Here is a 144,179-nt window from a genome sequence, read left to right on the forward strand (position 1 = left end):
CAGCGTTAGTGTCAATTAAAGCCTGGTTTCCATTTAGTCGTAATTGTCGTAAACATGTCATTTTCGCCGATGAGAAATTGTCGGGATGTAAATTCGTTTTCATTCCTGTATTCAAATCTGTCATTGTTGACTGCACACGTATAGAAATATTCTATCACATCAGCCACCTTGACATGTTCACGACACTCACGACTAAATGGAAACCAGGCATAAGTTGAACCATTTGTCGTACTTTAACTGGTCGTTGCAATTTGTTAATAACCACGGCAGTGCAAGTGTGTGTTTTCCCATGTACAGTTTTAACATTCCTTTAGGTATATCACTACTTTATTTAAGGAATTAATTATTTTAGAAACCATGCGCGAAATTGTACTTGTATTATTGTGTGCTTTTTATTCAAATTATAAATATTTCGTAATTTGTATGCGCTGCCCCAATAAAGACGTTAGCAGTGATAGTGATCAGGATCAAAATGGAAATGATGGTGATGGTGATGGTGATGGTGATGTGATGGTGATGGTGATGGTGATGTGATGGTGATGGTGATGGTGATGGTGATGGTGATGGTGTGGTGATGGTGATGGTGATGGTGATGGTGATGGTGATGGTGATGGTGATGGTGATGGTGATGGTGATGGTGATGTGGTGATGTGATGATGGTGTCGGTGACGGTGATGGTGATGGTGATGGTGTGACTTGTTGATACGAAGGAGCGTAGTATTGACGCCGAGAATGAAGGCGGAGGTGTTGGTGCCATCGTTGGTGCGTCAATCTCGGCAGTTGTCGTCGCTGTTATCTTGATCTTGGCATTTATCTTTTTCAGAAAAAGGTAATACGAAATTCATTCGGGTATAGAAACGGTTTTTATTGAACTAGTGTCCAACTTGCATGAGCAAGGCAAAAATGTGCTTACGACTATGCAAAACCCGCCAGTAATGGTGGAAGAAAATTTCATGCCTTTTTAATCCATCGTCAACTTTGCAAATTTCACAGCAATAGTCAGTAATTTATTCTATTTCATGATGTAAAGCTTCATTCCTTCTCCTTCTAGAAGAACACAAAAGCGACGAGTAAAAGAGACGCCTTCACTGGGAAATGTTGATGAAATGAAGACATTTGAAGTTGAAAACAATGTCGGTGTTACCGATGAGGATGATCAACTTGTGAACGAAATCGTAGATGAATGCATTTGTGAAAAAGACACAGGTGAATTTTTCGAAGATAGGTCTCTAGGAGACAATTCTGTTGTGATTCTTACATTCTTCGCCACTTTTAAGCTATTGTACTTCCACGGTGTTTTAAAATTCAAATATTTTAATTTCATCAAAATTTCTGTTCCTTTCTCTGGCATGCCACAGCACTTGACGATTGATTTGTCTGACATACTACTCAGTGACGTAGTTAGTTAACATAACGATTTAATCCAGCCAGGCAAACTTAACTGGTTTGAGTTCATTCCGCAGGTATTGACTGTTTTACCAGTACATAATTATATCATCACCCTGGCTACGTCACTGCTTGTTTTATCTATAACATAATTTCCCTTTTCCGACATGCACTTCACATACCTTGAAATTTATTTTGTTGCAACGTCACTTCACTTGACAACATAGCTGATGCACGTTCAAATTCATAATTTAATGACGAGTTCTTTTACTTCAGATGAGAAATGTGAAAAGAGCATCTCTCCCGTTCCGATTGCGGAATTCATATCCTATGTAAACATGCTCAAAACAAACAAAAATTACGAATTTCACAAAGAATTTGATGTAAGTATATAACACATAGAAATAAAGTTGCATGCATTTCTTACAAATTTTCCTGTGTAGAGAAATTTATAATAATATAGCATTCCTAGCCTTCAAATTTAATTTCGTAAAGAATAGAGTCAGTTTTTCTTCTTAACACACCACTTACTTGTTCGGTTATTCGAAATATTGGTGAAAATAATACAATTTCGAAGACGAAATAGCCGCCGTAGCAGATTAAAAAAAAGTTTCCTTTCCAGTTAGGTTCTTTTGTTTTACAGACATTGCCTAAAGTAATGAAAGCATCTTCTGAAGTTGCTAAGAAGCCATTCAACAAAGAGAAAAACCGATATAAAGATATCGTGACATGTAATGAATTACTAAAATTAATGAGCTATGATTTATCGTTTTTGTGAATTAAGTGTGGATATTAAGTATCAGCAGCGCACAGTCTTATCTATATTCTTATTATATTTTCGTTTTTAAGATGACCATTCTCGAGTAATTCTTTCAGGAAATGAGGATAGTGACTACATTAATGCCAGTTATATTAATGTAAGTTATTTTCATTGCAAATTGTATGTTGGCAGATTAAAGTTATTCACATTCATTTAAGAAATCGGGGCCTGTAGGGGCATGAAAAATTCTTCCTAACTAGAAACTGTAGAGAGGTTAAGATACCCGGTTTAGGTGTACGGGTACGGGTAGCCGTATTTTCTTCATTGGAGTTTCTTGTTGTTTGCACATTTCATGACACAAATCATGCTTGCTTTAAGAGGCTAAGTCTACTGGAAAAGAATTTTCGAGGTAATCTTCGAAAATATTGAGAAACTTTTGATGGAAATTAATTGAAAAAAAAAAAGCTACCCGCACCCGTGCACCGGAACCAGGGTATCTTAACCTCTCTTTTTAATCATAACCAGATATTCGGGACATTAATTACCATAAAAGTTCTTAATGCAAGGATTTCGCAATCAAAGATGGTTGTCTTGCTATAATAGAATTATATAAGGCACAACACAAAATTTGAAATTAAAGCTACTCCTATCTTAAATATTGCAGTTGCGGTCTTCGATTTAAGACGGGCTCAGAGTAACTCAGTACTTTTATGAAATTATTTCTATATTACCTTTAACAGGTTCCCCAGTTATGTTATTTCAGCAACTAATCATTATATTGCAATATATATAAGGCGGTATAGTTTCAATTTATATAAAGCTCTAAAGCCATGGGCACACTAGCTATACCTATAATGTCTTGTCATTAATTTGTCAAGGTCACACTGAAGAATTTAACTGAAAAAAACTGATATGAACACCAGAATAAAATATCTAATATGTTTCTATTTATGAATGTTTCTAAAGCGAGAAAACGTTGCGGTTATTACCCTCCTGAACTTATTCATTCCTAATCAGTCCTAGGCAATTCGTTACTAAACTATATACGTATATTAAATAGCGATATAGAATCAAACCATGTCAAAAATTTCCACATAATTTATGTTTGTATAGGGAATTGAAATAAATTCATACATCGCCTGCCAAGGTTAGTTTTATGGATAAAAACATTTGATGTTCTCCATCCATGCAGGTAATGCGTGTGAAGGAAAATATTTGATTTCTTTTTTACTTTATCTTTTTTATTTTAGGCCCTAAAAAAGGCACTGTCAGTGACCTGTGGCGAATGATTTGGGAGCAACGAACTTATTCTATTGTGATGGTGACCTCTATATTTGAACTTGGCAAGGTTTGTATGGTGCCCCATTTCAACCTATTTCGGATTGAAAAAATAAAGAATGCGATTTTGTATTTTTCGACTCAAAAATGCGTGTTTTACACGATTTTTCCCAAAAAATTAGGGAAAGATTTTATTGCTTTTTGAACCCCAAGTTCATGTAGTTAATACAATAATTTGGAAACAATGCCATTTTCGTTAAAATTTTTTTTTAAAATTTTCTCTTAATTAATCAAGTTATTTCGACAAAATCTCTAAATTATAATTTATTTATATAGCCTTTAGTTAGGGCGTGGCTATATAATGATATTGAAGGCTATATAATTATATTTAATATGACAGCTTGTGATATTTATGCTGCTGCATGTTTATAGATTTTAGTTTTGGCTGTTTCTGGCTGTGTAATATGCATAAGAGTCGCGAAACATTGAAAATCTGAAACTTTTGAAAAGCCTGGAGCCGCTCACCAACAACCTGTTTCTATGGCTTTATTTATATAACTCAAATTATATTTTGGACCCCAATAAGGGCAGTTTTACATGATCCCACTTAGCTAAGATTCAACGAAGCGAGAGATGACTTTGAGGTATTGAAAAGGGTATTTAACTAAACTAGCTGCGGTGTAGTTATCCCGACAATAGCATGTGACTGCTTGTTTGGTTTCATAAAGACTTATTATTTAAATACCTCAAAACAGCAATCGGCGACAAAGCGCTTTCATGCCCGGTCTATTTAACAAATACAATGCATTCATTTGGCTGTTGCTATACATTTTATTACATGATTTCAGCCCAAATGCGAGAAATATTGGCCTGGAAAAGGAAGTGTAATGTTTGGAGATATCGAAGTAACTCTGTTGAAAACTGAGGAATTTTCCCACTACGTCATGCGTACATTGCAGATAAAAAGGGTATGAAAAAACAGGTTGTATGTATACCTCTATAGAAAAGCTACTGTTAGTATGTATGGAGTATATATCCCGGCATATAATAAAGAAAAAGCCTTTATTTTGTGATGTAGACAGAAGGAAGGAAGGCGAGGGTTGAGTTTTAATTAATATTATTTAAAAAATTCATAAGCAATGGCATCGTTATTAGGTATTTTGAACATATGTGTGAATGTGTTCTCTCATAGTTAATCGAAAATAAACATGGTTAGGAAGGCTGCATGGTAAACGTCAAATAGTCTCTTAATTATCGCACACATCTTTGATGTCTTCCATTGATTAATATTAAACTATTATAGTCAAGAAATCTCATCCGCCATAACTTTAATTTTTATAGGACGACGAAGAACGCGAAGTGCGACATTTTCACTTTCTGTCTTGGCCTGATCATGGCGTTCCCAAATATCCAACACAACTTCTTGCATTCAGAAGACTTTTCAGAACTTATCACCTGGAAGATTCGGGTCCTTGCGTGGTTCACTGCAGGTTGGTGGCGTTCAAAGTAGCTACGTGTGTTACATGCATGACACTCTCCAAATGCATAAAAGCGTTGATAATTGTGTTAATCTAAGTAATGAGTATTTTGATCTAGACATGGCCAGAAAATTCGGACATAGTTAACATTCTACTCCCGCCTAAATTTGCATATGGTGTCAAAATAAAGCTTCGTGAGTTTATAGTAAACTGTAATGTGCGCAGTACTAAACGCTAAAAGTACACCTTATTTTAGGTAGGTCGATTATAATTTGCCTTAATTGCTCGTTGCAGAGCAAGTTATTCATAATATTTTTATATAGTATTTCAAAATGTTTTATCAGTATTCGTCCTGCATTTTCAAAACAAAGTTTTGGTCATTTATCACGTTGAATACCATATAAAACGAAAACCGTAATAGCGTAGAAATAAAATAAAAATGCAGACCCGACAAAAAACTTTTTCCAGCAAAATATTACCTCAGGATCTTTAATATAACACGAATTACAAGAAACAACCAGGGCAAATAGCAAGATGCAATGATTTTCTTAAATTTTGCGAAATTTAAGAATGCGCAATATAACTTATAGTTCTGCAAGCGAATAATATTTGAACAGATATGCAAATTTGCTACGGCAATCTGCATATCCCATGTCCGCAATTTCTGGCCATGTTTTTTTTACTATTGATACTGCTCTCAATTCTAGCGCTGGTGTTGGTAGAACTGGGGTGTTCCTTGCAATAGATACGATCCTTGAGAAGTTTGAAAAAGATATGATCGATTTTATTGACGTTTATGGACAAGTTTATGCAATGAGAAAGCAGAGAATGATGATGGTACAAACATTGGTAAGATTACGCTTTAAGAGCTTACCCTAACAAGTGCACAACATGTATATATGTATATATTTATTGAAAGACTAGCTTAGCTACTCGGAGTTTCACGCTATAAAGCGATCATCAGGCTAATGGCAGGTCTGGTTGCTATTCTCTATATTTACATCGTGATATAAGGTGTCGAATTACGTGTCTACATTTCGTAAAGAGTTCAGAGCGTTTGTTCAGCAGTGTTCTAGTTTTGTCTTTCATGATATGGAGTTTCTCCTCAAGGCAGAGGTTGCATCTTCTTGAACCGGCTTTGTAGGCTGGGACAGTTTTCAGTAGGGACCATGAAATCGAAAAATCTTTCTTAGCTTCCTTCAGCTTCCATATGTGTTTCGACAGTTCCGTCTCCTTGGCATACTTCTTATTCGCGAAAGATTTTGCGTGATTTCGGTAGCGTGTTTTGAAAACGTCCGCAGTGACTCCGATGTACCTGGCTGGTGGATCGTTGTTGCGCGTGGACACTTCGGCTTGGTAGACTACGTTTGATGTGAGGCATTTACCTTCAGCTGGGCATTTTTCCGGTAGTCTGCAGTTGCATTGTCGTTGTTTGCTTGTGTCGTTTGTGTTTGCGTTTGTCTGTTTTGTGTGTTTGTTCAGTATTTTCTTGTTGTGTTTGTTTATGAATGAGCGCATGTTGTCAAGACAGCCGTAGCTGATTCGTACGTTATGTCGATTGAAAATTTTATGGAGTTGATTGGAAGGTGGGAAGTGTTTGTCTAACAGATGTAGGAATTGTTGTCCGATGTTCGTTTTTACGTTTTTCGAATAAGGGGGTTATACCAGATTATATGGCGATGCCGTTTACGTTTTTGCGTTGTGTTGCTGCTGTCGATGTCTACGTTGTTGGTTGGTTGCTCGTACGTAAGTGTTGCGTCGTAGTTGCTTTGTCTCAGTGCGTTGTTGTACAATTGAGACGCAGCGTCAAAAGTTGTTTTGTCGCATGATAATTTGTTGATTCGCTTGTTGATGGATGATGGAAGTTGTCGTGTGATAGCGGGTGGGTGATTGGAAAGGCGGTTGATGTATAGTGGGTCGTCGTTGGGTTTTCTGTAGGGTTTGTATGTTCCGTTAGCCAAGTCAAGTGTGACGTCAAGAAAATTTACCCGCTTCAAGTTGGCCGTGGCGGTGATTTTCAGCCCGAAATTCGAGAAAGTTTTAGTCAACTGTTTTCTGGCTTTGTCACATAATCTGCCTGATGTAGTGCGTATAACGGCGAGGCCGTCATCGCGGTACAGTCCGACGTTCTCCAGTTGCCCTTCAAGTTTATTCAAGATGAATAGACCGACGAGTTCGCAGATTTCGGCCCCATCAAAACTTCCCATCGTGACATCAAAAGCGTTTGCGGCATTCGACTTTGTCCACGTTTGGTTGTTGTTGAATAATAGTGATTGTCTGGCGTGCTTGATTATTTTGATATCCTGATCATGGCCAGAAAATTCGGACATAATTAACATTCTACTTCCGCCTAAATTTGCATATGGTGTCAAAATAAAACTTCGTGAGCTTATAGTAAAGTGTGATGTACACAGTATTAAACGCTAAAAATACACCTTTAGGTAGGTCGATTATAATTTGCCTTAATTGCTCGTTGCAGAGCAAGTTAATCTTAATATTTTGAGGCAGCATTCCAAAATTTTTTATCAGTATTCGTCCTGCATTTTCAAAACAAAGTTTTGGTCATCTATCACGTTGAATACCATATAAAACGAAAACCGTAATAGCGTAGAAATAAAATGAAAATGCAGAGCCGACATAAACCTTTACCAGCAAAATATTACCTCAGGATCTTTAATATGACACGAATCACAAGAAACAACCAGGGCAAATTGCAAAGATGCAAATATTTTCTTAAATTTTGCGAAATTTAAGAATGCGCAATATGATTTATAGTTCTGCAAACGAATAATATTTGAACAGATATGCAAATTTGCTACGGCAATCTGCATATTCGATGTCCGCAATTTCTGGCCATGGATTGCTAATTTAATATCCTGAACACTGCTGAACAAACGCTCTGAACTCTTTACGAAATGTAGACACGTAATTCGACACCTTATATCACGATGTAAATATAGAGAATAGCAACCAGACCTGCCATTAGCCTGATGATCGCTTTATAGCGTGAAACTCCGAGTAGCTAAGCTAGTCTTTCAATAAATATATATTATCGCTCTGCCAGTAATGGTATTGAGCGCTCTCCAACCATTGTCAAGTTCTGTGATCTTTTTGTTACAGTCAATTATTTGGATATATATATATATATATATATAATATATATATATATATATATATATATATATATATATATATATATACCCGTTTGCAAAAACGTTGGCCACAGATAGACAGATATATAGATAGATACTCGAAATCTAATTAGAATTGCATATGTTGTATAATATGATTGAAATCCCATGCAAATGTAATCATATGCAATTCTAATTAGACTTCGAGTATCCATCTATCTATCTATTTGCGGCCAACGTTTTTGCAAATGGGTGTAATATACTGTAAACGTTAATTTAATGGGAAATCGTTGGACATTTGTGTTGAAAATTTCTTAAATGCCACAGTTAGGCGAACAATACTGATATTAATAAAGCAAAAGACAAAAGTTAATGAAATAACCATGTTTAATGGTCACGTGATTGATTGACATGGACCACCCTAATGATATGGTAAATATCAACATACTAGAAATACATTGTATGCATGAAGCAATAAACTTATATTTCTATCAAGTTGAATTAATTAAGTCGACTCTCAAGCTATCAAATTCGACTATAATCATAATTGTGCTACGAATAGTTTTAAATACTACAATTTTTAGCGAAATTTCAATCACTTTTTAAACAAATTCACCTTTAAAAATAAATACTTTTCAAATCAAAATCATTTCAACGAAATTAACGAATAAATTCAAAGAGGTGTCATACATTTGTTGATCAATCACACATATTATACTTACAAAATACTTGTATGCTTTAAAATACAAAATCTACCCATTTACCTGTTCAAAAACGCTTTAAAAATGCTTTAAAATCGTAGATTTTTTACCATCCCTTTGAATGAAAATTTTTCTATCCAAAGGCATCTTTTACATTATATTTTAATCAATTTTACGAGTCGATTTTTCGTATATTTTTAAGACCATCCAATTAAATAAAAAATACTATTTAAAAAAGTTTTGTTTGTAAACGTTTGCTAGTTACCAGTTTTAAATCGTCTTATACTCACGCATGCGCATAACTTACAAAAACGCCCAACGTCCATGACATAATGGCGGACAACTTTCATTTCGCATTTGCATTCCCGGGCGTAATCAAAATCTCCGAGCGGAATTAGTACTCTCGCCCGGTGCTTCGCACCGGCTCGGGGATGAATATACACTCCCCTAATTGATCAATCTAGCCACGGTCCTGTTTAGACTTCTTGTGTTCGCACACTTTCGTCAATAGTTGACGTATACGTTGATTATTTTTTAAGGAACAATATATGTTCATCTACGAAGCCATTCTGGAAACCATTCTGTGTGGGATGAACGAAGTTGATTCTTTTAAAATCCGAAGAGAAGTAAAAAATCTTTCTGATGTTAGAACCAGTGGCATGACTGGATTTCAAGAAAAGTTCAAGGTTTGCAATTTTGGATGCACGCATGCTGTATCCAGCTTCGACTAAGAGTCCTTGTTTTTCGTATAGTATTTCTTTTGAGCCCTTGTGTTTCCTATAGCGTTTTTTACAGTAAACCAAAAGACCTTTAAAGCTATTGGGATACCTCTCTTATCACCTGCAGCTTAATTTAATAAATTTGTTCAGAGGTTAGGTGAGATTTCTCCAAAACTTACAAAAGAAGAATGCTCCACAGCATTGGCTAAGGGAAATCTGAAAAAGAATCGCAACAAGAATGTATACCCAGGTAAGCTTTTACAAATATTTTTTGGTCAGGTCATGTATGGTGACTTATATCTTATAGAAATAAAGTTCTCGTTGTCGACATTGTATTGTAACTTTTTTCGCAAGTTTTTTTTCTGTTTTAGCCGAAAACAACCGTGTTCCACTTCAGTATGTAGAAGGGGTAGAAGATTCAGATTACATCAACGCAGTGTTTGTCAATGTACGTACTGGTTATCTTATATAGCTATATAGTACTATACTAAAGTAGTTCCATAACTAGCTATATTTAACAATTATTCGCCGAAGGTGAGGTGATTACTAGCTTATAAAAAAAGCTTTAAATCACAGAGCCTGAGGCGACTAAAAAGCTATATGGTCACTGAACAGTGACTATCACTTCAGAAACAGTGAATTTTGACCAATAGGAATACAGGAAAAACAGTAGTCACCTTGAAATTATACATCAATTATAGAGCATGCATTGCGAATAATTTTTTCTTCTCAAAGCCAAACTAATCTCTCAAGAAGTGTTTCATACGATTTCAGGGTTACCTTGGGCGGAATTATTTCATTGCCACACAAAGTCCACTGGCAAGTACAATCAATGACTTTTGGCGAATGGTCTATTGTCATAGATCATCCACGATTGTATTGCTGAGCAACGTTAAAAATGGCACGGTAAGTATTGTGTAATTAAAGTCCCCCTCCACCACTTGACGCAGATTTGCGTTCGCGCTACTAAGATTGTAAAACAAATATTTTTATTCTTGTTCTGTTTACAAAAAGTGAAACTTTTACTTATAGAAATATAAACCTTACACCACAATTACATTTCGTACAGATATATTTCCTGGTCTGTCAGGATATTTAACACCATTTCTGTCCGCTAAATGACTACGAAATAGGGTAGTTATGTTTGGATAGATTAAGAACACGCGAAATTTAGACAAGTTTTTAGACATGCATGCCTGGAAGTCCCAGTGAACTCTAATAAGACTGGAACGATAACTCAACAATAAAGACTAGTCATTGGATGAAGCCGATTTGAATATAATTTGCTGATTAAGGCGGCAGCCGAGCGAGCAAATCAAGCCTTCAAAAGAACTGGGGAGAGTGAAAATTCCGTAAAAATCGTATTTTTTGGCAAAAAATTGCGATAAAAGTGCAATTTTTATTTGACCACTTCAACTTTAAACAACGAATTTACCCTTTTTGGATAGACCTAAGTAATCCGCATCATCTTACTGTAAAAACCGGCGAGGTACCAGCTTTGTACTTGAAATATTTAAAGAATTTGAACGGGCCGAAAAAAAACTTCGCCTTCAACTCGCAAAAAAAATAGGTTTGCACCTTTTCACGTTCATAAAACTTGTTTTTTAGTAAAATCTAAGTGTCAATGCTTGTTTTAAGCTTTTATTCATGATCAGATGAGAAGGATTTGTGTATAAAAACCGGCGTTGTTTTGGTGCTGTAATTTCAACTCTTGGCCTTCATGGCGGCCATCAGTGCTGGCTTCAAAGATGGCGGCCAAGTTATCGTTCCAGTTTTATTAGAGTTCACTGGGAAGTCCTTCGATGTTATGAGCCTGCAAGCGTGCAGTTTTTGGACTCGATCTCGCTGTTAAAGTAAGTCCAGGGGCGGATCTAGGAATTTTTTTACGTCTCACAAAATTTTCGAAGGTCAATACTATACGTGTCCGATGGAGTAAGAAGAATATGGTTTTTTTATAACATCATTTTATCGTACAAAACTAAATTAACTTCAGCTTATCGTCTGAATGAATAAATTATACTTAGACTTTTCACTCTAAAGAACATCCCTAAGTATTTTTGGTAATTTCAGTCATATCCGAAATTTTGGCCCGAAGCCATGGAAAAGTCGGCACAATACGGCAGCTTGGCAGTCCAGTTGGACTCAGAAACTGAAGACGATGGTATCTGGGCGAGAAAATTTATCTTGTCATCTTATCCGGTAAGTTCAGTAGCTATAAATAAATATAAACTCAGCTTTTCTCACTATTTCAACAAATGTCGTAAAAATTATGGAACAACGACAGCTAAAAATATTCATCGCTGATATAGTGGCGCATTACACCGCGAAAAAAGAACAAACATTTATTACTTTTGGGTCTCGAAAAAAGAGAAAATACAACAGGCCAAATTAAAAGATATATTGAATTGAACTATACCCAAAGCATGTGTATCGATTTCTCTTTAATCGATTTTACCAGACTGAGGCAAGGTACAAGAACGTTTTGTTTACAACTATTAAGTAATGATTTTGTAAATTTAGGACTTATCAGATAGACGTGTTGTGAATATTTTCCACTACACGAAATGGCCAGTGCGAAGAGTGCCATCGAAAGCAGATGGCGTCATCTCCCTGATGTCATTGGTCGAGCAGTCTAGAAAGAATCATGGTCAGGGACCAGTTATTGTGGCATGCAGGTAACACTAAAAAACAAACAATAAAATTGTTGATGAATTTGTTGTAAACCTTTATATAGACTATAGTGAAGACGTGTAAATTATTTTCTCGGATACTCACGTCCGGTGAAAGTATTGCGCCCATATAGCGATGGAATTCGTTCCCAGGGCATTTTGCGGCAAGACGTTCGGCAAAAATAGCCCTGGAAAACAGCTGGGCATTTTGTACGGAGCATGCGCGAACTTGGCATCCACGCACACGAAACGCCTTCGTAGTTTTCGGAAAGACCTCGTATATTTAAATTTAAATAATGGCGGCTGATAGGAGTGAAGATAGTTGAATATCTTTTGCAGTAAAAGAAAGAATTCGGCACTTTACGAAAAGAAGAATATCATGTACGTGTAACTGCTGGTTTTGTTGTATCTTGTGGTACAAAACATGGCATTTAGAAAGCATCTGAATGATCTAAATTAGCAAACAATATGTTGGTTTGTCACACTCACAACTTTGTTTGTCACTTTCGTGTGGAAATTAAGAATTTCAGTCACAATGTGGTCGTCGTTGGTTAGTTAGCAGTTAAGGAAGCATTTATTGCAGGAAGCTTTCAGTCATTTGTCAGCTTTCAGCTGGACATTAACTTAAAAAAGCCACCAGAATCTTCACAGTTGGACTATGGCATGAGAGTATTGAAACCAAAATAGTTATGTTCATTTTATCAGATGTTGATCTTTCCATATTAATCAATTTATAAAATATATACAACTGTGCTATGCAAACAATCTCGACTCCTCTACATCATTTATTTAATAATTTTTATAAAAAAAAAGTGAAATATGGACAGCTATAGCAACAGTCTCAGGCCAAATTGAGCTCAAACATATATATTTCCACCTCCCTTAGGAAAATGAAAGGTTCTAAAGATTCCCCATTATTGTATTTTGATGCAAGCAATGTTATACTAAATTTTTGCTCAAATAATTTTATTATACTCTAGTTAAATGATCAGAAATAGGAAGTAACATATCCCACAGGCTAATTTATATGTTTGTTTACAGACAAAAATAAGTATTGTGCGCATTTTTCTCAGCATGCCCACTAACTTTTTTATAAAGTTTGAACAATATGGATAGTTTTAAGTCATGTTTCGGAGAGAGGCACTGGTAAAAATTTTAAAATATTTTTATATATGTGCCACAGCATCACATAATTTCACAAAGCAAGCATGGCCATATTAAAGTTTGCGGTTAGATTCTTAAAACTTACCAAATCAACAGGACTTTTCATAATTCATAACAACCAATACTTGGACATATTAAAATCACTTTTGCAGCAATTTTTACATCATAACAAACTCATGCAGAAGGAAGTTCGTAAGTATGTTACAATATGGCATTTTCAGAGTATAAGTGGTTTGTGAAATTACAACATCTAGAGCATTTTTCCCATGAGTGGCTAATGTTTCAATAAAACAAAACATGATTTAACTTTCATAAAATATACTTTATAACTGAAGGCAAAGGTCAGTTTTCACGAAATCGAAAGAGGAAAAGGTGTTATTTCTATAGAAAAATGCATGTTAAGTTACTTATTATTTCGCGTGAGAAGGGACAAATAGATTAATGAACACACCAGTGGAAACAACAATATGTCAGCTTCTGTCAAGAGTAAAATAGGGTTAATTCGTTGTTTGCATACTGCTGTAACCAGGTCCTGAAACTTTGACAATGAGTGAAATACTTCAACTTGTCGCCCATTTGCAAATAAAAATCCTTCGCAAATATTTACGAGAGAATGTCGTTATACCCTTGTATGCAAGCACGGGAACGTAATCTTTGAATACACCCTTTTATTTTCATGAACAAACCAGTAAAAAAGGAGAAAAAGCTCCTCAAAATACATGTTTTTGGCGTTCGAAGAATTAAAATTCTTCTTGAAGAAATGCGCCCGCAATTTTTAGACAGCGACAACAAAATGCCCAGCTGTTGCCCTGGAATAGGCAAGATTAGACCCCATAATCCCATTGGCCAGCACAAAACGAGAATTGGAATGAGAAATTTGCTTTCCTCCAGATTTTGATGCAATATATTAAGACAATCTAATTAGTTGATGCAAGCTAGGAACTCGCTGAGAATGTCACTTTAGTTAATAATAGATTAGAAAGTTATAAAAGCTGCAATGGAATCGCTTTAAAAGCAACGTTTCACACATTCAGGCCTAATATTGTCATGGAATAATAAGAGAATCACCCTGGGTACGAGGTTGCACTGATGTCAGTCAGTCGTGATCAGTGATGTTGATGTGAATATAGTGGCGCTTGTTGAAATGCGCATGTGTCCCGACAGATTTCTTGCGATCGAGTTGATGACATTTTTATTCAACAAAAACGTGACTCCTCCCTCCCGCCAGTTTAATGCATATTCTTTGCATAAAGGAACTCGAGCACACGCACGTACCGCAGAGTTACCTTCTTTAGTCCACTTATTATTATTTTATGAAATTGTTAACCACTGATTTAATATTCTAATAAACAAGATCTGCATAAATAATACTAATACCCTCTGTAGTATTTTTCAGACACTTGCGATTTTTTCTGCGATTTTATGTGCGATTTTCTTCTTTTGATATATGATAATTCTGTAAATAATTACTAATGCTCTGATTTATGCTCTTATTTGAACATCAGTAACTAATTCACTCGTGTACATCCATCAAAACAAGAAAATCGCACATAAAATCGCAGCAAAAATTGCAAGTGTAAACGGGCCTTTATGTGTAATGTGACCAGACATCACATCATTATGCCAGTAAACATTACCGAATAATTTATCTCATAAATGAGTGATTCCGGCCATCCTGATTCTATACTTTAAATTTCTCTATTTGAATTTTAGCGACGGAACAGGTCGTACAGGGACGTATATTGCAATTTCGAACTTGTTGGAACGAATGAAAATTGAGCAAACAATGGATGTCTTCCAGACGATAAAAATAATTAGAGGAAGTCGACCGCAATTTGTTGATAATGCAGTAAGTAGTTCAGTGTTTATATAGATCACGTACATTTAGTCATCAGCTCATTCCCAGCAACAAATGCGAGATATTACTGCCGATAAAATTCAATTAGACGAGGCGTTGGATTTTCCCACGCTTAATGTTACCAATGCAAGGATAAAAAAAAAACTAGAAGGAATCCGCGATATCGTGGAATATTAATACTATTCCAAGAAAATAAAATCTCGGAAAGGGCAATTTAAGATATTGCCATTCCCTTCAAAAGAAATGAGAGCACTAACCTCTTACCCGTTGTAAGTTCAAAATAGCTAATAGACCGAACCGATGAAAATTGTAACGATCGCGATGCTTTTCTCGCGATGCGAGTCACCAATTAGGTAAGTTGAAACTGAATTTGCTTTACCGGGCACCGCGTACATGCCAAGCTAATTTTTGGGTTCGGTTCCCACCGTGGTCAAGCAAATTTTTCAGCTTACCTGGTTAGTGATTCAGAGTAGCATCATCACAATATTCATTTCATATATACACCTGAGTCTTATGCACTGTTACTATAAGACTGAACATTGAGATCCCTCGTACGTATGCCATTTTCGGGGCACAGATATACATGTATTACTGCAACATATATATCCCAAAAACTCATTTCGGAAGTTTAAAATACTTGATATAAGCGAGGACGACATGCCTTCGCTTCCTCAATAATTACCGGTCAAATCAACTTCATTGTTTTCAACTTAACGCCACTGTCGACACTTGCTTTAAAATGCCCCGTGCCTCAACAGGTTTTTTCCAGTTTTAGACAATAGTGTTAGACAATAGTTTTTGCGTAATATTTTATCTTAGTTATCTCCATTAATATTTGCTATTTTTTGCATTTTCGAATTTCTTTTTTCTTCAGGAACAATATCAGTTTTGTTACACAGCTATAATGGCGTATTTGGACTCCTTTGATGAGTATGCAAACTTCGAGAAAGAATGAACCTATTCATCACTAAGCAGAGTCACTATCTTAATCGAACTAATATAGTAACCATAACAACCTAACACGTATTCTTAGAAACTATATCAATGAGCACATAGATTAATCAAACACTGCCACAAAACAATGGTGATGTATAGTCTAAACAAGTTTGGGGACTTAATAATTAATTGAAGGGCAGATTGCAGCAAGTCTGTTGCGAGTCATACGAAAACGAGGCTAGTCAGATTTCAAATTTCGCAAATCATACAATAACAACACTTTCAAAGTTGACTAGAAAAACCTAACAACGTTTTTGAGCAACTCGCCAGAAACGCCACAAAAGGTAAGAACGAACATTTCGAGATCAGTTAAGGAAGAAATAATCTTACCCGGCCTCGCACGCTTACGTGTGACTCCTGCTCGTTTTGGAATAGGCCTTTAGTACCCTTTAGTGTGTTCCTAATTAAAAAAAAACTAAGGGTAAAAAGTTATATAGTTATACTGCACTTTGTGGACGTATATTTTCTATTTTTTATACACTTTTAAAGCTATATAGGGGTAGGGTGCTGAATACAGCTATTAAATCGTTGAAATTAGCTAAACAGTCGTTATTGTGGTGTGTGCATGAGTGTGCATGTACGACATGCAGATTTTGTACATTTTATTCAGGTCAAAACAACATGGAACACGTGAACCCCCGCTTTTCAACTCCCTTAGAATTATCTCCAAACACTAACAACAGTGAAAAAACACCATTTTAGGATAATTGCATGAACGTACTGTCAGTGCGGCTCGATTTAGCGCATGCTCGGTGACTCGAAACTGCCACTAAGCCGGCCGTCGCGGCTAATTTTTTGTACGTATGACATTACAAATGTATTTTAGTTTCAAGGCGGCTGTCAACGCAAGCCGTACGTGAGATTTCAGCGCGTACGTACGTGCAAGTGGAGACCGGCCTTATAAGTGCGGTTTTTTGAGACACATTTAATTAACATTAATCATGCGGCTAAATTCCTTAAGGCCTGCCTCTACTTGCACGTATGTCATTGCGGTCGATTTGGGCATGCTCAATGACTGGAAACTGGTCGCTAATGCCAGCCGTAGCGGTTAATTTTTTCAATGCATGACAATAAAACTGTAGTGTACTCTCAAGGCGCCTACTGATCGCAGGTTACGCGCAAGCCGTACGTGCGATTTCGTGTACGTATACGTGCAAGTGGAAGAGGCCATTACCTTCTGATTTCCGTGTCGGTTTGAGTATGGCTGACAGTACGGCTTGTTCACGACGTCGACACTTTACAAAACCAGGCTGCGCCTAAAAGATTATTCCTACTATGATTGCCGGCGTTGTTTCCACAGCAACAGCCGGTAAATTAGCCTGAAGGCCTTGAGTAAATCCCGGAACATGTTATTCTCTAAATTTACCGCGATTCTATTGCATAGATTACACAATAAAAAGTGCAATCTATTCAATTGACGTGCGGGGGGGGGGGGAGGGGGCGCCTACCCCAATGACCACTCAGATCCCGGTTGCCCGTTCTGAAATTTGAATATTCTGCTAGATAGATATTGAATATTATCAGTAATAGCGTTTAGTCCCCAAATATCCCGGACATTACCTTGAACACTCATCTTTCCCACTCAATAAAAGACTTACGCCTGTATTCAAAAAGCTCACTCACACTCATACTCATCGAGTGTGACATATAAATTTTGTTAATGCTGATCAATGAGAAAGTTTTTTCTGATTAGATGGAAATATATAAGGTAAATCACTGAAAATCAAGCCCCTGTTCGGCTGGAAATACCACCATTGAAACGTTATGAGAAGATTAAGATCTCCCACTCAATGAGTTTTAGTGTGAGTGAGCTTTTAGAATACAGGCGATAAAGTCTCACAATCACTGCCACGGTGCCACCCACATATTTGAAATATAATCATGTATAAAATTTGTTTCTTATATTTCTTTGGCAATATATCTATAAAAAGCATATAACGTATGCACAAAATATTACATTGCTATTCCTAATTTGTTCTGGCTACGTGCTTTCTACTTTGACGTACGCTCGTTCACTGCGGCCTCGATATGAACATAAAAAGCAGTATCAAATAAGGTAATACCGTAAAAAAGCAAATGGTAATGGATAATGGATTTGCCCACATATACAATGATATAAACACATGTTCAAGCGTATATCTAAAGTTAAATTAGTTGCTTAGTTGAATTATTCTTATCAAACTATTGTTACTAGTTGTGGAGTGGAGTGCCATCGTTTTTTTTGCCAGCCCTCTGCGGACTGCGCATGCAGTTTGTATACCACTGACGTGTATATGTTAGTGGATAGTTCAAAGCAGCTCGCAAAGGTCGATGGGAGGTTCTGATTGAGGTTCGAAGCGGTTTTTATAGTGGTGCATAGTAAGCGATCAAGTGTGTGTTTTTCATTGATTATTGTCCCTAGAGCAAAGAGATATTGCAAATTTCATAAGGGTACGGAATAATGTGATTTCACGGCAAACAAGTTGGTCTGAATGTCGTGTGTGTGTTTATATTTCGATGGCTGATCGCAGCTGACATGTTGCTTCCTCGAAATATGCATGCACCGTGAGTTGGCGTAAATATAATATCTGTGATTTCAACCACACGTCTCGCTCGCTTGAGGAGAACTTTGAAACATGTATTGCACAGACGTGATGGCTACGATTCACGAGAATAGCACAGATATGAATGACGATCAGGCAGACGAAGGCAACTTTGAACAACTCATGGTTAACATGCTGGATGAGCGTGACAAGCTCATGGAATCCTTGCGAGAAACACAAGAAACAGTAGCATTAACGAAAGCTAAGCTTAGCGAATCGAACAGCGAGAAGGAAGGCCTGATGCGTCGTCTAGAAATCATTTTAGCCGAGGTATTTATACTCAATGTGTATTGTATGTATCATTGTAAACAATGGCCGTACATCTATCGTTAGTTATTGCTTAGCATATTTCATTGAGTTCTCTTGTATTGACATTAGTTAAGTAAATTGTTCAAAGTCGTTTCCATGTTTCACTTGTGTATATTTAACACACAATTCCACATGAATAACTTAATCGTCATTTGCTAAACATTGCCTTCTAATCGTTCAGAGATGACTTTAATTGCAACTTCCGAATGTAGTGTTCTAATAAAATCGCTCTACATTTTGGTTTTATCTTTATGGCGTATTTAAGCGCTTGCTAAATGCGCTGTTAATCAAATACAAAACACATTAAGCAGTCGTAGACTTTATAATTATCCTGCTTCGTTTATTGTCGTGAAATGTGATTGTCTAAAATGCTTGTGTTGTTTTATGAAACGGGTGATTCTTAACATTTTGTTATTGTGTTTAGCTCAACCATGATTTCCTACTTTTAATATGATTTCCTCCCTGTTGATAGGCAGATGAACAAACTTTAGAAAGACTTGCTGGTTTAGACGGGATCAACTATGAGGGAAACTTTAAAATACGCGAAGGAAAGCGAGCGTCGCATGTCAAAGTTTTGTCAGAGGTTAGATAATGTTTTGTTTCAAATGTTCACTCAGGCACAAATATATTAATCAATACAGTGCATATCCTTCAACCGGGGTCACTTTTTTAAGAGTATTCATGTCTTCTCATTGTTTCTACGGCTAAAACAAATATTTTGAAATACGTCGGACGGAGAACAAGAAAGTATAAATCGCATAAAACTTGTGACGCACAGACATCGCAAACGCCATGCTTTCATACTCCATTTAAACAATTGCAATTATTCAACAAAGTTTCAAAACACTCTAATAAGCTGTCTTTGTGAGGTGTCGATAAATGTTTAATCTAAAATAGCATTCTTCCAACTCATTGTTGTGATTTCGATCTGTATTTTGAGCTTAATACAACATTTTCACAGTTGGAGATGGAGTTATAACTTGCCTTATTGTTTTCTTAATGTATGTTCACATATGTTTAATCTTACACCGAATGTCCATTTACGGCGATTTTCGACGTACTGAAAAATGGTTAGCAATATAAAATGTGTTAGGTTTTAATGGTTTTTCAATAAAATAGTACTGCTTGTTTAAATAAGCCATGCTGAGTTTTGGCGCAAATCATTATACAACTGTGGAATATTGTCCATCTGCATGATTGCTTGAGTCTTGCTTTGAAATACTTGAACAGCATGTGGGTTGGTATAATAATTAGTTTGCTTGATCTAGAGTCATCCCTAGCCATTTTATCAGTGATGAAATCTTTAGGACAAAGACTAATCCTGTTCTACTATGACTAAGAAAAAAATCTGACCATGATATCAACAGTTTATTAAAGCAATTCTAAAGTATTGAAGGAATTTAATAATTTTTCAAGGTATTTCCTGACAAAACATTTTGGTGTTTGTGGTCACTTATCAGATCCTAGCTCAATATAAGAGGCAGAAAAATTCCCTAAAACATGCTCATAGAATAGCATTTCGCTGATCTGTTTGTTCACTGTTTGTTATCTCCTTGCTGTAATTAATATACATTTTCTTTAGTCTGTGTGCCAATTTGTATTCAGTATTTACAAATTGTGTGTCCAATATCCAGCATTAATTAATTGCCAAAATTGGCTTGCATATTGCACAGCATATGACTTTGTGTGTTATGATTCTTTATGATCCGCTGAAATGTACAACTGAATAGAATTGATATGCTCGATAAGTAATACAACAGTACAACATCGATAGTCCTGGCTATTGAATGCCTGATAATTTTGCTTGTTTGTACTCAGGTACTGGGTTTAAGGTTCAAATTATGAAAATAATGAATAATCAGTCTGGACACATTATTCATCTGATAGGTCACAGCTCCTGAATCAAAAAGGAGCTCAATAAAATACTTAAATGTTTTAGGTGTACATTGTTTTTTTCAGTCATGTGTGTTCAAATGTTATGTATTAATTCTGTCCCTAGTTCACCAAATGTTATGTTTGTACACAATTTCAGTGACAGGACAAACTAGGCATATCTGTTTGTCTAATTAGACAAACTTCATTGGTATTTTGTCTTGGTCAATGATCCATTCCATTGCCATATTTATTTATTTATAGACAATTTGGCTGAGAAGCCTTGCTTGCATGAATGATCAGCCAATCAATTGTCAAAAGATGTATCATAACAATAGTAAGGCTCCTAGACAAAAATAACATCCATGATGTAATTATCCACAGACAGTATTACAAGGCTTCCAAATTCCCAAGGAATTGAATTTCAATAGAATTATTATTCATAAACACTTGTGGTACATCAAAACATGGATACAACTAGAAACTGTACTTGTTAAATTCTCACATTGAGCTATAGGTTGTACATATTGATTCTTAATTAACATTATCGTTTGTCAGCAAATGTGAGATGTTGAAATTGTAGCAGCATAATTATGTACATAATAATACAAGATTCACCGCTTTCCACAGTATGTTTACTTCTGGCTTTCCACAGTATGTTTAAATACGTAAAATATCTGAATAGCCTGAATACAATAATATATTTGATTGTTAGAAAGCAATTTTTGCTGTATTTCTGATTGACTTGCTTAAAGGCTAAATTGTAGGAAATTATGTATCATTTATAGTTTCGTTGGGCATTGTATCTTCAATTATTTATCAAATTTTAACTGCAATATCTGCATGCATCCAAGTGATACCAAGGTGCTTTTTTTAGCCCTAAAAACATGATGTTTTTATTTTATGGAGGCAAAACAATTTGGCCCCATGTAGTTGACAAAATAACAATAAAAAAATTGCCTGTACTTTAATTTGATTATGAGAGCTATTTGTCATAGATGACAATATCATCTAGTTTTACATGAAATAAATTGTAAAACTTGGGTAGGAATCATCATACTGTACATTATTGACTCAACTGTCAAAGAAGGTTAATGTTAACAGGAACATCTGATAAATTTTTAAACATCTGGCATTCAACACAGTACATCTCTGTAATTTAGTGCATGAACAACATTACAGTATTGCTCAAAGCCAAGTGATATTTTGTATAATCAGATACTTGTCAAGATTTAAGTAAAAAAGGCTCAAATATTAACTGTGGCTTTAAATAAAGAACAATCTGGAGCTCATTAATTTGAAACATGAAAAAACCTAATTTTCTAGATAGATTTATGACAAGTCTAATACATTACAGTACATAAAGGTCAGATTAGATAGTATTAATAGTTTCATATCTTATTAGTTAAGTATTACTCCAATAAAAATTGCTTCCAAAATGACCAAAGGTCACCAAGACCATGAGTGAAGACACCATTGTATTTACACACCTGTTGGACCGTGCATGTCACCTTGCAAATTGTAATCTCTTGTTTTATCATCATGTCATCTTTAAATATGACTGTATTCTGCGAAAATGCTCTGCAGGTATGCATGACTAAAAAGAAACCTGATCAGGGCAGTCCAATTTTTTAAAATAAACATACGCAAATAACCAGTGTAGAACGATCATTTTATTCTCAAGTATGTTATTTGTTTTGGTACGTACAGTACGGGCACGCGATATTTCAAGTGAAAAGTACTCATTTTTAATATTCAGCAACTAACTTTGCAATCGCTCAAAAAACATTGGAGAAAAAAATTCTCTCATCTATAGCTTTTCGTGCGAATTATTACTGAATTGTCTTTTACTGAAGACCAGTAGTGTTCCAACCTCTCCCGAATATAAGTCCTGCAATTCGGATTTCGAAAAAGTTTTATGAAAGATCTAATAGCGGCGGTGATATGAAAATTACTGTACGTGCAAGAAATCGAAAAGTTTATGGCAGTTGTACATATTTAGCCAACCCGTAAATTATGAACATTTTTGGCACCATATCATGGTTCGTGGCTACTTCAGGCGAGAGAGCTGGAGGGGGGAGGTACTCTTCTGCAATTCTTTCTGAATAGTATGATGCAACTTGAGCAATAGGTGACTTGGGTATAGACATGACACGCTAAATACACAGCTCCAAATCACACGGTAAACAATAAACTCTCTTCGAGCATCGTGTCTCTCGAGCATAGAGTGGTTAAAGTCCTTAAGTTTTTATAACAGTAATGGCGAACAATAAAATTCTTTAACAAACGAATGAAATGAGTAAACTCAAGATTTAAGTTATATTAAACGTAACTAAAAACCCCGCAAATTGTTGTCTTGTTTATCGATTAGCTAACTCATAGCTTGTGTTTACTGTACAAGATGTGGTTTGTCGGAGTTTCTTGTCTTTGTCTATTGTCTTTTTTAGTTTTGCCAAAGGGGTCAATTTTCAAATCTCGTCTATAATATGTTTGGAGTACATTCAATGGAAAGGGCAATATCGACTTTTTATGACCTCAATAGCTTGCATGGTCCTTGTTGAAAACACCGCGTCTCTCTATTGAAACAAAGTAGCAATTTACCTTTTTCTCAAAGAGTTCTTTGTTTTTTATGTTTTGTGCCACTTTACATTTTTTAAGTGCCTAATATCACGTATATGGTATCTATGTGGATTTAAAAAGAGCGCATGCAATAACTTGTCAGCAAAGACGTTCTTATAAACATTTTTCATTCATTTAAATCAAGATCTTTTCAGAAATCAGCCTTATTCGAACATGACCTCGAAATCATAATTTCAGAAAGAAATAACGATGTATTCTGGGAAGAGCGTTTTATTTTACCAGTGCTGATATTTCTCAATATTTTCTGATGATATATGTCCTGATACGCAATATCTCTTGCTGTATGGACCAGTAAAATTACTGTACGACAACTGACCGGCAATCAAATTGAAATTTGCATGATTCCCTCTCGTAATTGCATGGTAGTCAAAACTGAACTTGAAATATTTACATGAGTTTTAGAGAATCGTATTTCTTGTTCCATGCAGTTCCTTAAAGATTTCGTAATTTTTTTTAGAAATGCCAAAATTGTCATGTTTCAACATATGTTTTAGACGATGTCGACTTCTATCTAAAATCGAAATGCTCTTTAAAACCCTAAAACTCTCACGATATAGAGTGATATTGAATGATATATGGCCACTTCAGTATACATGCATTAACATCGACTTTTTGCTGTGAATTTACGAATGATAATTTCTATTTGAATCATGCATGACATTTTAATTCTGACCTGCATATATAAGCTGGAGTCTTTAAGAATTGTAAATATAAACCATTTACAAATTGTATACCTTTAATAAACCTTTTTTAGCTAAATACATCTACCGTGATGTCTGCGTGTAAAAGCTGCTTACCTATTTTTTATATGCACGTACACGTACGGAAAATTTTAAATCCTTTAATTTCAAATTTTTATTATTTAACATCTAGGTCACTCTTCGACGTATTCACTTAGTTTTTCCAAAGCTAACATGTATAAGATTTTTACGTGCGTGTACGTGCGTATGAAAAACGCGTAAGTGGAACACAGCCTTAAACGAGTTAACGAATAAACAATTAGTATTTTTCACATACCGAGCCAGCAGCATTGAATGCCAGGATTCCACGCTAATTCTTACCTTTCCCGAGAGACGCATTCACGCGATTCCCCTTAGTTGAAAGCTTAAAGTAGTCAGCAAATAGCTTGTTAGTATGACACTGTATATTGTGAGTATGACACTGTATGTTGTGAGTATGACACTGTATATGTTGTTAGTATGACACTATGAATTTCTACCGCATGGTATAGGCATAGATCATATACACACATTGTTCTCAATCAGTCATCTTCAAGGTATAGCAACGAATCACTGGATTTAAATATGCTGTTACTCTCTAACTTGCGCTTTATTTCATCAATCAAAGTGGAAAACAACGCCGTGTGTTTAGTGTTTAGTGTAAACTGAAAGGAAGAAACGTTGGAATAATGCATAGAAACGTTCTGTAATAATTTATGTGTGGGTATATCAAGATCCCCACCAAACTATTTTAGTCCAGCTGACATATTTAGATCTGTTTACATACGGCAATTGGAGCAGTGATGAAGCGCATAGGTCTTTTTAATATAACTGATGATTTGGGGTTGTTGTTTTGTAATAATCTATTTTGCGACTTTCCTGTCCAAGCCTCCATTCTCAATTTTCACACACCTGGAAATTGATTCATTTTATTTTTTCAGATAACACTCACAGTAAGGGTTTGTTATCCTTAGCTGACACTATAAGATAGTGTTTTGACAGCACTTGTTGTTAGAATGTGGAATATTTTAACCCTTGCTGCTGATCTGATTAAATATAGCAATTAATCTTGAATCGATACTTGATATTTCTATGTCTGGGATTTTCCCACAGGCAGAATTCAAGAGGATGTTTATGTGACCCTCGTTTGTTGAGGCGCCAACTTTACTAGGAAATCTTAGTTGTAGAACTATTATCTATATGTTTACAAAGTCGAGATGAACTTTAAACTCAAAAAGTATGTAAAAATATTTTGATTTTTCTCGACAATTCATATTGCATAGCTCGGGGACACTCGGTTTTTGCCTTTTGCTTTCTAACCGACAAGCCATTTTAGTCAACCCTGGATACAAGATACGGTTCACACAGACGTTAGTAACCGTCTGGTTGATATATTTATATGCATACTAGTGCATTAAAAACAGTATTCTTACTATATAAATGCAGTATATCTCGTCTAATAAGTATACTTTAATATATCTCTCGTCAGGTATATTCACGCCTAATTAAATCACTTATAAGCTGACAGTAAAACAAACTACCATAATCAAGGCCGGGATTAAAATGTTGCGCGTCTATTTACTGCTACAAATTTTAATTTACATGCCGCTCAGACATATCACATGAACATATATTGACATTGTTAGCATACTTTTGCCGGCATTTATACGAAAGGATATGAAAACGTTGTCAACATTCATTATATGTTCTATTCATTTTAGTAATTAAAGTTTTATGAACTCTTTGGGGGTGGCATGCGATTAGCACTTATTTCTAATTTCCAGACATTATCCGTGATGTATTACGTATCGAGTTCCCATCAGTTGATTAATGAAGATGAATTAAACGTTAATCAGAAACAAAAATTCCAACAAGTTTATCTTTGTAGATATGAACCTCCCACAGAGTATTATTCAAGGTCTTTTGAACAGGTCAATGTCGTGAACATGGGAATGTTGTCTATCTTTGCCCCTAATCCGATATTCGATAATATTCGTCTTATATGATTAGTTTATGCTTATCGATCGGTGGGATCAAGTGGCAGGTTAATTTTTGACATCTTTATGTTATACTTTGGGCAAAATCACCAAAAAATCGGTAACTTTGAACAAATCACGAAATATACTTTGATTTTTGAAAGACTTGCTCAAATCTGGACACTGCACGCCACCGCCATGAGATCTCTAGCAATTATAATATAACGTGGAGAATACAAGTTTCCCCTGTCAGTTGGGGGAGTTGCCGTATATTATTGGTTGTAACCCTTGTTAACCTATAATTTTGTGGCAAAATTTGACACTGATTAAAGTTAAACTACGTTTTAAAACACCTAGGCCAGAATGATAAAATTTTTAATGCTTTAAGGTCCATTTACACTATACGCGATTTACGATGTACGATTCTTAGCCTGGCGTATGTAAATGTATAAACACGTGTACAAAACGTCGCATTTTAAAATCGGCATTTTACGAAATAAACAAGATTTTGGCGTCAGTACTCGTTTTCATTTGTCAAAATGATAATCGTATACAACTTATCCTATATGCGTTTACGTACGAATTCGTGACAATACGCCAATGTCTTCTATATAGGCTTACGAATGCACAGGTTTTTCCTGTCACAGAAATAAGAACTGTGCTGCCAACTTTTAGGAAAAAAACCCTGCTCTTGTGTTCAGCTGTCAAAAAAAAAACTTGATGGGCGTCATTAAGAAAGATTTCCATTGTTTTTGCAAGCAAATGTTTTAGATAAATGTATAAAAATAGTTTTTTTCTGATTGTGCGGCATGCTGATAAATGCTAATTATTAATATATGGACCCCTTCCCAATTAAGCTTTATAGACCTCAGTATACACTCTTGATGGAAAATTTTGGAATGGAAAATTTTGCGTGGTCCCGTCTAAGGAAATTGCCTAGGTTTAAATTTTACATAAGCAAATCCACGTTTTAAATAAGTTAAAACAATTATCTGGGTGAAACTCATTGTTATAGCTATATAGTTTAACCATATTCCCAGCAGATGATTTGAAACTTAGGATTTACTAGTCTTCCAACATGTACTTTATCGGTGTGGAAAACTGTGGATCGAACCTTGTGGAGTTATTTTCTCGAATCACCCTATTACCAATGTGCTATATAGAAACAGTATACTTTCAGTATACCATATAAAATAGTATACTTTTTATTTATTTACAATTATATAATCGTTTACAAACAATATTCCACGGTTATCACCTGTCAGTTCTGTCTCGTTTCTAATGCTGTATCACCTGTTTTTTATAGGAATTTTGTGCAATGGTGAAAGAACTTAATTATGCCAGGGAGCAACTGCTTGAGAAAGATGAAGAGATTATTGAGCTCAAGTCTGAAAGAAATAATATTAAAGTAAGACCATTTTTCTCCTGTGAAGGTTTTTCTCCTGTGAAGGAAATAGCCTCCGTTGAATCAAATGAGCATGATTAAGGCCCAGTTCATACACGCATTTAGGCCGCGTCGAATACAATTCAAACAATATATAGTGAGATGATAAACACCATTGAGCCTCGTTACCATCTTATGTATTGTTTTACTGCATTCGGCACGACCAAATTGCGACGTATGAAAACGAACTTGGCCTAAGGACGAGGATTGCGCGGGGCTTTCGGAAAGCGGGAAAATACACGAGCAGTTGGCGACGCTTGCCGAAAGTCAAGCAATATCCAAAATACATGGGTCATGCCATCCTACACGATAGAATCGTTTCTTGATTGTTTTAAATAGTTATGAAAGTGAAAGAACGGCTATAAGCCTATTTAAAACCCCACGCGCGAAGGCATTTAAATTCCTCCGTAATGATTGTCTCATCCTGCATGACAGCTTTAACCAATCAACAGATTGCGTGTTTTGCTGTATAGTTATAAAATTTCCCTTTCATCAGCATATCTACCGTGCGTATAAATGCACGCGTTTAACAAATTACAGGCATAACGCTATTCATTCCGATTTGTAAAAGCTACTACCTGTTCTTTAACACAGTCCACGCTTGTCAACAACATTGAACAGCGATAATAATGGAAAATGAAACCGGTGTAACAATCTCCAATCTAATTATAAAGACTTTTTTGTGACTGATAATTAACTGTCTTCTGTGTCTGATATGAAAACTGTCTAAATAGCATCTTATTATATATTTTTATATATCTTCGAACAAACAATGCATTCTAATATGGTTTGAGCCCCTCAATCCCCCCCCCGTGCAAAACCACACTATACAGATGTACGAAAATGTGTATGGGTACGTGTTAATTAGTCAAACATTAGACGTTCGAACCTCAACTTGGAGAAGCAAAACATTATAGCATTGAAAAAAGCGCACCAATGCGAAAATACGACTCTACTTTCATAGGACAAACTAGCGATATAGTTAAAACCTATTTGTATTGTAAGACAGTGTTAACTTTAAAAGTGAGGCGTAAATTTTATTCTGATCGTTTACGTTACATTACGTTTCCTTTAAGACCATACCGGAGGGTTTTCGTTTTTGTAAAATTTATTATTTCAATTATTATTATTATGCCAATTCTTTTTAAAATGGTTCTTTTTAAATCATTTCAGCATTGATAAAACTATACCCCTTAAAACTTGAAATTAAACTTGAAATGTCTAGTTTTTGCCTACTGTATAAGTTGTTAAACTTATAATGAGAATTTGCTTGTTCTGTTCATTTCAGTTATTATTGGAGCATCTTGAATGTCTCGTGTCTAGACACGAGCGCTCTTTAAGGATGACTGTCGTTAGACGTCAGGCGACAATGTCAGGCGGTGTGTCTTCTGAAGTTGAAGTTTTAAAAGCATTAAAGTCGTTATTTGAACACCACAAGGCTTTAGACGAAAAGGTAAGACTGCGAAACTTGCCCCAACTTATAGCTTTGTATGTTTGTCAGAATGAGATCTTTCATATGCATATAGCATTTCTATGGAAATAGTGTCCATTTTGTGTAACGGTTTTTACATTGCGGTTAAACTATACTTTATAGGTTCGTGAGAAGTTAAAGTCTGCCGTAGATAGAGCAAACTCATTTGAGAATGAACTGGATATGATGAGAGAACAGGTATAATTGATATATAGTCAAACTTTCAATAGACTGTTTTATCTGTGACGAACTATTTCTACGTTAGTCCTTACAATGGAGTTATGTAAAATAAGATTGACTCACTAGGGTTTAATTCCCGCAGGACTGCCAGCTATAGGTGTAAAAAAGTTTTATCTACCTTTAAATTTCACATTTAAAATCAGTACGCTAGCTATACTAGCTAACTGTTTACACAAGTCTTTGCATGGTCTGAAGAAAAGCAACCATCTCTCATACATCTCCCCATAAATTAATCAATTTCTGCGCTAGATGCACGGAGATTTATTGTAATATATACTTGAGTGTTTTATTTGGCAGGTGAAACGATTAAAAGACGAAAATTTATTATTGCGGGAGAGTAGCGGACTGGAGAAAGGAACAGAGAATAAAATACCTTTAGTGAACGGAGGGTTGCCGTATTGTAATCATATTTCACAGAGATCCGGAGGAAAGGTACTGTAAGCAATGAATGAACTTAAAAGATTCAGTTGAACAACAATTTGGCAAACAATGTTTAGCTTGATATGTAGACCTTTACGCCCTCATGTTACAATTGTGTAGTTGATTTTATCGAAGTTATTTTGGTTGTGGTTGTGCTATTTGTAGACCAATTCGGTGTGCTGAAGTAGTGAAAAAAACAGCATGCTTTCCTTACAAAGAAATACGCTCCTTAACACAGCGATTTCGCAATTCAAAGTGACTTTGATAATTAACAACTGTCGCGTAACTAACGTCACTACAGTACCAATGCGCCGCGCGCTGGAAAGTCTACGGATATTACAAGAAAATATTTTTTGTGGCTGGGAGAAGTCACGCGCGATTGCAACAACGACTTGTAACTAAATGTAAGCCGCGTTTACACTATACCGGATTCCCTTGGCACGATAACTTCGTTTACCTTTAAAAGGCAATGATTATAGTAGGAAATAGTTATTAGTTTGATATACAGCATTTGGGGTATTTTCTCGATCTCTAACAGACTACAGAATTTGACCAACCCCCGAAGCAATCCGGATACAATCGTACATAAAATAACAAGTGCAAGTTCACAACATGTTTTTTTGTTCGCAGTTGTCCAATGGACCTCTTTCGCATGATGTGGACGATGGTAACGATCTTGATGCGATCAATGAATTACAATTTAAGCTGGACAAGAAGAATAAAGAGCTAGAAAAGGTGTGAGAAATTACTACTTTTAACTATAGTCATCTAAAGCCCATGCATGCACTTCTCAAATGTGGCTGACAGTCTGCGATGTATATTATCGGTAGCCGGTGGCGAAGAAAATTTTTCGTGATCACCGATGACCAACGGCGATGATTGAGACATAAGAACTTGTCCATGGAACCAGTTTGGTTGCGAATAAGAAATTGCTTTTGGGGAAGCGAGCTTTATGAAACCCCTGTGTATTTGTATGTAAACTGGAATGCTGCATGGTTTCTGTTTCTGTCTGTCAATATTATTTTACGTTAGTCGGAATAAAAAATGTGACTTTATGGGATGAAAGTTCATGTTTATTTTGTATAGATTTTAAAAGAAAACTCATATTTGAAGGAACGAAACAGTTCACTTGACAGCAAGCTAATACTTCTAACAAGTGACTTGGATCGGTCGCAGTCGAAATCTGAGAAGTGGAAATCCCATGCTGACGAGGTTGCATAGCCATTCATATTTACTACACGACAGATTATTGAATATAGTTTGGATACATTAGATTAAATCCATACTTTTTCAAACTGATATGGATGTTTTCTCTACCATATGACAGTATAGTATGACGGATGGCACTTTTTAAGGTGCGCTGCAAGTTTCTAATACATGCTTACTTGGTTTTGTAGACTTTGGCGCAGAAATCAGATCTTGAGGATAGAGTGTCAATTTTAGAAAAGAAGTATCAACAAGTACAACGTGATTTTCTTTCGGCGAAAGATGATAACGAAAGACTCGAGAATGAGTTAAACAGTAAAGAATCCAGTGTGCTTCAGGTAAAACTTTTATTATTCTTACATAGGGGCGAAAATAACGTCTGAATTATTAAAAGCTTGGTCCGAAAATAAGCTGAACTGGTGAAGATTTTATATTTCCGTTAGTACATTAGTCATATATATGTATTTGTTTTGATATATCATTGGCTGGTATATATACCACAGCTTGAGCTATGAACTGAACAGTAGCCACACCCTTCTTGCACTTCATTCAATATATTTATTTTCCCTATCAGGGACCCGTTGTGTACGTACTGTATAAAACTGTAGTTACCTTTTAACCATTGCCAGTTAGTCCAATCAGAATCGTGTAATTTCGAGTTAACTATACTACGATTTAACTATATATTCAAAATCTAGTTAGAAAGTCTTATACAACCGGTCCAGCCTTATATTGTCCAGTTGTCACCTACGTTTTTCTGTCCTCCTACGAGTAACGGTTTACGTTGTACAGTATACGGTATGCGTTTGTGCAAACCTAACAACCCCCCCCCCCTACCAAAGAATCGGTGGACCCAGAATGGATGTCTTTCTTTTTTTAGGCGGAAGATAAGTGTCGGAATCTTCAAGAGAAACTTGAACTAGCTGAACAAAAATTGCAGCAGTCATTGAGGAAAGCTGAGGCATTGCCCGTCGTTGAAGAGGAGCTCGCTGTACATTTGGCTGCCCTAAACCAGGTAACATTTATAGCAATGCTTGCTGCCATCGTTTGCTCTCGAGACATGCCCTACACATGCATTAATTTCCTTTGGATTTATCTTAATTCGTCACAAAGTAAATAGAAATCTGTAAGATTTTTCTGGTAGTCCATATAAATTTTTGATAAAATACAGTATAATTTTTGATAAAGTACAGATAAAATGCCGTATCCTTTTATAAATCTATGCATGCATGTGATTGTCTTAAAAGGGTTTTTATTTGCGTTGCTACATATGATATCAGTGACCTTTTAACTCGTCTGATATTTAACCTTTCAAAAAAGTGACACTTTTTCCTCTTGAAACGCATATCTTTCATGAGGGGAGCCGTGCATTTTTCAAATAGAATGCCTTAAGAGGTAGAATCTTCGTGAAAGTGATAATTTTAAAATTTTAAAAATCGCGCAGGGTTAGAAAAATCAACATGCATGCAGATATATTGTATGAGAACGACAACAGCAAGCTAGAATATCATATTTAAACCCCCTGGGTTCTATGCAAAGTGTATGTCATATTTACGAAAGGCTTGTATACTCTTTTTGTAGGCAGAGGAGAAGAGTTTTTCAGCCACCGAAAGGATATCAAACCTACACCAGCAAATAGAAGATATTCAAGCGGAATTAAACAGGGTCAGTTCCTTTCGGGTCTTTTAAATTTTATACTCACATAACCTGGTAAAAAAATCGCACTAATGTACGTACGTTTTGGCAAGTATGGCCGAACAGTATTTGTGCACGTTGATAGTGTACTTTATGTTACTTAAACAAGCACTCTGTACTATTTATAGTACTTGCATGTTATTACATAGCGTGTCATTTAAATCTTGCCAACCATTTATTAAAGATGAACATGAATTGTAATCGCTTGATCGTAATGTACTTCTATATAGTCAAAACAGCGAGAGAAAATGAACGAAGAACATTCGCATCGGCTGTCAACAACTGTGGATAAGTTACTTGCGGAGTCCAACGATCGATTACAACAGCATCTAAAGGAAAGAATGACTGCTTTAGAAGAGAAGGCAAGTAGAAAACTTTGCAATCTATAATAATTTATGATTGTGTACCGCTCAGAAAAACCTAACACTGCGTTCTCGTTCCATTTGCGTTCGGAAGGCGATCCAAAATCCGTTACACAGCGTTCAGAATGCGTTCCATAGAAGAACGCGTTCTAAGAAACACGTTCTTCACCTCCATTGAAACCACGTCCTCTCATCGCACAATTCCGACATAAGCCTGGGTTATATTAATATGAGTAATAGATGGGTAATAGATTCGTGCCGGATTTAAATAGGCGTTTGGAACGCGTTTTCTGTTAGGTTTCTTTCTGAGCGGTACTGTACATCATTCCCCCACTGGGGTGAAACAGTAAAAAGTGCAGTAATGTTTTTGTGATTTTTAATTTGGGAGGAAACCGTTGTAATACTCAGTTGTGGCACTCTCGTGTGATTGCGCTTTTCGAAGCAACTAAATGACATCTTGGGCTGTACACAGCAGGAGGGGGGGGACAAGGGCGCAGTTTCCCCTTAGAATAAGTTCAACTTACAATTTTTAAAAAGTTTCCTGGTCCCCGAAACGGTCCCCATCTATGCAAAGAACATCATTTCCCCCACTCCTAGCTCAAAAATATTGATTACGGCCCTCATGACATCTTATTGTAACGTTGTATCTGTATCTTTTAGACGTTCCTTTCTCAAGAATTAGAATGTAGAAAATTAGAATTAGAAGATTTACGAAGAGAAAAGGTATATGTTTGTATATGTTTGCGTATCATTTGACTAGGTAGAGTTTCAAATTGAATAACGCGTCAAAAAATCTTCCAAATTTCTCGGGCTATGAGATAAAAACAACTTCTACGTTGAACTTCGTATACCATTGCTTTCCTTTGTATGGTTTGCGGACGATTTTTGATCCCCCAATGACATTTCGTCTGAATGATAGTAAATGTCTGCCCACGTGGGCAAGAACTATTAATCCACCTGAATTTTATTGCTTCGCATATGGCAAGCTCGTATTTGTGACGTCAGCGATGACGTGACATGGCGTCCTCTTCATTTCACGCGCGTTATTCTATTATCATTTGTACAGTAGCTGAGATCTTACGTCTTCAGTGTTTGTGCCGCAAGCGTATCGTGCACCGCGATGTTTTCCCCGCGTAGTTGAAAAACTGCAAATTCTTTTGAGAAAGAACTTTATGTACATCAACAATCAGTTTATGTGGCTTTTCTGTGCTTTTAAATATTTAAGTTGTAAATCGAGCAAAAAGACGATTTTTCAAACAGCATGTTTCCCTTTTAGGAATTATTAGAAATAAAATTGGAAAAAATAACTGTTCAATTAGAGAGATCACAAGTTAAGGTATGTGTGGGTTCTCTGAATTTACGATATTGTTGTCTTAATTGAACGTAACTTCAGTTTATCCAGTGGCATGCAATGAACGCTTGTAAAATATTTCACAAAACTGTAAGCTCGTATAATTTGAGCTGTGACGTCATGCACTTGCACCAGCCGTAATCGCTTTCACCGTCTATTTATTCTATTTATTTGAAGTATATTTATTTCTTTACTAGAATAATGGAGACTCGACAAAAAGGTAGACTTCATATGCATTTGTCTTATATGTATCGTGTTTATTTATAAGTTTCGATTGCACTTCATGATCATGAGTGTGACTCTAGTCTACATACTGTTTATCCTTTGGCAATTAGTGTCACTATAGTTCATCCTACCAGCGTTATATATATGTAGATATACTGCTATCAGTAATACATATATCGTTTGGCGATTAATGTGACTATAGTATGATTAGATATACTACCTTAATAGATATATTTTTTGGCAGTTAGTGTCACAATGGCGCCTCCTACCAACTTTAGATACTATATCTGCTTTACTGCTTAACATTAAAAAAATATTATTATCCACTGAGTGAGGGTGCGTGTGTGCATGCTCATCACTTCAGTATAAGTTCTAACAAATCTAAAATTGATGTAATATGCTACATATATGATATAATATATATAATGGCTAGATCATGAAGTACTTCATACATATCTGTTAAAATTAATGCATTTTTTCCCTTTAGCAGTTTTCTAGAAGTTCCCGGAACGATTCCAGTCCGAGAAAAGAAAGGACGCGAGGATATCAACGACCCAGATCGTGTCCTGACTATAAACGAAAAAGACTGGCACAAACTACAGCAAGCAACAGTCTTGGAAAGTGTTTCGAAGGCCTTTGATGGCGCAGGGTTGATAGAGAATGGCAGTGAAGACGCTGCGGAGAACGAGGACGCCGGTTGTGCTGACGAAAGTAAAGCGACTAAACTTAGCGATGGCGCCGAGGAACTGGCGGTTATGATCCAGGAACAAATCGAGTCGATTAATAGAGAATTAAGGTATCGAAATATTATAACGAATTCATGTTGGTCTCCCAGTAGCTTTGAATTAATATCGGTTGATCAAGTATCCCATAAGAAAGCCTCTCATGAAAGCCTGTTTATATAAAGCCCCGTTTACACTACAATCAATTTATTGGCCCAGTTTAATATGTGTTTAGGCTACCATGACAAAGGCCGAGCGCGGATTAAATTGGTACGAGTACCTATTTTAGCCGTGCCGCGTGCCATTAAATTGACTGTAGTGTAAACGGGGCTTAAGTCAACGTTATCTCTTTCTGTTCACGCACCTGGACAGTTTGGATTAGTAGCAATTGCCTTTTAAATCGGAACAAATACTTGGAAGAAATAACTCGGCATGCATTAAAACATGTTAATCTCTTAACGGTTAATTTAAATTCCCTGAAGTAATAATTACTTCCACCAAATTCCCTGAAAGGTACTGCCATACACATGAGTTTCCTTCCCGAAATTGTAACTGTGATCGCAGAAACTATTGAATGGCCTTAGATAGCAATAAACCCCTTCGATTTCTTTTTTTCTAGCTTACTAAAAGAAGATCCCGAGATGGACGATAGTGCGTTACTTGCTGAGTTAGAAAGAAATCTCGAAAGTGAATATGGCTCAGACACCCAAAGTGTTGATTCCTTATCTGAAATCAGAGGTTTAAGATCTTCGAGTACAAACTCTCCAGCAACACAATCTGCTGAAAGTTCATTATCAAATCGCAGTAAAAGAAATTCCATCGAGGATTTGTTTTCTTCAGAAAAGGTAAAGTACAGATATTATTCTTTGTATACGTTTCATGTAAAGATGAATATAACATTTTCCAGTCATTCTTAGCTCAATACACGCGCTCCGTTGCATCCGGCTGATTACCCAGAATGCATCGTCTTTGATTGCACACACAAATTTGCTTATTGTACGAACAAAAGCCTAATTATTTAATGCCAGAACGTGCCTTAATGAGCACAAATGTTGCTGGGTTAGGGGCAATTTTGCATCTTCATTATTAATGCTGAACATCCGATTTCGAAAATACCAGTGAGTGAGGTGAAATGGTTAGAGACAACATTTATAATTATACAGTAAACTAATTGAAACTTCTCCTTTCAGGACAACTTCATTGCACCTCCTTCAATGTTCCCTTTTCCCCAATATGATCCCATGGACACCCAGCCGTTGCGGGTAAGCGTATATGTGATATTTTCATGCATCGGTATATTATTTATTTGAAAATTGCAATCTCAAAGAAAGCATAACGGAGAGAGAATCAGTATCTAGCAGACGCTTCAGGTAAATTCGATTCGTCAATGATACAAACATTTTTTTTCCAGATGAGTAAAGAAAGTCTTTCTACCCGCTCACAATCCGCATCATCAGATTCTGATCCTCTGGCACGAGGTCCTATAGCAGAAAACCTCTCGGATTTATCTCCATCGGGTCTTACGAGCCCTGAGACGCCCCCCGTGAGAAAACGGTAATCACGGAGTTTCAACGTGTTTTATGAATCTCATGTCGTTTAATTTGAGAAACTCCGGGGAAAATATACAACTTTTCTTTTTTTAGTCATCACAATACCCCCTCTCCGGCGGCGACCAGTCCTCCTGGTTTGGATAGCCCCTCTGGCACCGCCTCTCCTAATAGTACGCTGAGGAAACGAGGTCTAAGGGGCTCTTTTAATAAAATATTTGGTTCGAAATCACGGTCAAAATATCGAGACAGTACGGGAAGCACTGGGTCCGAATCGGACAGCGATACGGCATCTGTCGACTCCTACTCTTCGAATATGGGAAAAAGGGAGCTGGACAGACGAATCAAGCGAGGATCGATACTACTGGGGGATGCTCTGACCGCAAAAACGCCATTTGCCATGTGGAATGCGCATACTGTGGTCGCTTGGTTAGAAGTAAGTAAGACGTTTTTTAAAATATTGTTTGGAAACAACATGAATCAACAACATAATACACATGGACATGTATGAGCATGTTTCACCTCGGTTCTGTTTCGGTTATATCTATAAACTATTTATTTTTGGGCCATCTCGATAACAAGCTGGTTTATAGAATCATGTTTTGGAAGAACGTGTAAATCCGTCAGTAACATGAATCTATTATATCTTATACTCTCGACTGTTTTAAAAGTTTTTTTCTGTATTATTTCAAATCTTTCAATAAAGCACAAGTTTATGGAAACCCTTTGGATGGCCCTGATAAACCTCACACCACATTTGGCAATATCTCTATGGTTACCTAATTAAAATTACTCTTCATGAAGCAAAATGTTTTTGTTGGAAGTTCTCCATCAATGCCAGGATATAGAGATTACTTCGTGGTTGGCGAGTACGTACGATTTTTATGCACGAGCTGTGAAGGGTAAAAAGAAGCAGTAAGGGTAGCGAACGAGTGAGTTTGCGATCCTTCACAACGAGTTCATAAAAAAAATCGTACAAACGAGACAACCATGAAGTAATTTGTTTATTAAATGTCTATACAGATCAATTTGACAACGACACGCTTTTATAATCTACAGCGAGCATCAAAACCTATTTATTACCGTTCTGTTTCTTTGTAATTTTGTTCAATAGAAGTTAGATATTCTTTCCGAAATATTTTATATTATGCTGAATGTGAAAATGTCTTGAATTTAATTGAGAATTATGTTTTGAATCTCACTCCTATATTTCGACGCAATTTTGAAAAATATGTAAACAAATTCCCATACGACAATTTTTCATGTACGTCCAATCAAAAGCCGTGTATGGCATTTTTTCACCCGTGAAAATCATCTTACGTCCAATCAAATTTCATGGAATTAATTTCCACAGTGAAATACGATTTATATTTCATGATTCTGCTGTGCATATATAAATCGATCTCTATACACATATAATAAATTTTATTATACCCCTTTCAATACCTTGGAATCATACTAGAAAACTTTATGTAAACATCAACTACAAATGCTGGTTTATTATACCAAGTTGATTTTGACTAATTTGTTTCGTTGTATATAGTTATGGGTGGGTATGCCAGCGTGGTACGTGGCTGCTTGTCGTGCAAATGTAAAAAGTGGCGCAATAATGTCGGTATGTGTGTCTTTCAGCTACTATTTAATCGACTAATAATGCACCAAGGGTAAAAATGCTCCCCTCGATAAATTCATGAGTATTTGTTTTTTAAATACATGAGTTTTGTGCTATGATTTACACATAAGTTATCTGCTGTGATAATTAAGGTGGGAAATTCATGGCGAATTGTAGTTTTGTTATTGTGAATCTTCAAATGAGACGAGTTACATCCCTTTATAATATCACCTTCATGGTCTTTAAGTTCTTTCCCTAGTTGATCTAAGGTCTGTTTCCATATCCAAATTGCTGTTGCATTCAGCGCTAGAACATGCAGGGCCCCAACATCGATTATTAAACATTCAAGCAGTGTTGAAAAGTGTGGAATTTTCATCCGTGTGTTTTCGACACTGTTTGTATAGGCGTTATCAGATACGGAAATTCAACATGAAATTGGTATAAATAATCCTCTTCACCGACTAAAATTGAGACTAGCCATTCAAGAAATCGTGGCTTTAACCAGCCCGTCACAGCCGATGACTAGCAAAGAGGTGAGTCTGATTAAACATGCGCTTCGTAATAAGATAATTATAATGCATGTATTTATAATTAAACAATTAAAGCAAAGGAACTTGCTTGATTTATTTCACTAACGTTTCCCCCTCTTTCGCTCAATTTACCCCCTTCATATATGAAATCGGGTTCTCAAGGATTAATGTAATCGCTATGATTATTGTATCAAGACGGTTTATCGCATTAGAACTTGTCGTTATTGCTTAGCAAGTTTAATGACGTTGGCCTTGGAATGTATAAAAACACACTGATTCATCTTTAAGCTCATACGTGTATTATGTGCCCTAAGAAGATTAGGGATCTTTACACATACATGTATAACACATGCCAGAAAACTTCTAAAGTTCTGTAGTTTTATATAAATACATGCAAATATTCTTGTACCCTTACGCAGCCGTTTTTTTCGTTTTTTTCCCTGTGACTGTCAGCTTGAAGTCCTATATTAGAATACCAATGTTGGAGTAAAACTTTGAAACGTCACGTTTTATTTGTAGCTTTTAGTGCGAGGTGAAATGAACCACGAATGGGTTGCGAATTGCTGGCTTCCTAGTATTGGATTGCCGCAATATAAGGTACGGGTCACCAGAATGTTTTACTGAAGAAGATCTAAGCTGTTTGCCGAGTGTTCACAAAAAAAAGATTAACCAGTATTATTGGTATAAGACTCGTGGGAGTTGAAACATTAGACGTGGTTTCAATTCCGCATAACTCCAAATTATGCTTTAATGCAGTTTCGAACCGTATGTTTGTTTGGGTTGAACGAAACGAAAAACCTAGTACGGAAAGGGGGAAAACTCTTCTCTTTCATGCTAAATCCTATGTATTCAGTATTATAGCCGTTACCGTTTGAATAATCTTTAATTCTTGGAACATATCGGAATCTCCGACATAAACGTTTTGAACTGTTTTCTTTTCTTTTCTAGAGTACATTCCATGAATGTTTAATTGATGCGCGAATGCTCGAACATATTTCTAAGAAAGATTATCAGAAATATTTAAAAGTAGTGGATAGTTTTCATAGGTAAGCCAAAATTTGTTGTGTTTGGGTTTGCGATCACAAGTCTTCGTCTGTAAAGGCGACGAAATCACTGGAAATTTTTCACTCGAAATTTTTAGTAAAAAGCCTCCCTAATACATCAGCTATCATCTGTTTTTGTTCATTATCTTTCCATGGTTAACCAATATTCCTTTTTCTTTTTTTAGGCGTAGTATACAATGTGGCATTAAATGTTTAGCAAGTCTAAAATTTGATAGAAGGGTAAGTCACCATTATGCATTGTCTTGTCCGGGAGTGAATTTTAAAAATATCACGTGTGTATCAAACGCAAATGAAAATAAATATTTAATTTATTCAGTTACTTGAAAAGAGAAGACAGGGCAGTCAGAGCGAAAATAAAGGTATTCAATTATTTACAATAGGTAGCTATGTTAGGTCCACCCGTTGCTATATAACCGGTTGATCGTTCAGAATATCGAATTATTAATTATCTTGTATTAATTAATTTATAAACGCGATGCATGTGCACTGGGGAATTTATTGGTTGTTAAAATAAAATTTACCAGCTAAAATTTGACTATATTTGCATTTTGATGGAATTTCCATGGAATTCGTATCGCACTGGCTAACTCGCAAGCTCGCTACGAGATGTTTTATTCTATAAGAAAAAGTTGATTTTGATTACATGCAAGCCTCGCAGCGAGCTTTCGAGTGGGTTTTTGCGATTGGTGGAAAAGGAAGGGCCTCGACGCTGGATCAGCTACATGACTGTGTGTTAATATGCATGTTGGTAATAATAACTTCTTTCTATATCACTTCAGGAAGGTACAAATACACCCTTGGTAATTTGTTTCTTTGGTGTGTTTCTTCGTTGTGTTTAGATGTTTTCGTATGGAGCAATACTCGTGTAATAAAATGGCTTGCATCGGTTGGGTTGGAAGCGTATGCCGATAATATAAAGTTTAGTGGAATTCATGGTGCATTGTTCATACTCGACCAAGATTTCAATCATTCTACGTTGGCAATGTGTTTGCAAGTTCCGACATCAAACAATCAGGTAGATCGAACGACTAATATAATAGCTGTACGTGAATTTGCGTGGAGTGCTGTAAATAAGATGCGTTCGAAACAACACAGCAAACTTGTCATTTCACCAATTTTTAAATTATTATAAAGGAAAGAACGAAATGATGGGGACAAAAAACCCATTCATATGCAGTCTGATATATTGTATATACTTATTAATAAGTACAGCAGAGTGTTTTTCAGGGCATTTTCCATCATGGCAACATTGCTTTTATATATGATATTGCTATGAATTACTCACTTTTTACCCTGCAGCAAAGCTAAATGTATATACATGCCATGTTAAGAATCTTCCCTGCATGATTAACATCTTGTTGCCCGCTTGTCAACAAGATAAGAACAAGCACATCTCGCCACATTATACCATTTCATGAAAAAGTTGAGGGTGCCCTCATATACTTTAATTTACATAAGTTTAACCTCAAAAAAGTTTGTTTTTTCCGGCGGTTCAAACTAAGTGACGACGAACTAATTTGATCATTTTTTTCTTTGTTGCATGTAGATATGTCAATTATTGGAGAAAGAATATTCAAAGCTGATGAGTACAACACAATCCAGTACAATAAATGCTGATATGGAGGTACGTGTATTACGTTTATTGCAATGGGAAAGCAACGCGTGCTCTTTATTGTCTTATAGTTCACCAAACTTTAACAACGATGTCCCGATATCACTAGCAATAATTATATCAGTGAAGGTGTAGTGCTGCACCATCTCGAAGTTTATTCTGTAGGGAAACTTCAATTATAAAATCGGAGATGCGCAACTAAGTGCTAAGTGGTCCACTTGTACTTGAGAACTTTGAGTACCCTGTGGTCATCCCAATTAAATTGACCATGCCAGTAAAAAATTTCATCATAAATTGACCGATAAATCGTCACCTCGCACAAAGAGTACATTTTAGCACTCAACTTTACAGCTTGGAGACGGCAACAAATTCAAACGCACTCAGTCATGGCGAAAGATCTTAAAGAAGAAGGACAAAAAAGATAAAATGGACAAAGTGAAAGAGAAAGAGGAAGGAAAGTTGGATGGAGCGAATTCAGGATCAGATTCATCGATCAGTCAAACGAGTACAACATCATCAGCGAGTATCGGAGGAAGGCGGACGAACGGAAAAGGTATATCGCTTTTTTTAAAAACATTCTACTCTTCGTATGCTTTCTAGTTGGATATAGTATGGAATTTATACTATCCATGCTGATTTCCATTTCCATACTATGGATATAGTACAGTACGGATATACCATGGAAACATTATGCGTATAGAAAATTTCCGTAGTTGAGATCTTCCAGTGATGAAATAGTAAATAAAAATTTCCAGTGGTTTATTAAAATTTGACTAGAAATATAAGAGCATCAAGTCATCATGTACAAGGTCTGTTTAGACGAGCAACATTGATACGTGTGCAAGCCAGGGACAATGCTTTATTACGAGAACCTTATCGTTCACATCCGTATCCATGCCTCGTTATCATCAATATTGTAGTGATCAGCAAAAATAATGCAAAGCAAAATTAAAAATAAGTTAAATGTACCTATAGCATTCGATTCTGGTTAAAACCTAGTAAATGTTAAAACATAAGATTTAGTTATATTCCTGAGCTTCGATTTTCATTTTTACCTCGCGGTAACTTTTTAAATAAGCTTTTAAATTAAAGTCGGGAACAGTAACCAACTGTTCATCTGCTTTAGAAATTGAATCTACTGGAAAAGCAAGTGCGTCATAACATTCGCAAAACAATGGTTAGTATTTTTTTTTCTGCTGATCAAGTCTATTTTGCTAGCAAAATATACGAAAGATGTTGTACAGGTACATGTACTGGTTGGAATATGTACCAAGAGTAACTAATTTGTTATTAATAACATTTTTTTCTTCTTTGTTCTTGTCTTTATGTTTCTGAGAAGTATAATTGATTGTCATTTCATGTCAGGGATGGATCCAGCATGATTTTGCAGGGGGGGGTGCTATAGTGCGCAGTAGGTGTCGGTCGGTCTATAGTCTCTCCTTTGTGGGTGCCGCTCTGTCAGACGTTTGTGGGTGTCGGTCATCAGTCATGGGCATTGCATGATTAAAGTCAACAAAAAAATTCCATTGATTCAAGGCACCATTTTTTATTAGTCATATTCTTGATCACTGGCATAGGCAGACCTGACAATTGGGTGGGGAGCACGTATATATCAAACAATAAAAGTGTGAGCCTTGTAGGAGGGTCCGGGAGTATCCTCCCCCGGGAAAATTTTAAAATTTAGAGTCCCTCAATGGCAATTTCCTGTGTTTCTGTGTTTCAGTTTTAATTGTTCACAGTTTGCTTATCTTTATTTATCTTATTTTATTACTCAAATTATTCTGTCTCCAATATTTTTTTTGTTTTACCATAAAAAATAGCACCCCCCCTGCACCCCCTCTGGCCACGGCTAGGGGGGGTGCGCACCCCCCCGCACCCCCCCAGTAAATCCATCCCTGTTTCATGTTTTCCTAACGCTAATACGAATATGTGGATTTTTAATTCCCTAGTGTATCTTGGGAGTCTTTGTCGTGATGTCGTCTGCAACGACTTGAAACTCCTCCCCCAACCGTCAGAAGAGAACATGGACGCCGTTCATACCACAAGTCGTTCGAATATGTTACGAAAAAATTAGATCCGTTGAGTTCCAGCTGAGATTCCATTCGTATTTCTTTCTTCGGGATGTTGAATTGTAAAGACCGTGAGTTGAACTAACATGTAACACAGCAGACAGTCTATAATATACTAAAGTAATCTTTCACTAGTTGTGTTTTATAACTAAATAATTTATACACCGCAGTAGTTGTGTTATTCACAGAATACAGTATATATTAGTCGTATTCAGATTTCCCGCTTGAGTTCAAGGAGTAGTGGCACTTCCATGCAATGCTTTGCACTATTCTGTATAGACCTATATAGGATATTTTGAATCCGGATTCCACCTTTACTTCCATTACCGCTATCTTTTTCGTTGAGCTTTACATAGGCACTTGTGATTGGCTAATCTGATAAATGTGTTGAATTTCATTGGTTCATGTCACCTCAAAGGCTCAGATAGTAGAAGTCAAATCTGAACTTGATATACGGACATTTTTGGATTACCAATGCCCAATGCAAGGGATTACCAATGCTTTGAGAATGCCGTACGAGTACTTGAAATTATTGCTTTAATAATATCCGACAATTCTTGTGTTGAAATATGTTTTTAAGAGTACAAACGGTCGATTTCTCGTAATTGTGCTCAGTTGTGGAATTAGTTGTTCACGGAACAGAATAAAGAAGTTTCAGTGTGTATAAATAAACGCAACCTTACCAGGGTCCTACGATCATGTTATTGAAAAGAAGAAAATATTTATGAATATTAAGTGTTGTTTTTTTATACATCCTGTAATCATGACTGCATCCCGCTAATGTGTGATCGTAACGTCACGAGGCGCCTCGACAAAACTGTGTAATTATTTGAAGGAAGTAATAATTCAGTTTTGTCGAGGATATGGCTTCTGATCGGTTCCTTTTCGCACCCAGATTATCTGAATGTACATGAAAGATAACCATGCAATATTTCTGTATTCTTGCCAAATCAATCACGTAAGAGAATTGAACTTGAATTTTGATCGTGCTATCAGTATCATATTTCCAAGACGCCTTCATTTATCTTTGAGTTGAAAAACTTCGTGTTGCGTTAGCGGATTGCGTCAGGTGTGCTAATACATGTGATTGAAAAAATTATTGCCGCCAAAACTCTTAACATGCAATAGTTTGAACGCTCCAACACAAATTTGGAGATATTTTTGCCACCCATATTTTCGAAATTTATTGTCAATAATGACAAATTTATAAGGTTATTTTATGAAATGTTTCTCCTTAAAATCGGGTAACGGAATCCAGGTAGTCCTGGTTCTCAAATCAGCGGTTGAGGTGTCTAATACATACCTGTATATTAGCAATAAATTGTCAGATATTGTTTAACATACATTGTCTTAATATTTTAACAGATAACTATTTTATATACGTTACGAATATTAGCTATAGAACTATTCATGTAAACGAACCTGTAAAATATAATTTTTGTAACAATTAAATAAAGATGTACGGGTGGGTAGTCAATGTTATAGTTTTCGGTTATCGGATATGGAAAATGTTTCTGGCTGACAATCTCGGTTAGGTTTTTCACGTGATCAACATAGGCTAGTCTGCACTAGCAAGGCCTACGTTAAACGTCGCATTTTGGTCGCGTCGAATGCAATTCAAACGATAGATAATGAGATTGATAATGAGGCTTAATGAGGTTTATCAGCTCATCCATTGTCGGAATTTAAACTCACAATTCCAAATTATGCGACGTATATAACGTAAGCCGTAAAGCCAGTTTTCCACTAGGCGGAATTTTTCGCTCGATTGAAAACAATTGTGACCGGTGAAGGGAATCCGCCAGGGTCGAATTGAAAAGAATATCAGACGAAAAATTTCGTTCGGTCGAAAAATTGCGCCTAGTGGAAAACCGGCTTAAGGCCCGTTTCAGACGTCGAAATTTTCATGTGCCGAATCGAATGCAAATTTAGTTCATTTGCATTAGGTTCGGCGCATGAAAAGTTCGACGTCTGAAACAGGCCTAATGCACCAGAGAAGACTGGCGCCACGCGGGGTGATATAAAAGTATGTAATAAATATGTGAATCTACGTTTTGTTTACATTTACATTTGCACCTTTTTACAACCTTTCTGCGTTTCTTTTTTTAAGGCAATATGTATAACAAGGAAGAATTTCGCTTGTTTACATTTTCAGTATTGACCATCGGGTGAAAAGGTGTATTATTTTCTATTTTACACGTAGCCTAAAAAATCCAAACTGATTGGTCGATTAGTTCGAAATGAAATTCCTCCTTGTTGATAATATGTTTAGTTTTCTTGGTGCTTACGCTACCATTTTAGGCCTGCTTCACACTTGTCGTAAGAATCGGGGAACCGTTGTATATATTTTCCGACAGAAAAATTTTGCGCACCATGCAGTGACCTCGGACAAAGGGAGTCCCAGATTCTTACGCCAAGTGTGAACCAAGCTGTAGATGCATGCGAATGTTGCAATTTAATCTAGATCCGCCACTGCTTTTACTTGGATTGCGCGTAAGCGATCGATGTAATTATGGTCTCAGCTGCATGATTGCACTCTGCCGAATGGGACTGGTTGGATGAACGGTGCACGACACGTTGTTAAATTAAACACTGCATTAATAATTGGCGCTAAGAAATGCGCAATGTCTCTCCGAAACTAATATGGAAGCCCATCACGACCTGGTGCTGATCAATTTAATTTCGTCAGGTAGCTTTTGACAGTAAGATCATCAATGGCAAGAACTCGGGTGAAGATGATGCGGATTAATTAAGTCTATCCAAAAAGGGTAAATTCGTTGTTTAAAGTTGAAGTCGTCAAATAAAAATTGCACTTTTCTGGCAATTTTTTTCCAAAAAAAGCACGATTTTTACGGAATTTTCACTCTCCCCAGTTCTTTTGAAGGCTTGATTTGCTCACGCGGCTCCCGCCTCAATCAGCAAATTATATTCGAATCAGCTTCATCCAATGACTAGTCTCTATTGTTCAGTTATCGTTCCAGTCTTATTAGAGTTCACTGGCTTGACCAGAGCCGACATGTACGGTAGATCACGTTTTGACATCTTTAAATTAGAGGAAAATATTCATTAAACATACAATTTTGGTATTAAATAGAGTGACTGTATCATTGACGTGTCTGCAATTATGAATCTGGCTCCAATTATATGTCTGCAAATTCCTAGACATTCTGGACTTTCGATGAGCTCTTACATCTCTAAAACATACATCTCTTCTTTCAGGTTTTCTAACATGTCGTGGAGATATCATAACAGCCAAATGAACAGAACTCACTTGCCATGGCCTTTGAAAATCTTTGCTTTTTCCCTCAGATGTGGCCGGCAGTTGATTATATAGGAATACATCTGAAATTTTACGATTTCTGGCCATGACTTGATGTTATATTCTTGTTTTATAAATATATAATTGAGTAGAAAAAAAATAAAGAGAACTGATAAAGATCAAGTACAAAGACTAACTAACTAAATTCAAACATGGCGGTTCTTTATATCTATGGACATGCAAATTAATATCCATATATGGTAGTCCACAGGTATACCATGACATCCCTCTTTTTCTAAGATAAATTATCTAAATTATTAATAATAATAAATGTTCAAACGTCAACTAATTGTTCCTTAATTAAAATTAATCTAAGTTCAGTAGCAATCATAACTGTTTATCGCAGTACTACAATACTAAAAAAACAACTTACAAGTTATAAATATTAACTAATCATTTGTTTCATTCTATAAATTCAATCTGTCCGGGCGTTTAATAGTACGGGTAGATCGCCGCAGCTTTGGGGTTTCAACATTACTTGTCTCTTCGACTTTGGGTGGTGAAGTTGGAACAATAGTATATTACTAGGAGATGACGATTCAGATGCAGTAACGCTAGTAGATGGATTGTCACCGACATTTTCATTGATTGGTTCAACGCACGGTCGAATATGCTGACGATTCCGTTTTAAGGTACTACCACTAGGCATATCTACAACATAAGATTTCGGTGTTTGTGCCTTTTTCTTGACAACACCAGGTTCCCACTTATGATTACAGGGATTGAGTACACGGACACTATCGCCTGGATATATTTCTGGAAGATTCCTGCATGACTTGTCATAATAAAACTTTTGCAGATCTTGTCTTGCTTGCAATTTAGCATTAGCTTCATCATCTACCTTTGGAAACCAAGATGGTTTGGAAAAACTAGGAAAGTTAGATTGATAAGTCTTGGAATTCAACAATTCTGCTGGTGACGGCAGGTGATGGTTAATAGGTTTTGTTCGCAGGCAAAGTATAGCAAGATGTGGATCTAATCCGGACTCTCTGCATTTCTGTAACACGTTTTTAACCGTCTGCACATTCCTTTCGATAAACCCATTTGCTTGAGGATAATAAGGACTAGTTTTAACATGTTCAAAGCCATATGCCTTACTGAATTCTGCGAAGCTTGATGAAGTAAACTGAGTGTCGTTTCCAGTAAAAAATTTACTTGGTATTCCGTGCTCTTCAAAGAAAGACTTCAGATGTGCAATAACTGTATTTGACTTGATATTGCGAAGCTTACGAATTACAGGAAACTTGCTGTAGTAATCTGAGACCAGGAGGTAAGATTCATTGTTCCAAAAGAACAAATCTGAGCCAAGTGTATGCCACGGTTTAGGTGGAACGTCATGAGGTGTAAGTGGTTCCTTTACATTTGCATGTTGTTTATACTGGCAAGGACTGCAACACTTCACCATGTTCTCTATATCGGCGTTGATACTTGCCCAAAATACCGAACCTTTAGCTCGAAGCTTGCATTTTTCAGCGCCTTGGTGTGCATAATGAATTTGCTGTGTGAATTTGCATGATGTGAGTTCCTTTAAGTATTAATCCGTTAGCAATCGTCAGTTCATCACGATAATTCCAATATCCGTGAAGGTGTGATGGACAGTCCGATCTTTTATCTGGCCATCGGTGGCGAGTAGCGACGGCTTTCTTCGTCGCGAAGTGCCGACTTCTTGGCGACATATAAACACGAGATGTGATTTCATTTTCATTGTTGTCTATTTCAAAAGACTAAAAGTGCATGGCTCGTTTTAATTCGTCGGATGCTCGTGATATTGTGTGCTGTAATTATTGTTAATGTGGCATTTACGTACCTGTGCGAGCCGGGTTATTAGGGGGCTTTAGCCGTGACCATGAGTACGAGATTCGTCATTCCCGTGCGTTGTTTGCTTGGATCCAACATTTATATACTTGAATATTTAAGCATGTTCATTATTGAAGCGCTTAATTTTGGAGGAGCACTTTCATCTATTCATATTTACATACCGTAGGAACAATGGCTTTTCAAAAGCATCAGTCGGGCGATACATGAATATGCCGCACCCTCGCAATTTGAAAGATGAAGCTAAAATTTCCAAATAATGCAATCTGCATATAATTTTTCATGTAAGTCGAATATAGTCATAAGCGGAGTAATCAAAACTCTTTAGAATCTCAGCACGATGTTCAGCACGATGTTCAGCACGATGTTCAGCACGATGTTCAGCACGATGTTCAGCACGATGTTCAGCACGATGTTCACGATGCACAGTAATTAGCATTTTTTCCCCATTTAATTGCAGGCTCGATTCCCAGCATGTGCACTACGTGATTGACAATTTGAGGGCGAGTATAATCGCAGACGCCACAACGGACAACTGAGAATTCAAAGAATCAAAACATTCATCACAATGATGCCAAAAAAGATAGCTTTCGGTTTCTAGAATGCTACTAACCGTAGACGAGGTTTTGGAGGGGATTGGTGGCCACGGACGCTTTCAAACGATAGTATTTCTTTGCATGACCTATGTTTATATGTCTATGGTTGCTTTCCATCTGATGGTTATTGTTTTTGTATGCGGTGAACCTAATTGGGAGTGTGTTGAAAATAGCACAATTTGTAACCTTACCGAAGCAGTGAGTACGGTAAGCGAATATTACAACAGAAGATGCGATATGCCGAGATCTGAATGGAAATTTGTTGATACCTACACATCAACAGTTACCGAGGTGTGTATGATACAATGAGATATAAAGCCCGCCGCAAACGAGAGCTATTTGCTGAACTAAAGACCTCGCGTCGCAGTTAGCTCAGCAAGTTACTGTCCGGTGTGCGGATGGTTTTCGGGCTGAGATAACTGCCTGGCGAGGTCGTTTGCTCGGCTGATAGCTCTCGTGTGCGGCGGGCTTAAATTGTGAGTTGATTGTATTTTCCTCTTCACGCTTGCTTGCTAGATATGCCATAGAGTATCATAAGTATAAACATAAACAGAACGGACTTCAACTAAAACAGTTATAGTAGCAAATACCGGAGTGTCTTGCAAATACCGGAGCAGTATTATGGCAGTCAGTTGTCAAACGGCAAATTAACGCCGTTTCAAAACACTGGTTTCACTCGTTCTGCGCAGAGAAATTTACACGACAAAAATTGTGTGGAGTGTCTTTAAGGCTAAAGCACTGAAAATGGATTCAATATTTTTGTTGTGTACATCATATTTTTTAAGATATAGTATACTTCGTGTCCAACCGCAAGCACTTAGATACCCTGGAATATTCGATCTTTTGTGATCGAGTAGAAAGTAATTATCGTGAATAATTGGTGGCTGCGTTTTTTATGCACGCTGTATAAATCCGATTATGGACGAACAAAAAAATACCATACGTTTTGCCCCCTCCCTTCCAATTAAAGCTAAGTGTATTATTTCATGCATAATTAAATGTTTGTGAAGAATGGCATTTCTCAAACCCTCCTATATAGTTATCATTTCTCGGTTTGTTTTGAGATTCGGTCGTATACTCATTTTATCATTGCTCATATTATCATTGCTTATATTATCATTGCTTATATTATCATTGCTTATATTATCATTGCTCATATTATCATTGCTCATATTATCATTGCTCATATTATCATTGCTCATATTATCATTGCTCATATTATCATTGCTCATATTATCATTGCTCATATTATCATTGCTCATATTATCATTGCTCATATTATCGTAAAACTTGTCAAAAAACATTTGTCAAATTTTTCGCGTACACACAAGCAAATAAAACATGGCAAGGGAAACTTGCCAAAGAAAAATAGGAAACTTGTTCGTCATACACACGAGCAAGTGAACTGGTCAAGAAAACTTCTCAAGGTAAACTTGCCCGTCTCTACGGGGCAAAAAAGTTTTAACAGTCCTGTGAGCCAAGGTCGAGCTGAGTATACTCGCGGCTCCATACGAAGCGCCGGTACGGAGCGGGAATACGGAGTTGGAGTACGAAGCTGGAATACGGACCTGGAGTTTGGAGCTGGAGTGCGGAGCTAGAGTTCGGAGTTGGAGTACGGAACTGGGGTTCGGAGCTGGAGTGCGGAGCTAGAAGTTGGAGTACGAAACTGGAGTTCGGAGCTGGAGTGCGCGGCTGGAAAACGGAGCTGGAGTGCGGAACTGGAGTTCGGAGCTGGAGTGCGGAGCTAGAGTTCGGAGTTGGAGTACGGAACTGGCGTTCGGAGCTGGAGTGCGGGGCTGGAGAACGGAGCTGGAGTCGGAACTGGAGTTTGGAGCTGGAGTGCGGAACTGGAGTTCAGAGCTGGAGTACGGAACTGGTGTTCCGCTATTCGATTTCTTCATAGTCGCTACTAAGTAACATGTATTTTTCCTTGCTTTATTATAAATAAATTATTTAGCGAAACCCCTTATGCACTTCCCGAGACCTAATTAATGACAATTCTTTGTCACGAGTTGTCTGTCGCGATCATATAGCATTTGATATCATTCAAAACACGCGTCTAAGTTCCTAACTAACAAATGCCAACTATGATCAAACATCGAATTTTTCAAAATACTCGACAAATATTAAATATTTTGAAATCGCTTCTATTAAGTTGTAGTATAAAATTACTTATTTGTGCAATGCAACAGGTCGTGTGGAATGTTTCCCTTTTAACATCTGTCGTCGCCAGGTCGTCGCCCTTACCACAGCCCTATTACAGGCGTCAAACAAGGCTGGACATAATTTCCTGGTTACTTGAATTGTTCACTTGACAGTTAAATATAGTCAGAAGGGAATAATGAATAACTATGGAAAGCCATGGCTGTCTTAGGTGGTTAAGTCTCGTTTCCAACTTTAACATGATTTATCTTTATATCACTTAGGTGTTCGCGGCATTATACGGCGTGCTTTGAACATTATACGAGGTCACCATCATCATCATCACTTTATTTAAAACACGCTAGCCCCATTTAAATTTAATAAGAGTTGATTTCCAGGAGGGGCGTGTGAATAATAAAAAGAAAATTGAAAATAATACAATATTTACAAGAATAGAGATAAATTAATGTATGAAAGACTAATTAATTATTTTATATTACAGATTAAATGTAAGGCTTGAGATTGAACGCTTGAAGTGCCTAACTGAGATAGCTTTTTTTTGCTTCTGTCTGAGGACTATTCCACATACTTGACGCACAATAATTGAAACTGCGTTTTAAAAATTTTGTTCTTGGTTTTGGTAATTTTAAATCAGTGTCATAATTTCGCAGATGATAGTAGCCCTCCAAATCTCGAAGTCAGTTTATAAAATTATTAGTCAGGCCCGGAGCTGAAAGTCCATTGAGGACTTTATACAACAGAACACTTTTCAATTTAGCACGTCTGACATTAAGAGTGTCTAAATTTAATTTTTGCAATATCATGCTAGGACTGATATCGTAATTTGCACCACCGCACGGTTCTGGAGCACCTGCAATTTATCCTTTAAGACCTTATCACAAGTGTCCCACAAAGGGAAGCAGTAATCCAATTAAAGATTTATAAAGTGTCAGAAGATAATCTAATGAGACGAAAGATTTTATTCTTCTCAAGACACCTAAACCAGAAGATATTTTTTTACATAATTCTTCGATTTCGAGGATATATCAAAGGCCAGCTTCTCATCAAGATCAATCTCCAGACATTTGTTGGAGATGACAGATGTCAGAGTTTTGTTGTTCATAGTGACGCTATAGAGCTAGGTGTTTTGAACATTATCACGAGGTACTCCTAACATCATATGCAGTGCTTTTACTATTACACGCGGCGCTTCGGACATTTTACTCGGGTGTAGCGTTATATGCTGTACCAGCAGGGGCGCATATTAAGAAAAATAGTGGAGGGGGGTGTCTTGTGTTCTGGGACCGACTTTTGTAAAGCGTTCGTGCTCGATCAAATTGATAGTTCCAGGTGCGAGTGCAGACCAATATTTGACCGTGTCTGAGATCCAACCGCTATATAGGGAAGTCCGGGGGCCTTCCGCACCGAGAAATTTTCAAATTTAAAGCCCGCTAATGGCATTTCCTTCGTTCTCAGCAACAAATATTACTCTAAAAATGCCTTACGGCACTCGCATTTATAGAAAAGTTATACGAAAAAATACATAAAATCGACAATTACCGTTCAAAATTAAATAATACGTTCGATATGTAACCGTTGACCACTACTGATATATGTTATTCAACCTTTTGAATTTGAGATATTTACATACAAGACGAACGATTAACCGCATGAATATATTAAATGTTCAGTCCAATTTATATAAAGTCAGAGACATACCAGCATCGATCTTTCGAAGATTCCTGATTCTTAGTAAATTGGGCTCCGACCATTCTCAGTTCTCACGAACCCTGACGAACGCATTGTTAAATTATTATTCCCAAATCTGCTGCCCGCGGCGTACTTCAAACCTTCGAACCAAGATACATTTACTAGTATGAAATCTCGTTCGAGATATCTTCTTGCGATTAAAACGCTTGTAGATTCGGAGCACCAGTGCATGCATGTTGTGAAAGTTCGCCCAAGACGAAGGCAACCGAGCCCTCTGGGGTAATCTGATCGCATTACCTTCGCGGAGAATGAGGGCAGGCTCGATTCCCAGCATGCGCACTGCATATAATTGACAATTTCAGATCGATTACAATCTTAGACCTCCACAACGGACAAGTGACAACTGAGAACTCGAAGAATCAAAACATTCAACACAATGATGCCTAAAAAGATAGCTTTCGGTTTTTAGAATGTCACTTACCGTAGACCAGGTTTTGGAGAGGATTGGTGGCCACGGACGCTTTCAAACGATTGTATTTCTTTGCATGACCTATGTTTATATGTCTATGGTTGCTTTTCATTTGATGGTTATTGTTTTTGTATGCGGCGAACCTAATTGGGAGTGTGTTGAAAATAGTACAATTTGTAACCTTACCGAAACAGTGAGTACGGTAAGCGAATATTACAACAGAAGATGCGATATGCCGAGATCTGAATGGAAATTTGTTGATACCTACACATCAACAGTTACTGAGGTGTGTATGATACAATGAGATATATTCATTTGTGAACTGATTGCATTTTCTACACCGACTATTAACGCGCTAGCTTGTGAACATGTGCCATACAGCATTAAAATATAAGTAAATCATGAGTATAAACATACACAGACGCACTTCGGTTATAGTGGCCTGCATTTACCAGACTGTCGTCCGGCAGTATATGTCCGCGGCCCTCAGACGGCAATTTGGCGCCGTGTCAAAACGCTGTTTCGCTGGTTTCGCGCAGAAAATTTAACAAAACAAAATATTTTTGTTGTATGCATTATATTTCTTGAGACATAATATTTTCGTGTCGAATTTCAAATCTGACTCATGCATCGACGGAGAAAAAAATTACCATGTATAATGTATTTTGTTTCTTCCTAGTGAAATCCGACTAGCTAGAAGGTTAATTGTTTCATTGCTCAAGCAATACTAAAGTTATCGCGCTGTTGTTGCGAAAATATCGGTGTGGGTTTAGAGCCATGCCAGGGAAATAGAGCTGTTAATTTTGAATTGTTTGGAAAGGATTGTATTGAATTGTAAACATGAATATATGAATATAATCATTATCGTGATTATAGTTAAAAAGCAACAAAGTGAACAAAGACATAAATTGATATCAAGCTATAAATTAGCCATACAATATCATATTATATGCCGGTGGACGGATGGAAAGCTTTGGAGTAAAAATGAACAATGTCTATGAACAGTTAAAATTTTCTAGAGACTTCAAATTTGAGCTGTAAATCTGGACATATGGCATGCTTTAGTTTTTAATAATAGAGCTGTATGAATTATAGCTGAGTGACATGGTCTGCGTTCATTCGTCACCAGAACGTCACTACGGAGTACCACGCTCACTTTTCCGGCTTTTGCATGCCTTCTTAGCTCCAACATCAATAATTTATTTTTTCATCGCTCTCGATTTTCTTAAACAGCAATTTCGCGAATGCCCAAGGCTACCTTACTAGAGAGAGTTACATAGCTTTTAGGTATTGCATTACCTTTCAAATTTTGGCATTCCTTAACCTTTCATACATTTCTGTCACTTAGAGTATTAATATGAGTTTCAACAGTGCCATGCACGCAAACATAATTAAGTATATCCTGAAAGTCAAGGTTAATCTGATTATACTCGCGTCTCCATACGGAGATGGACTGATGGAGTACGAATATAGAGTACAGGGGCCGGTTGTTCAAAGCCAGGTTAGCGCTAACCCTGGGTTAAATTTTACTCCGCTGTTTTGGTTTATATGCTTCTGCACCGCTGTCTGTTTCAAGAATTTACAAAATAAGACTTTCATTCATCCACAAAATATTTATTCACACAAGGTTAGAGTAGAAGTCAAGTCCATTCTGCGCACAGGTTCTGCTCATAACAAGTGAGGGCCCTCTGATGTGAAAATTGCCTAAATTTCGCATGTCTCATATTTTTTTCTGAACATAAACTCTAGTTCATATTAATTTAGAGGCGTAACGAACCTAAATCGCGTTAGATATTCAGACAGCACATCGTATTTCAAAAATGGTGAAGTTCAAAATGTAAACAAACCGTTTGTTTACACTACGGACTTGACTAAGCTAACCGGCTTTTGAACAAAGTACAGCGAAGCCGGAGTACGGAGTTGCTGTACGGACTTTCAGTGCGGAACTGGAGCATGGAGCCGGAGTACGGGGCTGGAGTACGAGCTTATAGTGAACTTTGTACCCAGGAGCACCAAACTGGAGTAGGGAGCCGAAATACGTGGCTGGAGTACGACTATAGTTGTTTTGTTGTTTTTATTGTAATATAAAGTCGATAAACTAAGGTTAGATCCTAAAAACATTATTCAGTATTCGGTCTTGATATAAAAAAATCTGCTCTCTGCTTTGAAAAGCATTTTCGAGAGCTCGAGCACACAGTCTGCGAGCAGGCTAAACCTCACGGCCGAAGGCAAAATCAACATAAATGTTTAAAAAACAAAATAACTATGTTAGTGGCTTAAAAAATGGCTGGCAAGATCTAATCACAACTCACAAGCCCCTATTATACCAAAGTAGAGATAATTCGTCGATCATCTTTCTACTGTAATATTCTAAATCTTATCACTTGCAACTTTATTAACTATAGATGAGGTATTTACAAGGAAGTGCTTAAACTCTCTGTTTATCATTCCTAGTATGATCTTGTATGTGAAGATTCCATCCTTCAAAGTGTCGTGTCTTCGTTGTTCTGGGCAGGATGGCTTGTTGGCAATGTTGTCCTGGGGTATATATCAGATAAACTTGGGCGTCAGAAGGCCAACCAACTATCAGTGTCTTTGGTTTTTCTCTCTTCCTGGGCATTAATTTGGCCAAAGAAACTCTGGATATTCATGTTTTGTCGTTTTATCACTGGTTTTGGAAGTGGTAGGTTTGCTCTCAATTCTTGTATATTTTAACATACATTGAAAGAAAGTAAATTGTGAATATGGAATGTGAAATGCGAGGAAGTAAAGTACAGTCAAGTACTGCGCTGCCTTTTCTTATTTGAAAAAAATTTAACTAGCAAGCTCTAGTTTGTACGATGATAGCCTATACTACGAATTTATCAATTCAAATACATACATCATTTGCCGTTTGTTAAAGTGAATATGACATATTCAAAATATTTTCTTGAAAAACAAGAAAAAGCGCGCGATTCGACCGAATGATTTTAACTCTTACCTGCAAGGAGTTTGAGCTTCCTCAGATGTTCACTATCAAAATCAAATCGTGACGACGAGAAAAGAGTGAGTACGAACGCGGATTTGATGTCATATATAGAGAACGTAGTCTGACACCAGGACGTTTTAGTAAAGCGAAGTATATAGTAAAACAGTTTAGAGTCAATTTCTCCCTTTGAAAAATGCAAAATCACTATTTATGGCTGTGTTTGAAAAATAGTTTGGTATTTTACATGAGAAAAATGGTAATTCACATGCACTACTAGAAATGCATGCATGCATGCAAAATCCCCTCGCCTGAGACAATAAACATATATTTCCAACACTGAAATTCTATAATACTGGTTTTTGCTGAATTATCGAAGTCGTATAAGTAAAATCCTATATCAAGTACAATTGTAAAGTCGGCTCTCGAGCTATCAAATTCAACTACCGGGTGTCCCAAAAAAAACTTTACCTCTTTGTCTTAATATAACTCAAAAACGAATAAAAGTCATTAAATTGAAATAAACTCCACTGCATGCAAGCAGGGCTAACTTAGATTTTGATATATAACACTAAATTATTGATGCGATATTTACGGAGATACAAGCATTTGATGTCGCAAGGTACTTTCAAAATCTGTGCAAAATTGACAAAAATCGGCTATTAAATTAATTCGAAACTAATACTTTAACTTTTACGTTTTTAACTTTAGTGATTTTAATTTTAAATGTACGCTTTTCCATTGCAAACTTACTCTTATATAAGAGCGAACAATTAAAGTTAAAATCGCTGAAGTTAAAAACTTACCACGGGAAGTGGCATGCAAGTATTTTCGAATTAATTTAATAGCCGATTTTTGTCAATTTTTCACGGATTTTGAAAGTACCTTGCGACATCAAATGCTTGTATCTCCGTAAATATCACATCAATAATTTAATGTTATATATCAAAATCTAAGTTAGCCCTGCTTGTATACAGTGGAGTTTATTTCAACTCAATGGCTTTTATCGTTTTTGAGTTATATTAAGACAAACAGGTAAAGTTTTTTTTGGGACACCCGGTATAATCGTAATTGTTAACGAAATTTTAATTCCTTTTTAAAAAGATTCACCTTACAAAATACTTGCATGCTTTAAAATATAAAAATCTACCCATTTACCTGTTCAAAAACACTCCAAAAACGCTTCAAAATCGTAGATTTTTTACCATCCGTTTGAATCAAGGTTTTCTCTATCCGGAGGCATTTGTTACATTCTCTTACAATTCATCAATTTTACGAGTCAATTTTTCTTTATATTTTCAAGATCATCCAAATGAAAAGTATTATTTAAAAAGAAGTTTTATAATTCAAAATATCAGTTATGCTGACGCGAAACAAAATTTTAATTTAGCCAATCGCACGTTTGCAAACATTTGCTAGTCGTTACCAGTTTTAACTCGTCTTGAACTCACGCATGCGTAACTTACAAAAACGCCCAACGTCCATGACATAATGGCGGACAACTTCGATTTCGCATTTGCATTCCTGTGTGGAATTAGTACCCTCCCGGTTCGGGGATAAATTCCTCAACCTGAATTTTCTATATCTAGGTGGAGCATGTATGTGTGCTTTTATCGTTATCATGGAATTCAGCCCCAGCAAACAACGTGGTAAAGTGGGAACTGCCATGTTCTTTTCTGGACCTGTTGCGTATTCGTTAATTGCTTTATTCGCGTTTTTGAATCGTGATTGGAGATGTCTGATGCTTTTTGGTGCGACATTGGGATTTCCAGTGATGGCTTTTATTTGGTGAGACTTTGTGAATATCATTGATATATCTTCATTAATATAAAAAAAACATCCAAGGCGATAATTGAGGGAGGTGGGTAAATATTGATATATTCTGTTTTGCCCGACGGATTTCTTTTAAAAACGTATATATGCATGTGTGCAAAAGAAATCCGTGGGACAGAAGAAGTACGTGAGTATTTACACATCCCCCCGTCCCCCCACGCAACCATTTCGCCCTTGAAAACATCCGTCGCCATGTACGCAGATATACGCCGGTGATATAATTGAAGAAGCTCCCCAGATTTTGTTAGAGGAACTGCATTTTTAAAACAACGACGATTTCTCAACTGCTGTTGCTTTTGTTTAACCAATTTCACAAAGCACTGTGGTAATAAAACGTGAAGAATATTTAACAATTATTGAATGAGGTTGAACATGATAATAGGAAGAATTATTAAGCCGAGGTTTTCGTTATCATCCGAAGCCAAAGGCTTTGAGATTTTATTCTTTTTTTTAGACAGAACTTTTAAGAAAGAACTAGCTTTTACAACTTTTTTCAATTGAATTTGTGTCGGTTTCACATTCCCTTGGCAATTCCGTTGGATACGACTATTCATCCACGTAATGACGTAATAGCTAGCCTGCATGCATAAAAAATCATATCAAACTTAATTAATGTCGCCACACGTTGGACATGATAATTTCACACATAGTTATCATCTAATCAGATACTGCTGTTTCTTTTAAATCAATAATAATTAACTTTACTAAATGCATTTTTTACAGTAAAAATATCCATTTATGGCATTTTCACGTTCATTTCAAGTCCTATTAATTGACAGCATAGCATCTACTTTTATTACCAACCTTGCATTGTTTACTAGCAGTAGAACACCCTAGATTATAGTCTGTAGTAATTCACTAAATATTTTCAACAAAAAAAATTGAAAATATATAATATAACACAAAACGAACATCATAAATATGAAACTTGACAATTAAAGCAAAGGTCATTAGAAACAGCCTGTCAAATGTTTTTACCACAAAAAGCGAGAAAATGTCAACTCATAATGTTTTCTAAATCACGAAGTGTGACTACGAAGTGTTCTCAAAATGCTCTAAGTGAGCTTTAGTAGTGACTACGAGTACGACTACGAGTACGAGATTCGTCATTCTCGCGCGTTGTTTGCTTACGCCATCAGCCAAAACTCGTAGTCGTTGGGCTTTTGAGTACGAGTTTTTTGGCAAATTTCGTACTCGAAAGCCCAACGACTGCGAGTTTTGGCTGTTGGCGTAAGCAAACAACGCGCGAGAATGACGAATCTCGTACTCGTAGTTGTACTTGTAGTCACTGCTAAAGCTCCCTCTAGTCAGATAGGCGACGGCAACGAGTCTATATATCCATTTAAACTGAGATGGCGGGAAAGGACTCGGACTAGTTATGAAATGGAAATCCAGTTGTTGGTTGAAAAAACCTAATATCTCTTCAAATATACTTTATTACAGAGCTATATAGCTCTTATAACTAAACATAGTGACAAAACTTCGAATATAGTTTCATAGAGAGTAACAAAAGATGTAATCGAATAAATACTGCAGAATGGATTTCTGTTTAGACAAACCTTCTGAGCGCTGATTGGGTGAAAGATGAGCACGAGATCACCTGGTGGCTTCAGAACGAAATATCACGGCGGAAGGCCGGGTACCGTAGTCAAATCTTAAGCTCTGTATAAGTTTTTTTAGTAACGGTCCTGCGAGCAATTTACAATTTTAAATAGGGGAGGCCGTATACGGAGACATCATTCTTTTGCACCTATATTTTAAGGGCTGTTTACATGAGCCCGGTTAGCTGAGTGCGATTCAATGAAGCGTGATATTATTATGTATTAAAATAAGTATTAATGACACCAAACAAGCACGTATGCTACTGTCCGGATGACACCAAATTGCTGATAATCACGGTTTAGAATTTAGAAAGAAGTGATTGTTATTTGGTCTAAAGTATAACAGGGGCTGTGTACATTCAAATGCTTATGTTCAAATACCTGAAAAATATTCAATTTAAAAAAAATGTAGTTAGATATTAGACGAATAATGAATTATGAACTTGCGCTAATCATGTGTTTTGTTTCGGCCCAGCGTATCTAATCTAACTTTTCTCTGATTATAAAAGGTTTGTTCCTGAGACGCCACGGTACCTGTTAGTTCATGGGAGACTTGAGGAAGCTCGAGCTATCCTGAAATTAATAGCAAGGTGGAATAAGAAACAGATGCCCCAGGAAGAAATTCATGTATCGCAGCAAGCGACCGGCGAGAAAGGGAATTTTAGGGACATATTTTATAACAAAACAGTCAGTTTATTAACCATAACAACCTGGTTTTTGTGGTAAGCACAACAGTATCCGTACAATCTGACTTTTACGTCCTTTCGACCAATAAGGTGGCGCACTATGACTTTTCAAATCAATTCTGCAACATGCAATTGAGCTATAAACTCAAAAGTTCGTCTTTTGTTTACAAAAATATCGTCATCACTGCGGTAGCATTCATAAATATGTATACATTAGCATTATATACATATGTAAACACGAAACGTTTCTCGCATTTTTATCAAAACGCCATTGCTAATATGCATGATGATTGAAAATTGTCCTCTAATAACAAGTTTATTTCGAAACATTTCAATATAACTCACAGGTATTCAGATTTCAAATATCGTACGAAGCTTTCTCAATTGTTTTAGCATTATTTCAATAGCTAAAATAGATTATTTAAGAATATTGAATTAATGCGTCGAATAATGAAATCTTCTTGATTTTGGTATTTTCGCAGGTTAACAGTAGCTTTGACGTATTACGCAGTTTCGTATAATGCAGTTTATCTGGGTGGCAATATCTATCTCAGCTTTTTTCTCAACAATATTATTCTATTCCCAGCAAATTATTTGGCAATCGTCGCAATGAAAAAGTAATTATGCAGACATCAGTATAATAAACTAGCATATAATCAGTACACCAAACTTGTATATAGTTGCCAAGAAGACGACCATCCTGAAAATCAGTCTGCTTTGAATTGCAATTTTAATCCCTATCAATCCGAGTTGCATGTGTGTCAATGCAGTATAAGACGTATAAAACATATATTCTGTGGCTTTTCAAAATCCTGTATTCTGATTGGTTGACGAGTGTAAAAACCCATATCCGGACCCTGGTCCGTATATTCGTAACTGGACCAGTATCCCGGATGCCTCATGTAGTTCAGTCATATCATAAACACATTATTGACCTCGCTTGTTCGATCTGTACTGTGAAATATCAGACCGAGGTTTTTGCATGCTAATAAACCAGCCTCGGTCTGTTATTTCATTGTACTGACCTCACGCGCTCGGTCAATAATCGGTTGATTAATACTCTGCACCCCTTGACGACCACTGTTTTCAATTAAGTTGGCGAGTTTCCAGACATAACTAAATGTGTATCCTGGACTTAATTTAGGACTTTCATCTCCTTCATTTTAAGGATTAGTCCTCTTCAAAGAGGAAAAGTGAACTTATCGATTTAGTATTTTATAATTAGCTTAAAAACTCCCCTTTAACACGCCGTCACAGCTAAAGTTTTTTCATGTAGAATTGGACGAAAGAATTCCGTTATTTTTGGACTGTTAATCGCTTCAGTTTCCAATTTGATCACCGCATCAATTCCTGGTGACCGAACCGACACAGGTATTTATGATCGTATTAAAATCAGTGATATCGCTCACGCTAGCCTGATTTTTCTCACTAGTATTTTGTCACTCTCTCTCTCTCTCTTAGAGAACAAGAATTTAGATTGGGTAAATTAATGAACGGCCGGTAATTCATGCTAAAAACATATTCGGGCGAGGTGGCATTAATATTGCCCATTTCTTGTATTCTTAAAAATGTACCTGTAATGCTGTTGAATGAACTAAAGTGTGTCAATGGAAAAATTCCTTATAAGGATTGCGAACAGTGACACCACCTAGAGGGTGTGTGCAGCAATGCCCCCTTAAATTATTTAATTTCACATTCTGACCCCTACCCCATATACCCGTTAGTAGATAACCCCTCCCCCATATAGACATGAAAAGGTGCCGACACAATCGGTGCCATAGTGGGTATAGTACAGTGATCATGTGAACAAAGAAGTCATGATTCACGTGGACAATGACCATGAGGGTACATGTGAACAGGGATCATAGATCATGTGGGATGACGTTTTCCATCACGTGAACAGACATCGAACATGTGTACAGTAGGAAGCATTTAGAGTGTAAATGAGATCATTTACAAGTATTCTAATACAGGGTGTATCAAAAAAAACGCAACCACTTAATATTCATGAATATCCTCTTTGTTCTACAACACAAAAGTCGTTTGGCCCCTGGAATGCGAGAAAGCTTATAATCATATTCTAGCGGCACAATCGTCGGTAAACAAAGTCGGGTGCGTAAACCAACGAGCTGAATTGAAAGTATTTAACGAGTAAAATTTTATTTACAATTTATTTTACAAGGTCGACAGTTAGCATCCAAGTTATCATGCACGACAATAAAAACTCGTTGTTCAGTTGTTAGCTGCACCATTATTAGTTTAGCTGATTTGACCATTAGCAGTTGAACTGTACGATTAGAAGCCATTTTAAAATCCCAGGGGCATAAAATCTATTGAGCTTATGAATTTTAGAATATTAAGTGGTTGCGTTTTTTTTGATACACCCTGTAGGGTATAAAATTTAAAAATACGACCATTCTTGATTCTTACATTGAAAATTTTATTTCACAAATACAAATAAAACAAGAACTAAAGTAATCATGCTACCAAACGTTTGGAGGTGAAATCACGTTTACATAATTAATTTTGATGTCGTGACCATGCGAATTTAGTATAGTGTCAACAGGGCCACGTTTAGGTGTAAATGAGGGGCTTGCAAAATTATATCCATGGAGGGAGCAGGTTGTGGATGCACGTGATGTGATGATCAATGATGCGAAATCCGTTCATTTATATTTCTTTAGCATTATAAATTTGACGGCCAAAGTTTCCGTTACCAATCAACTCTTGCCACGATTAATGGCGATTAATTCAAACAAATGTACTCTGCTGATTTACACAAGATAAAATCTAGGAAGGAATTGTGACCAATGTGATTATAAAATTCATTGAAAAAAATCATCCAAAAATCCTACGGCAACAAATAGAAACTCGCGGTGAATTCGTTGATCACTGTTAAAGAAGAGAAAATGAACAAAGAAAACGTATGGATAGCAATAAATGAAGCGTTCCAAATGGAAAACCATCTTTGGAAACGAGAAGAAAATTTGACATACTTGCGGCTACAGGCAATTTACTCAAGGTTAAAGCGTTGTATTATTTGTTCTGTAAATTGAAATATTCTATGCCAGTATAATTCACATCATTCTATTATTCGATAAAATTTTATAACGCTAACCCTTAATCAAACCTAACCCATACCCTCGATGTTCATTCATCACATAAATTTTGTTGACGTGTATACCCTCATGCTTTTTGCTCACACAATCAATGACCCATGCCCACGTGCAACCTCATGGGCTTTGTCCACGTGAATCGTAATTTTTATTCACGTGAACCTATTGTGTCGGCACCCTTTCATGTCTATATGGGGGGTATCTAATCCTGTTTAAAACGTTTCAAAGATGACACGTCATGATTCGTTTCTCTTCCGTCGCTCATTATTGAACTGCACTTGTTTTGTTTTGTTTTGTTTTGGATAAAAGTTCCCTAATGATTTTTTTGGATCTGTTTTTATCTTATTTTTCGGTGAAATCTTATTTTGTATAAACTTTATAAAACACTTTTATAAAGAGCTTTTGAATTGACAGTTAAATGGCTGACGTTATTATTTGAATAAATCATTTGTTGTCTTTCCTCGATCAAATTCGGCGCATGCGCATAATTAACAAAATAATCGAAGATCCAAGAATTTGGACGACTTAAAATACCAAAGTGTTCTGTCAGTCTGTCACACGCCCCGGTGTAATTCCTAATGTGTGGAATTAGCATACTCGCACGGCGCTCCGTGGCGGCTGGAGGATAACGTAGTTTATGTCGACATGTCATTTTATTGAATTTATTTCATTGCTTATAGGTTTTACAGCAGGTAGAATAACAGCTTCAATGATTGCCAAAGGATCAATTAGTGTTTCGTTATGCGGTATATATCTACTGGGGGCAGAAGTGTTTCCAACAACCGTTAGGTATATGCGCCGAATATATATAGATTACATAATCTAAATTTTACAGCTGAGTCAAGCAGTTCATGTTCCTTTAAAGTGTTCACTACATAAGGCTCGAGTTTCTGCATTATATATATATATATATATATATATATATATATATATATATATACGCAAATTTGGATCTGTGCGTAGTAAATCAGAGTGCTCAATACCAATACAATAGTAGAGCAAATAAATCAACAAATTACAATCTTAAAATTTTAAAATTTTTTTTAAAATTTTATTTCGCTACACTGTGTTTCACGTACTTCTACCGTGTACGATCATCAGGCGATTACTAACACGCAATTAAGATGTAACGGTTATGCACACGCGTTTCTGATTGTTAACGCAAGCGCTTAAATGTACCAGTTTGCGCGCGCTTAACATAACAGGCCTTAAAGCCAAATCTATGTCGGCATCTACTGAATATTTCAGATCTTTTGTTCAACGACTCTTCTTTATTAGATAACATGATAAGCCTTTTTTCCTCAATACACAGCGGGCAAACATTCATTCCGGGGTTCGCCGAGGGAACTTGTTTCATTATCGACCATTTTATTTGGAATGGTTCGTGTTGCGCTTTAAGCTTCCAAATATATTCATATCATTGGTCGTCATTATTATATATTTTATTTCGGCGAAATAAAATTTTAAAAAAAATTTTAAGATTGTAATTTGTTGATATATATATATATATATATATATATATATTAATATTATATATTATATATATATATATTATTATATATATATATACACCCATTTGCAAAAACGTTGGCCGCAGATAGATATATAGATAGATACTCGAAATCTAATTAGAATTGCATATGTTGTGTAATATTATAGAAATCCCATGCAAATGTAATCGTATGCAATTCTAATTAGACTTCGAGTATCTATCTATCTATCTGCGGCCAACGTTTTTGCAAATGGGTATATATATATATATATATATTAATTATATATATATATAATATATGTTTCGAGTGTTCAACTGAAATGACTGCAATTGCAGTTCGAATATTGACGCCAGCAAAATTGCATAGCATGGTGATTTAAACATGGCTTCCCACAAATTAATAATCGACACCAGTCCAAACACTTCTATATTTCAATTTTCTAATTTTTAATTTGTTTATTCAGAAATATTGCTATGGGAACAGCATCTGCGTGTGGTCGGATAGGATCGTTCGTTGCTCTCTACATAATTTGGTTGGTAAGTCAACAATTTAACGCATCAAATGCCGTTATAGGCGTAAAAACCAAGTTTGCCAAATAGAAAACAAACTGACTTTGGGATGACAAACCGCCCTCAGTGTTCTGTTTTGGCTTTTTGGTGAAAATTGTTCACGTTTAAACAGCCTAATTAATATGCTCTGTATATAGGCTTAAAACAGCCTTTCTAGAATTTCTGCAAGATGGTGTAGAAAGTTGGAATTCCGACCCCATATATTAGTGTTAGTATTATTATTATGATTGTTAATTCATTATATGGCAAGCTGGGCAAGCGTCACTTCCGGTGAAATGGAGCTCAGTGATTGGCTGAGAAGAATTTTGAGTGCATGGTTCATTACTTTCCCGTAATGGACCGGCGTTACCGGCGAAATTTTGAATGAAAAAAGGAACAATTAAATGCTCAAGACAAAATTTAATTATTTCTCGGTAAAGACCTCGCGCTCGGTTAATAAGAAGTTATTAATTGATCTGCCAATCTGTTGGCTGAAGTCAATGGCATACCTTGCACGTTGATAAATGACTGAATCGCGTTGACTTTACTGTTTACTGCTTCAAAATGAATAAACAAGCATTCCGTGTCGATTTAATATTCGTTCACATGTTCGATGTATTTCCTTCGTCTTTCAAAGGGAGATCATCACTAAGCTGTATTATGTCATCTTTGACCAACACACCATTTTTCTCTTTGAACGTCATGGTATTAAGCTTACCCTGGCACCAAATAATTGTAAGGTCTGAAGCTGATACGTCAGATTGTTTAGAATTGTCATTAGACAGACTCCAAACACCTTGTTGTCAAAGAGCGGTTTTCACCAAAACTTGCATATCACAGTAAGTTCCACACCATTTCAACCGTTTCCCATCGTAGAAAATAATTTTCGATAGCACTGTTTTTCATATCTTATAAAAATCACTTACAACCTCGAGACTATCGACATTCAAGTTGTTGATATTCTCCACACCGCCGACCGCCATGTTTAAATTAAAGTGTATATAAATATATAAAATAGTTAGGAATTAGCGATCCATTTTGTTTATATATATTTATGAAATAAGTGGTAAGTTGCGACCAACGAAGTATTCATATCTGATCACTGCATGTTTACATTGAACTGGAAAGTTAGTAAACGTGAACAAATTTAGAATTTTTTTTTTTCTAAAATTTTTCTTCCGAAACATTCACTTTAGGTCATTGCTATTTTATAGATTAATTTTTAATGCAAAACTGTTTCTCAATTTATCCTTTAATAACTGGTCTTTCTACGCGTTAAAAACGACTTTGTTTTTTACAGAGAATAAATATAAAAATAAATAAATATTTTTTTCTACAAAAATAAAGTCGTTTTTAAAGCGTATAGAAACACGAGTTATTTAAGAATTTACCTTAAAAAATTTAGAAACAATGTAAAGTCTTTGGATTGTATCTCAAGCTTTTGTTTTTTTCGTCCGTTTGTAGCAACGCATCCATCGATATGTCCCGCATGTTATTCTGGGTACCATGTGCTTAATCTGTGGGATCACGTGTTATATTTTAATACCCGAAACGAAGAAAGCAACTACACCAGAAGTTTTCATGTCCAAATCCAAAGAAAATTTAGAAATGAACAATGGTCATGAACATAAGCTACTGGATGATTGTTAAGACAACGGAATTAGAACACTTTCTAAATTCTCTCACTGTTTCAAATATCTATTTTATTGTTCATAAAATTATCTATTTTATTATTCTTGAATTATGTAATGATAATGTGTCAGCTAACATCTTTTTAATGAACAGTACGTACACCACTACACCTTAAAATTACTAGCCCTAAAATGGTAGCTTAATTTATATTGTAGGTCTATACCGATTTCTGTTAAATTACATAATTATTTATATGAACAACACAATTATTTGGCGAATACTTTCCACCTTTACAAGGCTTTTTCGGCTAAGAAAATCCAATCATGTATGGACAATGATTCAATATATTTCAACGGTGTAACTATCACTCCACTTATCGTAGCATGAGCAGTGTAGGCCTCTGATGTCATTTTTCTTGAACCTTCGTCCTTGACAGCAGCAATCACTAATTTGCTGAAAGAATTAAGTAATGAAATTTGTGGTATCAACTATTTATATCCATACATTCATATTTGTAGCCATAAGCATTAAAAACAAAATCAGTCGGGCATAAGATGAGTGTATGAATATGCGTCCCCTAACACAGTTTCTAAAGACGGCCTTGGCGAGCATTGGCGTAACTAGAACGATAATTGGGGGTGAATATTCATATACACAGTTCTGCCCGACGGATTTAAGCTACTGCAATTGCAAAAGAAATCCGTAGGGCAGAACTGGATGTATGAATATTCACCCCCCCCCCCCCAATTATCGTTGTAGTTACGCCACTGCTGGCGAGAGACATGTCGTTACATTATGGATGTATCCTTTTTGTAGAAACGTTTTTATGGGTTACAATATGTACAGTAACACGTTTGCTGGAACTGGACAGATCTAATATTATCTAAAAATTAGTCGTCGCTAGCTGAGACTCTTTTTTATTATTATGATGGGTAAGATAATTACATTTTCCCTTTTAAGTACAACAGTCAAAATTCAACAACGAATATTCGGAAATATTTGTTAACATGCAGAACCTGGATTTGTGAAAAATTTTTGCCCTGCAGATCAGTAATTCAATATGGTTTTACGTATCAACATTTGATTTGATTCATGGTTGCATTTTTGAGTGTTTCAAAAGTATTGCGATTAAGAGTCGTGAGTATTGAATGTCGGTAATTTGAACATGTGCTGTTGTTCTTATGAGTTGGTATAGTCAGTACTGACCTTTATAGGTCACCTGACAGGCACCAAGAGAGAGAGAGACGTTCAACAGCAAGTCGTGAGATGGAACGACACAAAAAAACGATATATTTTTGCATTATTCTTGCATTGCTTGGCAATGTAAACTGCGTCCTGAGAACCTACTATATTGCAGCTGTAGAAGAAAAGTGGAACTATGCTCCGACGGGAGTAAATCAACTAACTGGCGTCTTGTTGGACGAAGATGAGTAAGTTTTGTTTCTAGTCAATATTCGCAAGTATACGCAAGTAGAATTGAAACTGACCTTGAAATATAAAAGCTTAAAACGGCAAAATTTGGCCATTGTGATGCGCAAGCTAACGATAGTCGTAGATCTCTCATCCCAAACACAAGATATCTAATATTTATATAAACATATACTAGAATAATATTTATGTACCAATATATTCGCTTCCGTTTCGTTAATCGTCGCGTATCTAACGCGCATGCATGCAATAGCTGCGCAAAGAACATTTCAACCTATATGATTGCAAATCTACACGATCACGTTCATCATACTGATTATTAGTGAGTATAGTAAGCTTGACTACGGCAGCGATTCACCAAAAAGTAGTTTTTCTAATTACGAAAGCAAGATATTATGATTTTATGACTAATTCCAGCTTACATTTTTATAAGTTCTAATTAAAAATGAGCTTGAAAGAGAAATCCCATATTCACAATAATTAAAATGGTGGGAGGATTTTTGTATGCTTTTCTGAATAGTTCCTCAAATATTTGACTTCCGCGGAGAGCGCCCGCTTGCTTTAAACGCGCTGAAACGCTCGACGATATCAACTTCCTCATCTCCGCGTCATCAACGAATACTGTTGCATTCGTTAGGTGATCTAATATTGCATGATGTAAAAATAGTCTTTGGCCGAAAATCAAACAATAATTGCCGGTAGAAGTGTGGTATACACTAATACACGATCTCTTAGAGCTTCAATTTAAAGCGTCTACGCGTGGATTAAGGTATCATGTAGCGATGGGTTTACAGCTAGGTCTTTTGATACAATATTCAAATGCGTGATTTAAATGCGAGTGCATGCATGGGCATTAATCTATTGGGCAATAAATCTATTATCTCTACTCAGCACAAGTTTGCAAAACATTTTGACGAAAAGTTAAAACGAATACTGAGACGAGTTTTCAGGCAATGCCTCCATGCACTGTGTATTTCAAAAGAATGTAGCCCTTTATATTATACCACTTGCAATCAGTGTACATGCATGTGTGTGAAGCTCGCCAGGTATGCTGGGTGCATGATTTTGACAGAAATTGAGTCGGCAAACCTTAATATGGCCAGAAATGCAGGCCTGTAAGCGATGAGGTGTGTGTGCTCATATGGTTCAGTTGTCACTGCATTATTTTAGATCAGTGTCGCTTGTATCATAGCAACAGAAAAAGAAAATAATGGCGATCAAAAATCACTCTACTAAATTAATGTATTTCATCGCGTTGGGGAACACATTTACGCGTCTTTTTAAGCTTTTTAAATGCGATATAAATATAGCTAGAGCCTTTATGAACCAGCTCTGTCGTAGACATTTTCCGATGCCTGCCAACAACGAGCAATTGGAGCTGTAAGGTACCTAATATGCCCAAAGTATACACTTTCTAATATACAATTTCAATCCTCAAATTTTCAGTAGTTAAAGATCAATAAAATTGATGATGTTTTCGACGTGAACAAACATGACTTCTCAATTGTGGCTTACATAAAAAGCAAATTTTAATAATTCCCCAATAAATTCTTATACGGGACCCCATGTTGGATTTTTAAATTACCGCTAAATAACGCATGTTTGGCAGTTGGCATCCATATTGGCCTGCATTTCTGGCCATCGGCGTTGCTTGGCAAAATTCCGTTCACATACTACCTGTAACAAAGCGTTACCGCTGCACTATCTTGCAATTTTGCAGAGTCTTAGAAATTAAATAATTATCAAAAATAAGTAGCTAATAATTTTTTTTCTCGAATCCTTCTCCCTAAAAGGAGCATTAAAATGGAGATTGATATGTTTTTTTCTCTCAAAAGAGCTGCTTCGGTATTCACAGTGAATGACCCGACAAAGACAATCGGACGGGAATATAACAAAGTGTTATATCGGGGGTGCACCAGTCGGTCTTGCTCAAAATTCAAAGACCATCCTCCATATCTAGGCGTCCTGGGCCCTGTCATTCGCGCTGAAGTTGGAGATATTATAAAAGTATATTTCAAAAATCTTGCAAGCAGAAATTACAGCATTCATCCGCATGGTGTATTCTACCAGAAGAACTCTGAAGGAGCTTTGTATGAGGTCAGTATGACAGACCGGAAAAAGGTACAGATTTTGCAAGCAGCTGGTTCTCCAACACACTCAAGAATATTTAAAACAAACAATGAATGGCGGATATTTCGGCTATCATCGATAGTTTAGGTATTGAACGGTTGCGAAGCTGTTTTCGCTGCTACAGGAACCCGCTATAGCGATCTGACCACTGAGCTTAACACTGTATTACTAATGTTACACTGGGTACAGTTCTATCCAAAATGTTTGTAAATAATTTATTTTCAGTTAGTATAAATATGGATAGAATTTATTTCATAGCTCGGCAGAATTAATGTACAGTAATTTAGCACTAAAATTCGAACTAAAGCCATCAAAAATATTAAATGCATTGTCCCTATTCCTGCGCAGTCATACCAATTATATATCAGCTTGTCGTCTTTCTCGGCCATTTGCCAGCTTTATGTTAGCTGGTGATAACACCTGCTGGATTTTAATTGTCGCACTTTAATCTATTTCATTGATTCATCGTAATCATCTCTGAACAATCTCAAACCTCGCCTTCCTTTAGACTTTTCAGTTTGATAGTTATGAGTTTCAGATATGGGTTTTTTGTTTCGCTACTTCAATATCCTTAATATGATATTTTGACCGAACCATATTAAACAATATATTCATATTTTGGTAGTTGGGTAGCTTCTTGTAGTTTGTCACTGCTTGCATTTCTATTCAGGACGGAACTCGTGGTCGTGATAAGTCAGATGACGCGGTGCCTCCAAATGCCTCATATACTTACACTTGGAAAGTAAGGAAGGAGCATGGACCTACGGCGAGTGATTCAGATTGTTTGACCTGGGTCTATCATTCACATGTTCATCCTCAGAAAGACGTCAACACTGGCCTCGTAGGTACGTGTCTCACATAATCTAAACAGCTCTTCTCCGCTATAGGATAACTCTCTGCTAGTGCCTGTTTCATTCACGTTATAGTTCGCAATACGGCTGCTCTGTGTTTTTAGGTGCCATGCTTATTTGTAAGAAGGGAACGTTCAAGCACAACAAACACAAAAATATCGACAAAGATTTCGTGATTATGTTCACTGTTATGGATGAAAACGAAAGTTGGTTATTAGAAAGAAATATCGCAGAATATTGCCCGCAGTTCAGTTCGTCAATAGATGACGAAGATTTCCAAGAGAGCAACAAAATGCACGTAATCAATGGATACTTCTATGGTAACACACCGGGGCTTAAGATGTGCACTGGAGATAAGGTAGATTGGCATTTGTTTGGCATGGGGACGGAAGTGGATATACATACAGGTGAGTCGATCGCGTATCCTAGTTTAGCCTATGTGTCCTAATTTATCCTTACAATGTTTAAATCTCTTTAAATTTTCAGCTTTCTTTCATGGTCAGACAGTTCAAATTGACGGTCATCGTAAAGACGTTGGTTCCATGTTTCCTGCCAGATCAAGCACTGCTCATATGACCGCAATAAAACCAGGTGTATGGCTGTTTAATTGCCTGGTCAATGACCACTACTCAGCTGGAATGTCCGCTTTATTCAATGTAACAAACTGTGAAAAAAATTACCCAGGAAGGGAAGCGCTGAGTGGTAAAACAAGAAAATATTTCATAGCTGCAGAGGAAGTCATTTGGGATTATGCGCCCTCCGGAATGGACAATTTTAATGGTGGGAATTTGACAAGTGAAGACAGGTGAGTTTCATAGACCAATTCGTGGCCCAATTAATGGGTTCTAATCTCTGCTGTGGATACCTATTCGCTTGGTAATTGATGTATTTCGACCTTAATGATTAAGAGGAGATTTTTTATCATGTCGTGTATTTTTGGCGGAAGACGTTCAAAATATAAAACATTTTCGGCGTACCACTCAAAATTATTTATTCTTTAGATTATGTTGCGAACTAAGTTTTGAACTGCATGCATTTGGTGATTGCAAAACACCAAACGACAAGAGTTGTTTCAAAATATTATAATGCGGCTATCAGCAATGTTTTAAATGTCAACACCATTATAACTGAAATGAATACAAAAGTAGCTTCGATTCAAATGTCATTTTCATTCTCGTTCCAAAACATTTTCAATGTTGAAAATTTTAGTACTGTTGCATGAAGATATAAATGAGGTTTTGAGCATAATTATATTACGCGGCATACAGTAGAAAAATATCTTCAATTGACTATGCAGGTTCAAATTTACGAGGAAGCTCAACCCTGAAGAAATTATGCGTCATTCGTTCATTTTTTTTTTCATAGCAAAGGTCATGAATTTTTTGCAAAGTCCGATAGCTCCATCGGTGGAAGATACTGGAAAGCATTATTCTTTGAATATACAAACGACAGATTTATAGAGAGGAAAGAAAAGCCTAATCACTTAGGGTTTTTGGGCCCGATTATCAGAGCTGAAGTTGGGGACACAATACAAGTAACTTTTAAGAACATGGTATGTTACATATGAACTTTCAGTCTCTTCGATGACTGTGTCAACATCACGATTTGTTACAAGATTAGGTTTCGCGAAAGCTGACGTTTTCTTTTCATTTGTAGTTACTAAGATTCACTGTTAAATTTCATATTAAATTCTTTTTAGGCTTCATATAACTTCAGCATCCAACCTCATGGTGTAATATACGACAAATCAAATGAAGGTTCAATGTATAAAGATGGCACATCAAATTCAGCTAAACGTGATGATTCGGTTAGACCAAACGACGTCTTCGTCTATACCTGGACAATTCCAAAACACGTTGGACCAACAAAAGACGACCCGAATTGTCTAACCTGGGTTTATTCTTCTGCTGTAGATCCAATTAAAGATGTGTATTCTGGTAAAATAATATCATCATACACTCATACGACATGGCACTTAAGGGTTGACAGTATAACAGCTTATATCACCTACCGTAGGTTTAATCGGACCACTCTTGGTTTGCAAGAAAGGATCTTTGGATGCAGAAGGAAAACAGAAAAGCATTAGCAAGGAATTCTTTTTAATGTTCACTGTTTCAAATGAGAATGAAGCTTGGTATATTGAAAAGAATGTAAATGAATTTATCGGCGGAGAAGCAGCGAAATCATTTGCTTATGGTAAGTCGAAATCTTTCATTTTGAGTAGGTAAAAGCCAATGCAGATACCAGAAATATTTGAATGTTATATTTCTATAAATCGCTTGTGTTACCTATCGTACTGGAGCGTTAATCTATTTTAAATCTTTTCACCATGGAATAATAGTACTTCATGTTGTTAGAAAATCAGGAATTTTATCATTTTACTGTACAATTCATCTACATAAAAACTGCCCATTGTCCACAGATCCGGAGATAGAGAACAACTTGATGCACGGGATTAATGGCTTCCTCTTTGCTAACCTACCTGGTCTTGAAATGTGTCTGAATGATGACGTATCCTGGCATCTCATTGGTTATGGTAACGAAGTTGATATTCATGGCGCGTATTTTCATGGTCAGACATTTTTAATGAATAAAAATCGTAAAGATGCCGTGAATTTAATACCCGGTGAGTAAATTTAATTGAAATTCTAGTCAAAAGAAATATGCAATTGCAGTATTTTGGGCTAAATAGATATTCGGCGTGCGCGATTGGTAATAAACTCCGTGTTTCTTTTAGGAACGTTCGAGACAGTGAAAATGAAACCAGATAACCCTGGTGAATGGGCAGTTGTTTGTCGTACCAATGACCATTACGACGCTGGGATGGTGGCAAAGTTTCGAGTGAATACTTGTAACAAGGTTCCTTCCTATTCCGAATCCAGGAAAACTAGAACATACTACATATCAGCCATTGAAGAAAAGTGGGATTATGGTCCCAGTGGAAAGAACGAAATAGAAGGAACAGATTTAGACAAGGATAAGTAAGTTTCTGAGGAACATAATAAATAATTGAAAAATAAGTAATAGCCAGTATTAGTGTAGGTGTGGAAATATTTGAGGCCAAATTGCCATCAGCGCTATCGAAAAAACAAAGGGCCAAGGCAAAGAAAACAAAGAACTAGTGTGATATTGTTTGGCCTCAAATATGCAACAATTTATCAACCCTTCTAATCAGCTCTATTTCGAAAATATTGTTACTGCCATAGGCGTAAAAATATCGCCTTCGAACTTTTTAAACACTCGTATATTGAGACCAAAGCTAAACACCCTCTTGCAGAGATGCAATGGAATATGCCAAGTCTGGGCAAACAAGAATAGGACGTGTTTATCATAAAGCACTTTATCGTGAATACACCGATGATACCTTCACAACGAGGAAAGAAAGTCCTGAGTATCTCGGATTTCTTGGGCCGATATTGCGAGCTGAAGTTGGGGAGTCGATAAGAGTTGTTTTCAAAAATCAGGCATCTAGAAAATTTTCTGTTCATCCTCATGGAGTGTTTTATGAGTAAGTATTAACAATTTAATAGTCATGAACTACCACTATATAATACAGGACGCCATTTCTTTTATCTGATTTGCAAATTTGTCTGATTAAGAAGAATGGTGGTTGTGTGATCCAGGCACCTGCATTTGTTAATCAGAATTCCCATCATTTTTGGCCTATCGACTACAGCAACCAATAAAAATTTACTGAAGAAAATTATTTTAAGAAAGTTACACTAGTTTTATAAGAGTGCTTTTAAATAGAATGAAACGAATTTTCATGCCAGGACTACTAAAACTCGAAATAATGAATAAATCCTAATGATTTTTTTTAATGTTAGCAAAGAGAACGAAGGAGCATTGTATATTGATGACACAACATTGAAAGATGACGATGCAGTTCTCCCAGGTCAAACGTATATCTACACATGGAAAGTCCCTGCCAGAGCCGGGCCTACGTCCAGTGATAATGATTGTTTATCATGGATGTATTACAGTCATGTCGAGCCGTCGAAGGATACAAATTCAGGTCTTGTAGGTCCTTTGATCATATGTAGAAAGGTGAGTTTTTAAGACAAGTACTTCTAAAGAAGGTTAACTTTTCCAACTCTCTATTAATCGCTTTGAATCATTTTGTTCTTCTATTTGCCCTAGTTGCTCTTCTATTCGCCCAGGAAATAGTTTCATTCAGAATTCTCAATTCCAGGGCACTCTTTCAGAGGATGGATCTCGGGCAAAGAATGCCGATCATGAATATCCAGTCTATTTCAGCGTTGTCGATGAAAACTTGAGTTGGTATTTGGACAAAAATATCGAAGAGTTCACCAACGATCCCGTTGATAAGGAGGACGAAGATTTTATTGAAAGCAATAAGATGAACGGAATTAATGGTCGTATTTACGGTAACCTAGATGGACTTGAAATGGTAAAAGGGCAAAATATCTTTTGGTATCTTCTTAGCCTTGGAACAGAAGTTGATATGCACAACGTTCATTTTCATGGCCAGACAGTTTTAGCTGTAAGTTAAATTTGATATTATATATTATGACAGTGGCTCCGTTGTGTTTTAGAGTTTGAAAAAAGATGAAAAATTGGCTTTAATTTCTGCAGAGAACCACCGCCGAGCACAGAGAAGATGTTGTTGACTTATTCCCTGGAGTTTTTATGACGGTCAAGATGATACCAGACAGTATTGGAAAATGGTTGTTACATTGTCACGTGAACGATCACATGGTTCATGGAATGCAAGTTTTTTATGATGTCAAAGGTCCGTTTTAAACCGTGCTATTTTCTTGAATCTCCTATAGCCTATAACATTTTCGAGCTTTAGAGTATAGCAAAGTCAGCATCGGCAATTACATGCATAGGTTCACCTGAGCAGCTAGAGTTACAATTTATACTGTGGTAATCCAGTGTTATTGGGTTGTTGTTTATTGGGATGTTGTATATACAAATGAACCTACATAGATTGTTGTAATATAGGTTACGAATCAATTTGTCATCAATAACTATTTCGGACAAAAAGGGTCGAAGCGAGGTAAAAACTGCATAAATTGTAATGAAAGACTAATCAGGTTAAGCCTTTGATGTGTTGCGCTTTTTACCTCGCTTAGCTGGGATAACTCGCTCCAATTCTAAATACTGTAAACAGGCCCTAAAGTTCACGATACGTTACTATACGATACGCACGAGAATGACGAATCTCGTACTCATATACTCGTACTCGTAGTCGCTGCTAAAACTCCATCACATCAATGAACACAAAGGAATTGTAACAATATTCCCAAAAAGAGAATTGAAAACCCCAAATTTGATAAAATCAGCTTGTCCGTTATACATTTGCCAAAATAGTTGGCAATAAAGAACACCACGTGTACTCGGTTCTACATTAGTGCAAAGGCCGGGTTTACGGCGAAAGCTCTGCACAAATACACGTAGTGTTCCTATAAACTGGTGATGGTTTAAATTTGCTGCATGTGCATAATCACAAGATTATTATTGATTTATATTTAGGATTTACTTAGCTATTCTGTTTAACTAATGGTATATAATGGTCTATATTTCATTTTTTAGAAAAACGGGACAAATGATCGAAAAAAAGCATCACCATTGACCGGAACCTGGGTGTTAAACAAAATTTATTGCTTTCTCCTTTTTTTCTTTTCTATATGCTTTAGCGTTTGATTATTATATCCCTTAAATAGGAGCATGAATGTATCACTGTAGTCGAATGAATCACTGATGGCAAAAGTATCTCAAATACTCTTGCTATAATTCATACTGAGACCGTGGCTTGGCATGGTAGTTAATTTAGCAATATAGTTTCGTACATTAAAGTTGAAATTTGAAACGTAAAAAAACTGATTATTTCGAGAGTATATGTAGTATTAGGGAATATTTTAATAAACCACGACATGCAAAGAAGTATGGAATAAATAATTTTTATACCGGGAAAATGACGTGTACTTATTTGGAATTACCATAAGGGCTAGCGTACGTCAGACTATATGAGTCGAGTCAGGGGCCGCGGAAAATCGTTGTGTGTGGGGGGGGGGTGATATCATGTATTCTTGGTAGTGGACCGTAAAAACATCAATTTGAAAATAAACTAATAATATTGAACGTGAATATGTGATTGAATATTAGCACATATCAATATTCTCTCCAAACGAATAACACTCCGTATTATTCCACACTCCGTACACGCTGTAAATCAAGTCATATATAAGGTCGTATAAAGCCATGATGTGTCCATAAAAACATTCTCGGTACCTTCTCTAAAACTACCTGTAGATAATTATTCAGCATTAAACGCTGCTTTTCAAAAAGGGGGTTGTTCTTTCGCGGGGAAATCATGCATACGCATACCAATTTTACGCGATATTGATCTAGCAAAGGAGCAACCAAGTCGTCAATGCGTGAACCGACTGTTTCGGGCCTTAAGGCGGACAAATCGTTCGTGCCTATCACCAAAATAACAATATCTCGGGCACACCGAGAAACTATGCCTAAATCAAATTTGCGGATCTTCTCCACTGTTCTACCCACTACACCGTGTAGAGAAATTATCTCTCGCTGTGCCCTTCAGATTAAAGGTTGGGCAAATGCGAATATCCCGTTTACGTTTCAGGTCGCACGGTAGGCGACGAACAAATGAGTATCGCAGGACCAAAACTTTTGGGGGTACCATTGTGTATACGTAGCTACTATGTATATATGTATATCAATATATAATTATATAGAAAAACAAGCAAAACACTTCTGTAAATACCTTTCAACTTTAAAAAAGCTCTGTCTTTTGCGATGTCACGCTTAAACTGACCGTTTGTGGCTTGGGTATTCGGTTGTTGTTAGTTTTCGATTTGCTACTGCCTACTGGCCATTGACCACCTTTCCCATATTGCGTGCCATTCATTTCCTGTCGGTCTTTTAGATAGGACGCCAAGCCCATCATATAAGATTTTTAATTATCGTCGGCAAGGCGTATCCCCTTGGGAGGTACACCTTGCCTTATAGTAGTCTATTAATTTATAAAATCACATTACATAAATTTCTTATTTCCTTCGTATTCTGATTTAAACCACCTTGAACCTAAAGTTGTCCTCGCTCTGTGATTTAAAAATTCTTAGCAAATATATCAAGCTAAAGAACGCTTTAAAAAACAAAAGCCTAGTGTTATATCAATAAAAATTTCCTGAGCCTCTGCTCCTTGAGCAAAAAGGATTCCTTTCAATTGACATTTATTCTATGAAACTATATCTCAAATAAGTAAAGTTGACAATGTCATGTAACACTTCAGACAACAATATACTGATTATGCATTTTACTACAATCATTATTGTTTAAATTTATTTACAAACAGGTGCCCTTTAGAGCTTTCGAAACATATGTTTTCCCATGGGCCAAAATTTGTGCACTATATAATGCACGTAAAAAAGACAAATGACATAATTACGTTCCATATATCTACAAATTTCCCTCATTGTCTGCACCCTATACAGAATTGATATTGGCGGTCTATAAAATAATATCTCGCTTCCTTTCATACATTGCATTTGTTTTAATTAAGAAGCAATATAATTTTGCAATTAAACGAAACTTACCTGGAAGTTGAAGTTTGATTGGAATTCTAAGTTGTCATCAGTCAGGAACGAAGGAGTCACATGAGATGCGCATGCGTCTTGCCAATCAGTCTTCATCGTGAGGGGTGTAGAAAACTCAGGAACGAAGGAATTTGGGCGGCGTGGGTATACATTTCACGGGCATGTGACTCCTTCGTTCCTGACTGATGACAACTTAGAATTCCAATCAAACTTCAACTTCCAGGTAAGTTTCGTTTAATTGCAAGATTCTATTTTGTCATCAGTCTACGTCACTACAGAGTCACATGAGATTTCAAAGTTCTACGCACACGAACTATACTCGTAACCGAGTATTTATTTAATCTTAACATAACATGAACATCAAAGATTTATGTTAACAACTTAAAGTGATAAATTTTCTACGACAGTTTGTCCAAAATTAGATTGTTCTAATGGTTTACCATAAAACCGTGCAAACGTTCCACTATTCGACCAACCAGCAGACTTCATGATTGTCACCATATCTAATCCTTTTCGATGACAAAACGATGTCGAGGCAGCTCCGCTGCTATGTGCACCATATACATCCGTATTAATACCAGACGATTTAAGAACTTCCCGGACCCACCTGGCCACTGTATCCTTCGAGATAGAACGGTGTGGTTTAACATAGCTAATTAATAACTGCGTATGCTTATCCCTCAATTTTGCAGTCCTTTCGATATATTCGTCCAAATGTTGTACGACACATAATCCGGGGTCTTCATCGAAGGCCATCAGTTCGATAGGATCGATATGCTTACCACTCTTGGTTTGTTTCAACTTCTGCTGTATCGTGATCCGGTATCGGTCAGTCATTTTTTGCATGTATTTTATATCCATGCTATGCACAGTTTGGCACCTCTGGCCAGTCAATAAACACAACAACATTGTTAGCTTCAAGGTAAGCTGTTTCAGTGATAACGCCGCGGGAATCCCTTGGTTCTTTAGATAATTCAAGACAACATTAACGTCCCAAATCTCAGAGTATCTAGGTAGCGCCGGCCTCAGTTCAAATATTCCTTTCATTGTTCGGCTAACGAGAGGGTGATCCCCAAATGTCACTCCATTTTCCATTGGCAATATCGTTGATAAGGCAGAGCGAGCTGTATTAATCGCACTGTAGCTTAACCCCGATGCATAAAGCGATCCCAAGAACTCAACAGCATGCATTACACCCGGACAAAACATATCCACCCCTTCATTATCACAATACGTTTTCCACTTGGTTAAATAGATAGAGTATTGTTTGGCCGTTCCTGTGCGCCAAGAGGCCATTACTATATCCGTCGTACTGGAAGTAAGTCCATGTCGTTTTATCCTTTCCCTGATAATAGAACTACCAGTAGGTTTAGCTTTTGATGTAGTGGATGTTGTTCCGTGGGGTGGCTGGGTAAGGTCAGCAATCTGTCCGTTGCCTTTAGACGTACAGGTTCTCGCTCTCGCATTTGCATAGCCATAGGATACCAACCCTGAGTGGGCCAGTCTGGAATCACACAAACTCCTCGCGCCTTGTCCATTCTTATTTTGCTTAACATTGATGAAATAACACTAAATGGTGGAAATGCGTAAAAATTTAATGTTGACCAGTCCATGCTAAATGCATCAATCGTGACAGCATTCGGATCTGGTTTGTAGGACACATATTTTGGGAACTGGTGATTAATGCGTGAAGCAAACAGATCAATATCTGGGTGAAATCTAAGTTCATTCAATGCTTTGTTTAGACTACTAGTGTTTAGTTTCCATTCCGAGGCAGTCTGGTTGCGTCTTGACTCAAAATCTGCAACCAGGTTTTGTTTTCCTGGAATGTGTACAACACTAATCCATATTCCTCTTGCAATGCACCATTCCCAAATTTTATGTCCTAAATTATTACAAACATCTGAATGGCTAGTGCCCATATTGTTGAGGACACTTATCGCGGTAGTATTGTCTGTCCTTATCCTGATATGGACTTGGGATCTTTCTTTTGCAAACGTCTTAAGACCCAAAAGAATGGCAAACATCTCCAAATAATTTATGTGATGTTCTGCCTCAATATGAGTCCAATTTCCCCCGGATGATACACCATTACATGTTGCACCCCACCCTAGTTTTGAAGCATCAGTGGTAATTGTTGGGACAGGTAAACCATGGCTCAAAGGCTTAAAGGAAGTGAGTACATTCCGTACCCACCAATCTAATTCTATTCTCGCTTCAGCAGAGAATGTCATAATAGCATCAAAATTACCCTGATTTTGCTTCAAAGCTAGAGTTTTATCATGCTCAAGGTGTCTATAGTAAAGGGGTCCATAAAGGACTCCAGGGAAACTGGACACAATCTTCCCTATGATTTTGGCAGCATCCCTAATAGTTAAGCATTTTTGTTTGAGCAGTTTTGTGCAGTCCTTCTGCAGCTGGGAAGCTTTCTGAGGTGTTAATCTCACAATCATTGTGACAGAGTTTAAAATAAACCCCAGAACCACAATTTCCTGGCTAGGTATCAAGCAGGATTTTGTTGGATGAACAATAAAGCCCACTTTATCTAATAATACTACTGTGTCCACAACATTATGTACACATAGGTTATATGTTTGACCCTGAAGGTACAAATCGTCAATATGTGCCACAGAAATATGGTTCTGTTTATGTAAATAAGCCAGAAGTGGTTTAAGAATTTTAGTGAATTTTCTTGGGCAACAAGAAAGACCATTTGGTAAACAGGTGAACTCATATGTCCTGCCATCCCATTCAAACCGTAAATATTTTCTATCAGAAGCATGAATAGGTATTGAATAATACGCGTCCTTCAAATCAATACAGGCCATATAACAATTTTTTACCATGAGCTTGGTTATAGTGTTTAGGGAATCCATTTTGAAATGGTGATAGGTCACATACTTGTTAAATTCTTTCAGGTTAAGTATTAACCTAAATGAACCATCCTTTTTTGGATGTAAAAATATACCTGATAGTATCTGATCAGGTTCTGGTCTAACAGGTACCATTACCTGTTTCTGAACTAATTTCACAATCTCCTGATCAATGAGCAACTGCTCATTTTTTAGCCTGATAGAGTTCAAAAGTTTGTGCTGAGTTGGTATCTCATCACATTGGATTCTCATACCAGCAATGTCGGAAAGTATTTCCTTGTCATTGGTAAGGTCTACCCACTTTTTAAAATGGTTAGCCACTTGTCCAGCTGTGAAGTCAAGGCATCTTTGCTGGAGATATTCTACTAAACATGGCACAAAATTTAAAAGTTTACTTACCGAATTTTTATTATCCTGCAATTTCTGCATTATTTCCTCCCTGCCGGTGGCACATTTTTCCTCTTGGCAGGCCGAGTCTGGCCTTTCCAGAAAAAATCTTTCCCTGGTCTTCGGTAAGGGTGAAGAAGCTCGTTGGCCGCTAGCATTACTTTCCCTGGACATTTGTTTCCTACCACTTTGTCGTGTGATATTGTGTGTCATGGTGTTTCCTATTCTGCATGATTCCTTAGCATCCCGCAGCCGCTTTGGCAGATCATCACCAAACAATAACTTACTGTCCTCATGATCTGCAGAGGAGGAACATATAGACACATATTCCGGTTTAAGCGCTGGGCGTATTTGATCTCTCCTTAATTGGGACAAATTGTGATTCATATGTCCCAGAAGGGCAATAGAATCAACAGATTGAGCTAGCACTGATTTAGAATCAATTTGTTGCCCTGCCAATAAGGTATTGGTCATTTGAAGGTTAGCAAACAGGAGTTTCCTTGCTATTTGTTGAAAATTGCTTAATTGTAAGTCAGTTTTCTTCTTTTGGGAGGAGAGTTGACCCCAAATCTCTGGGTTCACTCTGACCTCAGTAATATCCCTACAATTCTCTGGACGTTTGTATTTTGTAAGTAGTGTCTTAACCTTATCAAAACCTAACTGTTTGCCCCAACGCTTCTTGGCAATATCAGCCAATGGTTGATTGACACTTTCCCCGGTGGGTTCGTCTTCCTCAAGCGCGTTAGCTAAGTCGCGAAGAAGGTAAGAGTCTGGTTGGTCGTTGACCGATTTGTTTTGCCCGGTGAGCAATAAGAGGTCCTCCTCAAGATCATCCTGTTCGCTACCGCTCGCATAAATGCTAACTCGATCATCGTCAATTTGGCGGGAACTCCCTTCATGGGTCTGACGCGTGGTCGAGCCTGTTGAGCCGAGTGCTGACTTTAATTTTGTCGAACTATTCGCCGGTGGCGACTGTGAGCGAGCTCGTTTTCGACCCGTTGGGCTCTTCGAAGAACGTCGTTCTTCATAGATTTGTTGTAGCATGGTAGCCATTTGGCCCATGTTTTCCCCAATAGTCTCTAAAGCCTCGCCAATATCTCTCGACTGAGGAGGAACGGCGGTTGAAGTAGAGGATTCGCCCGCTTCTTGACGTTCGGATGTATGGTAATCTCCCCGATTTTCATCACCGTTATGTGTATTTTCCATTCTAAAATTGAACCTAAAAGGCGAACTGGAGACAGAATACTAAATACTTACAAATGTGAAGTGTAACCACCCGTGAAAACCATAAACAAAGAAGATTTCTTCGACACAAAAATTTTTCACGTTTCGACTTTGGCAACCGTGCAAGCACTGATTGGCAAGACGCATGCGCATCTCATGTGACTCTGTAGTGACGTAGACTGATGACAAAATAGAATAATAACCTTTAATACATAAATCTTAAAATGCACGCAGCTAACATAAAAGTGCTTTACATAATAATATCCAGCCTGTGATTTGCTCAATTGATAACAATTGGGATGTGGATTATTCCATCAATGACGCTGGCCACTTCGCTATGATCTCTTTTAATCTGTGAAATGAAATAGAATTTATGTATTTTGGTATTCAATAAATATATACATGCAACAAATTTATAGTACGCGCGTGTTGATTGGTCTAGAAGCGTGTTTCTATTTAAGAAATAGAAAACATTTTCTGTGTTTCTACACAGTTATTGAAACACTTGTGAGAGTTTGGGAGAACGAGTATTTCGAGCGCTTCCAAACTCTAACAAGTGTTTCTATAACTGCATATTTTTTTTTATAGAGATATTAGTAAAACTCTATTTCTTTTATAATAACCCAACAAAAGATTTTGTACAAATATGATATTTCAATTCGATTACAAATTCTCATTACACTTCTTCGTTTCTCGACAAATCTGCACTGATTATTCGACTAATTAACAGTGACCAATCACCATGCTCGTTATTCCAAGCAAACGTGTTTCTATACCTATACCGGGTGAGTAAAAAAAGTGATGCCTTTCATATAAAAATTAGTCGCGAACTTATATGACTGGGCTATTGTGGCAATTCCCTTGTAAGTTGTGTCCAACAGGACGTATCTAATTATGCCAAAGCGTTTAAAGGAATTTAAAGTTCTGTTCACACGATCCAATTTTGTTGGATCCAATTCACTTCTGACGTATTAAATATAGTCGGTTATTGATAAAGCGGTAGTACATTGGTTTCAGTGGATTGCTGCTCATATACATTACAAGACAACTGACTATACAACATCCATCAGAAGTGAATTGGATCCAAAAAAATTTGATCGTGTGAACAGACCTTAACTCATTCAACGCGACGCGTGTGCTATATAAACAATTTCATAAACGGTTTATTATTATTTACAGAGATTCAATAAAAAAATGTTGAAAACCCTGGCGCTTTGTTCTTCAACATGACCACCGTTTCAGCAAAAAGGGTTGTTTGCCTGTGCATCCTATCACGAAACACTCTCTGAATCATTCCAGGCCGCTGCTGTAATGTGTTGAATCATGTACTAGTATATGTTACAAAAAATACTCGTTGTTAAGTCGTTAGTTGGAGTTAGCCAGCCCGACAATTTAGTCATGCTATGCTAATATTTTAGTGTTCATTGATTGTGAAAACAATGAATTTGTAAAGAAATTAATAATGATAATAACATAAAATTTGCATAGCATGACTAAATCGTCGGGCTGCATGGCTACGCCATTGAGTTGAACCATCGTGTGTTGCCGGACTAATGTCAAGTAAAATGACTGACTAATAATAAGTCGTCCAGTTCCATGCAAATTTCTACACCTTTTATCATTACTCGCAAGATTATTTAAAATGACTCCCAAGGGGAGCACAATTTATGTTTTAGATTATTGTTCACTTATTTGATATGCTTCGTATACCCATGCGTTATTTAGAAAACCTCTGTTAATTATGTGCCTAATTTTAATTTCAAAGGCATGACTTTTTACTCACCCTGTACCAGGTGTATAAAAAAGCTGCAAATACCGTAATTTGTATGCACGAGATCATTCTTTAGAATTTGAATGGCTGTGCAACTAATTACGCTTCTGAAATCTGAAAAACAATACATTTCCACGTGCAGTACTATCAAAAGAAGCACAGAAGGTGAATTGAAATTAGTTCGATTACGAATGCTCAGTTAACAATTAGTTGCGTAATTAGTAGCACAGTCATTGAAATTCGATTGTAATAAAAATGAAATTGTGCCGATTAATAAATTGTTGAAAAGTCATAGGCTCGTTTTAAATTGGCACTCATCTATATAATTCTGAACACGTCCTACCACTTTCACAAAAGATGGTTTTTCTGCCTCTGAAAATCCAATCATTGCAAAAGAGCCTCTGAAATATATTGATGTAACATTCTCTGGAGCTATGAGGGAAAGGGCCAAATATGCTTCATCTGTCATAGCGAATGAACCGTCATCTTTTACAGCAGCGATCACAATTTTGCTAAAATCGTAAATGCATGATAAACTGTAAACTTTTAGTTAAAGAGTTCAAAGGATAATAAATAATTCTAAGCACTATTTCTTTCTCGCATTGATAGTTCAATATTAATAGCTCATTCAAAAGAAAACATTCAACCAGATCATAGCACTTGTTTTGCATAATCATTACAGAATGATGACTGGCAGCCATTTTTTTGTCATAAATAAGGAATGAAGTCGTGGTCATCAGTCGCAAACAATACATCGACGACTGTCGGTGAAATATGAACCATTACAACTATTACTAGAAGTAATCAAGGTTAGCAAGTGCGTTCGGTGATCGGATTTTTCATCGTTAAAACACTTCAAGATAGATTCCTGATGCTTTGATAAAAATCCTCATTGATATTTCAAACACTTCAAAATCCAAATAATCTATACAATTCCTACAACTTCTTAATGAAACAGGCGAATACGAAAGCCCAATTGCCCGGTCCTAACTCCTAAACAACAACGAAATACGAAAGCACGTGAAATTAGGACGCGATACGAAATCCTGCAGGCAAAGCAAACGCAAAAACCGCATGAGAGAGCGGGATGCTCTGATTGTCTGCTTACACGTCAATCACAAAATTCGAAGACGAAAAAGACTGCATGCGTGGAAGAAAGAACATATGAGAGCGTAATGTGGAATTTGAGTAAGGAAGTGGTGAGAGATTTTCTTTAGGTAATTTTGGAGTACAAAACTTTATGGAGTTTAATTTTAATTTTTCAGACTTTGCCGCTAATAAAAGTAAACAGTGTGAAGCAGCACAGCGATTTTGGATTCCAAGTGTATACGACTAATGAATATAAAGCAATCCGATTTTAAGACAATGATACTTATTTTGAGACATTAGATCACGACTAGACAAGATATGGAATGGATATTGGAGGTTTTTCAAAAAAATGAAAGATTAAAGCTGATAACGCTGTAACATCAGGCAAACGCTTAGGATCTAAGAATTCCATGAGAAAATTGTCCTTATATGGCGTGGGGTCAAACATCTTATTTGGGCTCTAGGCTATTTATTGCTGATTATAAAGACTCTTCCAAAATTGCTTATCTAAAATGCTTGACAACATACGTCCAAACATTAATCTGGTTTCCCAAGCCTAAATAAATAGCCCAAGAAATAGCACCAGCAAGCCTGCAAATCTGAGCTTACTTTTTCTTGGTGGATAGGCCATTTACAAATGTGGTCATTTCTGTCGCATTCTGAAATGTGTCAAATGCACGTGATTCTTCGACATATCCTAAAATTGTTTGAAATTCCTGTCGTTAAAATTTTTTTGTAAAATTCGCTATAATACTTTAAACTTAATTAAATTATAATACTTTAATTTCGAGTGGAATTATACACACGCCAAATTCATGCCAGAAATAGTTTATGGGAAAATGAGTCAACTATATATAGGTTCTCCGGGAGGAATCAAACCTATGCTTTGGCGATGCCGATGCAGTGCTCTTGCCATGCACGTGCGTGGTTATAAGTATATGATTTTAATGCCGGGAATAGAGTGAAGTGCCAAAAACCATAATTGATTTACCCTGCTCAGTGGCGTAGCCAGCCCGACAATTTAGTCATGCTATGTTAATTTTTTGGTGTTCATTGACTGTGAAAATAATGAAATTCTAAAGAAATGAATAATGATAATAACATAAAATTTGCATTGCTTGAGTAAATCATCAGGCTGGCTACGCCACTGACTATGTTCTAAAAAAGGTTACATTATTCCGAAACTTGAAAACAATAACTCAATATTTGGCAATTCTATAGGGTAAAAATCCCATAATGCGGTGAGCAAGGTGTGTAGTTAGCTCAGCAAAGAACGTTGGACAAGCAACCTGCAAAGCATCATAGGTTCGAGTGTATAATTCCACGCGCGGTCTCAGTGAGTCACTTTGACTAGCTAACATCTCTCTCGCTTTATGGAAGCACTCGAAACACAGGAGTGCAACCTCTTTCTTAAATTTATAGAAAGTGCGGTTAAGCCCCAAGAACCGGGCGAGGGTACTAATTCCGCCCGGAGATTTTAATTACGCCAGGGAATGCAAATGCGAAATCAAAGTTGTTCGCCATTATGTCTTGTATAAGTTTAAGTAGTTTAAGCGTGAATTTACGACGAGTTAAAACTGGTAACTAGCAAACGCTTGAAAACGTTTGGAAACGATTGGCTAAATGAAAATTTTGGTCGCATCAACATAACTGATATTTTGTAGTTTTTTTAAATAATATTTTTCAATTGGATGGTGTTGAAAATGTACGAAAAATTGCTTTGTTAAATTGGTTAAAATATAATGTAAAAGATGCCTTCGGATATAGAAAAACTTTTATTCAGATGGATGGTAAAAAATTTACGATTTTGAAGCATTTTGGAATGTTTTTGAACATGTAAATGGGTAAATTTGGTATTTTATAGCATGTAAGTATTTTGTAAGTTTAATATGTGGATTTATCAACAAATGTATGACAACTCATTGCATTTATTCGTCAATTTCGTTAGAATTATTTTGATTGGGAAAGCATTTATTTTTAAAGATGAATCTGTTTAAAAAGGAATTGAAATTTTGCTAAAAATTGTAGTACAGCATTTAAAACTTTTCGTAGCGCAATTATGATTACAATAATTGGAAAATCAATTGTCTTTGCCATCAAGCCACAAATTATGGATAGCGCAGGAGACTTACAGCTATGTGCAAGACAACAATCAGGCTGCGAGGCTGCTGTTCACGCCATGTCGGAGAAGAAACAGACGCTCTGTTACTGGTAGACGCCATTAATGCGTTCAATTCCATCAACCGGCAGGTCATACTACATAACATTCAGTACATTTGTCCTGCAGTGGCTGTTTATACGTTCAATTGTTATCAAAAAGCATCGAGATTGTTCGTGGAAGGTGCTAAAGAAATTCCATCAACGGAAGGTACCACGCAAGAAGATCCATTAGCCACGCAGTTGCACGCCGTCGCCATTACCCCACTCCTGCTCATGATTAAGTCTGATGAAGTTAGTGATGTAAAACACGTCGCGTACGCGGATGACCTTAGTGGAGCAGGAAAGCTGAAGCAACTTTGTGCCTGGTGGAAGAGGATTGCCGTGCATGGTCACAATGTTGGTTACTACCCGCGAGCTGATAGGTCCTGCTTGATTGTGACGCCACACCTGGAGCAGACTGCCATAGTGCCATTGAGATCTTCGCTGTACGAATTTCAGGTGAAGGGCATAAGTACCTTGGAGGGTATCTGGTATCGGATGACGGAAAAGATAAGTATATTATGTAAACGGTGCCAGCAACTTCACGTTTTGAGTGAAATTGCAAAATTCTAACCCAAAGCAGCATACACGGCGTTTGTCTTGCGGTTTTCGGCACAGATTTACTTACCGCATTCGTGCCGTTCCAGGTATAAAGACCGCGATGCAGCTTGTTGACGACACCATCAACCGGAAGCTCCTTCTTGCGCGCCTCGATAACCTTAGCTTGTCCATCCATGAACGACAATTGGTTTCGCTTCCAGCTCGTATGGAAGGTCTTGGTATTCCGATCTTCAACGACATCTGTGATGAAGAGCATTTGAACTCAACAACCATTTGTCATGTTCTCTCAAGTAGAATCATCCACCGGAATGGTACACCATCAGGAGAACATGGAGATTCCACCCACGATCTAGATCTTCGCCGTAAGATTGCAAAACAACGTCAAGCTAGGAAGTTGTTGCTGTTATAGTAGTTGAGATTGAGTATGAATGAAGAGCAGATTCGAGCGAATGACCTCGCCCAGTTGAATGATCTCGCCCAGTCCTAACCTTGGCTAACAGCTCTGTGGAAAATCGTTCACGGTGGTTCATGCCCAGTCGTGCCTGAAAGGAGGCTTTATCCATCGAAGGCATGATGAGATCCGTGATTTACTTGCTGCTGCTATCGATGACGTTGCTTAGGATGTTTCAATTGAAGCTGCCCTTGCCCCTTTCACTGGCGAGGTTTTTCCATGCAAGTGCTAATTCAGCCGACGACGCCGGAGTGGACATTGCTGCGAGAGGTTTCTGGCAAACATCGGTGTGAAAAGGCGTTTTTGATGTAAGGGTGTTTAACCCATACGCCTCAACACATCGACGCAAGACTTTGAGCAGCTCGTTTAGGGCCAACGAACAGGAAAAGAAGCGGCATTATAACCAACGGATCGTTGAAGTTGACCATGGGTCCTCCACACCGGTCGTCTTTAGCGCTTTTAACGGATGCGAAAAAGAGACTCAATATTTTCTCTCTTTCCTGGGTGCAAGCTTGCTGACAAGAAGAATCATTTTCCATCTATGGTGGTTAGCTGGTTACGACGTAAGATCGCCTTTGCTTTGCTTTTTTTAGAGCTCGCGTGGTGCGTGTTCGTGGCAGTCGAAGTTGGAGGACTGCGTCCAATCACTTCAACTAGTGACATTACTTTGTCTGAATGGAACTCGATCATTAGCGCGTCTAGCTAGTTAATTTGTCTTTGTAAATACTCTGCATGTAGAACTGTTATTCTTAGTTTTAATGCATGATTGTTGTATTTCATAGCTCGAGATTTGACTTTCTAATTGTTCTCAGTTATTTGATATAGGAGTTCACTCAGACGATTTCGATCATGGAGCAGAAACGAATATTATAGAATTTCTGTGATAGAAATATATGTTTATTGCTTCAGGCAAGGGAATTTTGCATGCAGGTATTTCTACTGTAGCTTTTAATAAAATCTATTTGAGCAAAATAATTGTGATAATATTTTAAATATTAAACTAGCTTCCTTTCCCCAGTCAGTTGGCGAATATTAATCACCAACAAGATCAAACAAGCGCTGTGTATTTAAAGTAATTCTGCAGTAATCATTGCGTATATCGAATTATCGTAAAATAATTGTTTGAAAACAGTGAATAATGAAATCTTACCGTTCTTGCCATTGATGACAACAAAGTTAAATCCACGCCTATTTTTAGAATAATCTTTTCCATTAATCTTTATAATTGCATGACTCTTAGCGTAAGATAGTTGAAATCCAAGACTGCTAACGTGAATATTAAAGTTCCCATCTGTAAATTGAGACATTATTTTGTTATTGAAAAAGCCAGTTTCCTCATCTGTCATTTAATTAGATCTAATTATAAGACAAGATGGCGGATAGCTCGCTAATTGCAGCCTATAGATATTTCAAAAACTAAGCATGAAAATGAAAAAAAAATTAAGATAAAATTTAATGAACAGTTTTTCGTCTGCTTTTAAACAGAGAAACGTATTTTTACCGCCAATTATTTCCTTTAATAAACGAATTACCTGTACAGCTTTTTTTCTTATAATTGTTATATGTGCAAGAACAGTTTATTTCTAAACAAGACCCATCCTTGCAATTGAGACAATCACAAATCTTGGCCTAAAGTAATAAAATATTGTTTGGTCAAATAGGTATCCTGTATAAATTTTGATGCGGTTTATGATCATTCTCAATCTCTTATTCAGATATCAAAGCGACAATAATGCATAAATTTACATTATTTTTATCAAGTTTAAAAGATTCGTCATTATATTAGTGCACAGCTACTGTATATACCAGCTATAAAGAGGATCTTGAACAAGCTATTGTGGTAATATTCTTCCAAGTTTGCATGGTGACATTAATAAGTAATTTAGCTTGTAGGTACACCACGTAAGTATTGGGTCTGCATCTGACAGTTTCAATAACATCAGTCAAACGACCATGTACAAATTGTTTAGGCGAGACTATCTGCATATAAAAGAGGTAGAACTCTTTCAAGCTGTCCTGCAATGGATCGATTTCCAATGTTCGCTCAAGAACTTAGAGACAACAGGCGTGAACCGAAGGTCTATTTTTATTATTATTTTTTTTTTTTTATTTGGAGGTTGGTCTATATACGAGTTTCGATTTTTTACCATAACAAACGCAAAGTTTGTTGAGCACGTTTCGAAGTCTGGCTTGTTAACTGCTGAAGAAATACCAATTTTCGTAAAATTTATTGGTTTCAACTCCTCTGAGTTGAAATGCAATCGACCTAATAGACTCACAGGAAATATGGATAAATTTTCCAGATTTGATCGCCCTAATGAAAGCCAACCGAATGTAGGCTGTTGGTGGAAAGCTAATGGCACGCCAAATCGTCTCCGTCTGTCAGTCAGTGCAATTACCTGATTACACATCTACACGTGACTTAAATAATTATCACGTTCGTCGTGATTTGTTAGCTCGCGCCATTAATTAAACGGTTTCACTTACCAAACAATTATGAAAAAGAAATAGTTCTTTTCCGGAGCGCGCGCATTAATTATAATGAAACATGAAAATATGACGTAGAAAAAAACATTGTCATCTAATTTGGGAATTTAAATCCGCTTCATTTTACACTCAAATATTATTATATAATAGTCATGATTCATTAAGATAATGATTAATGTTTCTTGTTCTAGATCTTACTAAACGATTCTCTCCCTAAATACAAAGTAAATTTTAAGTAATTTTTCCATTCGGGTACCCAAACTATTTAAGAAGTTAATTCCGAAGAAGAACAAATTCCGGTCCGATTTTTTCCATCCGGACCCCTGAGGTGTAACGATTAACACCTTGACATAAAAGGGGTGTGTAGGTTGCATTCCAGCCATATAGTCGAGAGTCTCTTAGGTGCAATAGCACCATGTATGATTTGCGTGTTCTCAAGTTGTTCTTAAGTTCTGTGGAATGTGGAATGTGACCTTAGTTTTTACTAATAAACAGGGATTTTTGCCACTGTTTTCATGAAATGTGAAATCAGTTAAAATATATATAAAATTATCGTGTAGTCAATTTGTTCAGCGTTTGAGTATCTATTTCAAGGATTTTTAAATAACTTACCCGTTGTGGTTCAACCATGATATAATGGTCGTACATTTCATTTTTTTCAAGATACTCAGGATATTCTGTTGCTTGTAAGTGCAGCAGTTCACAATTCTCACTCGTGTTGTTGTTGCAGGATCCAGTTTTCCGATAGTTCACTGAACGACAGCATTTATGGCTAAGGCAGTGATGAATACAATCGGGTCCAGAGGAAGATTCAACACGTTCAAGCAAGCTGATATTTAAACGGTGACCTAGATTGATTGCAACCAGTGTTAACAAATAGCCTACTGTACCAATACTACCCATGTATTGGTAACGAAATTACAGAAAGCTCTGTACCTTGGTACTTGGGGTACCTTGGTACAAACGAGAACTGCATGTAATTGCATTTTTTCCTCGCAATAAAGTACGAATGCAAAAATAATTTTGCACAAATATATTTACACCTTCAACCATTTCTCGTTTATTTCTCGTTTATTTCTCGTTACATATTACTTGTGCTATGATTTTGGCAAATTCTTTATTACAAATTTGAAAAGTGTTGGCAAATCAATAAAATTGCCGCATCCATGCGTTTGCTGGCCTACTAGATGTCGCATAAATGACTAAATTGCAGGAGATGAAAAATTGTAAGCAAATTTGAATGGGCGTGGAACATTATCCTCTCTATGGAGAATAGTTTATTTGGTGCAAACTGAACAGCCTTGGGGAAATTGAAAAGACGAGGGCGCTGGTTGGTCGAAAGGCGTGCAGCGTAAACGGTGGATAAGTTCAAAATGGAACACAAAATTATGTATTTATTGAACAACTGCATGAGTTGAAATATTTCGATGTAAATATTTTAATTTTCAATGGAAGTGTTAACATATTTAATGCATAAGATGTAGTTTCAGTCATTCACAAGATTATCCGCCGTTTAAGCTAAATGCCTTTCGAACAAGCGGCTCAAGAAAAATACAAGGAGAAAATGTATGCCAAAAATTTAATACAAAACATTGGATAAAGTTTGGCTGGACTATATCTTGTTAAGAAGCTATCATGTTTGTGTGGTGTGGGTGAACAGCATTCCCGAATGTCTTCGTGAAAAGATAGCGTTGATACAAATGCGTCTAACACGTATTGTATTTCCAGATCATTATGATTCTGGTGCGACGAAACCGACGAAATGTAGTCGACTCGACAGTAGACGTATGGAAATCTTTTTCAAAGTTCTAACGAATACTATAGGGATCTAGACTTCTGCCATTGCCACTTACACCTTCACAAAAGCACACTCATATGTCCTCATTGAGTGTTGTGTCGAAATTTTGTTATTACTGCATGATAAATTGGAAACTTCGTTTTCGACCTCGCTGACCATAACGTTATCATCGCCGAACTCTGGAATCTAAACGTCCCTCAAGTTATAATACGTTGGATTAAAGCCTTTTTAACAGATAGAGAGCAATGTGTAAAGCTTGGTATTGTAACGTCATCCTGGAAGAGAGTTAATGTTGCTATGGTCTCTTTCAAGGCACTAAACTTGGCCCTCTTCTCTTCGCAATTTATGTTAATTCCCTTCTCGGAGACTCGTCTGGTCGTATCAAATACGAGGATGATACTACAGCTGTGGAGATTATTCCTCGTTGCTCCTCCTGGCCTTTTACCATTGATTGTGAATGAGATTTAGGCAACATTATTTTGGCTTAATAAAAAATTCCCCATTACAGAATTTATCGAAAAAGCATCGAAAGCGTAAACATATAATGAAAAAAAATTGGGGTCACTAAACTTGTTTACGATATAAACAGGGATGAACCCTGTTTGGTGCCTGGTGCGGCACGGATGCCAGGCACATTCTCAGAATACATTTCCGCTCTATATATGTTTCCTACAAAGTATATTAACTTTTAGCCTTCCAGCGAAACATTTGGATGCATTTAAAATATGCATTTAAAATTTCGAGAAACTTTATCGAGGCAACTTAAAAAAATTGCCAAGCAGAAGGAGTTCGTTGTTACGGGCCGTCACTTTTGGCACCATAAAAAACGGCTTTAAAGACCCTCAACGACACGGTCGTTTTGTTTTTCTTTGTCGTTATCGGTCTTTCAAGATTACTCTAAAGACTCTGAAAGAAAGGTTGCGACAGAAAGCGACCTTATAGAAACTAAGCTAAAAGACGGCATTAAAACCTAAAGACAGCATGCATGAAAATTATTGTCTATAAAATAATCATACATGGCTAGATTTGCCAGCCGGTAAGCGGTAGGTGCATGTGTGTGCTCGTGTGGCTCAGCTAGCTCTTTATTTCTTTTCATTATTTAGATCAGTGTCGCTCAATTTAAGAGAGAAAATAACATTAGGATTGTTGATATTTTATCAATCCAACTACACAAGCTAATACAGATACCCGTACAGCCCGATTATAATGAAATAAACACATTTTCTAAAATTAAAATATTAATGGTATAGATAGTATTATAAAAAATGACGCACTTATCGTTACCGGAGACGCGACCGGCCACCTAGTCCGAAATTTGAATACTAGTAAAATATTTATGGTTAGAGACCGTTGCGAATGTTTTGTTGACAAATAAATGCCCGGGCTGACCATACAATGAACGAGAAATTTCAATATTGCAGGAGGTCGTGGGGCGCAATATTTAAATTTTGAGTTCATTCGTTTGAGTTCAACAGTCTCTAACCTTAAATATTGAATATTTAAGTTTTGTATTGTATCATAGCAACGGTGTTGTGTCATTGCGGAAACATACTAGGGCATTTTGAGTTACACTTAAATTTTCAGTGCTTAAAGATTGATAAAATTGATGATGTTTTGGACGTGGACAAACATGCCTTCTCGATAGTGGGTTAAATAGAAGCAAATTTAAATGATATCCACTCTTTTCTTATAGAGGCGATTCAATATTGGATTTCTAATTAGCGTCGCGCATGCTAAACACGTATGTTGGCCTACATATCTCGCCATCATTATTATGAGTAAAACTTCATTTTCCAATTGCCAAGTGTATGTTGAGCGGGTAGAAATAGAAATTATTTTTTATCACTACATCTGGAGCAGTTCTCAGTTAACGAGTTTGTAAACTGACAATCTGCTTGAAACGTACGACTATACTTTCTGTATTTGTTTGCCGTTGATAGTTATTTCATAGAAATACAAGCATGCTCGCTCTGTCATGTCATATACTGTACCTTGCTTCTCATCTCTAAAGCAAAAATTTTCAGCAGTGACGTTCCAGCTGTTTTCTTTGAGAACAAATAACATAATCATTATGGAAAACACCGAACATTCCATTTGGTTCATGGCTCTTACTTCAAAATATAAATTCGTGATCGACTGTAATTGAAATTTCTGCCTGTGCCTGCCTGTGTTTCATATATGTTGCTGGAACGTATGTGCTTAGTACATGTACTTCAAACACTCATTAGTAATTCATAAGAATTTACCCTAAGAAGTTACATGCGGTGGCTTTATATATATTATGATAGCTAATTAGGATGACACATTATATAATTTGTCACGTTCATTAGTATTTCTTTGTCATCCTAATTAGGATTTGTGTACATGCATGTAGCAAATTTATTGGTTGACAGCAAAGCGGCGTATTTCAAGTAGTTTAAAATTCTTGAATTCGCGTTTTATCATATCTAAAACACTTGGCTGCTCATCGCGTTTTAAATATGAAAAAACACTTTTCCTCCTGTTTTAAATATTACTTAATATTTAATTACGCAAAATAGGCGTGAGCTACCTGCCACTAATAGAAATTTATTATAGCACTAAATAGACTCAGGACTAAATGGGAACCAATTATACTAAGGCGGATAAACGTAATATGTCAGAGCAAAGCGCTCGTTAATTTGCATATCGATATTTTTCTTATTTGGATCGCTTGCATGTTTTTTTGCACAACTAAATTTTGGAATTTATATGTTTTATGTCCAGAATCTCGCAGGAGTGTACATGGGGAAAGTCAATCCAACGCTTGTTGTAAGTTATATATTAGGCACGATGAAAATGTGATCATGAAAATAGAAACGTCTATATGGCATGACGTGGATGAATAATTGATTTTTGCCACAAGAACGCATTGGTAAATATAATGTTCGGCCGCCATTCGCAATCATGCATGACATTTCGTGAAATGTATTACGATTGAAATTGTATAAGAAAGTATCCGAGCATATTAGGTGTCTTACAGCTCTAATTTCTACTCGTTGTTGGCAGACATCGACACATGGACATCCGAGTTTCTTGGTACCTTACTTTCATTTGCATCGCTCTTTAGAAGCTTAAAAGGACGTGTAAATAAAAGAACTGGATGAAGTTCAATAATTTAGTAGAGTGATTTTTGATCGCTATTATTTCCTTTTAGCTGTTTCTATGATACAACGCTGTTGCTATGTTAAAATACAACGCGTTCCAAACTATTTTCAACAATTCCAAACTAATTTTTTTTCTGCAAAATTAATGAAAAAAACCCAAAAAATTCAAAGATTTAAATTCATGAAATCAAATTGGCGTTTTTTGCAGACAGTTTTTAGGGACTCTGCCAAAAACAACGTATTGAACTAAACGAGACATCATTCTATCAACTGCGACCCGAGGTAAATAAGGTATCTGAATTTCAGACACCTAAAACAAATCTGAGTTTGCCAAAATGATACCGACAAAGGATAAATTGGGAAGCTGAATTTCAGACTTCTAAAACGGCTCTAATCTGCCAAAATCGTATATATTAACCGACCTGAGATAAATAAGGTATCTGAATTTCAGACACCTAAAATGGTTTGAGTCTGCCAAAAATTCAAAATCTTTTAATGTTAATCGACAAGCGATAAATTTGGAAGCTAAATTTCAGACACCTAAAACGGCTTTAGTCTGCGAAAATCGTATATATTAACCGACCTAAGATAAATAATTATTAAAGTATCTGAATTTCAGACACCTAAAACGGTTTGAGTCTGCCAAAATCGTATATATTAACCGACCTGAGATAAATAAGGTATCTGAATTTCAGACACCTAAAACAGCTTTAATCTGCGAAAATCTTATATATTAACCGACCTGAGATAAATTAAGGTATCTGAATTTCAGACACCTAAAACGGCTTTAGTCTGCGAAAATCTTATATATTAACCGACCTGAGATAAAGAAGGTATCTGAATTTCAGACACCTAAAATCGTTTCAGCCTGTAACGTTTATATGGTACGCACGTGCTGATTGATCGAGAAGCGTGTTTGTATAACTGTATAAAAACACGGCTACCCGAGCCACTGATGAACCAGTCAACAGTCGATTCCCACCGTCGTTAAGATAATTTTTCAGCTTGCCCGCCGGTTGGTAACACGTCATCATAATTCACACACCTGAATCATACGCGTCATCAAGGTCAGACCATCCTGACACAGGGGATAAATATATTCTAAAGGCGGAATTCCAAAAAGCCAAAATGCTTTAATTAGGTTGAATTACATGCAATTGTTTGAATAATGCCTCCTTTGTCAATTCGTATTCAGAGGAGAAAAACGTACGCTTTTACTTTACTGAAGGTCCGCGTTTTGGTCAACTTGATGATCCAAGCACAGCAAGATTGCAACATATAGCTAATTTTGCGAGGGTATAGGTATGCGATGTCCCACAAGGTAGCAGCCTAAAACCCCTTCTATTTCTTATTTATATAAATGATCTACCAAATTCTCTGAATTATGCAACACCAAGGATGTTTGCTGATGTTACAAGTCTCAGCTATATGCATCCAATTCGCCTATATAATGATCTCCAAAATATCATCAACTCAGAATTGAAAAATCTAAATGAGTGGCTTAGTACAAATAAATTAAGCCTAAATATTGTTAAAACAGAGTTCATGATTATCGGATCTCGGCAAAGAATAAGCAATATAAATGAAGAAATTGATGTTAAACTAAATAGTAAGGTAATTAACAAGACAAATTCTGTTAAATCCTTAGGAGTACATATAGACGGTCATCTAACCTGGTCAGTGCATATCGACAATCTTTGTAAAACGATAGCTTCCGCAATAGGAGCATTAAAACGCCTTATAACTTATATTCCAATGAGTACGGCTGTCCAGATTTACCATGCACTAATACAACCTCATTTTGACTATTGCTGCTCGGTCTGGGACGAACTTGGTGAAACGTTAACCAATAAACTACAAAAACTACAGAATCGAACAGTTAGAGTCATTACGAGGACTAGCTATGACACCAGCGCGGGTGTATTACTCGATGCTCTATATCTGGACAACCTCTCACTGAGACGAAAAAAGTTAAAAATTAACTTGATGTTTAAAGCTCTAAAAGGTAATACTCTTAGCTATCTACAGAGGTTTTTTTCAACTCGCAATTCACAATACGATCTCAGAAATTCCGAAATGAAGTTGAATCTACCTAAGCCACGTACCAATTATTTAAAGCGAAGCTTCCACTATAGCGGAGCATTGCTGTGGAACAGCCTTCCCGAAAATATACGAAAATTACAATCATTTTCACAGTTTCGGAGGGCTGTAAACGAGTACTATAATACCTAATCTGAGCTCCCGCACGGCAATCTTGTAAATCAGTGAAATTTTAACTTGTAATATTATTGATTGATTGATTGATTGATTGATTGATTGATTGATTGATTGATTGATTGATTGATTGATTGATTGATTGATTGATTGATTGATTGATTGATTGATTGATTGATTGATTGATTGATTGATTGATTGATTGATTGATTGATTGATTGATTGATTGATTGATTGATTGATTGATTGATTGATTGATGGATTGATTGATTGATTGATTGATTGATTGATTGATTGATTGATTGATTGATTGATTGATTGATTGATTGATGATTGATTGATTGATTGATTGATTGATTGATTGATTGATTGATTGATTGATTGATTGATTGATTGATTGATTGATTGATTGATTGATTGATTGATTGATTGATTGATTGATTGATTGATTGATTGATTGATTGATTGATTGATTGATTGATTGATTGATATTAGTACACAAAAGAACAAAAGGCAAATTTAATGCGTCGAGGTAAAGTTATTAAGCTACTTTTTCCCCTTTTTTAGAATTTATTTCAAGGTTTAACGTATAATCGAAAAAAGTATTTACAAGCTAAAAGCACAGATATTCTATTAAGTTTTATACTGGTTTAAAAAAGTACAAAATTTAACATCGGTGCGCACTTGTGTATTATATTATTTATTTTTATCATGAGGAGCTGTCGAGCTAATGAACCGTTTGAATTTTTCCTTCGGGTTGTATAGAACATAATATAGATATACATCACACGCACTGATTATAATTTGACCATGCTTCACCATTTTTTAAAAGTAAATCTTTTTTAATCTAAAAAAACATGCAATCAGATTTGAGTTAATCGAGTTGATCACCGTCATCTTTTAACGACAGCGGTAACAATTTTGGACGCGGAATATGGTACGAATATTCTGGATTTAAACCACCTTGAACATAAAGTTCTCCCCACCCTGTGATTTAAAAATTCTTAGCAAATATTATATAAAGCTGAAGAACGCTTTAAAAAACAAAAGCCTAGTGTTATATCAATAAAAATTCCTGAACCTCTGCTCCTTGAGCAAAAAGGATACCTTTCAACTGACATTTATTCCATAAAACTATATTTCGAATAAGTAAAGTTGACAATGTCATGTAACACTTCAGACAACTATATAATTATGCATTTTAATACAATCATTGTTTAAATTTATTTACAAATTAACAGGTGCCCTTTAGAGCTTTCGAAACATATGTTTTCCCATGGGCCAAAATCTATGCACTATATAATGCACGTAAAAACGACAAATGACATAATTGCGTTCTATATCTAAAATTACCTTCTGCATGCACTAATTGGTTTGTTTATACTGACGTATACCCTAAATCAGCTAATTGCGGTAGGACCATAAATTTCAATTTTTAAACAAATTTCTCTAATTGTCTGCACCCTATACAGAATCGATAGCATTATAATATTAACCTTTTATAGTAGATAGCCAGCCTGTAATTTGCTCAGATATTTAATTGATAACAATTGGGATGTGGATTATTTCATGAATGACGCTGGCCACATTTACCTTCTCTCTTTTTATCTGTGAAATAAAATAAAATTTGTGTGTTTTAGGTATTCAATAAATATTTACGTGCAACAATTTCTTTTATAATACTGGATGTACAGTATAAAAAGAAGATCTTTACAAATTATTGTTATATATTAAATGCCATGTCACTACGCTAAGCCCTTGGATATAATAGGCCATGCCTATTACATAATTACAAAGCTTTAATTCAACCATACTTTGACTATTGTTCCCCTCTCTGGGACAATTGCGGTCTATTATTGAAAGAAAAGTTGCAAAAATTTCAAAATAGGGCTGCTCGGGTGTTAACGGGAGCAGACTACAATACAAGCTCCTCTGAACTCCTGGAGCAGCTTAGATGGAAAAATCTCGAAACTAAATATAAAACTAACAAAGCAGTTCTCGTTTATAATATCCTAAATAACGGTACTGCTCCGTGCCTTCGCGAATCCTTTTCTGAGCGTAGTGTAATTGAAAATGGTTATAACCTGAGACATTACGATACTGATCTATCAATCCCGAGACCTAAGAAAGAGTTTCTCAAAAGAAGTTTTAAATTATTATAGAGGAGCTGTATTATGGAATAGTCTTTCGCGTGAAGCTAAGTCTGCTCAATCGATTCATTGTTTCAAGAGGCTCATAAATTCAAGTAGTTAAATTTGCATATTATATATAGTTTATATTTGTATAGTGTAATTAAGTAGACGCCCATAATGTAATTAAGTAGACGCCCTCCGTGGAAATCAGTGGTAACTGACGGGGCTAGTGTCTGTAAATAAATTTTTTAATAATAAAATAATAATAATAATAATAATATATCCTTGTCACAAGCACAATTAATAGCCTTTCTGCTCCTGGGAATTTGACATAACTTCTAAAAGCAAAATTCTGCACAGTAAGGCATGGCAAAGAAAAGTTTTTATCGTCCAGGGTTATATCCAGACGTAAAAAATACGTACGTACAAAACACGTTTAGAGAAAGGTTCTTGATTGAAATCCACCGGTGAAAAACATAACCTTGAACAGCGCCGGTGCGAGATTAATGAGCAGTATTAATTCATGCATGCCGTGCATTCGATTTTTTTAATTGTGCATGTTTGTGCATCCGTGGGCTTAGAAAATTGATGAGGCATTCTCGTTCATCATTTATTGTTCTCCCAAACTCCCACGCGTGTTTCTATAACTGTAGAGAAACACGGGACTTTTCGCGCGTGCTGATTGCTCAAAAAGCGTGCTTCTATAACTGAAAAGAAATAACTGAAAAGCGAAGCGATGTAATGAGAATTTGTGAGTGAATCGAATGATAATATTTGTACAAAATCTTTTTATTGAGTAATATTATAAAAGAAATGTTTCTATATAATTATAGAAACACTTGTCGGAGCTGATTATTTCGAGTTCTTCCAAACTCTCACGCGTATTTCTATAACTGTATTGGAAAACGGAAAATATTTTCAATTTCTTAAATATTGCAATTCGTTTTATGAATATGGCTCATTTTGTGCGTGAAATAAAATGAAATTGTGCAGATTAATAAATTGTCGAAAAGTCAAGAAATAGTTCATTGCCTCGTTGTAAATTTGCACTGATCTATATACATCTAAACAGTCTTACCACTTTCACAAAAGAAGGTTTTTCTGGCTCCGAAAATCCAATCATTGCAAAAGAGACTCTATATCTTATCGATGCAACGTTCTCTCCAGCTATAACAGAAAGTGCCGAATATGCTTCATCTGTCATTGCGAATGAACCGTCATCTTTAACAGCAGCGATCACAATTTTACTAAAATCGTAAATGCATGATAAACTGTAAACATTTAGTTAAAGAGTTCAAAAGATAATAAATAATTCTAAGCACTATTTCTTTTTCATATTGATAGTTCAATATTAATAGCTCAATCAAAAGAAAACATTCCACCAAATCATAGAACCTGTTTTGCATAATTATTACAGAATGATGACTGGCGGGCATTGTTCGTCCTAAATAAGGAATGAAGTCGTGGTCACCAGCCGCAAACAATACATCCATGACTTTCGGTGGAATATGAACCATTATAACTATTACTAGAAGTAATCAAGGATTAGCAAGTGCGCTCGGTGATCAGATTTCTCATCGCTATAAAACACTGCATGATAGATTGCTGATGCTTTGATAAGAATCCTCACTGATATTTCAAACACTTCAAAATCAAAATAGTCTATACAATTCCTACAACTTCTTAATGAAACAGGCGAATACGAAAGCCCAATTGCCCGGTTCTAACTCTTAAACAACAACAAAATACGGAAAGCACGTCAAATTAGGACGCGACACGAAATCCTGCAGGCAAAGCAAACGCAAAAACCGCATGAGAGAGCGGGATGCGCTGATTATTTGTTTGCACGTCAATCGCAAAATTCGAAGACGAAAAAGACTGCAAGCGTTGAAGAAAGAACATAGAGCGTAATGTTGAATTTGAGTAAGGAATTGGTGAGAGATTTTCTTGAGGTATTGTTGGAGTGCAAAACGTTATGGAGTTTTAATTATTCAGACTTTGCCACTAAACAGAGTAACAAAAGTAAACAGTGTGAAGCAGCACAGCGATTTTGGAATACAAGTGTATACGCTAATAAATATAAAAGCAACCCGATTTTAAGACAGTGATACCTATTTTGAGAGATGTGATCACGACTAGATGAAGATGGGGAACAGATATTGGAGGGTTTTCGCAAACATTATTAAAGGTTAAAGCAGACACCACATGCATTGTAACATCAGGCAAACGCTTAGGGTCTGGGAATTCTACGAGAAAACTGTCCTTATATCATAGGCGGCCCAGAACTGATCTCGCTCGCTAATCTTGCTGACCTTGCGCGACGCTCATGTTGTCTGAACAGTCTTATATTATGACATAATATTATACATTAATATTATATATACATTATATTATGTCATAATATAAGACTGTTCAGACAACATGAGCGTCGCGCGAGGTCAGCGAGATTAGCGAGCGAGATCAGTTCTGGGCCGCCTATGCTTATATTGCGTCGGGACCAACATTTGAGCCTCTTCTCCTTCTGTGCATCTAATTCTTGTGAAGCAATGTAAAAGTAAACAACATGCAGGTATCGATGAAAATTGTTTAAGAGATCCCGGTGGCTTGTGATGCTAGCTCACTTTCCATGATAAACCAATTACTGTTTGTTAAACTGACAGTCTAATTATAATGGCATGGTGGAAAGTACGGAGTGCGGAGTACGAAGTACGGAGTGTGCCGTAGACTCCGCATTTTCCATCGTGCCGGGGGCTTGGTGGAAACCACGGAGTTTGTGTTAAAAGTAATTGTAAACGGCAGACATTCGCAAATATATTTTAAAGTTGGTAATTACATCAAACGATCGCTCTCATTCGAATAAATAAAAGTAGATTAAGTAGTATATAAGATACAACAAACATCTGTGCGACAAAGCTTTAGTAGAACGCGGAAAAAAAAGGGTAAAATGCGGAAAAGCGCTGACCGTTTGCGGTTTGGGCATAAAATCTTATTTTTTGAAATACGTTATTCAATCATTAACATAACAATAACAATTTTTACATAAGAAAATCGCATTCGTTTTAATTGATATAGAGTAGTAATATCAATCAAACTATAAGTTAAACTGTAAAGTGGTGCGGGTGAATTGGAAGAAGGTGAGCCTCGATTTGTTGCGCAACTTTACAAATTCTTCTTACAAACCTAGGCTCTTTTCGTTGAACACATCCTTAAGGGGATACGCCTTGCCGACGATAATTAAAACTCTTATATGATGGGCTGTACTTTCCACAATGCCAATTATAATAGGTATAGTATAGGTCATGCACACGCATAGGTGTTATACCCGTCAGTTATATTGCATATTGACTGATCTCTATTTAATTTTCCGAAACATTAATTAGCAAAGAAATCATGCACTAGCACGCCTCCAAAACTGAACTCACTTTTTCTTGGTGGAGAGGCCCTTTACAAATGTGGTCATGTCTGTCGCATCCACATGCGTGTCAAATGCACGTGTATCTTCGACATATCCTAAAATTGTTTGGAATTCGTGTCGTTAAAAAATTCTGTGAAATTCCCTACAAATTCCACTCGAAATTAAGACCCTTTAAACATCTAGAATTTAGCTGCATCGAGTGAAGTGCAGAGCATCGCACCGGCATCGCAAAAGCGTAGGTTCGATTCCTGCTGGACGACTAATGGTTAAATCATTTTTTTCATTAACTGTTCCTGGCTTGAATTTGAAGTGTGTATAACTCCGCTCGAAATTAAGACCCTTTAAACATCTAGAATTTAGCTGCATCGTGTGAAGTGCCAAAAATCATAACTGATTTACCCTGTTCTAAAAAGGTTGCATTATTCCGAAAGTTGAAACTCAATATTTGGCAATTCTATAGGGTAAAAATCTCATAATGCGGTGACCAAGATGTTGTAGTTAGCTCAGCGAAGAACGTTGGACAAGCAACCCGCAAAGCATTGTAGGTTTGAGTGTATAATTCCACGCGCGGTCTCAGTGAGACGTGAGTGAGTCACTTAACTTGACTAGCTAACATCTCTCTCGCTTTATGGGAGCACTCGAAAGACAGGAGTGCAACCTCTTTCTTAAATTTATAGAAAGTGCGGTTAAGCTCCGAGAACATGGCGAGGGTACTAATTCCGCCCGAAGATCTTAATTACGTCCGGGAATGCAAAATGTTTTAACTCGTTAAATAAGAATGATACAGTAATATAAACAAAAATCAAAGATGAATATCAAAGATGAATAAATATAATATTAACATGTACCAAATAATGCTCTTCTTCGTCCATTCTCCGTCGATATTTTTCGTGTTAAAAATAAAAGTGCCACCTTGTTTTTGTTCAAAATTACGAGATTTTGACCGTTACTACGGCAACGGTCCAATACTGGGGGATTCTAGACCGGCAAAGAACCAATCAGCGCACGCCTTTTTATTCGCGAGACCGCGTGCTATATAATAATTAGTTTTAATGCATGATTGATTATTGTAAATTTCTCTAGTAAAAAAATTATGCTTATAGTTGAATTTGATAGCTCGGGAGTCGACTTTCTAATTGTTCTCAGTTAATTGATATAGGATTAATTTTTACTTAGACGACTTCGATCATTGAGCAGAAACGAGTATTATAGAATTTCATTGATAGAAATACATGTTTATTGCTTCAGGCGAGGGGATTGTGCATGCATGTATTTTTAGCGTAGCTTTTGATAAAATCTACTTGAGCAAAATAATTGTGATTATATTTTAAACATTAAACTAGCTTCCTTTCCCCAGTCGGTTGGCGATTATTAATCACCAACAAGATCAAACAAGCGCTGTGTATTTAAAGTAATTCTGCAGTTTTGCACTTTTTACCGCATAATTATCTAAAACAAATCTTACCGTTCTTGCCATTGATGACAACAAAGTTAAATCCACGCCAATTTTTAGAATAATCTTTTCCATTAATCTTTATAATTGCATGACCGATTAAATTGGGGTTAGATACATGATATCCAAGACTGTTAACTTGAATATTAAAGTTTCCATCTGTAAATTGCGATAGTATTTTGTTATTAAAAATGTTTCCTCAACCGTCATTTAATTAGTATAGGTAATAGTATGGTTTTGAGTGCAATTTGGAAAAAACATGGACGAGTGAGTTTTTCAAAGACTCAAAATAGCACGAGTCCGAAGGACGAGTGCTATTTTGGGTCTTTGAAAAACTCACGAGTGTATGCTTTTTTCCAAATTGCACGAGAAACCATACTATTACTTGTTAATAATATACATGAAAATGTTCGAGACAAACACACGAGTATTTCTTGTATTTCTTGTCCCTATGTACATTTTGTTGATCGATTTTTCCTTTATATTGAATATTTCCTTTAGCGACGTTATATTTCTTAAATATTTTGTTGTGAAACCATTGTTTTAACGTTAAAAAGTCACGAAAATCCAAATTTCCGTTTTTGATTTCCGTCGCCATCTTGGTTGTTTTGTTTGGGGCAAGCATTATATTTTTCTCGCCAAAACGTAGCTCAAATTTGATTGGCTGATATATTTATGACAGCCAATCAGATTGGTCTGTTACAAATTTTTGCACTGTTGTTATAGATTTTTGCACTGTTGTTACAGATTTTTGCACTGCTGTTCGGGATTAATTGCACTGAAATCGACCAATCACAGTCGAGAAACATTTTCATGTATATTATTAGATCTAATTATAAGACAAGATGGCGGACAGCTCGCTAATTGCAGTCTATAGATATTTCAAAAACTAAGCATGAAAATGAAAAAAAATTAAGATAAAACTTAATGAACAGTTTTTCGTCTGCTTTTAAATAGAGAAACGTATTTTTACCGCCAACAATTTCCTTTAATAAACGAATTACCTGTACAGCTTTTTTTCTTATCGTTGTCATATGTGCAAGAACAGTTAACTTTTAAACAAGACCCATCCTTGCAATTGAGACAATCGCAAATCTGCGCCTAAATAATGAAATATTGTTTGGTCAGATAGGAATCTTGTATAAAATTTGATGCGGTCTATGATCACTCTCAATCTCTCATTCAGAAATCAAAGCGGCAATAATACATAAATATACTCATTTTATCATGTTCAAAAGATTCGTCATTATATAAGTGCACAGCTACCAGCTATGAAGAGGATCTTGAACATGCCATTGTTATAATATTCTTCTAAGTTTGCATGGTGAAATCAATAAGTAAATTAACTTGTATAGGTACACTACGTAATTAAGTATTTAATACTGCAGAGCTTTCGGTCCATTAACCCGGGTCTGCATCTACCTCTCTGCATCAGTGCAATTACCTGACTACACATCTACACGTCACTATCATGCACGTTCGTAGTGATTTGTTAGCTCGCGCCATTAAACGGTTTCACTCACCAAACAATTATGAAAAAGAAATACTGCTTGTCCGGAGCGCGCGCATTGATTATCATGAAACATGAAAATATGACGTAGAAAAAACATTGTCATCTAATTTGGCAATTTAAATCCGCTTCATTTCACACTCAAATATTATTATATAATAGTTCTGATTGATTAAAATAATTATTAATGTTTCTTGTTCTAGATCTTACTAAACGATTCTCTCCCTCAATACAAAGTAAATTTTAAGTAATTTTTCAATTCGGGTACCCACACTATTTAAGCAGTCAAATTCCGGTCCGATTTTTCCCATCCGGACTCCTGAGGTGTAACAATTATCACCTTAGGGTATGCACCTCGCATTCCAGCCTTATAGTCGAGAATGACTTGCGTGTTCTCTAGTCGTTTTCAAGTTCTGTGGAATGTGGCCTCCAGTTTTTATTAGTAAATAGGGATAACCTGTCACATAGATATATTTTTGCCACCATTTTCATGTAATGTAAAATAAATAAAAAATATAAATAGTAAAGAAATATATTAAATTATTATGTAGTCAATTTGTTCAGCGTTTGATTATCTATTTCAGGGATTTTTAAATGACTTACCCGTTGTGGTTCAACCATGATATAATGGTCGTACATTTCATCTTTTTCAAGATACTCAGGATATTCTGTTGCTTGTAAGTGCAGCAATTCACAGTTCTCACTCGTGTTGTTGTTGCAGGATCCAGTTTTCCCATAGTTCACTGAACGACAGCATTTATGACCAAGGCAGTGATGAACACAATCGGGTCCAGAGGAAGATTCAACACGTTCAAGCAAGCTGATATTTAAACGGTAACCTGGATTGAATGCAACCAGTGTTAACCAACAGCCTATTGTACCAATACTACCCATGCATATATTACTGCAAAACCCAACCTTGGCCTTCATGATGCATTAGGGAAGGTTCTTATAAACGAAATTACAGAAACGTCGCGTACCTTGGTACAAACGAAAACTATAATTGCATTTTTTGTTCGCAGTAAAGTACGAATGCAAAAATAATTTTACACAAGTAATCCTTAAAACGTTCAACCATCTCGCGATTTCTCGTTTATTTCTCGTTACACATTACTAGTGCTACGATTTTGGCAAATTCATTATTACAAACTTGAAAAGTGTCAGCAAATCAATAAAATTGCCGCATCCGTGCTGGCCTACTATAGATGTCGCCTAATTGACTGTTCTAAATTTCAGGTGATAAAAAATTGTAAACAAGTTTAAATTGGCGTGGCACACTATCCCATCTATAGAGAATAGTTATTTTGGTTATAAAGGCGTTTTGGGTAAACGGTGGATAACTTCCAAATTATGGAACACAAAATTATCTATTTATTGAACAACTGAGTTGAAATATTTCGATGAAATAGTTTAATTTTCAATCGAAGAACATATTAAATGCATATGATGTAGTTTCAGTCATTCCCAAGATATATGAGAGTAATTTTAAACTTTTGCTTACCCGCCGTTTAAGCTAAACGCCTTTCGAACAAGCGGCTCCAGAAAGATACAAAGAGATACTGCATGGCAAAAATTTAATACAAAACATTGGATATAGTTTGACTGGACTATATCTCGTTAAGAAGCTATCATGTTTGTGTGGTGTGGGTGAACGGCATTCCCGAATATCTTCGTGAAAAGATAGCGTTGATACAAAAGCGTCTAACACGTATATTGTATTTCCAGATCATAATGATACTGTTGCGACGAAAACGACGAATTGTAGTCGACTCGACAGTAGACGCATGGAAATCTTTTTCAAAGTTCTAACGAATACCTTAGGGATCTAGACTTCTGCCATTGTCACTTACGCCTTTAGGACAAATTTCAGGTCAAACAGAGAAATTCAGGCTCATATTCCAGTGGAATTACCAACATGGATCGTTGTGAGATTAGCTCCCACTCAATTAGCTCTAGTGTAAGCATTTAGGCAGTCCAGTCATACTATCGTATGTATATAATTACAACATATACTGTACATCTTATGACATAGCGCTCAGTGATCTTATATCAATACGTCATACGAATAATAATAATTCTCCTAAAGCTGGTAATTCTCTGACAAAAAATTCAATGGATAAATTAACGCCATCGCTTAAAACAAAAAATTGAAAAATGCAGTCGGCCTTCTGTAATATTGAAATCTCGAGCCCATTGTATTATCAGCAAGTGCGTTTATTTGTAAACAATGCAGCAATCAATAAACTCAAATTGCATATTAAAAGTGTTAGAGACTTTATTTTCGTGTTTGAATATTTAAGTTTTGTATTGTATCATAGCAACGGTTTTGTGTCATTGCAACAGTTAAAAGAAAATATTGGCGTTTAAAAATTACTTTGCATGAACTTCAATTGATGAGCTTCTTCGCGATAGGGAACACACTTTTACATGTCTTTTTAAGCTTCTAAAGTTACCCTTGGGCATCTTGAGTTACCCTTATATTTTCAGTGCTTATAAAGATTGATAAAATTGATGATGTTTCGGACGTGGACAAACATGCTTTCTCGATTATGGGTTAAATAGAAGCAAATTTAAATTATTTCCACTCTTTCCCTAGAGGCGACTCAATATTGTATTTTTAATTAGCGTCGTGCATGCTAAACAGGTATGTTGGCCTACATATCTGGCCATCATCATTGTAAGTAAAATTTCGTTTTCTAATTGCCAAGTGTATGTTGAGCGGGTAGAAATAGAAATTATTTTTTCATCACTACATCCGGAGCAGTTCTTAATTAACGAGTTTTAAACTAACAATCTGCCTGAAACTTACGACTGTATTTTTTGTATTTGTGTGCCGTTGATAGTTATTTCCGAGAAATACAGGCATGCTCGCGCTGTGATGTCACATACTGTACCTTGCTTCTCATCTTTAAAGCAAAAATTTTCAGCATCGACGATCCCGTTGTTTTCTTTAAGAACAAGTAACACAATCGTTAAGGAAAACGCCAAACTTTCCATTTGGTTCATGGCTCTCACTTCAAAATATAAATTCGTGATCGACTTTAATTGAAATTTCTAACTGTTCAATATTTTATAGATGTTGCTAAAACTTATATGCTTAGTGCACTTCAAACATCATTAGTAATTCATAAGAAGTTACCCTAAGATACGTGTAAAGTACTATGAATGCTAATTAATATGACACAATATTTATTGTCACGTTCATTAGTATTTCTTTCTCATCCTAATTTTTATACATGCATGGAGGGACAGCATTTATTGGTCGACAGAAATTCGGCGTATTTCAAGTAATTAAAACTCTTGAATTCGCGTTTTATCATTGCTGCTGCTCATCGCGTTTTAAGTATGATAAAACACTCCTCCTTCAGTATTGAATATTACTTAATGTTTAATTACGCAAAATAAGCGTACGCTAACTGCCACTAATAACAATTTATTATAGCACTAAATAGACTCAGGACTAAATGGGAACCAATTATATACTAATGCCTGTTTTCCAATAGCGATATTTTTCGCGCGAAGGGAATTTATTCCTTCCAGCAATTCGTTCCAAATGGTTGCAGCTGAGAGCTCTGAAATAAATGTAAAATGTCACTTCGAGCGAAAATTATCGCTAGTGGAAAAACGGCTTAAGACGGATAAACGTATTATCTCAGAAATCTCAGAACAAAGCGCTGGTTAATTTGCATGTTGGATATTTTTCATATCTGGATCGCATGCATGTTTTTTGCGCAACTAAATTCTGGAAATTATATGTTTTAAGTCCAGATATTCGCAGGAGTGCCCATAGGGGGAGCCAATCCAACGCTTGCTGTATATAAGTTATATATTATTCACGATAAAAATGTGAACGTAGAAACGTCCATTTTGCATGACGTGGATGATGAATTGATTTTTGCCACAAGAACGCATTGGTAAATATAATATTCGGCCGCCATTCGCAATCATGCATGACATTTCGTGAAATTTATATTAATGTAGTACAGGTAAAAACATCAATCACCGAGAGGATGTTTCTAGAATTATTTTTACGATTGAATTGTATAGGGAAGTATCCGAGCATTTTAGGTATCTTACAGCTCCAATTTCTGCTCCTTGTTGGCAGAACACGTCAAATATCCACATTCTAACCCCAAAGCGATGAAGTTCAATAATTTAGTAGAGTGATTTTTGATTGCTATTCTTTTCTTTCAGCTGTTTCTATGATACAACGCTGTTGCTATGTTAAAATACAAAACGTATTTATAATATAACATTTATAGTACGCGCATGCTGATTAGTTGAGAAGCGTGTTTCTATAACTACATAGAAACACGGGGATTTTCCCGCTGAATTTGACAAGCGAAGCGATGTAATGAGAATTTGTAATCGAATCGAATTATAATATATGTATAAAATCTTTTTATCGAGTTATATTATAAAAGAAATAGAAAACATATTTTCCTGTGTTTCTATATACATTCATACAAACACTTGTGGGAGTTTTGGAGAATTCGAAATAACGTAGAAAAATTGATTATTTCTCGTTCTCCCAAACTCCAACGCGTGTTTCTATTTAACAATTAGACAACGAGTCCGAGTTGTCTATGAGCGAATAGTTAACGAAGATGAGTTGTCTAATTGTTTTAGTATTATATTTAGTAATTGTTTTACACCCTGTACCTAGATATATTAATTTCGAGAAAATAATCGATACACCGCAAATACACCGAAAATCATTTAATTAATTCAATTTTATACGGTCGCGCGAGCGAATCGTGAAACGTTCACCATCGTGAAACGTTCACCATCACGAATAGACAATGGTTGAGTAGCCAATCCGAATTTAGGATTTGTAATAGACAATAGTCGGGTGTATACTAAAATTGAATAGAAACACGGAATATGTTTTCTATTTCTTAGATATTAAATATTCAACAATTGACCAATAAAAATTGCCCATTTTGTCACGTAAAGATTAAATTTATCATGGTATTCTAGCATTTACCAGTAGATATCACATTCAGTGATCTCTTTGGTCAGCGCTCTCCTCGTATTCACAGCTAGAGCAGAGGAATATAAATTTCTGCATTCCTTCTGCCATAGCAGCGGTCACTACGTATTCACCGCTAGATCCAGAGGTGGATATTAATCGTGGAAGCCACGCAACTCGCGAGATTTATTTAAACAAAGAAAGAAGCGAGAAAATGTTATCTATTCTCAAGTAAAGCCAAAACGGCCAGCCATAATTTTGAAGCGGAAGAAGATCGAAAAAATACCCGAATTTACACGAAGGATATTCCTAAAACACATCAAAGAGTACAAAAACAGCATCGAGAGCATTTGTTCAAGCTGTTAGAAGGCAAGGAAGGTTTGGATAAAAAAATTTTGTGCAAACACCGAGAAGAAAGATGGTTCCAACTTCCAAGTATAAGGCAAGTGCTTTGCTAATCCTTCGACCAGCTAGGCCGTTACGCAGGCTTGCTACAGGCATAATTATGTGAATCAGGCATTATTATATAAGTCTGTCACTTAATTGCCTGCGTTGCCGCTTTTGACCAAAGTCTTTAAATCGCGTAAGTCAAATTGTGTGACACATGCAGGGTTGTGAGTTTTATGAAATGCCGTTTATAAATAACATGATCTAGCTACTTTTAGCAATGATCATTGTTTGGTGTTTAATGTATACGTGTTTAAATTTCGCAGACATGCACAAGTGAGCGAGGTAATGGCTTTCGGTTCGACCATATAATCCGTGTTCATTAGTCGACTTTGTTTGAATAATGCCTCCTTGGTCAATTCGTATTCAGAGGGACAAAACGTACGCTTTTACTGTACAGAAGGTCCGCGTTTTGGTCAGTTTGATGATCCAAGCACAGAAAGATTACAATATGTAGCTAATATCTGCGAGGGTATAGGTATTAGTACACAAAACGAAAAAAAGGCAAATCTAATGCGTCAAGGTAAAGTTATTTAGCCACATTTTTTCCTTTTTTAGAATTTATTTCAAGGTTTAACGTATAGTCGAAAAAGTATTTACAAGTTACAAGCATAGATATTCTATTGAGTTTTATACTGGTTTAAAAAAGTACAAAATTTAACATCGGTGCGCACAGTGTATATTGCGGTGCCCGCGCCAAGTTTGGCACCGCATTATATTCTGCCTGTGAGTTTGTTTGTTCGCATCAATACGTTTCCTTAATCGCCTAGTAAAAATTCCTTGCACATGCTTGGAATGCTTGGAATTTTTTCCTAATTATTACCATTAATCTTGTTGTACGTTTGCCAAATTCCTTTTTTAAAGGAACGTTCTTTTTTCAATTTCAATCTCAAACTCTGATAATTGCGTGTATCTCTGCTTTTATGCACCCAAGAAGGACAAAAATACCACCATTTGATTCAGCGTAAGAAATTTTACTTTCAGGTCTTAAACATATTTCTAAACAAGAGTATTCGCAGCGATTTGTGACGTTTGAAAGACAAACGAAATTGAATTGTTGACAAATCGCTCAAAATTACTATGCTATACTTCACTAGTAATAGTAAGTTTGGTCTTTGATATCTTTCATATCGTTGGTTTTCTCTTTTAATTTTCGTCCTTAAATAAGTGGTTCGGTCTTACATTACGATTTATTTTATAGTACTTTGAGCCAAATATATTCTATTTCGAAGGTTTTAAAGTATAGTTTCAATAAGCGAACTTTATGACAAATCGCTCAAAATTATTAAACAAACTAAAAATGCAGTACGCTTAATCCTTGACTTCTGTATCGTTGCTTTTCTAGTTTCCGGCTCTACACCAGTTTATTCGTCTCACGTTTCTCTTCATTTTGATAGTATTTTTAGATAATATTTTTAGCCTAAATATTTTATTTCTGAAGATTTTAAAACGGCGCAATTTTGACCTTAATGTCCAACCAACCAGGCTGCGGCCGACAGGAGAATGTAAGTTGGTGATGTCGTTAGAAATGAGCGGACGTTTTATTTCTAGGCAAGCGTTGCGGGCACCGCATTTTAGTACTGTGTCTGGTTATTATTTATTTTTATCATGAGGAGCTGTCGAGCTGATGAACCGTTTGCATTTTTCCATCGGGTTGTATATAAGATATAGATATACATCACATGCACTGTAATCAAATTTGAGTTGATCGAGTTGATCACCGCCATGCATCCTTTAACGACAGCGGTAACAATTTTGGACGCGGAATATGGCACGAATATTCTGGATTTAAACCACCTTGAACATAAAGTTCTCCCCACCCTGTGATTTAAAAATTCTTAGCAAATATATGAAGCTGAAAAACGCTTTAAAAAACAAAAGCCTAGTGTCCTGAGCCTCTGCTCCTTGAGCAAAAAGGATTCCTTTCAATTGACCTTTATTCTATGAAACTATATTTCGAATAAGTAAAGTTGACAATGTCATGTAACACCTCAGACAACTATATTATTATGCATTTTACTACAACCATGCATTATTGTTTAAATCTATTTTACAAACAGCGACCCTTTAAAGGTTTCGAAACATATGTTTTCCAATGGTCCAAAATCTATGCACTATATAATGCACGTAAAAAAGACTGATAAATGACATAATTACGTTCTATATCTACGATTACATTCTGCATGCACTAATTGGTTTGTTTATACTGACGTATACCCTGAATCAGCTAGTTGCAGTAGGACCATAAATTTCAATTCCTAAACAAATGTCCCTAATTGTCTTCACCCTAAACAGTATTGATATTAGCGGTCTATTAAATAATATCTCGCTTTCTTTCATACATTGCATTTGTTTTAATTAAGAAGCAATATAATAATAACCTTTAATATATAGATCTTAAAATGCACGCAGCTAACATAAAAGTGCTTTACATAATAATATCCAGCCTGTAATTTGCTTAGTTTTAATTGATAACAATTGGGATGTGGATTATTTCATCAATGACGCTGGCCACTTTGCCTTGATTTCTTTTAATCTATAAAATAAAATAAAATTGATTTGTTTTAGGTATTCAATAAATAATTATATACATTCAACAAATTATTTTATAGAGGTTGAAAGGGTCTTAATTTCGAGTGGAATCATACACATGCACTTCAAATCCAAACAAGGAACAGTTGATGGAAAAATGAGTCAACTATCAGTCCTCCGGCAGGAATCAAACCTACGCTTCCGCGACGCCGGAGCCGTTACCAGGTAAACATCCCATCAGACTTTGCCAGCCGCCATGCCCCGGATTGCAACGAACCAAAATGCCAGATCTGCAATTTCATCGTTTCGACTGAAGATTCTGTAGTCGGTTTCGCATCCGTACAAGATGTTCGCACGTCATCGCAAATTCCATTCACCCCAAGATCATCCTGGATTAAAAGTCAATCAGAATGTCTAGATCTCCTACGCACTCACGCCCACTTCAAACAAGGCAGCCGCCCATCAAAGAAAATCACAAACATCAAGGACGTCAAAAAGGTATCTGAACGTCGTAACTATTGCCAGAGATGGCCTTTTGGTTGTCCGCCGCAACACCCCCTTTCCCCTTCTTTCCCCCTTTCACCGACCTCATCGTCGTCCCACGCACCTCGCTGGAGCACCCCTCTAAGCAGCAACTACTACTTCATATGAAGCGTCATTTCTACGCCCTCGACATGACCAAAGTCGTCGATTGCGTCTGTGAAACATGCCATACGCGCGCATCGTTACGCAAGCTACCCGAGCCACTGATGAACCAGTCAACAGTCGATTCCCAACGTGGTTAAGATAATTTTTCAAGCGCTCGCAACGAGCTTGCAAGTGGGCCTTTCTGCGGTTTTTGCGAGGACTGAAAAAACTCCTTAAAACTATTCGTTCTAATCCAATTTTTAACAGGAATCTTTTGGTTCCTTTTTCAAAGAGCCGAATAGTTGCTATCAATAGATTTGGGAAAGACAAATATAATAATTATAATGTTGCAATTCGTTTCATGAATATAGCTCAATTTGTGCGTGGGATAAAATGAAATTGTGCCGATTAATAACTTGTTGAAAAGTCAAAAAATAGTTCATTGACTCGTTTTAAATTTGCACTGCTCTATACATCAGAACACGTCCTACCACTTTCACAAAAGGAGGTTTTTTTGTCTCCGAAAATCCAATCATTGCAAAAGAGCCTCTTCTTTTTATTGATGTAACAGTCTCTGGAGCTATGAGGGAAAGGGCCGCATATGCTTCAGCTGTCATTCCTTTTTCGCCGTCATCTTTAACAGCAGCGATGATGATTTTGCTAAAATCGTAAATATACAGGATAAACTTTCAACTTTTAGTTAAAGAGTTCAATAGATAATAAATTAGGCTAACCACTGTCTCTTTGTCAGAGTGAAAGACATTACATACATTGCATAGTTCAATCAAAAGAAAAAATTGCACGGGATCATAAAACCTGTTTCGCATTATAACAAGCGTTTTCAGCATGCTTGAAAAGATCAGAAAGTGGTTTGCATATATTGCGATAATTTGCGGAACAACACAGTGACACAACGGAATCGAGTGATGGCTTCACACACGTAGGTTGCCTATAAATATGCTTTTCTCTTGTAAAAAGATTAGAAGTTTGGTGTCATTAAAAAAAATATGGTTATTAATTTGGACTCCTCATTCTTGCATTCACTATACGCCGCTGATTTTACGTAAAGACTCTTTCCAAGATTACAAATCAAAGTGCTTGACGTGTTGGAATTTTTTTCCAAAACAATAAACTGCTGATCTCTATTTAGTTTTCCGAAACATTAAATAGCCAAGAAATCGTGCACTACCTAGCACGACTCCAAAACTGAACTAACTTTGTCTTGGTGGAGAGACTGAACTTACTTCTTCTTGGTGGAGAGACCCTTTACAAATGTGGTCATGTCTGTCGCATCCAGATGTGTGTCAAATGCACGCGAGTCTTCGATATATCTTAAAATTGTTTGGAATTCGTGTCGTTAAAAAATTTTGTGACGCTAAAATATATATATATATATATATACTTTGGTTGAAATTGTCCTATTGAAATATTTTCTTGGCAGCAGTTGCAATAGCAACAGAGATGTTTCAAAATGGCTGCAAAAAGAGTTTAATATTATATTATTATGTTGTGAAAAATGTTATTTTAGCTCCAAGACTCCATGTTCAACCTCCACTAGCTGAACTGTTAATACGCAAGCATGCAGCCATCAATAAAATAAAAGCGCCGACAATGTGGGTTTCTCTCGCTCAAAAAATTGTTTTTGCCAAAATTCCAAATTTTGCAATTGTTGAATTGCAAATTTTGTTTTTCTCTGTAAAAAATTATTTTGTTTTATTTCACGACAATGTGGATTTTTATCAAAAAATAATTTGCGTAAATATTTAGTTTTGAAATAAGCGGAAATTTTTGACCTATGATAAAATAATTGTTTGAAAAATATTCTTATGATGAAATCTTACCGTTCTTGCCGTCGATAACAACAAAGTTAAAACCACGCGTATCATTAGAATAATCTTTTCCGTTAATCTTTATAATTGCATGACCCCATGATTGGGGGTTAGATTGATATCCAAGACTGTTCACGTGAATATTAAAGTTTCCATCTGTAATACCGGTTTTATTTTGTTATCAAAATGTTTCCTCGTCCTTCATTTAATTAGATGAAATTATAAGACAAGATGGCGGACAGCTCGCTAATTGCAGTCTCTAGAGATTTTTCAAAAACTAAGCAAGAAATGAAGGAAACTATTTTTTACACAATATCTAACTAATTACCTGTACATTTTTTCCCCTTATCCTTGTCATATGTGCAAGAACAGTTCTCTTTTAAACAAGATTCATCCTTGCAATTGAGACAATCACAAATCTTCGCCTAAATAATAAGATATTGTTGGTCAGATAAGAATCTTGTATAAAACTTAATGCGGATGACAGAAAGTGATGAAATGAGATAATCGTGATAACAACGGCACGCGATAACATAATCTCTCATTAAACTGAGAAATCAAAGCGGCAATAATACCTGTGCTTTTTTTTCTTGCGATCTGAATTCATATTTTAGCGTTTCATGCGATCTGATTGGCTACGCTGAGGGAGTACGGACCGCACGATATTTAAAAGCACGCACGCACGGGGGAAAAAATAAATTGAAAAAATAAATAAATTATTGAAAAAATAAATCTTTATTTTACCAGTTTAGTCGGTCCGTATATAGGGAAATATTTCTCAAGGTCTTAAAAGTGTCCCTCGGCCTTCAGCCTCGGGCTGTTTTTGAGAGCTTGGGAAAAATCTCCATATACGGAACTCCAATCTGGTAAATATATATTATTCTACAAAGTTTAGAAAATTCGTCATTGTGTGCACAGCTACCATCAGAGCGATAAAAATGAACATACTATTATTAGTTGGAATACGTCATTATCATCATTCATTTGTTAAGAAATTCATTGTATTCTGACTTAGCGAACATCGAAGACGGGACTAAATCGTTCGACAGGCTCGTGGACGAAACGTGAATGATATATTTTGTATTGTTTATTCGAATGGTTATTCGATTGTTACTTGGTTACTTGATTATTTTGATTGGCTAAACTAGCTAAATATTTATAAGCCATTCACATTCATCATTAATATAGCTACAATCAAACATGAAAAAAATATGTCGTAGAAAAAACTCTTCTCATCCAATTTCTGAAACGAATTATTTGGTAAAAATTGGAAATACGCGGGCGAAAATAATTGCCTGAAGACTATGGAGCCTGTTGTTTGGTAGGAACAAAAACGTTTGCACGGTTTGAAAAGAATTCGAAAAACTCACAGCTTTTTGACTTTCTATAGCTGCTTCTGTTAATACGTCTTTAAATCGTGCTTCATTTCACATAGTTGACAAAATTATGCATGTGACGCCTTTGAAGAGAGGCTTCATTTCACACTTAAATGTTATACTCCTAATTCAGTAAAATAATGATTAATGTTTCTTGTTCGAGATATTGCTAGACGATTTTCTTCTTCAATACAAAAATGAATTTTAAGTAATTCTAATTTTCCTTTCGGGTACCCTCACTATTTAACAAATCAAATTCCGGTCCGATTTTCCCCATCCGGACTCTTGTAGTGTAGCGATTAACAGATTCCAGTCATATAGTCGAAAATCTCTTAGCTGAAATATTACCATGCATGCGTGTTCTTAAGTTCTGTGTCAGGATTAATTGTGCATGGCCCTCAGTTTTTACTAATAAACAATAAGAGCCTGTCACATAGATATTTTTGCCGTTTTTAGGAAATGTAGCTAAAAGCAGTGATGAAATGTATAATTATTATGTAGTCAATTTGTTCAGCATTTGATGATCTATTTTAAAGACTTACACGTTGTGGTTCAACCATGGTATAGTGGTCGTACATTTTATTCTTTTCAAGATTATCGAGATTTTCTGTTGCTTGTAAATGCAGCAGTTCACAGGTTTCACTCGTGTTGCTGTTGCAGGATCCACTTTTCCGATAGTTCACTGAACGACAGCATTTATGGCTAAGGCAGTGATGAACACAATCGGGTCCAGAGGAAGATTCAACACATTCAAGCAAGCTGATATTTAGTCGGTGACCTAGATTGAATGCAAACAGGGTTAATAATTCGCCCTGGATTGCATGCCGCGTCTGCCGCTAAATTGAAACGCCAACACAATGGTAATAACGTACTTGTACGCAGCCATCTATTACTGCAAAATCCAACCCAGGCCTTCATCAATACATTAGCGAAGGCCCTGTGTCGCGTCCCTGCTAACAGGGAGCGGAGCGTCAACCGGACTGGTTAACCAACATACTTAAACCGCTCAGTATCAATGTTCTCCCGGTCTCCCCGATGAAGTTTAGCTAACGTTTTACCATGCATAAAATTAGGGAGTCGTCACACTTCACGTCCAAGAATAAACTAGAGTTTGTTCTTGCTATAATTATTTATAGAATTTGCTCCTGCACTCATCAAATATACTAATTGGCTAATTGGTTTCCCTGGATCATACCTACAAGAAAGGCTTCAGTGACCGCCATCTTGGCTTCAAACTTCCGACCAAGTGAGTCTTCCAGTCTTTGGAGCTGTTTACATGAGCCCGGTTACCCGAAATTCAACGAAGCGTGAGAGGACTTTGAGGTATTGAAATAAGTCTTTATGACACCAAACAAGTACATGCTTTTGTTGTGGTGATTTTTCGACTGCCAGGATCATGTTATCTGCTCATTTCAATACCTCAAAATCATCTCACGCTTCAGTTGAATCTCGGGTAACCGGGCTCTCGGGTAAATAGCCCCTTATTTGAGTTCAATGACGTGAGCAGCCCGGTCAACTATGTTATGCATATAATTACGTCATACTATCTTATACCATTACGTCATACTATTATATGTATATAATTATCCTGGGAACTCTCTGACAAAAAATACAATGCATACATTAACGCCATCACTTTTAACAAAAAATTACCCTAATTCTTTAAAAAATCTACACATCTTACATATTATTTACTACATTTATCTGTCATATTTAGACTTGATACTTAAAATGCTTAAATTTTGCAAATAAAAAGAGCATGTTTATCGAAATTTTGCAATTGTGACAAACGTCGCCATCTTCTGACTGGCTGTTAAAAGCTAGGAAAACAAAAAAATGGCGATCAAAAATCAGTTTGCTAAATTGATGAATTTCGTAGCATTAGGAAACACGTTTTAAATGACTTTTTAAGCTTCTAAAATGCGCTGTAAAGCTAGAAACGAAGCAGAATCGTGCGAATAGTGCACATGAGGAAGTGGGAAATATTTATGTGGTAAGAAGAGTGCGCAAGAGCCGTTTTATGATTAATTTTTCGTAGTTTATTTCGATTTCAAATATATCGTTTAGATTATATGTAGTATAGATGTTTACTTGTTGCATTTCACAATTTGTGCGAGAATATGTTAAACAAACTATTATCATTACTATATATTAATAATGTTGTTATTATGTTTATTATGTTCGGCAAACTTTGTCGCCGTTAAGAAAGAAATTTAGGCCTTCACGCCAGCTATTTGTTTCCGGAGAGGATAGAAAAATACATTAAAGCTCATGATGATGTATATTAGTTAATTGTTTGGCAGGTATATTTGGCGTAGCGTCGTTTCGTATATACTGCAGCTGAATGCGCACATGCATGCTTTTTTGTATATAGACGAAAGTCTAAATTTGGGATTATCATTGTTAACGTAACAACGTCATCAAAAATTGGAAAGAACAATGAAACTGCCATCGTATGCATGTTAATACTATAGCGATTAATATCAGCCATAAAAAATTATCTTGCGATATTACCCGATGAAAAAGTTGCATATTTGTTTCTTTACAGGTTAACATTAGTGGATTTGAAATGCCAAAAATATTAAGCCACAATTAAGGGCACAAGAAACCATCGTATTAAAATATATTTTCCAGATTTACCCGAACTACAGTATTACTGATATAAGATAAGGTTTATAGTGTGTTTATCATACGACATATAACATATTGGTTCAAATTATTGGTTGATTTAAAATCGTTCAACTTTAAGTCATTAAGAATGAGAACAGTTTATGTATCACTTATAGTGCATTCTAGAGATGCGCCAATTTTTTTCGATTTTTTTTCCGTTCTAGCGTGAATCTTTAAAGCATGTAGTTCACTTTTCATACAATAATACTACAATAGTAAAAATGGAAATTATTGGCAGAAAAGGGAATAAAAGTATCAGAAGTAGTTTAATTTGCTATTTTGTATACCGATTGATATGGCAGCATTAAAAACTTAAAAACGGCATGAAAATTATTGTATAGAGTTAATGATAATTATATCGAGTATTAAGAAGTAACACTTTATTTTCCAATTGCCAATCGCAAGTTGAGGGGGAGAAATAGAAAAGACTTGTTCGTGACCACTTCCGAAGCAGTTATCAATTGATGCAATTGCAAGCTGACAATCTTCCCTTGCATCTACATTAATTTCCTTTCTTGAAACAATGTACGACGAAATACTATCACAAAATACTAATTCTATTTGTGTACGTATTTGTCCACGTATACTTATCTCAAGAAATAATACAAGAATGCTCACGCTGTCATGTCACATACTGTACCTTGCTTCTCGTCTCTAAAGCAAAAATTTTCAGCATTGACGTTCCAGCTGCTTTCTTTGAGATAAAAAAATACAATTATTAAGAATAAGGTCCAACTGTCCATTTTGTGAGTGGCTCAATCTTATATTTCAATATTAGTATTTCACAAACGTTAGCCAAACTTATATAATTGCTCAGTATAATTATTAATAATTATTTAATTATGCAAAATAGGTGTGTGCCACCTGCAACTACTAGTAATTTATTATACATGGTGCTTTAAAAAAAGGACCCCTTATAGTCAAGCTTTTTTTAGGATATGTCAAACTCACTGATGCTTAAAATGCAAAGCGAGACGCTCAATTTGGATGCCCCAGCTGTTGCTATTTACACGCCAGGGCAATAATCGTGCATTGAAATTTCAACAGAAGCTCCATTTCAATAACGGGGTACTTTTTATACAACCTGTAGAACTAGATTCACTGGACACACTCAACTGCAACGGCAACTAAAGCAGGGTCTGAACGATTTCTTGGACAACTACAGTGCAAAAGTGGTCCAATCCTCTCAGACAAGAGAGGAATTACAACGGTGGATTTAGGGGACAGTTTGAAATGGTCTGCTGGGCGGAAATGGTCTGCGGCGAAGAAACTAGTTCATATCAATATTCTACTATTGAAAAGCGCCTTCCTGGCCCTTCAAGCACTTTAAAAAAACAGAACCTGAATAACTGTGTAAAACGCAACGGCTGAGGCTAACATCTACCACAAGGGCAAAACACATGCTCCATAATTTCTTCAACTCGCTAGCACATAATTGCATGTGGTAACTTTCCACGTCCCTGGGAAGTTGAACAATCTGTGCAGACAACAACAACTGGATGATAGACTCCAGCACTATCAAACCTTTCTTGAAACATTGTCGAACTTCCCGAGCACACTCAGGAATATTCGACGTTTCTAATATAAAGAGATCTGCATGTTCATTATCGCCTGAGAGTTCTGCTCATTATACCTTTAGTGTAGTTGGTGATTTCCGCTGTAGCTAAAAAGTGCATGTTCAGTTTATCTTGTATTGTTAACAAATTTCGTAATATTACGCAACGCTTGTATTTAGTAATAGTGTTTACCAGTGCTCGTATAAGTGCTTACGAGATAAGAATTAAAGTAAAATAAAAAAGTCATTTTAGGTAAACAGGATATGGAAAATACTGATCACTTAACACAACTTGGGAGTAGTAATAATCCCTGTTATAAAATTATTATAGTAATGCAGCAAAGTACTTCAGCAACATCTTGTGGAATATCTTATCCAAAATAAATTTGGGTAAGAGCTAAGCAACTATAAATGGATGGAACGGCTCTCATATCGAAGGAGTCATCAATGAAGGCAATCTGAGATTATACTATTTAGTTCAGTTAACTGAGAGGGCTAAAATACCAACTGCAGATCTGCAGGGGCGAAACAAGTGTGATAATTGCAGGGGGTTGAATATTCGTATAAATTATTCTGTTATAAATTATGCGTGTTTTCAAATGGAAAAACTTCATTATCAACTTATTTTGATAGCCTTTCTATGTTCTGGAGGTAGTCTGTTCACAATACGTCAACAGCCAATTCTTTAATATCTAATTCGAATAACTCTAAGTCGATTAGGTTTTTTTACGATATAAACTAGTTTGAGCATATTCATTACAGTTGGTGGAAAGGATATTCCTCTTTCTGACAACGGCCCTGTTGGTAAATCAAAGATATCGTCTGGCCCGGGCAGATTTGTCTTTTTTAAATCGTCATAAATTTATGTCCACAGTAATTGTCATTACATGTCATTACTGCTATGTTTGGAAAACCCGAAACGTTTAAAAGTTAACTAACAGTTTATTACACTAATGTTAATTAACAGTTTATTTACAACTTGTATTGTATAAAATATTAACAAAACAAACTATTCATTAATCCTTTCACGATGTTTGTAGCATCCTGCTGACCTGCTGTATTAAAATTTTAAAGACTTCCTAATGTTACTGTCAAGCAAGTTGCAGATCTTTTTGGTTGACTACGAAATACGAACTTCAATGTTTACACGGGGTCAAATTACCTACGGGAGCTCGGCTCGCCTAGTATTACTCGGATACAATTTGTATATATGCCGCCGTAAATCGTTAATGCGGTTCACCTACGGTAGATTGATTTGTTAGCCGATTCGCTTAAACTGCACGAAAAATTTATTAAAAATTACAGTTCTTTCACGATGTTTCCGAGTTTAGAATGAAAAAATAAATTACAGTCATAGATCGTGATCTCTATATAAAGTTATAGAGCACTGTAGCCGAGCTCCTCGTAATCCGCATTAAAATTTGCGAAAAATCACGGAGCGAAGATTCACTAAATGTCTTCCGTAATTACTGTGCAAATGAGACACAATTCTGTTGTGGACCACAAAAAACAGACTGCAATGTATAAATATCGCGTTATGTTGACATTCGAGAGTTCATCCACAACTTTGCAATCTAAATGCTGGTTGCTTCTTAACTTAACCTATACTTAGATTGATTTCCTTCATTGATTTACATAAACTGCGTGCACTAACATTAAAATGCTCTCACGATGTTTCCATCCAAAACTAAGAGTAAATCAGATCGTAAATTTGGTAGTGGAGTGTATCTATAAATACGTAAAAGCTATACTCATAGGCTACTTCTTATTTATAAAATAAAAAAAATTGGTTGATATGCACTTTAAGCTTTAAGCGGTATATTTACTAGTTATTTCTCCACAACTTCTTAATTCTCAGTACACCATTTAGTCCCTCACTTTCGATTACTTATATTCCGTGCTGGGATACGAATGAATCAAAATTATTTCTTTGAACAAGTGCCCACCCAATTTGCCACTCTGTCTGAGATCGTACCAGCTAATGAAATATTCGTAAGGGACACCAATACGAAATACAATGTCAATGTCGTTCACACCATCTTTATACGTGCATGAATAACTTAAAAATGTTCGGAAGACAAAGAAATATTTTTCTTAACTTTATTTAAATCAAATTGATTTGGAATATCACACATCTAGTTTATATATATATATATATATATATATATATATATATATATATATATATATATATATATATATATATATATTTTAAATATATATATATATATATATAAATATATATATATATATATATATATTTATATTAAATAGCATTTGAATTTTGTTTAATTAGCTAGGATATAAAGTGGACGTTGAAAGTGCTCGTTATATATATACTGTCGTTGTCAAAAAGGTTGTCCTGAGCAAGTATATGTATATATCGATCACGTGACATTATTATGCATCAACACGCGTGGGATTGTACAAGCGTGTTAATTGCGAGTTCGAGTATGGCAAGGTGAACGATTAGAAAATGCCAAGACCATATTCGGATGATTTAAGGTGGACAGTGGTTTATCAACGACTGTTCTACGAAAGAATCATCGACGAAATTGCAGTACAGCTATTTGTTTGTTCAAAAACCGTCTATCGTACTCTCAGCACCTTTTGGAACACGGGTGATGTGAAGCCTTGCCGTATGGGTCGTCCAACAGCGAGCGTATCTTTATTCCCACACGAAGAATATATTATCATGGACTGCTTACGCCGCAAATACAGTTGAATGAGATAGCAAGCTATATGTAAACCTCTTCAATAGGATTCAAATCAGGACTGTCGTACACTCGTTCTACAAATTCTTGTACATGATGTGTTGGGTGGTTATCTGTTAAAAAATATGCATATTACTAGTTTTAGCAGTTGCATCTTTGTGCATCAACAAGTTTTGTTTAAACAGACATTAATAGATCAAAACATGATCACAAATTCAGTCATCCCTTGAGACATATGTTGGAACAGCGAATTTGCATTAATTATTTTCAAATCCCACCCATAACGAGAACGGATCGCGGGTTTTCCCCATCAAATCGATTCATAGCTGGCAAAAGCTGTTCATCAAGAAAATGGATAAAGGAGCGTGTTTCAAATCTTTCTTCGGGATTCTTCAACAAACAGTTCGCAAGAAGTCCATCACACGATATTGCCGAAATAATGGAAAAGCGCGGTGTCCACCGTGCATAGCTATAGTTGCTACAGTAAGGTATTATTTAGTACATACAATGCCTGTTTCATCAAGGAAAACGAGCAGGTTTGGGTCAAAAAGGCGGATTTCGGCCATGAATTGTAGCCTAATATCGTTTCTTCGCTGAAGGGCAATTCCCTGTATCTGAAAAAGAAAATCTGGTTTGAAGAGTTGATAAAGAACAACTAGAATCTTGTAATAAATTGGAAAAAGGTGGAATGGCTTGCGTCTTATAAATATAGTTATATGATTTCCAGCGTGCGGTATTAAGTATATATTCCAACTTAAATAATGTCATAATGTTCGTACCTTTTTGCGTGTTATTCCAAGCCTATAGAGAGCTCGGCACAGTGTCTCCTGGCCAAATGCAGAGCCAGTAGCATTAATGATATAGCTTGCTATCTCATTCAACTGTATTTGCGGCGTTCGCAGTAAACAGTCCATGATAATATATTCTTCGTGGGGGATTAAAGGTACGCTCGCTGTTGGGCGACCCATACGGCAAGGCTTCACATCACCCGTGTTCCAAAAGGTGCTGAGAGTACGATAGATAGGTTTTTGAACAAACAAATAGCTGTGCTGCAATTTCGTCGATGATTCTTTCGTAGAACAGTCGTTGATAAACCATTCTCCACCTTAAATCATCCGAATATTGTCTTGGCATTTTCTAATCGTTCACCTTGCTATACACGAACTCGCAATTAACACGCTTGTACAATCCCACGCGTGTTGATGCATAATAATGTCACGTGATCGATATATACATATACTTGCTCAGGACAACCATTTTGACAACGGCAGCATATATATATATATATATATATATATATATATATATATATTATATATATATATATATATATATAATATATATATTATAATATATAATATATATATATATATAATATATATATATAATATATATAATATATATATATATATATATATATATAATTATATATGGTTAAATAACAGCTGATTGACAAGATAAGTATGGGAGTGAGAGTAGTAGACGAAGCCTGTGAGGAGATATCGCGAATAAAAACCTTTAAAAAGCAGAATCTGTGCATGAGTGATAATTATTGATCGGGGGAAACAATTCCCGATAATGCAAAGGCCGACAAATGACTAGTACTTTATTATCACATGCATGATATACATGGTTCTAGTTGACATGCATGGTTCACACGAGTACACTGCTCTAGAGGCCTATTTCACTTAGCACAACATGAGACAAGTAATTCATTCTTGCTATGCATGTTCGCTAAATTTGATCAGAATTACAAACTTGGGCAAAAGTTTATAGCACATGCAGCGTATACTAGCATAATTTCTTCTAGTTGCCAATCACAGTGACAACCAACGCTTCTCTTATGGTTTTCAAAGGGTTTTGACCGTGATTGTAGCATTTACAATTACAAGTGCAGTTCACTCCTGCCACATCACATGCATGCACATTCGAATTCCGGGAAGACAGATTTCCTATAGAATAACTTCCTTATTATTCAAGGTCAAGTTGTAACAATGCCTACGCGTTGTAATTGACAGGTTCTTTCTCTGAACGCAATGTTTTGGATAATTTGCATTCACGCGGGTGAAATACAGCACGAATATTCCTCTGGATCTACAAGTCTTCCTTATTATCTTGGTATTAGAAATGCCCTGGTTCAGAATTCCTGAGCTTCTTGTTAATACCCAAAATATGGCGGTATTTGCAGTTTTGTATCGTTTAGCACGTCGACGTAAACCTAAATTCTCGTATATTGAGTCCCAAATGCTTATATTGGGGACTGTATTAAATCTATTCCTGGTATTTTTTCAACGCTATTGGGAACTCGATTGAGAGGACGTATGATTATCACAATTACAGAAAGTACATGATAATGTGTTGTATACGACCACAAATGGACGTTGAAAGTGCTCGTTCGCGCGAAAATGGGGCTGAATTGTATTATTAATTGTAATAGACGGGTCAATATTGGAATCGCATTTGTACGGGAACCTTACGGTTGTAAGACTGAGGCACGAAACGTATTTTGTTTGACTACAGAAGTGTTTCTCGTATCATGCGAAGGGCAGCAAATGACTAGTATTTATAACATTTACAATTATACAAGTGCAGTTCATTCCTGCCACATCACATGCACATTCGAATTCCGGGAAGACAGATTTCCTATAGAATAACTTCCTTATTATTCACCCGCGTGAATGCAAATTATCCAGAACATTGCGTTCAGGAGAAGAACCTGTCAATTACAACGCGTAGGCATTGTTACAACTTGACCTTGAATAATAAGGAAGTTATTCTATAGGAAATCTGTCTTCCCAGAATTCGAATGTGCATGTGATGTGTCACGAGTGAACTGCACTTGTATTATTGTAAATGCTACAATCACGGTCAAAACCCTTTGAAAACAATAAAGAGAAGCGTTTGTCACTGTGATTGGCAACTAGAAGAAATTATGCTAGTATACGTTGCATGTGCTATAAACTTTTGCCCTAGTTTGTAATTCTTATCAAATTTAGCGAACATGTATAGTATACTCTTTTGTCGAACCATGCATCGAAGGCTAGAGCATATCGTCCAGCTGCTTTCATCAAAGTGTTTTATTGATTTCAATAAACAACTACAAATCTCTAATTCACTGCATGGGCGGTATTATATGACCAGCTAATTGTATACAGATATACTAGAAAGAATTAATAACATGTTTATCATAGTTGAGAAACTTTTAGTCAATGACAGTATTTATTATACTATATTTAGATTAAGTTGTTTCATAGATAAAGAAAAAAAATGCAGGTACATGAATAAAATGTCCAAATCGTCCACGAAATTAGATTTCCAATTTTTCCACAAACGTTTTGGCGCTTACTCCTAATTTTTCGATAACGTCTTCACGAACGTCAGAATAGCGTTCCTTGCTCAGTGTGAGGGAATCGGCAGCCAACTCTAAATCAATCTCAGTGTTGTTGTACGTGAAGAATAAAAAGCCATAATCGACTTTTCTTGCTTTGAAATATGCACCGGCAAATTTCGCAACGACTTGGTCATGCTTATCGGCGGTGCAGGAGACGATTTGGAAATTGCCGTACTGCCCCGAGACACAATTGTTATGAAACAACTCGATGGTCTCCCGACCTGATTTTTTGAACGAATCAAAAGTTGCTTCCACCATAGTTGGTTCAGTTTCACGAACTAATGACATGACAAGATCCAGGACCACCTCAGACATTACGAGCGAACCCGTGTGTGAATGGTACTTACTGAACTCGAAATCAGGAGTAACCCAACCAACCTTCATTAAGACGTATATGTAAAACTTGTACCAATTGACGCTGTCAGTCTGGCGGTCATATTTCTTACTTGCGGCTAATTGGGCTAGAAGTGTGGAGTTCAGGACGTCTTCATGATTTTGCCTAGTCAAATTTTCAGTGAAAGACACAAGGCTGCCAGCATCAACAAAGGCGTCTCCTTCCCCTTTCCCTGTCCCAGCGGGCGTTTTTAACAAATATTCACCCTTTCGATGTGAAATTGGTGGGCCTTCATGGAGCTCGAGAGATTTGACGAAACTTACAGCGTCCATATTATTTCTCGCTTTCACACGTTGTGGTATTTGAAATCAAATTTATGAAAACGTACGGTGCACTGCGCTTTTATATGCAATCAAACGGCCGGTTTGGAATGAGGAAATTTAGAACAACCAATATTCTGAAAATAAGGGGCGGAACCCTTAAAAAATAAAATCCTTGAGTGTGAAGTGCGGGCGTTTTAACGAGCCTATACATGCACTCTGATAAAAAAAGGCAGTGCACCTTGTTCCTCTATAATTCTATCGAAAATATTGTCTTTTAGGTTTGTATTGTGTTTTTATCTTGTTTTCTATTAACTTTCCTTTAAAAATTGCTGGAAAATTATACTAATATCATGCCCCGCATATTATGAAACTTCAATATACCGGACAATGTATTAAACGCGTGCCTAGCGTCTTGTTTAATATTATCAACTGATTCTCAGAAATTTATCATTCATTATATTACGCAGCGTTTGTGTTCAGTTATATTTATATGTCTTCGAGAGACAAAAAATATAGAAAAGCTATTATCGATAAGCAGGATGTGGAAAATATCACTTAGCACAACATGGGAGAAGTAATTCATTATTGCTATACATGTTCGCTAAATTTGATCAGAATTACAATCTTGGCCTTGGGCAAAAGTTTATAGCAGATATAATTTCTTCTAGTTGCCAATCACAGTGACAACCAACGCTTCTCTTTATGGTTTCCACGGTTTCTATGGTTTGCCTACGCATTGTAATTAACAGGTTCTTTCTCTGAACGCAATATAAGTATTGATTTAATCGTATAAACAGAATTTGCATAATACATAGAATAATAAACTTACACCTAATGACCTAAAATTTACCTAAACATAACAATTACGACAGTGGATAGGCATAGACAGGCAGTCGGGCATTGTAAGCATTTCAACAATCAACACGGACGTTTTCGACCATGCAGTCGAAACTCGTAAGCATCAAGTACTGTTTATGTTCGAGTGGCAAAAGCAATATCTGAATAAAAAAGAACATAAAATCCATATCTTCGAGCGAACCGTGTAATGTTCTGTTTATCATATGGACTAATTCAGAGACTGACAAAATATACGCGAAGACGACAAGAAAATAAGCCGCCAAAGACCATTATAAATCATATGCATATAATTGAGTCTTTTAGCATGCATGTGTATCCTTTACAAGATGTCCAAAAGCTAGCGAACGGTACACTGATTCTATACGTTCATACGATATTATTTTCAACCATCCAATCAGGCATTTGTGGCCAGATCTCGACTGTTTTGAAGTGCAATGATACAAAATGAGGAAGAATAAACTAGGCCCAAAGAATTTACCAAATGCGTGCACCAGCTTTAAGAAATTTATGGCAAAATATGTTGATGATTGCAAAATTACACAATAATTATAGCTTATTACAGTAGGAATCATTAACATGCAACAAACAGTAAATTATTAAGATTGGGTTATGTGGTTTATAGCAGTCCATTTATTGCTGCAAACAAAACGCAAAAAAAAACAAGCAAGTCTTTAGTTCAATATTCTGGTTAGGTTCTTAAAAGTTATTTTTTTGCTATGGATACAACAATTGCAATTACAAGTGCAGTTCACTCGTGCCAAATAACATGCACATTCGAATTCCGGGAAGACAGATTTCCTATAGAATAAGCTGCAATTCCGGGAAGACAGATTTCCTATAGAACAACTTCGTTATTATTCAAGGTCAAGTGGTAACAATGCCTACGCATTGCAAGTGACAGGTTCTTTCTCTGAACGCAATATATAAATGTAGATTTAATCCCATAAGCGAATCTTATATAGCTAAGTTATATTCTTCCTTTAACGTTGGTCCAAATTATGTTCTTCCTTTAACAACACCATAAAATAATGTTACCCAATCTTTAGAAAAGGTAGCCGGTATGATTCTGTAATTGTGCATCGCCACTGTCAAATATACAATCTATTAAACATAAAGTGGCGCAGGTGTCGCTAGCTGTCGCGGTTAGTTGAATAATTATACCTTGAAGTCGCAAGGTTAAAACGGGTGTGGAGGACATATTTGCAAGAATTTCACATGCAACACGATGTTGTTCAGGACGTCGGTGCACAATACGTGAACAGTCAATTTTTTAACATTCTCTCCTTCCTTTAAATGCATTTGGCTATTTTATGTATAATTATTATTACTAATTTGCGGAATGCGTTCGTTAACCAGTCGGTTGAAAGGATCCTCTGTCTGAGAACAGCGCTGCTTATAAATTGTTTTGCATCGTCATTGATGTGCCGAGTAATTATCATTATACGTAAAATCCATTTATAGTTATCCACTGTAAGAATTTCAACGATTAACACAAGAATATTCGACGTTTCTACGATAAAGAAATCCGTTCATTATTGCCTGAAAGTTCTGCTCATTAAGCCTTTGGTGACTTCCGCTGTAGCTAAAGAGTGCAGTTTATCTTGTATATTGTTAACAAATTTCATAATGTTACGCAACGCTTGTATTTAGTAATTTTACCAGTGCTCGTATAAGTGCTTACGAAATAAAAATTATAAAAAAGCCATTTTAGGTAAACAGGATATATGGAGAATACTGATGACTTAACTCAACTTGGGAGTAGTAATAATCCCAGTTATGAAATTAGTGAAGTAATGCAGTATTGTACTTCAGCAATATCTTGTTAGATATCTTATCCAAAATGTATTTGGTTAAGAGCAAAGCAATTATATCCGACATGCATGGATGGAACGACTCTCATATCGAAGGAGTCATCAATGAAGGCAATATGAGATTATACTATTTAGTTCAGTTAAAGAGAGCAAAAGTACCAACTGCAGATCTGCAGGGGCGAAACAAGTGTGATGATTGCAAGGGGTTGAATATTCGTATAAATTATTCTGTTCTAAATTATAGCTACGTGCAGTGTTTTCAAATGGAAAAACTTCATTATCCACTTATATTGACAGCCTTTCTATGTTCTGGAGTTATTCTGTTCACAATACGTCAACAGCCAATTCTTTAATATCTAATTCCAAGAACTCTAAGTCGATTAGGTTTTTTAATATATTAACTAGTCTGAACATATTCGTTACAGTCGGTTGAAAGGATCCTCTTTCTGACAACGGCCCTGTTGGTAAATCAAAGATATTGTCTGGCACGAGCATATTTGTCTTTTTTAAATCGTCATTTATGTGCATAGTAATTGTCATTATGTGTCATTACTGCTATGTTTGGGAAACCCGAAACGTTTAAAAGTTAATTAACAGTTTCTAAGATCTAAAATATCATGGGTATTGATTTCTAAAATTGCCTACTTTTTAGTTCTGGCGACAAAAAAGTGTCGTACTTCACATATCAACTTTTTACGGACGCTATTATGCTTTTGACAAGCATGCTTGGACAAATCCAAGGCACCTATGTTGTAACTGTGTTATTCGGTCTTTCGAATAAGAAACCAGTATTTTATTGCCATTTCCCTCTAAGGCCATAGCCAGCTTTTATAATTATATGACTCGCGAAAGCCCAAAATAAAATGAACGTACTAATATTGTATTCATCGATCGTCATTTCCATGAAATTAATTATTGGAGCAGAATTCAGGGCAAATAACAAAATAAAACATGTGTGATTGAGAGGATTTATTTTGCAAGACACAAGACATCCGTCATTTTTCTTCATACAACAGGCCAGATAGGCTTTCTGTACGAGTTTTTCTTCTCGCAGTAACAACGCGATCCCCAAGTATACCAACCACATCCTTGCCATGCCCAACCGCTTTCCGTCTGTTGGGTGGCATAGGGGCGGGTGTTACCACTTGTTGTTTTCATGTGTCGATACCGTATGCAAGAATCGCCATAACAAGAACAATAAACACCGAACGTGTAATGACAGTCGTCGTCGTCATGACAACCAGAAGGTGCTATGGTGCACTCATAGACTGGGTTGTCGTCTGTGGAGTATTTGGCGAAGTTGAATGTCTGCAGATCTAGTCCACGTTTACCTGAAATATTGAATGTTTCTAATGAATTATAATACATCTTTTCGGTAATTACGTGACAAGATTTTACGTCACAACGTTTTACATTTAGAACCAACTTAAATGAAATGGAATTCAAGTTTTACTCTCACGAGCCACGTGCAAAGAAGTAAAGCTTCCTTCTTCAAGACATGCATGAAAAAGTTTTTTTATTTTGATCAATAAACATTGAAATAAGCCATAACACGAAAACGAGGCTGGGGGTCCAAGACCGCGTGCCTCGTTCCCGCGTTATATGTCGTATTTCCATACTTATTAGTCAAAATGAAAAATTCTTTTCCATGCATGTGTTGAAGAAGGATGTTTTGCATCTTTGCACATAGCTTGTGAGAAAAAAACTTGAAATGCATCTCATTTAAGGTAGTTCGAAATTTAAAACGATAATCTTGTGACGTAATTAGCGAAAACGTCAATTCACATTTACAAGAATCCAAATTAACCTGCCCATTGACGTGATGATGACATTGATGATTGGGGCATGGTGTTGATCGTGATGATTTTTATGATGGTGACTTGTCGGATTTGTTTATTAATTCTGATATACCTGAGATGTGATTACAGCCGAAGTTCAAGAAACCATCGAAATAGTATTGAAGATTTATAGATTTCGCTTGGTTTTGTTGCTGTTCACTGAGGACCTGCCAGATTGGTGTAAGAGTAAATTGTATCGGAGCTGGGCTGCTATGGCCTTCTTCTAGAAACTGAAGGATTATTTCATCTGAACGGTCGTAAAGGAGTTTTTGACGCGTCGTTGCATTGCCACCACGGATTGTAATTGATGTCGTCATATGTTTTTCAGATATCTTAAAAATGATGGTTTGAAAATTAATTTCGATAGCTATGTTATTAGACGTTTGCAAGGTGAATCTTAATACAGAATTCCTAACCACCATCCGGGAATATGTGTGAAGCATTTTGCATGTTAAAGTTTCACATGTGTTGACCCAACCACCGGCCTGATATAAAGGAATGACGACGCATTTTGGCTACCGTCGTCAGTCGATCATTAAAATGTAACAAAACTCACGATGCACTGAGCATAACTTTGCAACGAGCATGTTACCAAACTGTAACCAGCAATCCTTGCGGATACAATGGCTCAAAAGTAACATGATCTTTACCCTAGACTGGTATGCAATGTATACGATAACGTGAAATAAATATAGCAAAAGTGTTGTAAAAATGTGAGGAAACGTACTGTATATATCCTAAAGGGATACGGCAATAAAAAATATCTTTGGCTATTTTGAAAGAACGTCATGATTATATGTACAAAATTCGTTTACGGATTTTTGTCAACTTTATTATTTCTCAAGATATTTTCGAATGTCATGATCATTGTCTTCCATCCGCCATTTTGGATATGCATATTCTTCTCTGATATGCGTTACGTCATAAGCTGGGTGAAAATTCGTCTTGTAACTTCAATTTAATGATTCAGCGAAGTGATAGTTGCGGGTATTACAGTCTCAAATTATAGCGTTTAAATTGTTAGAGTTCTAAATTAAAGGGTAAAACATGTAGTTGTTTTTTTTTAAGCGTCAGCCATGCTTTTGCAATTAGATCTGATTATAAAACAAGATGGCGGATATATCTCGATTGCCAATGTTTTTATCACCATGCAATATCTTTCGTAGAAGGGATAAACAAATTTTGTAAAAAGTCTCTATAATATATGTGAATATCTTTTTCAACAAAGCAGAAATAATTTTTATTTCCATATCGTGCCTTTTAAAAAAATACCTTGTTAATCTCTTCTGAGGAAACACCAAAACATGCAGTGCCAGAAACTGAGGAAACTTTGACATCCTTCGCCAGAGAAGCACATGCCTTAACGGTGAAATCACGTGCGGTGTAGGAGGATGACTGCTCAGCAAAAGCATATTGATCAATACTTGCACCAAATGTTACCGCTGTGATAACGTGCGAGCCATGCGCGTGGAGAAACCTAGTAGGTTAAAAAAGGGCGTAAAATTAATATATGAGTACTAGCTATATCACTTTACAATTATATAACAGTGACTGGCTAAGAATTTAACCTTTAGTTTTCGGTTGCATGTCACGCCACTGTATATTTATTGACAACAGAGTTGGACTAAAATTCAGTGGATATAAAACTACAGACGTATATGCAAATATAAAGAGAATGAAACATCATTTTGTATTTTCCGCCATCTCCAGGGCCAAGGGCTGTTCATAGGATCCCATTTACGCGAGAAATAAATCTTTATGACACCAAACTCACACATGCTATTGTCGGGGTTGTCTGCCGGGATCATGTTAAATGCTCATGTATTCTATGCAATTCAATAACTCAAAGTTATTTCACGCTTCGTTGAATCTCGGCTGATACGCTCATAAGCTCATAAAATCTCATAAGCTCGTAACACAAGTGTAGCTCTCGACTGCACAATATATTAATGAACACCTTGTATCCCCAATGTTTATACTCAGATTGATATATAACTATTCCAATATCGTATTATTATATAAATACCTTTGGTAATCTCGCCAAGACGATTCCCGCCAAGGATTTGAAATCTTTGTTCGAAGGGAAGCAAAATCACTAACGACCTTTGAATCCATTTCTGTATTGTAAAGACAGTTTGGTTTCATTTGCTGTTCATAAGCCTTCGTTTCCAAGTTTAGCGACGTTCCGCTAATTTCGCGTTTATTACCGCTGACGCTTTTTGTAGTGGCGTCCAGAGAAGCCCCAAGAGAGAAGCCTCCTTCGTATTTTGCATCGAGATTTGTCTCAGTGGCGATGCTTTTGTAAAACTCTCCAGTGTTCTTGTAAAATGATTGATCTTTCATGGTGGTCGCGAGGTTTATCGTTCGTAGGCATTCCTCCGGAATCTCTTTGAAGAATGATATTCCATTTGGGATGTCACCCAAAAGATCCTCTTTAGGAACATAAATAGATGTTCCTAGCAACGCGTGGAACTCTGCTGAGCAACCTCAGAAAGAAAGCAATAACATGATTAGTATATTTTAACATTCTACATGTAATAGTGATGAATGCATTTGGCAACATGAGCATCTATTTGCGGTAAAGTATGGACCGCCGGTCCTGTGCTGATTTCCCACGGGCAATCAGGCCCTTTTTAAGGAATTTCTGAAATATACAGGGGGCTATTAGCAATAGGAGCCTTTCCCTGAAACAACAAAGAAGAAATCGTGGCCAAAGAGGGAAATTTTTCAAAGCAATTGCCAAGTGGTCCTATTTCCTATAATCAGAACATTCAAATTTACAAGATTATTTATTCCAACTGTACTTGAATAAGATAATAAAAATGCACAAAAGTCACAAGGTTTATTTACGAAAGGTAAAGGTGATGGAAAAGCAACAGACTTGACCAAAAATAATCAGGAAATCCTTCTTCAGGATTGTCACGTTATTAGGCTACTTTTAGGCTACTTTTTGTCGATATATATCTCGTTGCGGGAAAGGTCATATATGCAAAAAGTCCTGCAGGCGATGACCAATATAGTTTATGAAGAAATTAGAAGAATTATCAAACATTAAGGTGTTAATATACTGTATTTAAGTTAAATTCAAAAAAAATTATTCCCTCCCTAGAACCTTCCTACTGTGTCTCTTTCTGTGCATAATTTTAATCTATGCAATTGCAAGTGATATGACACGGCCTTAACTCAAGGTTTATAGACAGATTTTAATGACTATTTATTGTCAATAATATTTCATTTATAACATAGTCATACTTCTCGTTGCCAAAAAGACCACGTAGACAGCCAACGCTGCAAAATTGATTCTCTTGCTGATAGTCTTCATTTAAACCTAACAGAAAGAGTTGGAATATCATTTAAGAGAAAAAGAATACGCGTATAATATGCATGCGAACTAAATATGCGCGTAACGTGCATGTAATTATTCAGTCGAAGAAGCATTACCACCTTTTCACTGATTTCAAAGTATATAGTATATTTCTTCAGTTTCAAAAGATTAATATCAAGATAAATGTCATTCTTTTATAGGACAGTTTTCTTGGATTATTTAAGCTGTTCGTCTTTAATTAGTTGGGTCAGTTGGTTAAACTTTTAATTTTGTCGCTTATTCACCTGTCTGAGTTTAATTTTGAAGAGTTGTGATATTTCTCAAAGGAATCGGCATTCATGCGATCTTTTACAACGCCACCAGGATTTCTTGAATGAGAAGCAATTAATATACAACGAACCTTTTTAATTAACACCTAGAATTTTTAGCGCCTTTTTTTGCATTAAGCACGATGCTTAGACTACCATGGTGAAAGGGGCAATGCATGCCAACATTTTGCAAAGTTAGTTTGGGTATGTTAATCATATTACCCGACTGAACAAATGTTGCAAATTTACGTCTCCGATAGGCAAAAGGCAAAAAAGGGTAACCTTTTTCTAACGTTGTTAAAAGAAAAGAAGCTTGCCAGAAAAGAAACTCGTCGTTTACAATCATATTTTGTCTAAAGGTACACACACTCTCAGCTACATATACATACACTGCCGGTTGTTACAAGCACATTTTTGTTACAGCGAATGTGTTCAATGTTTGTGATTTCTGGCCGGTGATAAAATAACATATAAAATTATTAGTCCGTCCACGTGAAAAATTCCTCTTTATCAAGTCAGGGTACCGGCAAAGTCTATTAAATTGTAACTTAAGCCGACCTAGATTAGAGGACAATGAAAGTTGATGGAACCTGCATGATATTGCTTGATGAATTTGTTCAATTTTATGTCAATGTCAAAGGAGAACAATGTTATTGACCTTGCATGACAGTGACGATGGAAGCAATTTAGGAAATGCAATAATTCCAAAATGAAGGCAAACATACTGCTCAATTAAATTTTTGTAAACGCGTTAAATTTTTGCCGTGTCGTATTTTCAACAATTTTCAATTTTTCAAAGACAAAATATGTTGCAGATGTTATTTTTATTGCCACAATCGACAAAACAAAATCGACCTGGGGGAACCATGATTATATCATTTTTGCATGTTCTTTAGGGAAATGTTTTTACAATTGGGACAATGTAACCATTTTTAATCGTGTATTTTTTTGTCAGATCCAAGATTAATTAATTTAAATGTCTACAATTGCATATAGATGTACGACTGGTTACGGAAAACTACTATTCCTAGCTTTGTACAGACTCCACTGTGTTTGGTTTTAATTTAGAAAGTTATAAAGAAACTCGCAAACATAGCTTGAAAACTTTTAATTGGGAAATTTGCATGGGTAAACATTAGAAAGAGATTAAATTATTTTATTTCAGAAATTCGACAATATGCCATTCACCACGCCTTTATAACCGTGCATGCAATTCATCGGTACAAAATTCGAACTCCTTTTTAAAGTGTAAACGCAGGAGTTAAAGTTACTTCTCGTGAGAAAATATATTCCATAAAAAAACAGTACAGGATCTCAAAAGTGAGGCATTCAGGTTTTCCACTACTCCTTTTAAAAACTTATGAAAGCGGATGACGTTAAAAAATAAAGCCTCCAATCGATACACAAAAAAATTTCAAACTTTTCAAAATGTGAACAAGACTCAAGATTCCGACGACGCATTATGAAGGCTATTGACCATCGATTGCAGTTTTACACTTCAGGCGAGGGGCTATTAAAACTGGGGTTAAAACTGCTTTTAACATGACAAAATACGGCAATGTTTTTTATAGATTTTGATCAAAAACGTTCCGTACGATGAGGGATGACAGTGATCCCTGTATTCGTCATTATTTGAAATATTTTATATGATCCCATTGTTTAGAAAAATAGTCCAACGGACCTCAACCAATTTGAACCAATTTAGGATGATGTAAAATATTTCAAAACAATGAGGGATAAAGGGAACACTGGCATCTCGTAAGAAAGGTTTTTCATCAAAATCTATAAAAATATTGCCGTATTGCCGTGACAAATCACGCTAAAAGCAGTTTTAAATCGTAATTTGATTGCAAGAAGTTATCAGAGGTATATTTTTTTATTAATTCGTCTCAAACTACAACTTAGTGATGTTGTCTGATTCAGCAAGTCTTTACATCTTCAACTGTTTCTCTAAACTTTGACAGCCCAGTCAATTGAAGCAATCACACCTGCTGGAAATTGACATGAAACATATGGTTTATTTCATATCAATTCAAGATTGACACACCTAGCTTATTTATTGGGCCATTCCATTTAATAAGTGCACCCCCCCGTGGATTTTTTACTGTCTGGATCTTCAACCCTCTTGGATTTCTAACTGCTTTCCCATGCACCCCTCCTTGGATTTTAATATATAAAACCTAATATCTTCTGCATTCGTTTTCTGCCCCTCGGATCGTTCTTCAGGTTCAGATACATCATCAAGTGCTGCATTCTCCCCTGAAATTTGCTAAACGTTTAAAAAAATAAAGTTCACGAAACTCGTGCGATGCACGCTGCTCACAGCCCCTCCACGCTCTTCTATTCTTGTCTTTAATATGTCAACTTGACCACGAATTTGTTTCTTTAGCACAAAATAAAACTTAAAACCATTAAAAATCTTTTGCATTTTCAAGATAAAAAACGAAGCGACGGTACAAAAGTACAGATAAAGAAAATCCCTCGAGATACAAAAAAGTACCTGTTGAGTCCACTGATCTCGTTGAGACCAGTTCACTGCGACTGGGTCACAGAATACTAAACAAAATGCCATCTCCATTTTCTTTTGCGTAGGTGCTATCCCCGCGTGCAATTATACAAATTTTAAACATTGCCATTGCTAATATTAACCATTAATTGCAGAAACCAGAACAGAACTTTAATTTATTAAATCTTGCAGTCTCGGGCAGTGCATTTACATTTTATGTTTAAAGCATATGCAAGTCATGGAGGAAACCTAGAAAAGAGTGAAACTTCCCGTGAATATAATTGTGTTCAGACAATGATTCGTTGAGTTCGTCAGCGCACGGAAATGAATTTGGCTATTTTAGCCACAACAAGAACTATCGACATCGACCGAGAAATTCAGATCTAAGTGAAACGACAGATTCATCTAGGTAAAGACATCATGGAAATAATCATTTTCAAAACAATTTTATTGTGTGCCATTCAATCTTTTCACGCTGTATCTAACACGTTTATCTGGCATTGATGAGCAAGTTTTATTTTACCTCGGCGATTAATATTTAATACATTTTTGATGAGTTTTGTGGAAAATCCAAACTAAATACACTAATTTAAATAGGCACAGCGAAGGTGAAGACCCAAATATGGGAGTCCCAGATAACTAATCCTTCACGAAGTCTCACAGATACAATACAGAGAAAGAAGAGACGTGGCCAATATACACGCTGTTTTCAAAGGGGATCACGATCGAGCGCTCACTCATAGAGTCTCAGCCAGTCAAAACAGCGCAGTCGGTCAAGACAGCGCAGCCGGTGAACTTGGTGAGTGACGAATCCGACGAATAGCACTTACGCAAGAAAACCACTGGAGATACTGGAGATGGCTTTCAACACGAATGGCGGCATGCACTCGGATTACTGGAAAGTTGGAAACGAGATTGCGACGAATGCGACAATTATTGTAATAAAAATGGCGTTTTTTATCCGGCATATCAAATTTCACTGGTTTTTACATGGACATTTTTATTCAACAACGTGTTTTACTTCTCCACTGTCGACAAAAATTCCGCAAATAAGTGACTGTAAAAGAAATTAATGCGATAAAATCGAGAACTTTGTGGTATGTAAGAAATATTTCTACTATAGACGGGTATAATTTGCGATGCGCGTTCAACATATTGTGTAGGTAGTTATTGTTATATGGAAGAATCCTTAAATGAATGATTTTGTTAAAGCTTTTTCAATTGCATGTCAGTACATTCTTGTACATTCAGTACATACATGTCATACATGTTAAAAAATTTACCCAAACAAAGTTTTGGAATTTGTTATTTGAAGGCATATTTTGACTGTATTAAAAATATACGTAAATGATGGATGATACAAAACAAACTTCAGATCCATCCCAATAAAACGAAACATATGATCATTGGATCTTCCCACAATCTCAAGAATAAAGTATGCAGTAAGCTTATTTTAATTAACAATAAACCGAGTAAGTACCGAAATATTCATGACTCGGCGTGAGCCTGGATGAAAGGATGTCCTGGGATAAACATATCCAATCTATTTGTTCTAAGGCTAGTCCCGGCATTGGTACAATCAGACGGATTAAACCTTTTGTACCACTGTCGACTACCAAAATGTTATATATAATGCTATAATACAGTCATATTTCGATTATTGCAGTTCTCCATGGGATAATTGCGCGAGTGACGTCTTACTGGGGCAACTTACGATACTTGGTCTTTTGAATTACTCGAGAACCAAAATTGAAAATCTCTGGATGAAAGAAGAAACAATTTTAAGTCCATTTTTATTTGTAAAATTTTGAATGGCAACATCGCTCCCAATCTAAATGAATCATTCCTATTTAACAATAAAAGAAGTAATACATACAATCTCAGAAATAGGAGTACTGATTTAGCACTAGTAAACTTTCACGCCCCTCATGGAAATCAGCCCCATCGGGTTGTTGAGGCTAGCACAATTAAATTAATTGTATGGTTTGGTATGATATTGTATGTGTTACGGAGACTCCAATTCACTCGATCGTTTCACCAAAAATGTTTTTAATTTACATAATCAAGTATAAACATACACACATAACACATTTCTTCTCAAGCCCAAAAATCACTTATCCAACCCTCGCCACGCCTACTTTTTCTACCTCATTCCAGTGTTTTTGCTCGGCCAAAACCGTAATAATTATATGCTTAAAATATATAACTAAATGTCAATTTTAAATTTATGAGTCAATATTTAACATTATTAGAAATATTGTCAGTCTTCTCAACAGTATAGATTAAATTCACAAATTTACCTCTTCCATGTGTATATGTACGACGCCTGCATTTCAGGCTGCA

General features: G+C 36.3%; 6 protein-coding genes across 10 annotated transcripts; 4 read left to right on the forward strand and 2 right to left on the reverse strand.

The window, feature by feature from the left end:
- The first annotated feature begins 11,541 nt into the window (after positions 1 to 11,541).
- On the forward strand, positions 11,542 to 16,662 carry LOC114533992 (receptor-type tyrosine-protein phosphatase epsilon-like). Its single transcript, XM_028555628.1, has 4 exons — positions 11,542 to 11,652; positions 11,974 to 12,128; positions 15,000 to 15,135; positions 16,019 to 16,662. Exons 1-4 carry the CDS (start codon positions 11,551 to 11,553, stop codon positions 16,097 to 16,099), a joined length of 474 nt encoding a protein of 157 aa, XP_028411429.1. The 5' UTR covers positions 11,542 to 11,550; the 3' UTR covers positions 16,100 to 16,662.
- Positions 16,663 to 18,456: 1,794 nt separating this feature from the next.
- Positions 18,457 to 43,945, forward strand: LOC114533961 (liprin-alpha-1-like). Of its 2 annotated transcripts, none has more exons than XM_028555597.1 (31): positions 18,457 to 18,992; positions 19,504 to 19,614; positions 27,545 to 27,646; positions 28,971 to 29,135; positions 29,277 to 29,351; positions 29,691 to 29,825; positions 30,444 to 30,548; positions 30,900 to 31,025; positions 31,211 to 31,357; positions 31,900 to 32,034; positions 32,601 to 32,684; positions 32,945 to 33,076; positions 33,737 to 33,799; positions 34,353 to 34,412; positions 34,625 to 34,647; positions 35,140 to 35,448; positions 35,994 to 36,219; positions 36,565 to 36,636; positions 36,786 to 36,928; positions 37,018 to 37,357; positions 38,465 to 38,536; positions 38,938 to 39,066; positions 39,583 to 39,660; positions 40,012 to 40,109; positions 40,292 to 40,346; positions 40,444 to 40,486; positions 40,967 to 41,142; positions 41,674 to 41,751; positions 42,091 to 42,292; positions 42,866 to 42,916; positions 43,689 to 43,945. In XM_028555597.1, exons 1-30 carry the CDS (start codon positions 18,756 to 18,758, stop codon positions 42,898 to 42,900), a joined length of 3,756 nt encoding a protein of 1,251 aa, XP_028411398.1. In that variant the 5' UTR covers positions 18,457 to 18,755; the 3' UTR covers positions 42,901 to 42,916; positions 43,689 to 43,945. The 2 variants fall into 2 exon arrangements, with proteins under 2 accessions (XP_028411398.1, XP_028411399.1); XM_028555598.1 differs by having other exon boundaries at positions 35,143 to 35,448.
- Positions 43,946 to 49,450: 5,505 nt separating this feature from the next.
- On the forward strand, positions 49,451 to 68,188 carry LOC114533960 (solute carrier family 22 member 16-like). 2 transcript variants are annotated; one of them, XM_028555596.1, is made up of 9 exons: positions 49,451 to 49,829; positions 56,314 to 56,542; positions 58,414 to 58,612; positions 60,768 to 60,980; positions 61,427 to 61,561; positions 62,221 to 62,315; positions 64,741 to 64,849; positions 66,017 to 66,089; positions 67,566 to 68,188. In XM_028555596.1, the coding sequence occupies exons 1-9, from the start codon at positions 49,545 to 49,547 to the stop codon at positions 67,749 to 67,751; spliced, it is 1,524 nt and encodes a 507-aa protein (XP_028411397.1). In that variant the 5' UTR covers positions 49,451 to 49,544; the 3' UTR covers positions 67,752 to 68,188. The 2 variants fall into 2 exon arrangements, with proteins under 2 accessions (XP_028411397.1, XP_028411396.1); XM_028555595.1 differs by lacking the exon at positions 49,451 to 49,829 and adding an exon at positions 53,747 to 54,145.
- A 764-nt stretch (positions 68,189 to 68,952) lies between these two features.
- On the forward strand, positions 68,953 to 78,097 carry LOC114534003 (hephaestin-like protein). The gene is made up of 15 exons (XM_028555642.1): positions 68,953 to 69,163; positions 70,997 to 71,258; positions 71,962 to 72,136; positions 72,247 to 72,549; positions 72,629 to 72,947; positions 73,508 to 73,694; positions 73,842 to 74,079; positions 74,159 to 74,338; positions 74,565 to 74,768; positions 74,880 to 75,123; positions 75,420 to 75,650; positions 75,970 to 76,189; positions 76,335 to 76,646; positions 76,739 to 76,895; positions 77,702 to 78,097. The coding sequence occupies exons 1-15, from the start codon at positions 69,000 to 69,002 to the stop codon at positions 77,716 to 77,718; spliced, it is 3,213 nt and encodes a 1,070-aa protein (XP_028411443.1). The 5' UTR covers positions 68,953 to 68,999; the 3' UTR covers positions 77,719 to 78,097.
- A 37,975-nt stretch (positions 78,098 to 116,072) lies between these two features.
- LOC114533963 lies at positions 116,073 to 123,672 on the reverse strand. Of its 2 annotated transcripts, none has more exons than XM_028555599.1 (7): positions 123,514 to 123,672; positions 120,746 to 120,981; positions 119,156 to 119,252; positions 118,840 to 118,983; positions 118,243 to 118,330; positions 117,490 to 117,658; positions 116,073 to 116,375 (listed from the first exon to the last, which is right to left on the reverse strand). In XM_028555599.1, exons 1-7 carry the CDS (start codon positions 123,614 to 123,616, stop codon positions 116,304 to 116,306), a joined length of 909 nt encoding a protein of 302 aa, XP_028411400.1. In that variant the 5' UTR covers positions 123,617 to 123,672; the 3' UTR covers positions 116,073 to 116,303. The 2 variants fall into 2 exon arrangements, with proteins under 2 accessions (XP_028411400.1, XP_028411401.1); XM_028555600.1 differs by lacking the exon at positions 123,514 to 123,672 and adding an exon at positions 121,399 to 121,693.
- Positions 123,673 to 134,787: 11,115 nt separating this feature from the next.
- On the reverse strand, positions 134,788 to 139,388 carry LOC114534002 (DELTA-thalatoxin-Avl2a-like). Of its 2 annotated transcripts, none has more exons than XM_028555641.1 (6): positions 139,307 to 139,388; positions 138,950 to 139,025; positions 137,724 to 138,183; positions 136,970 to 137,174; positions 135,771 to 136,029; positions 134,788 to 135,190 (listed from the first exon to the last, which is right to left on the reverse strand). In XM_028555641.1, the coding sequence occupies exons 2-6, from the start codon at positions 139,017 to 139,019 to the stop codon at positions 134,865 to 134,867; spliced, it is 1,320 nt and encodes a 439-aa protein (XP_028411442.1). In that variant the 5' UTR covers positions 139,020 to 139,025; positions 139,307 to 139,388; the 3' UTR covers positions 134,788 to 134,864. The 2 variants fall into 2 exon arrangements, with proteins under 2 accessions (XP_028411442.1, XP_028411441.1); XM_028555640.1 differs by lacking the exon at positions 139,307 to 139,388 and adding an exon at positions 139,142 to 139,212.
- Positions 139,389 to 144,179: the final 4,791 nt, after the last annotated feature.

The sequence above is a fragment of the Dendronephthya gigantea genome, unplaced genomic scaffold (assembly GCF_004324835.1).
Source record: "Dendronephthya gigantea isolate DGI-Jeju-01 unplaced genomic scaffold, DenGig_1.0 000096F, whole genome shotgun sequence".
Taxonomy (NCBI): Eukaryota; Metazoa; Cnidaria; class Anthozoa; order Malacalcyonacea; family Nephtheidae; genus Dendronephthya; species Dendronephthya gigantea.

Excerpts from the sequence above, each read along its gene's own strand:
- LOC114533992 (XM_028555628.1), top strand. The coding sequence starts at position 11,551 with ATGGAAAAGTCGGCACAATACGGCAGCTTGGCAGTCCAGTTGGACTCA. Across the intron at positions 11,653-11,973 it reads TTATCTTGTCATCTTATCCG|GACTTATCAGATAGACGTGT; the intron begins GTAAGTTCAGTA and ends TTGTAAATTTAG. Across the intron at positions 12,129-14,999 it reads CCAGTTATTGTGGCATGCAG|CGACGGAACAGGTCGTACAG; the intron begins GTAACACTAAAA and ends TTTGAATTTTAG.
- LOC114533963 (XM_028555599.1), bottom strand. The coding sequence starts at position 123,616 with ATGGACAGTTGGACCTTATTCTTAATAATTGTATTTTTTTATCTCAAA. Across the intron at positions 120,982-123,513 it reads CTTTAGAGACGAGAAGCAAG|GTCACCGACTAAATATCAGC; the intron begins GTACAGTATGTG and ends CATTCAATCTAG. Across the intron at positions 117,659-118,242 it reads GGTCTCTCCACCAAGAAGAA|CAAAATCATCATCGCTGCTG; the intron begins GTAAGTTCAGTC and ends TTACGATTTTAG.
- LOC114533961 (XM_028555597.1), top strand. The coding sequence starts at position 18,756 with ATGTATTGCACAGACGTGATGGCTACGATTCACGAGAATAGCACAGAT. Across the intron at positions 33,800-34,352 it reads AAGATTTACGAAGAGAAAAG|GAATTATTAGAAATAAAATT; the intron begins GTATATGTTTGT and ends TTTCCCTTTTAG. Across the intron at positions 34,648-35,139 it reads AATGGAGACTCGACAAAAAG|CAGTTTTCTAGAAGTTCCCG; the intron begins GTAGACTTCATA and ends TTTTCCCTTTAG.
- LOC114533960 (XM_028555596.1), top strand. The coding sequence starts at position 49,545 with ATGCTACTAACCGTAGACGAGGTTTTGGAGGGGATTGGTGGCCACGGA. Across the intron at positions 61,562-62,220 it reads GCAATCGTCGCAATGAAAAA|AATTGGACGAAAGAATTCCG; the intron begins GTAATTATGCAG and ends TTTTTCATGTAG. Across the intron at positions 62,316-64,740 it reads TGGTGACCGAACCGACACAG|GTTTTACAGCAGGTAGAATA; the intron begins GTATTTATGATC and ends CATTGCTTATAG.
- LOC114534003 (XM_028555642.1), top strand. The coding sequence starts at position 69,000 with ATGGAACGACACAAAAAAACGATATATTTTTGCATTATTCTTGCATTG. Across the intron at positions 74,080-74,158 it reads AATTAAAGATGTGTATTCTG|GTTTAATCGGACCACTCTTG; the intron begins GTAAAATAATAT and ends CACCTACCGTAG. Across the intron at positions 76,647-76,738 it reads ATGGCCAGACAGTTTTAGCT|AGAACCACCGCCGAGCACAG; the intron begins GTAAGTTAAATT and ends TAATTTCTGCAG.
- LOC114534002 (XM_028555641.1), bottom strand. The coding sequence starts at position 139,019 with ATGAAGACTATCAGCAAGAGAATCAATTTTGCAGCGTTGGCTGTCTAC. Across the intron at positions 138,184-138,949 it reads GGTCTTTTTGGCAACGAGAA|GTTGCTCAGCAGAGTTCCAC; the intron begins GTATGACTATGT and ends TTTCTTTCTGAG. Across the intron at positions 135,191-135,770 it reads CGGCTGTAATCACATCTCAG|GTAAACGTGGACTAGATCTG; the intron begins GTATATCAGAAT and ends TCAATATTTCAG.